We start from the raw sequence: 141,645 nt of genomic DNA, 5'->3' as shown, positions 1-141,645 counted from the left end.
AAGCCTGTCCCTGCCCACAGGAGTCTCCAGTCCCAAACACACATCCCAAAGTGCTGGTCCCAAGGTCTTGCTCCCATCTCGGCTTCTGGGTCCCAGCTCCATCACCTGCCTGTGCTCGAGGTCTTCGCAGCATGGAGGAGCTGTGCCCTTCAGAAGCCTGTCTTCAAGAGCCTGAAACAGGCATCTGGAAAAAGCCTTTTTATCATGGGGTGGGGGCACCCATCCACATCCCCCTGCCCATCCCCTTGGACAAAGTGTGTCACCAAACCCTAGACAGAAAAAGGAGCATCCTACTCTGCTGCCTTCATGACTGAAACAGCTTGCAAGGACCATTCTTCCGGGGGGGAAGCCTCACAAACATCTCAGCCTCACAAACATCTCAACCTCACAAACATCTTAATGCGGTCCTGGAGGGTGTCCTGAGCAGTAGACGTGACTGAGCACCTATGGGGCTGTTATACTTGCTGCTGGATATAGCACAAGAGCTCTGATGTAGACCAAGTGGTTTTACCAAGTCCTGCTTTGTGCACATTCGAAAAAAAAAGGTCTTCTGCAATCCTGGATGAGCTACAAATCGTCCTGTAGGTATAGGGTATCGTGCTTCCCCACCAGCATCCACCAGTTTATCTGGTACCAGGGCAGTGGGCTTGAAAGTGGAGGTTGCCTTGTAACCCTGTCTGTCCCAGTGCCGGTGGTGCACAGCACCACGTGGGCTGGCAAAGCGGGCAGGGATGCTGGAGCTGGTGTGGGACATCAGCACATCAGTGTGGAGATGTGGGGAGCTTGTGTGTGTTCAGAGACCAGCAGCTAGGAGTAGAGTGGCGCACAGCTCCAGGTGGGATCCAGCCCAGGCTCCCCAAGGGTCCTGCAGCATCTCCTCATCCCTCCAGCACTGTCATCCGCCAGGGATTTCCCCTCACTAATGTTAAACTAGCTAAACTGATGCTTCAGAGTCTCCTTTTGACCTGCAGGAGCATGTTCAAGGAGGAACAGACATCCTGCTATTGTTGCAAGATGAGGCTAGAGTATTTCTCCTTCATCTTGCTCCCCTTCATCCTGGTCCCACCCTAACACCCATATACAGTCCTCCCATACAGATATGAGCCTCATGATGCTCAAGAGGACTTGGAGTTTACTAGCAAGAATAGCTACAGAGGTACCAGGGCTTTCAGCAAGGGGAAGGGTTCATTGCCTGCCCCTCAGAGCTGCTCAGGTGCTACCACCTCCTTTGCCAATGTTCCAGGTGTTAAACACCCAGGGATTAGCCCATGACCCACAGCTGTGACAGTCTGCTGAGTAGAAGTCATCTAAAGGCTCCTTGCGCGCTTCAAATCCCACCTTCAAATTCCAAGCAGGAGAGCATGTCCAACCCTGTGTCCCTGGCAGAGCCTCCCTCGCTCCCACACACCCATGGGACATGCTGGTCACAGGAAAAGGCTGCCCGAGGCCGGACCCTTTCCAGGCACATCGGATGTGGTCCTGAGCAAAGCAATTCCCAGACACAGCCAGTATCTGCCCCAGCATCCACACAAACCACATTGGCACAGTGAGTAGGACTTGAGGGAAATCGAGCATGGCTCTAGCTGGTCACAAATCATCTGTCTCGAGCTTAAAGTCAACTGTTCATAGCTGGTTCCTACAACAGGGCTGGGCAGCCACAGAGAGTTTCTAAGGGCTAGGAAAGGGACGGGGTGGCCGTGACGTGACTTCTTCCACATTTTCAGCAGAATTTGGAGGAAGGAGGATCCCTGTAATCGTTTCTTACTTCCGCAGTATCACCGAAAAAAATTCAGCCATCCTGGATGGAGGGGTCTATGCACCCTTGTTCCAAAGCGGAGCTTAGAAACACCTTGTGTGTTAAAGCTGAAAAAAAAAAAAAAAACAAAACAAAACAAAAAGGGGCGTGTTTTGCATCATTCCTTAACTAAAATGCTGTGCTTTGTACCGAAGTAAGAAACCTTGGTGGTGTTTCATAGCACAGTTAAAAGCCAGCCCTACCTTTCTTAGCAGGAAGGAGAAAAGACACCAGTCCAGATTTGGGCAGGGAGTCACCGGGTCAGAGTTAAGCTTCTAGGCAAAACCTCAGCTCTGAGTTTCCTGGTCCTCGAGTGTTTTTCTCTCCCGGTTTCCACGTTTACAAGAGCAGGCATTCAAATCGAATGCCCGTCAGCTTCTGCCCCCATCCCACAGGACCTCAATTTGATCCCCTTGCGCATCCCTGGGACCTCTTTGCATGGGGCAGAGGGATCCTCCTAGCCCCCCTCTTTGCCCAAGAAGCCATCAGGACTCTGCACAACCAGGACTTGGAAACGCAGCTTAAATCGCAGCAGGGCTTTTCATGGGTACCATGGTCTGGGGGCGGACCCCAGGGATGCAGGCGGGGTGTGTGGGGATGCTTGGGGAGCGCGGTCCTTACGGTGTCCCCGGGCTGGAGGTATCACACACACACTCTCACACACACACACTCACACATAGCGGGGGCTGGCTGTATCCCGGCTCCTCCCCCGCTAAGAGGCTCAGCGACGGGCAGGGCAGGCGCTGCCCTCGCTCGGTGCCGGAGGCAGCGCGGCTCCGCGCCGGGCACCAGCGCCCCTTCCCCGGCTCCGGCCCCGGCCATGCCCCGCTAAGGTAAGGCTGCACCCGGGAGGGACCAGGCTGAGGGCTGAGGGTGCCCCGGGTGGGGTGCCATGGGTGGCAATGGGGGTGCAGTGGGGCGCGGTAGGGGTGCAGTGGGGCGCGGTGATGTGCAATGGGGTGGGATGGATAAGGTCCATCAAGGAGGGCAGCGAGCCTGCTCCGGCGCCTGGATCCAACCTGGGGAAGGGGCTGGGCTCGATGGGAGGGAGGCGACGCGACCGCAGACCTGCCAGAAATGCCCAGCAACCCCGAGCCAGCTCGGCTCCTGCAGCAGGGATTAGTGTCTCGGTAATTTCTAGCTGCTGCTTAATTTAGCTTGGGTCACCTAGCAGTGAGCTGGGGTGTGGGGTGGGGGTCATTTCTCTCCTGTGCTGCGGTATGGCAGCCCCCCCGCCCCTTTGCTCCACCGCCCTTTCACATTCCGGGATATGTCTGGAAGTGCTTAGGGATGGGGAGAGACTGTTAGGGATCTGCCTGCTGCACGGACCTGCTGGTGGTGCCACAAGACCCTAGATGTCCCCACATGGGGTCCCGGGACCACCTCACCCGCTCCCTGCTCTGATCCAGCTCCAAAGGCACCACCCAGGCAGTTAAAGCACAACCCGCTCTCTCAGGCAGCAGGAGTTTCCACCGGTTGCAGCGTAGCACAGCTTGTGTCCTGGCTGTGTTTTGGTGGTGTGTCCCCTGGGTCACACCAGTGCTGGTAAATCAGGACTGTTTAAATTGTTACGACCATCCCTGGGCAGGGACTGAGAGCCAAGGTGGGACAGGGAATTCCCACAAAGCAGTTTGCATTTTGCTGCCTGGTTTGGGAGTAGAATGTTTGCTGGAGCAGCTGAGCAGAGAACCAAAGAACGCTCCCAGGTTTTCCTACTTACAGCCATGATACCCTAATGAAGGTGGAACTGGCATCTCTTGGTGTCTCTGGGAAGACTGGGGTGTACGGTGGAGGACATGTCTTGTAGGCAACATGGAGGGAGAGTTTGAAAACCAACAGGCCAGTGGGTCTGAGATTGCCTGGTTGCCCCTGGCTGCTAAATCCCCCCTGCAGGAGCTGGAGGTGGTCTTCCCACAGCCCCAGGCTGTTGTGTTGGTGTGAGAGTGCTTCTGTCCATAGGCTGGGCAAAAGGATGCTCAAGAACCAAAATGGTTGGTTGGTTAAACTTGGTGCAAAGTACAGGTTAATTCTTTGCCTCAAGATGTCAAGGACATGGTTTGTGTTGCAAGCTGAGTCCTGTCCCCTTCTTCTCCGCTGTATGATGCTGTGGGTCTTTTCTCTCTTCCCACGAGTTGAGGGACTGCAAAGTCCCAGCAGTGGTGGTGTGCAGGTATGGGATGGTTTTGCAGCTTTGGACTCAGCTTTGCCAAAGCTTCAGACAAAACCTGCATCCCTGTGAGACACCATGCAAATCTTGCCCCTACCCTGTGTCTGAACTATCCCAGGGACAGCAGAAGAGGGACAAACAAGGGTAAAAACCAGGACAGCACTTCCCTCCTGTTGGTTGACGGTCAAAATTGTTTTCACCTGTGGCTTTGCAATCACTGAGCTCTGCTGATTTCCAAATGCGTTTGTCTAAACAGTGTTTAATGTTTAAGTTGTGGTGATGGGCTCTTTGTGGTGATGAGACTGGAGTAACTTCATGAAGTTATGGTATCTCCCCCCGGTACACCAACATTTATGAGACTTGAATCCAGCCTAGGGATGAACCCCTTTTCCAAGGCAGTATTATTTCTAACTCATTTCCCCTCCTCAGAGCAGTCGATTCATCTCCCTCACTATTAAGTTTCCACGGACCGGGGGCTGCTGTACAGTGTTTCTGTCTTACGCTGGCTAACTTGTGACTTCGCAATCCTTGGGTTGCCATGGAAAGGATTATGCTGTGATTAATGAAGGCATTGTCAGCTCATAGGTCTTTTTTTTTTTTTTTTTTTTTTTTTTTTTTTTTTTTCAAAGCCTTTCCTGGAGCTGCAGAGAGCAGCTTCCAAGCCCGGCAGAAAGGGGCTGCCAGGAGAGGTGGCTTCAGGCACTCGCAGTCCCAGGCATGTCTTTGGCTGTCCTCACTGACACCAAGCTCTTGCTGTCTCCACTCCCTGCCAGGTCAGCTCTGCCCGTCCCTTTTGATGGTGAGAGAGGTGAAACGGGGACTTCTATTGTTCGCTTGGGGCAGAGCCAGAGGTTTCTTGCTCCCGAAGGGGAGTGGGACAAGTGTCACTGTACCAAGGGGACGGCAGGATGTGGAGACAGCATGTCAGAGAGCTCTGCACCCTGAAGTGCTCCTCTCTGCTAGGCAACGTGCAAGGAGAACCTGATAATGGGATGAGGCGGTGTGTTTGTGATGGTCCCCAATCCAAGCTGCTGTGTAGAGCCAGAAACTTCTCAGGACAGGAATGCCCCAGCAGTGTCCATGCCTAGGTTTTCCATCCATCCCCAGGTAGCACCCCCAAACCTCACAGCACCAAAGCTGTGCACAGAGCCCCTGCTCTGAAAAGCTCTTGCAGTCAGGATACTGGGAGAGGGTGAGGTGTGGTTGTTACCCCTTCACAAGGAGAGTGCAATGTGTGGCAATCCGACGAAAAACAGGCATTTGAAGTAGATTGAGTGCCAAATAAATATACAAAAGTATGTCCAAAGCCAAAAAAATCTCAGGGGACCTCTTCATTTCTTAGCACCGTTGGCTGAGTCCTCCCCAGAGCTGCCCAGCCTGAGCAGCTTGGTACCAACTCCCACCTCAGCCCGGCTGGGAATCGAGAACTGGGTGGTTGATCCCATTGGTAGTCTCGGAGCAACTGCAGAAGAGCATTGAGCTCTTCTTGGACCTTCATCCTGGCAAGTTCCTTTCAGCTGCTGCCATCCACTTTCCTGTATTTAACCTGGTGAAATAACCTGGTGTTTGCCCGGGGTGCAGGTGACCCAAATACAGTTTCCACATGCATGAAAGGAGTTAAAACTTACACTTTAGGTTGATTATAGACTAACAAGCTGCCTTGGGTGGAGGTTTCCACTGCTGCTGTTGCTGCATAGGCAGCCTGGTCTCCAACTTTAAGATGTGGAGGAAGGAAGACTTGCAAGAAGACATGCCCAAGGTTATCCTGAGTGTTGAGAGAACTGAGCCTCTGTGAATCCTGGTCTTGCCGTAAGCAGAATCACAAAATCACATGGGGTTGGAAGGGACCTCCAGAGATCATCTAGTCCAACCCCCCTGCCAAAGCAGGTCCTCCTAGAGCAGGTTGCACATGAACTTGTCCAGGCAGGTTTTGAATGTCTCCAGAGAAGGAGACCCCACCACCTTTCTAGGCAGCCTCTTCCAGGGCTCTGTCACCCTCAAAGTGAAGAAGTTCCTCCTCAGGTTTAGGTGGAACTTCTTATATTCAAGTTTGTGCCCATTTCCTCTTGCCCTGTCCCTGGGCACCACTGAAAAAAGACTGGCCCCATCCTCTTGACACCCACCCTTTAAGTATTTATAAGCATTGATCAGATCCCCCCTCAACCTTCTCTTCTCCAGACTGAAAAGACCCAAGTCCCTCAGCCTTTCCTCCTAAGAGAGATGCTCCAGGCCCCTCATCATCTTTGTAGCCCTCTGCTGTACCCTCTCCAGCAGTTCCCTGTCCTTCTTGAACTGGGGAGCCCAGAACTGGTCACAGCACTCCAGATGGGGCCTCACCAGGGCAGAGTAGAGGGGGAGGATGACCTCCCTTGACCTGCTGGTCACACTCTCCCTGATGCACCCCAGGATGCCATTGGCCTTCTTGGCCACAAGGGCACATTGTTGGCTCATGGTCATCCTGTTGTCCACCAGGACTCCTAGGTCTTTCTCCTCAGAGCTGCTCTCCAGCAAGTCAGTCCCCAACCTGTACTGGTGCAGGGGGTTATTTCTCCCCAGGTGCAGCACCCTACACTTGCCTTTATTGAAGTACATCAGGTTCCTCTCTGCCCAACTCTCCAGCCTGTCCAGAGCACAAGTTGTCCTCTCTTAGAATCATAGAATGATTAGAGATGGAAGGGACCTTAATGATCATTGAGTTCCAACACCCCTGCCCCTTCCTGTCTGACGCTGGGTTGTACAGTGGGAACTGTGCTGGGAGGGGGCTTCACCCCAAGGAGACAAAGCCACTCACTGCAGCAGTTCCTGACTTTAGAGATGGCAATACAAATCTGGGATTGTCACAGAGCTGGAGAGGAGATGGGCACAAGGTGAAGGTTGGCAAAGGAGGAGAAATAGAAAATGGCAGGTATCTGCAGTGCCTGGATGAAGGCAGCTGTCAACAGCACCATGTAAATGTAAAGAATTTTAGAAATATTATGGTTTAGTCTCATAGTGCTTACAGGTTGCAGCTGTGAAATGCCTTCCACCTGAGGGAGGTTTGCAAATGCTGAGCAGGACTCACCTGCCCAAGACACTGAGGTATAGGGAAAAGGTGCTCTGAGCCCTACCTGGGCTGTGCTAGACTTAAGACCAAGATCCATCTCTTGGTACCAAGCCCTTGTGTGTTCCCTGGGGTATCTGTCATTGTCCAGAGAGCACTTTTCACTCTGTTGACTTATTTCAAGTAACCCAAACCAAAAAAAGGCTGTTCTGGTCCCTACATCTCTAAAACGATGTAGGTCAATTGGGGAGGATTCAGGGAAAGGAAGGATGGTCAGAGGTCTGGAACAGCTTCCACTCCAGGAAGGATTGTTTAGACAAAGGCTCCAAGCTGAAAAGAGATGGGGGGAAGATATGTTATAGAACCTGGAAGATCGTGTTTGCATGGTGAAGGCAAAAGGAGGATTTTCCTTAGTTTTTCGTTGCAATATAAAAATTAGGGAGCATCAAATATAGCTAACAGAGAACAGGTTCAAAGCAAAAAAAAAAAAAAATCCACACAACCTGGCATCTGTGGTACTCCTCACTGCAGGGTCCTGTGGTTCTTAAAATATTGATGGGTTAAAAAAACACTTGGACAATTTTGTTGATGAAAAGCCTCTCAAGATCTATAAAATACATATATATTAAAGACAAAAGGTACCCTACTTTGTCTCTAGAAGTTCTTGAGCTGCAATTTATTAGAGTCTGGGGGAGTATTACGGAGTAGTGCCACTAAATCTTCACCCTGTTTTTATACTGCTCCCTGGGCATTCTCTGTTGTCCACTGTCAGAGAAATACAACAGTTGGGGACCCCACAAGCTGGATCCAGTATGGGCTTTTTTATGTGGAGCTCATGAGCTCATGCTTCCACTCACCAAGAGTTGTTCATGTCCCAAGATCCACCCTGAAACAATTCTTCTATATTGCCTCCCTGCACTTAGTTGTCTTGAAGAAGAAAAGGTGTCAGCCTCATCACTTTAGTAGCAGTGCTATGTATCATAGCCTGTTCCTTTCCTTTTTTGTTGAAAATACTTTGAAGCTGGAAAATGCAGAGAGGAGCTTGAGGGGATTTTTTGCAGGTTCTATATAAGATCTCTTGCGGGCCATTAAGAAATTCCCATAAGGACGGTGATCAGCTAGATCATGGCTAGAAAGGCCAGGATTTGCAGGTGGTTTCCTGTGGATCCCAGAGCTGACCCATGCTGCTGTTAGCCTGGGGTTTGCTTTGCAAGTCAACAAGCTGGTTTTCCATGCCCAGTGTGTGTTGGCATGGGGGGCTTTGAATTCCTGCCAATGAGAGAGGCTGGGAGAAGAAAATGCTTCGCCTCCTGGTGGCTCTGAGTTCCCAGTCGGGGCAAAGGTCCCACGGAGCTCATGCGGGACCAAAGAGCTTCACCGTAACTGGGGTTGTTCAGCCTAGAGAAAATGAGGCCGAGGGGAGATCTTATCACTGTCTACAACCTCCTGAAAGGTTGGAGGTTAAAAGGAGGTTGTAGAGAGGTGGGAGTTAGTCTTTTTTCCCAAATAACAGATGATAGGACAAGAGGAAATGGCCTCAAGTTGCGCCAGGGGACTTTAGGGTGGATATTAGGAAAAATTTTTACAGTGAAAGGGTAATCAAGCATTGGAACAGGCTGCCCAGGGAAGTGGTGGAATCATCATCCCTGGAGGTATTTAAAAGACAGGCAGACGTGGTGCTGAGGCATGTGGTTTAGTGATGTTTTTGTCAGTGTTATGTTGATGGTTGGGCTCAATGATCTGAAAGGTTCCTTCCAACCTAGGCAATTCTATGATTCTATAAAAGTGGGGCTGAAAGGGAAGGAGGGGAGCACCCACAAACCACACCACCTCCCATCATAAGTGATAGGGTCCCCTCGTCTGGCTGAGGCTGTCAGGAGGACATGCAAACCTCCTTCACGAGGACCAAGAGGTACAGAAGGTGCATGTTGTAGTGAGTTGGAAGGAGCAAGCCTGCAAGCCTCGCTAGAGTGCATCAAACTTCTGCCTCCTTCATCCGAGCCTCTGGGTGTTTTCCAGCATCGGTGGTGGTTGCCATTACATTGTGCTGCCCCAGCTATTTCTGTCCCGCTTCCTCTCATCCCTCAGCTTTGCTGGATCAGTGCCATCAAGGCCAGCAGATTTATCCTGGGCTGAGATGAACTCCAGAAACGCCCCACACACACACTGGGTTTGTCTCTCGTACAGCCTGCAAAAGGTTTCAACCTGGAGCAATAAAGGGGTTGGTTATTTCACCTGTAACCTCCATGCAAAAACCTTCCTCAAGCCCGTTGAGAAGTTGCACGCAGAGGAATGTCAGAGTGAAAAAGACAATCCCCATTTGCTCTTCAGTCCCTCTGCTCAGCTTCTTGGCTGCCCTTAATCCCAGTGGAACAACAGAGCCAGGATAACCCAGACTTCTGTGGTCTGTCTTTTGGAAGTAAAGCCCAGGAAAAGCTTGGGTGTAGCTGGCTTTATGCATGTCATTTGTCTGCTGGGGAGCTGCGAGAGCCCAGAGAGGTCTTGGCATAGACATGAGAAAAGATTGTGCTGCTGGAACTACTGAAAATCGCCATGAGCTGTCAATGGTGTTACTGATACACCTCCCAAACATGCCCCCATGCCAGACTGGTGCCACAGCATCCTTGAGCCAAAAAAAAAAGGAGAGACAAAACTCTCCAGCAGGCCTTTAGGATTTCTTTTCATTTCTTCAGGCTTTCAGGGCTACCAGCTGTCTCAGAGCACTTGAGGTGCCGAGACACAGCCCACCCAGGGACCGGGATCCATCGCAGGAACTATTAGACCTTTTTATGTAATTCACTAAAGTGGTACATGGAGACTTATAAACAATTAATGAGCAGGTCAGCCCAATCTGCTCTCACACCAGGGAGGTCTCTCAGGGCAGGTATACTGCAAGGACATTGTCCTTCCTGTGTAAGAAATTGCTGCTTTCCAGCACAGCAGGGAGGAAGCTCTGCCTGTTGATCCCACCAGTGCTTTTGGGTGGTGGAGCAGGTCCTTGTGCCCTGAGAAGGAAAGGTTCTGGGAGTACAGCTGGGTTATTCCAGCAAGGCACTGAGATGTTGCTTTCTCCACTGTTAAATGTCATGCCTGCACCCAAAGCATCACGGGGGAGACGAGAGCACCCAGTGATCTCGGCCAAATCACTGTGAGAGCCATGTCAGTTTGGGATACCATGATGGGGCACATCAGGACTACTGTCCGTTCAGGTTAATTGTACCAGTATAGATTAGTGTGGTGGGTAACAGAGGGTGAAAGCTGTTTGAGCAATCTTACTGCTTTTCAGCTACAGCTGTGATATTGGACTCAGCCCAGGGAGTGAGACTTTTCCCCAGCAAACACCCATTTCTTATGTGTAGCTGAGAGCGAGTCACAAATAGCAACAGCCACCCCTTTCCTCGGAGGAATATCTCAAAATACTGCAAACAAGGGTGGGGAACGGAGCAGCTTGTTAAAACTGGAATAAATTAAGCGCTTGATTAAAGCTGACTTGCTCATCTAGTCTGATTTCCATAGGAAACAAGGCTTGTGTGGTCACCCTGCCTGTCTCTTTAGATGTGTCACCTAATCGCGGTAGTTTGTTGACCAAGTTCACTCCAAATTTGACAGAGCTGTAGCAAGGAAATGAGGTTCCTAGGCACTTCATAAAAATATGCAGGCGGGTGTGGTAGAAAACTAGCACCCTGCGGCATGATGCCACCTCCCATCGGACACCAGAGTCCAGGTGGGGTGAGAAGGCTGTCCTGGATGCTCCACCTGCAGGAAAGGCTTCTTGGGGGGACTATCCTATTGACCCTCAAGAAAACTTATTATTTGGAGCTGTGTGGTTCTAAATGAGGCTTTTGTTAGTGCTGCTGCTCACAGAGGGGATTCTGTCATTCTTTCTGGCTCTGCTCTTCACCAGGTGGGAACTTGGTACGGAGCGAAGTCACTTTACCACCTGGAGTTCTTTTGCCCATCCAGGCTGCTTGGAGATGCACTGAGTTTTACTTTATGTCTGTGCAACACCAAATATATCATAGAATCATAGAATGGTTAGAGTTGGAAGGGATCTTAAAGATCATCTAGGCCAACCCCCTGCCATGGGCAGGGACACCTCCCACCAGACCAGGTTGCTCAAAGCCCCATCCAGCCTAGCCTTGAACATCTCCAGGGATGGGGCAGCCACAGCTTCTCTGGGCAACCTGTTCCAGTGTCTCACCGTCCTCAGAGTGAAGAATTTCTTCCTGAGATCTAATCTAAATCTCCCTTTTATATGCCCATTATGCTCCCTTTGCCAACTCTACTTTGGCAAAGACCTATAAGCATGACTTCAGCCCAGCCAGATGATGCCCTTGAGAGCACAGAGCATTGCATGTGCCACCAAAACGTGAAGAGCAGTAGATGGAGCAGCAAACAGCCCCCGTGACTCAGTTTCTCCAGCTGCAAAATTAGTATAACATTTTGCATGTGCGGCCAATGAGTCAGGGAGCATCTGTCCCCCCTCTCATCCAGGCTATTATAGGGCTGATGTGTCCCAGCACTGCTTCATGCTGCCCTGAGGGATGCGATGGTGATTGCACCAAAGGCACCCTGGAAGGGCAGATCAGAGCCTCTACTTAATTTGTAGAGTCCCTGTTCAAGCAAAACACCCTCTGGAGTCATCAGGAGTCTCAGCAGGATAATACAGGGCTGGTATCTTCTGATTTGAACCCACTTAATCCTACTAGTCCCTGCATTTGAAGGCTGACCCCAGCCTCTCTGAAGGGCCTTCCTGAATTTCTCCAGGACCACAGGAGATAAGAGGATAGTGTCGGGGCAGGCGGAGGGAGGATTTCACCGAAAATCCCAGCAAAGGGGTTCCTGCTGAGAAAAAACCTTGTGGGATTATAACAGTTTGCAGAAGCCCTGCTCTAGCCAGCGCTAATAGCACTGAAAGGAGACAGACCACACAGCCAAGGCCAGACCATCAGGGACCAGCAAGAGTAGAGGGTGAGACAGCTGCTTATTAGGACAATGTAAGGACAGAGAGGAGCAGGGGAGCTGTCTTTATTAAAGGCGTTTTGATCTGGAGTCATAGGCACAGATTTGGGTGTCTGCAAGAGGCACATCACACCTTCCCGGTTCTCCTGCGTGACCTTGAGGAAGGTCACATCCTCCCTCTGTGCCTCAGTTTCCCTTGGTGTGAAATTAGGATAGCATTGTCCCCTCCTCCATAAATAGGCTGGGAATCGTGAAGGAATAACACTGTGTAAGAGCTTGCTGGAGTGATTACTAAAAGCGTGGCTGCAGTAAAGACTCTCCTTAATGAACCCTTCTATAGCAAAACAAAACCCAACCCAGCAGTGTCCTATTAATTAAGTTATTGGACTGAGATTAATCCAGCATTCAGATCTTACCTCTGCCATACGTTGTCTGGGTGGGGGCAGATCACCTAGAGATGGTTTTTAAAGGGAACACTTTGTGGGACTTAGAAAGAGCCCAAGTACCTAAATCCCTCTGAAACCACTTCAGGAACAAGCTCCAGTGGGACAAATCACCTAATACCCCATAAATTTCATTATGGGGCCCTGGTCCCAGCCTGCCATGGGTCCAGTGCTCCTTCTCCTGCCCCCTGTCTTGGAGCAAGGCCTGTGGTCTTGTAGATTCATGAGACAAAGCTTGGAGGGGCCAAGGGGATGATCCAGTCCAAACTTAGAATCATAGAATCGTCTAGGTTGGAAGAGACCCTTGGGATCATCGAGTCCAGCCATCTACCCTACACTACAAAGTTCTCCCCTACACCATATCCCCCAACACCACATCTAAATGTCTCTTAAACACATCCAGGGATGGTGACTCAACCACCTCCCTGGGCAGCCTATTCCAATGCCCGACCACTCTTTCTGTGAAAAATTCTTTCCTAAAGAACTTCTTTAAGAAGTTTTCCTAAAAACTAAAAGTTTTAGTTTTTTAGTTTTTAGGAAAACTAAAGTTTTCCTAAGAACTTCTTCATAACATTATTCCTAACGAGCCAGTAATATAGGATTGGCCAGAGTATATTTCTAGGGGATATATATATATCATTCAATATAGGGTATATATCTGACTTCCTTTGGTTCTTCATGGAGTTGTTCTCAGATTATAGATGCAGTTTTGTAGCTGCTTGAGCAACACAACCAAAGGCTCAACCTGCATCAGAACTAAGGGCTAATGGCTGTGGTTCAGCTGTAGGGCTGGCTGAATCCAGATGGCTGAGAAGGTTGCTGCCTCCTGCACCCAGCCCAAAACAGGTCATACCACACATGAATCTCCTCCAAAACTCATGCATTAGTTGTAAAACACATCAGCCTGAAGTCAACCAGTCTGTGTGTGTACCTTGTTCTGTCAATGGCAGGGGTTGAGCAGCCCACGAAGGAGCAGGTCCATGGTCACCCAACCAACACTTGTTGGTCTGCTCAGCCCACGCTAGTTGGGGTTTTCTGAGCATGACTGGGCAGAATCTGAGTTCTGATCTTGACACAGGGCTGTGCGGACATCCTGATGTGTTCAGGCCCAGCAAGGGGACTTCCAGTACAGCCCAGCACTGTGCAGGACAGCCCCGCTCCAAGGAGGAGAGTCTTGAGAGCATATTCATGTTCTAAGTCACCCTCAATTTCAAATACAGACTTCATTTCTAATTTGTTCTTGTCGTGTGCCAGACCCTAGCAAGACTAGGAGTTCATCTATGGTTAAAAAAGAGACAAAACCAGATTTCAAACATGTTTGGCCAACCTGTGAGTTCAACATTTTGCCTAGCTCAGCTCAGGCTGCTAGGTCTGGATTATGCTGAAATTACACCTGACCACTTTGCAAAAGGATACTTTATTTGATTAATTATTGTGGCTGTTGAAAAATACTCAGTCGCCGGTAGAGGCTGGTCCGCAAAGGGAAATTGCCCTCCTCGTGAGGCTGCACCGAGCAGGGATCGGATGCCACCATGGTCCATTGTTCTGCTCTGGCTATGTGAAAGCACAGGGAGGGAGAAAAGGTCAGGTCTTTTGTTCAGCTTCTCTACCTGCCAGGCTTTTGGGGGGGATTGAATGCAGGGCAAATCTATTGAACTTCCTGCTGGAGGCTTAAAAAATTGATGCTGGTTTCCTCAGCGCTCTCAGATGAACAGAGGCTACATATTGATTCTCTGACTTTCCAGAGAAGGGAGTTTTCTGTGGTTTCTTGCTCTAATGTAGCCTTTTTGGCTGGGACTCATTCAGATGAGGTGTCTTTCTTGGTGGTACTGCTACCAAGTACCTTCAAATGGTGGTTTGAGGGCCAAACCAGTCCTACAGAGTCAGCTAAGTGGTCTTTTTGACATTCCCAGCTGCTCAGGGAGCACAGGAATGGGATAAATGAGGGGACATCCATGTGAAACTAGTCACCTCAGGCTTCCCTGGTGGGAGAATTAATGCTGGCTTCTCCAACAGACTTGAGTGAACAGGTTCTTGGAGGGGCTTGCTTGTCCCCATAGTCCTGGAGGTGATCTTGGTTGACTGGATCAAATGCTGTGTCTGCATCTGAACAGCTCAGTCCCAGTTTGGGTGTCAGATGGGACTTAGAGCACACAAAAAGGACTGAGAACCACAAAGTCACCTAAATGACAACACTGTCACTGGTAAGAGGACGATGTGTGCCGATTTAGCACAGAAAACCACACAGGGCTGTGTAATAATGAACTCCCAATGTAGGATTTGCATGCTGCTGTCTTACTCCACGGTCCCCAGGCTCATGTGGATAAACACTCGTGACACTGAGACTGACTCACAGCTCTCTTGTGATCTGCACACGTGGCCAGGAGGAGGCAAGGAAATGCTCGGGCATTACTTCATACCACTCCTAGGTAGCAAGTGCATCACAGGATGGGCTCTCAGCTTTGTGGAGGCTTTAGGGACATCTCCCACGAGACCAGGTTGCTCAAAGCCCCGTCGAACCTGGCCTTGAACACTTCCAGGGAAGGGGCATCCACAGCTTCTCTGGGCAACCTGGGCCAGTGCCTCACTACCCTCACACTAAAGAATTTCTTCCTGATTTCAAATCTAAATCTCCCCTCTTTCAGTTTAAAACCATTTCCCCTTGTCCTATTGCTCCACTCCCTGATCAAGAGTCCCTCCCCATCTCTCCTGTATGCCCCCTTCAGATACTGGAAGGGGCTCTAAGGTCTCCCCAGAGCCTTCTCTTCTCTGGGCTCAACAATCCCAGCTCTCCCAGCTTTTTTCATAGGAGAGATGCTTCAGCCCTCTGATCATCTTCGTGGCCCGAACAAACCTTTTGTCTTGAGCTCTGTTTAAAATCACATCCTCATGTCTGAAGTGTTTTAGGGTTATTTTTGTTTCTTTTAATACCGTGAGACCTCTCCTACGAAGACATAGTGTCAACTCCGAGCATTGCAGTCTTGCACCCTTACTATAGCTAAACACACGTGCGGTGTCAGCCTCACTGGGGATTTATCTATCTCGTCTTAATCTCAAATATGGAAGAGCTTGGGTTGCTCTGTTAGGAGATGGGTACTGACACACAGGGGACCAACCAAGCTCTGAGATCCCACAGCTGGAGTTGAGTGTCCATGGTCCTTTCCCTGACCAGTGCGATGCTTTGCAGAGGCAAACGGGATGGCAGAGCCTGGAGCTCTCACCAGGGGCTGTGATTAATGCCTGCAGCTCCTGGCGGAGGAAGGCACAGAGGACCACATTCCTTTCACTTGCTCTCTTTAAAAACTCTTCACACCCAGTCTCCAGCGAGATCTCGGCATTTCATGGCACCCCGGTTCTCAGCTTGTGGAAATGAGCACAGTTGCACTGAACTCGGGTGTTTCTCAATCATTTCATACTGCTGTGGTTCTGGCCAGTGAGTTTTTTTAGCTGGGTCAAAAGAAACAACAGTGTTTACATTTTCAGCTGATCCGTAGTCAACCCGACCAATGGAGAGAGCTCAGAACATGGCTTAAGTGCTCAGTTTTCAGGAAGAAGCCAGATTTTCAGAAGATTTCAGTTCTACCCGAAGTCTGTTGAAAATCAGGCCCTGATTTTGGGTAGTGAAGTCTTTGGCTGGAAACTCTACCTACTTCACAGCCCCTGACACCACTCTGTCACTCCTGCTGAGTAGATTACGCCCTATTTACTGGCGGTTTCAGTTACGAGCATCATTTCCCCGGGTTTCAGTTGCACTTGCAGAATGACAGGCTGCAGCGTGCATTGGCACCGCACTTTCTTCCTTGAGCTACTTGCATAAAAAAAAGAAAAAACAAACCCTAATGTTCAGAAATGCAAAGTATCTGCATGTCTAATGCATCAAGGTTACTCCCACCCTGGGCTGTTTTACTGCAGTAAGTCACCTTGGCGCCTGCAGCAGTCTTTTCTCCCTCTAGTTATTTGGCTAATTGATTAGCAGGTTGGCCGTGTTCTTCTGTGTAGGAAAGGCTGGTTTTGCTTCGAGTATAGGAATTTTCTGGGTTTGGAGATCCCAGATCTGCAGGATGACTGGAATATCCCTTTTTTGTAAAAAAAAAACAAACAACAACAACCACAAACAAACAACACACTACCAGGTCTTCCCTAGAAACAACATCCGCCCACCAGAAGGAGAAGCCCGATGGGAGTACCCTCAAATCTAATTAGTACCTAATCCTCTGGCTCTCGTCACGAAAGGCTGAGCGCTGCAGGAATAGCTAGAGAAAAATCTGTACGTTCCCTAAAACAGCCCTTGCAGGCTGGTGTTTAGTTGCACGGTATTGCATCCCAGACTAGACACTGAGGAGCCTTTCTGAGGATCCAGGGCTTCATGATAGATCTTTACCCCCCACTGTCACCTATACCTTTACGTGTCAGGTTGCAACGCCGCTTGAATCTCTCTTTTTTTCCCCCAGTTATCCAGGCAGCTGGACCCACAGCTGACGGGGGAGGTAATTCTTTACACCAAAAACCACAACTCTTATGAGGAGTGGCTGAAGGAACTGGGGGTGTTCAGCCTGGAGAAAAGGAGGCTGAGGGGAGACCTTCTCGCTCTCTCCAACTCCCTGAAAGGTGGGTGTAGCCAGGGGGGGTCGGTCTCTTTTCCAATAGGACGATAGGACAAGAGGAAATGGCCTCAAGTTGCACCAGGAGAGGTTTAGGATGGATATTAGGAAAAATTTCTTCACCAAAAGGGTTGTCAAGCCTTGGAATGGACTGCCCAGGGAAATGGTGGAGTCACCATCCCTGGAGGTATTTAAAAGGCGTGGTGCTGAGTGACATGGGTTAGTGGTGGTTTTGTCAGTGTTAGGTTGATGGTTGGACTCAATGATCTTAAAGGTCCCTTCCAACCTCAACGATTCTATGATTCTATGAAATGCACCTCTTTTTCAAACCAGCTAGTTCTCTGTCTCCTGATACCAGCATTCGCTGGATATCTGGTGGCAACTCAAGGTCTGATCCAAAGGCTGTAGGAAAAGCTTTTCTTGACTCCAGTGAACCTGGATCGGAGTTTTTCCAGGAAAATACACTCTGTGCTGATCACCTGCTGGGGCGTGCAGAGCCTGCAGGCAGGCTGTGTCACTGATGCTCCGGTCACGTGAGAAATGGTAATTCTAATGTTTTCTGCACCTTATTGCCGTTGTGACCTGCCTGGCTGAGGTGAGAGCTTCCTCGCATTCCTCGCGTCACCTGTCAGCATGACCTCAAGCTGATCCGTCCATGCGGAGGCGGCAATTAAGGCATAAACAAGGGAACTTTCTCAGCACGGTGGCAGGCAGCGTGCTGGCCAGGTGGTGCTCACCATGTCCCTTCTCCATCACGAAAGTCTCCTAATTGTGAAAACTCAGGGAGTGCCATCCTGTGGGTGGAAAAATCAGCAAATATTCTGGGTAAATTCCTGCTCCCATTGCATTAAGGGCAATACTGTTACTTTTAATGGGAATGGATCTTCTCCCTACCTTAAAAGAAGTGATGGGTAGAAAAATCCAAAATCTGAATTTTACTCTCCAGGTAGTCTGCACTGGAGGGGTTAGATATTATTATTTCTTCTTTGTGAGGGTGAAGATATTTGTGCCATGGGAAGGGAAGGTGTAAGTGAATAGCCATTACCATGAACGTCTCAGTCCAAAGCTCAGATAGGGTAGAAGCTCATTTTAAGCAACACCCCAGTAATTAAAGCACTCACCAAGCGAGACTCCAAGTCTAGGCTCTCCTCCACCAAGGTCGGGGTTTCACTGGAGTTACCTACCTCTCAGCAAGTCCTGGACAGCTAACCTTCACACAGCCTTTCAGGGCAAACCTGAGCAGATGGGGGAACTCACTTTTAATGCAGAAAAGGAAGCAAAATGGGAGGCTACAACCCAAGGAGACAGGGATGTCCCAGGCAGCACTGGATGGTAGGAGATCAGACGTAGCTAAGATTTACCCAAGATGGGCTCAGGTGGTCTGAAGTTCTCACTGTGAGTGTTCGGTTCATTGAAAAGCAGAGAACTGATGGGAGTAGGTTGTAAATGCCTTCATGGGGAGCAGGTACCAGACGCTGAAGCTTTGACAAACCAGTAGAAACAGGTCACATAATGAAGAGGGCCCAGCCTGATATCAGAGTAAGGGCACCTGCCTCTTGCAAAGAGTCTCCCAAACATGGTGTATCGCCCTGGCCTCGCTCCGCTCCATGTCCTGTTCACCACTCCAAGCCAAGTGGTGCATGAGACACTGGCATGAGGGAAGTGGAGGTGCAGCACTGGGGCAAAATTTTGTCATGTGGGCCCATCTATGGGCTCAGTTGTGGTTGGTAAGATATGACCGGCCTCAGTTGGGAAGCTGAAGTCAAATGCAGATGAGGAGAAGATGCTTACTTCATTTTAAATATTAAGGACGATTTGACCTTTGGAGCTAATTACCTAGAGAAGTAGTGGGTTGTCTGTGTTGAGAGCTTGCTTGTTAATCAAGCTAGCAGGGAGGACACTTGTTAGCCAAGAAGATGGATGACTGCCATGTTCAGACTCAAACATCTGCCATCTTCTGACCTCAAAGCCCTGGTTCTGATTTGGAGCTCTAGGAAGAATGCAAAAATACAAACTGTCATAGCTTCCCAAGCATGCCCACTTCCAGCAGGACAAAGAGTGGGGGTGGTATGTAGTGACATTGCTTTCTTCCTCTCTGATCACTGTCCTGCACATTCAGTGTTTAGAGATCCCGAAGATGGGTTTGTTGCTTTAACTTCATTCAAGAGCCATTGTTTTTCTTCCTGATCTAAATCCCGGGTTTGTTAAAGACAAAGGCACTTGTCTCCAAGGGTGTAGGTCTGACCTTTTTATTGACCATTTCTCAGATGAACAGTAAAATACATTGAAAAATCTTTAGTTCTTCTCATATCCTTTGCTGGAGGGCAGGAGGTGAAAGCAGCAGTGTCCAGAGAACATCGGGGTGTTAAATCTCTTCGCTCAGCTAAGGTGATATGTTACACCTCTGCAATTCAAGTGAAGAAGACATAAGGCAGTGAATGAACAGTCATCTCTGTTTTTTTCACACCATTAAGTGCCCAGAGTGTTCTCCAAAGGACAGGGTCTACACCAAGCTGGGTGCAGAGGGGGACAAGCTGTCATTGAACGTGAATGCACACATGTAAATTAATTATTCATTTTCTTTGCTGCATTTGCAGACAGGAAAATCACGTGAGAACTTCAGGAGAAAGGAACAGAATTTGCATTTAGAATGAGATACCTGTATTTCTTCTAACTAATTTCTCCTAACTAATGCTTAATGAGAGTGTGTGCTCTGGAGGATTAGCGCTGCGGAGCGATCCCCTAGGAGGTATGGCTGGTCATGTGGTTGGACTCCGGTCCTGAAGTGCCAACAAGGAGAACAGAAATGCCAGTTAAACAGCTTAGAGTAGCAACCCCCTTCTTTGCAATTGCAGGATAATGGCTTCATCCAGACTCCTCTGGCTTTCTCCTTCCAGAGTTGAGCTCTGTTGGGTTCCTCTTGCATTTGGGGTCTCTTCAGAACCAGCAAGAAAGCCATGGGGGAGGTCACCATGGTGGAGACCTTGTACTGAAGCACTCCCTGACTTCTTTTGACCTCTGCTTGCAAGCAAGTGGCATGTATAGTTCCATGTCACACATCTCTTTGCCTTCACAAGTAGTTTAAGGGATCATTTAGCCCCTTTAGCCTTTACCCCACTGCCTCCCTCAGATGCTCTGTTCAGATGATGCTCAGCTAGTGATGCCCAGGAAGTTGCAAAATGAATCAAGTTTACAAAAAAAAACCCCCGCTTTCCAGAGGGGTGCCTTTGTGCTCTTGTGTTATGTGCGAGTGATGTGGGAGAGGTGCTGGGTACATTTTGTTTAGCCCAGCTCATTTTCCGAAGCACAAGCTGCTGTAGAGCTTCACATAGGAGATGAAGGTGGGAATGAAGCCCTGCCAGCAAGGACTGGAGGGTCCAGATGGCTGGTTCATTCCACCAGTGCTCCCATGAATTAGCGGGCAGCTGATCTCCCTGGTGCTCAGACAAGCCCAATCCTTCTTACTGATTCCTGTGGGAAGAACAGAGGGCTGTCTACGGCTCCCCCTGCCCTTCTTTTTTGGGAGTTTTCCTGCTGACCTAGCATTGGGGAAAGCTGGCTGCCCGTTCTGTACAACCTCCCTCGCAACAGCATTGCAAGAGGACTTACAAAGCATTGAACAAGAGCAGTCCTGGAGGCTTGGGCTGAAGGATAGACTTTCAGAAAATTAGAAAAAAACCCAAAAATGCGAACATAACAGGCTCCAGGTCCCAAAGTCCTGCTTAAAAGCAGACTGTGCTGGGTATGTAAATACTCTTCCAAGCCTGGCACAACACCTATCCAGCATCACCACAGGCCAGGCTGAGCAGGATACCCATGCACAGGGCAGTTTTTATGCCGGGAGCTGGGCCAACCATGTGGCAGTGCTTTACTTCAGCAGCAGAAGGATGAATGGCTGAAGAAGCAGTTCTGGGACTTGAACCTGGTGCTTTAGCCCAGTGTGTGGGAAGAGATCCCCCATGCATGGCTTTTGCAACACAGACACCTGATGGGACAAACTCATCCAGGCCATTTGGCTGATTAGCATGCAAATCAATGATGACTGGAATACTCAGGAGCTCCCTTGATGGGTGAGATCTCTATTTTTCGAGAGGGAAACTGAGGTGAGGAACTATAAGATGATCTGTCCATTGCAGGTGTCCTTCAGCCAAGGAACTCAGGCTGCTACCCAACCCAGTGTTCGTCCCTGCCCCTACAATTGTCACATTACACACCTGGGAAGGAGCTCTGGAGAACCTCACCCAGGGCCTTCTCTGAGCCAAGCCAAGATCTCACTGACTGTTCCCAGTGGAGGAGACTCGTCAGCATCCCCAGGCAGTCCGTCTCAGGGCTCTCTACTTGGCAGGGCTAGAAAGTTATTTTCAGGCCGTATGAATTAAGGAGAAGAGGAATAATTTAATGTGCTACAGAGAAGATTCAAACTGGGAATTAGGAAAATTGCCTTGCAGCCTTTCAGATATTAAAGTGGGTGCATGATTTTCTGCCAGCCATCTGCCTTCTAGAAAAAGCAAAAATAATTCATTAAATATGGTCCGTGGCCAAAATTTATCTAGTGAACAGTGATGCCTTGGCTGTTTTTAGGACACCAGTTCCTTTTCTGGGCAATGCAGAGGGATCGTGGAGATGGTTTCAACAGCTGGATGTTATCATCAGGGTAGTGAAGGCACTTAGATGGCAAACTTCTACAGCTTTCAGTGGGGTAGTTTCCACCTTCAAATGTGTGGTCAATAAAAATATAGAGGTGGTGCAGGCAGCGTGGTGAGGAAAAAGACAATGATTGGATATGCCTTTACAGTTCCTGCAGGAGCTAATGGAGATAAATCCTGCCTTTCTAGCTAGGATGGAATCATCCACGTTTCGCACTGCAGCTGGGAAGCTACAGAAAATGCAGTCAGCAGGATCAGCACTGGAGACTAAGCCCTACGTTACTGAATGGGATGAGTGCAGTTGCTGCTGGTGGGGAAGAGAGATCACTCTCCTTGCCATGAGGAATATGTGTTGGGACACTGGCACAGGGCATTATCACTCCTTTTTTTTGCAAGACTGAGTCTGTCCCATATTGTGTCTTTTTGGGATATATCACCTGGAGATGGTTGAGGAGGGATGGAAAGACTTTACTATTCCCTCCTGTTCCCCCAGTAAATGTTCTCCTTTTCATGGGGAAAGCAGAAAAATAAAAATTATGGCTAAAACCTGAAACAAAATATTTAGGTTTGTATGACTAGTCTGGACTGCTTTGTCACTATGAAGGGAAATGTCTTACGTCCTGCAAGATCATCTTTAATCAGTCTTCATATCCCGAGTCTCTCGTGGGGGTTATATGTCTCAGAGTGCCTTTTTGCCTGCTTTTTAAGGCAGGAGAGTTATTACCATACTGGAACATGTTCTACATCATAAATATAAGAATTACTGATTGCCATGTATCAAGGATGGCTTGGAGATTGAAGGCTGCAGAAATTCAATTCCTTGAAAGCATTTTCACTCATAAACACCAAACCCATTTCGTGCTGGGAGCACCATGAAACGGCACCACACACCAGCAAGCACATACCCAGGAGCAGCAGGGGGGGGTTCCCATGTAAAATCCATCTGTAAATCACACAAAGGTACAATTTGCACAACAGGCAGGAGTGGAGCGTGGAGATACTCAGTCCAGCCCAGGTATTAGTTGCAGGCTATGGTGGAGGGCTTGGTATTTTCCTTCCTCTCCTGAAAGTAGTTTTAGTAGAAAGATGGTAACCCATCCAGTCTTGTGGGCTGTAAGGACAGGTCTCCCCTTCTCCACGTGCTTTAATTCATTCCGTGGGATCTGAGGACACATGTAATAAATCAGCATCAATCTGTTTGTTAGGCTAATCCTTGGTGAACTTTCTAGGACTCAGTTTACAAAATATTACTTGCATAAGCAACCTCCAGTCCCGGTCTCATTCACCACGATGCAGGCATTAATCTGGATGTACTAGAGGATTGTCTCTCACTGTCTGGAGTTAATATTATGAAAGCATTGGGGGTTTGAGCGCTCCTGGCCCTCTTCCACGCCTAGGGGCTGAGTCTGTCCCTTTGGGGTTGGGACAGTCCCTGAGCTGGGGTCTATGAGTCAGGGTGTCAGCTCATTAATTGCTGATTTCTTCTGGTTTAGGTCCATTCCTGGTGATTGCTGATGTGTTTATACAGGAACCATGGTCATTCTACGACAGGTAAGTGGCGCATTCCTCTCTTCAGCGTTTCTAATTTTACTCCGTCACCCCAAGGACTAATAAAAGTCTTTTTTTGGGGGTGGAAGGGTCAAGCCAGGCTATTTTTATCCCATTCTATTGCCCTAAAAGGACTGTTACAAGCTGCAGAGATACTCGTTATCCTTAATCCTTGATTGGCTTAGAGGAAATCATCGCTCCGTGTGTGTAGTCCAGATTAACCTCGTGCAATGTTCCACTTCTATTTTCTCATCTGGGGTGGCCCAGAAGCTGCACATGAGTCCTGGATATGCAGAAGAATAAAACAGCTTATTGCCTGCCTTGAATGATCTAGTCAAGAACTGATTTTTAACTTCCAGGAACGCTGCCGCTTTGGTTGTGTAAACATGGAGTCCTTTCGCACATTTAAAAAGAAATTGAATTGAAGAATTAAGTAGTGTGGCAGGTCTTGTGTAGATTCTGAAATAATTTAGGGCTCTGAATTGCAGTGTTTTCCCTGTGTCTAGGCATAAGATGCTCACTCTCAGCTTCTGGGTTGTCTCATTGCCATGTCTCACCCAGGGAGCACTGGCAGTACCACCACGTCCTGGGTTGGGACTGCAGATTGAGGCTCAAATATGTCAACACAGACAAGCATTGAGGCGATGGAGCAAATCTACCCAACAGTTTTGGTTCAACTCCATGTCTTCCTTGGCAAATAAGCTTTTGGCTACCACTGGGCAGAAAGCTCTGGACCTTTGAAGCCACATACAGGAACTGACATGATACTAGTTTGTGTCAGTGACAACAAGAGCTGAGGGTAGCTTTGGGGGTGGAAGGAATGCCAAAGATCTCATGGAGCAACTGAAATGCTCTTTACGGTGTTGCCCTGACCTATTGGGAGCTGTGGCCCAACAAAAAGAGGCTGCATTTCGGTAGGGGAGAAAAGGAGGCCAGTCCTCCTTCCAAAAGGCTCAGAGGCACTGTCCCCGTGTCACAAGCCCTGACTGAAGCATTTTGTGGTGCCAAGGAGAACAAGGGTGGAAATTAAAACAAAGTTCATATGCTGATTTGAAAGCTCAGAATAACAGTTGTGACTTTAAGAAATACCCTATAACAACTCTGTCTAGGATTGTACCACTCCAGGCTGCCTGTGATGTCTCTCTGCTGGTGGTTACCCATCTGTGGTTCATCTACTAGTTCATAGTCTTCTGTGTTGGCCTGAATTCCCCATTTGCAGATCTTTAATCAAACAGACCATTTTTCTGGAAAGCTAAACCCAAATGTCTCATCTAGTCAGGGAAGCAGGTTGTTTTTGAAGCCATTTCCTTCCCACCTGTCTTAGGGTGGGATGGATCTCCTTTCTGGAGATGTGTCTACCTAAGCCCCAAGCAAGACTAGCTTAGAGGCACTTGACGTTTCGATGGACCCAACTGTGAATGGAGAGTTGTGGTGCAGGGACATCATTCTTTTCTTCTGTCACCTCTGCCATCATGAAAGTAACTTGCAGCAAAGGGGACAAGCAGATGGCTCCAATAACATCATCAAGGCACTTTATGCCATCCATCTAGACACTAATTAGCCAGTCCCAAAGATCTAGTCTGGGATTTGGGTCCTTATGAAAACCTCAGGATGTGGTTGGTCTGGTGTGAAAATGGGGCTGAATTCTTGGGCCTTTGCCTCTCGTGTCTGCAACGTTACAGCAGTAAAGCAGGGGCAGAGCAGGAGTGATGCTGCCCTTATGCTAGCGGATGAGGGATTATTTCTAGGATGTTACAATGGAGGGAAGAACACAGTGGTATTTCTGTGCTGAAAGCTGGATGCTGGCAAATAAACTTGGAGCCACTTGTGATTGATGTTTGTATCGCCCGAGTGTTCAAAGCCCATCACCTCCAGGCAGGTATTATTAGAAGAACCCTGAACAGTGAAGCCTTAACAATCAGTGTGCGTGTTTAGTCTCCAATAGTCTTTTTTTTTTTTTTTTTTTTGAGGAAATACTCATTTGTTTTCCATACAAACATCTTTAGTTCGTAAGGACTGGGTGTCAAAAGTCTATAAGGAATCTTCAAGTGGACTCCCAGAAGTCATCAACAATAAATGATACATTATTTTGGGATTAAAGCTTCTTGTTATTACACAAGAAAAACCCTAGACCCCTAAAACAACCTGCAGTTTTCAAAAAGCTCTTCCATTTCTTGTTGTCCCCATTAGTTTTGAGATTAACTCTCCCTGAGCGTTCAGATGCTCAGCAGGTGCTGAAAAATATCAGGGAAATAGGTTTGTGTATAACTTTTTTCTTACTGTAAACATCTCTCTGTAGCATGGATAAGGTGAACATGGATCCTTCCACAACGAAACGAGGGAGGTTTCCCAGTTGTTAGCAGATACAGCTCTTTCTGAGGTCACTTTCTACCAGTTTATGCCATCTAAATGTCCAATCTGAGTCACACTTGAACCATGTTTCTCTCTGTGGTCCAAAGAGCTGCTGTTTATGGTGGTGCCTAATTGCAAGGAACAGCAAAATCTATATTTTGCCTCCAGTTTTACTGGAAGATTTTAGAAGTACATCTTTGCTGTTCCTGATCAGTATGACTTCCTAGAGAGCTTTCCCTCTGTCTTGTCTTTTCTTTATTATTCTTGAATGTGCACAACAATCTTATGGTCCTCCCTTCCCACCTCTTTTCTCCTGAAAATTTTCTCCAACAAGGTCAACCAAAAGAGCAAACCATCTCTCAGGCTAGATCTGCACAGAGCTTTTGGCCCCTACAGCTTGGTTTTCCTGTCTTTACCCAGCTATAAATCCAGGAATTTTGAAGATGAGCCCATGGCATTGCAGCCCTTTCCACTCTGCCATCAAAATGGTTCCCACTGGGATCTCCCTTAGAGGTTGGTTCTGGGCAGCTGAGTGTGGAGGAGAAAATGCAGAGAGCTCCTGCCCTGTGTCTTCCACCCAGTAATTCAGAAGAAAAGCCAATATTGTTCCCCGACAGGGGCCTGCAGGGAGCCAAACTTATCAGCTTTAGTCGCTAGCAAATTACTCATGGCAAGTCCATTTCCATGCACAAAGAAAGGGAAGAAGAAAAAGGAGGGCTTCCTAAATTCCTGCTTTGGCAGCCGGACAAGCTCGTTTGGCTCTGCAGCACAGCGGCAGCTCGTTCCTGCTTGTTCTCTCCTTTATTTGAAGCAGAGATGTTTTTAGAGCTGGAGTGGAGACCAGGAGGGTGTGGTGGCCCCAGCCGCAGATGACCACAGCCTGGCGAGGGGCACATCGCTGCTCCAGGGAGAGGGCTTTGCCGAGGCCGCCGCTGTCCTGGTGGCAAATAACAGATGTTTGCTGCTTGCCACATGGCTGTTTTTGCCAACTGCGTCTTCTCACTCATGTTGGCAACCCTCATATAACCTGATCTTAAGGACAGGGTTTCCCAATGCTGCAAATTTCCTGCTGCTGGGCCAGACCCACAGAAATCAAAACCACTTATTCCACTTCTCGGGAATAAAGTATTCTTGCAAAATTTAAGTATTTCATGTAGGACCAAGTTCAGCATCCCACAAAGCTCATCCACTAAACTAGGCTTGGCAGGAGATTGTATCTGTGTTGCTGTGGTCTCCTGACCATGTCCAGACCACGTGAGGAGCACTGTTGCTGTTGTGGGTTTCTCCCAGTCTTAGTGGCCCCCCAACCTGCTGCTGGGGTTATAGGGAGAGAAGTAGAAATAGGAGAGAAAAGAAACTGTGGAGCACTAAGCTAAGAGGATAAAGGAAACCAAAGCTCAGCCAGAAATTAAGGTCCTGAAGGATCGAGCACTGTCAACATCTTAGGCTATAAAGCTCTTTTTAGTTCTACACCAAAGCACAGAAGGTGTCTCCAACTACTCTGAAGCTTTGCAGGAGCCAAGTCTTGGTGAGAGAATTCACCTCTGCTCTCCTGGCTCAGCAGTGCTCCTGGTGGGGGCAACTCTTGGGGGCAATGCCAAAACCTCGCAGTTTCTCTGCAGCCATCCATTCTGCAACGGCTGTCCCAGCTCTGGCATTTCTTTCAGCATAAAACCCCCAATTCAGCTTCGGCTTTAAACCCCGCAAAACAAGTCTTAAGTGGATGAGACTTTACTTGACATGTTCACATCTGTGTTTTCTGAGGGTGTTTGTGGCTTCCTGTTCTTGTGCCAGGACTGGCTTTTAACTAAAATTGTCCTTTTCCCTTCTTGTCCTTTCTCAGGTGTTAGTATAGAGAGCAATCAGTTTCCTTCCTAGCCTTGGAACTGATCAAAATCCTACAAACCCCCTTTTTTTTTTCCCCTTGTTTTACAAGCCCTGCAGCCCCCTCGTGATGGTGGCAGCCCTTTCTGCACCTGCTCTAGCTCAATTTCTTCTCACTAAGACCAGGATTTCACATTGCACTGCAGGTGAAAGGGATTTGTGCATCTCATTAATGAGCAGGAATAGATTTCGTGACCGACGGCGTTTACAGAGACTTGGATTGATGCTCCAGAAGGTATTTTCACCTCGGTGGGGGTAAGAATAGCAGAGACCAGATTTTGAAATCTTTCAGTCCCTTCACGGGCGTCTCCCAGCTGGGCTCTGCGAGCACGGGTTTTACCTGGAGCTCACAGACACTATTTGGGGTGTTAATGGATAATATGCATTCAGCTTTGCTAAGTGATTCATTGAGCTACATATTTTGTTAGCAAGGAGGAAGGGGCGGGGGAGAAAAAAAAAAAAAAACAGCCTTATTGTAGGCGTTCTCAGGGCTGATGTGTAATCATGTTATTATAAAAAGCAAAGAGCAAGTCCACTGTTTGGGTTCTCTTTCTCATAAACACTGAATAATTTAAGTCTTCTCCCATTTATGCCTTGTATCTGTCTGATCTATGAGTCTGAGGCTTCCCTGGATAGCTGTAACACAGCGCTGAAAAGTCCAGCACAAGCCAACCAAAGGGCACATTTGCATATAGATTGAAACATGAATCGTTGGGAGCCATTCATTAGTTGCAGTACTCAAGACATTTGGCATTTTAACAGCTCTCTGCATCAAATCCTTTCCATCAAATTTATGGGACAATTAAAGTGCCGGGGTAGCTGTGTGCACAAAATGAAGCTGCAGGCTGGGGAGATGTTCTTGCAGCGCGATGGCTGCAGAATATAAATTGCAGGATGTCAAATAAAGGTAGAGAGAGCAATCTCAGCCCTGGAGTGGAGATACCCTGCCTCTTAGAGAGTCTGTCTGAAACGCACTTCTTCCTGCTTTTTGATACCTTCAACAAGCTCTCGGGATCTAGCTTCTCCAAAGTATAGGCAGTGAAACCTTCATCTGTTTGATCTCAAGATAGAGAAGGCTTGGAGTGAGCTTGGGTTATCCTCCCCCTCTACTCTGCCCTGGTGAGGCCCCATCTCGAGTACTGTGTCCAGTTCTGGGCTCCCCAGTTCAAGAAGGACAGGGAACTGCTGGAGAGGGTACAGCAGAGGGCTACAAAGATGATGAGGGGCCTGGAGCATCTCTCTTAGGAGGAAAGGCTGAGGGACTTGGGTCTTTTCAGTCTGGAGAAGAGAAGACTGAGGGGGGATCTGATCAATGCTAATAAATACTTAAAGGGTGGGTGTCAAGAGGATGGGGCGAGTCTTTTTTCAGTGGTGCCCAGGGACAGGGCAAGAGGAAACAGGCACAAACTTGAATATAAGAAGTTCCACCTAAACCTGAGGAGGAACTTCTTCACTTTGAGGGTGGCAGAGCCCTGGAAGAGGCTGCCCAGAGAGGTGGTGGAGTCTCCTTCTCTGGAGACATTCAAAACCCACCTGGACATGTTCCTGTGCAACTTGCTCTGGGTGGACCTGCTTTGGCAGGGGGGTTGGACTAGATGGTCTCCAGAGGTCCCTTCCAACCCCATATCATTCTGTGATTCTGTGATAGTTGTTGTATGTGTGGATGAGTTTAGTTTTGGTTTTTTTAAGAGGCAGAAGAAAACATCCATCTGATAGGACATTAATTTGAGGGTACAGGAAACTTCAAAGGGCTCAATAAAAAAATTTACCTTGAATTAATTGTGGAACTTCAGTTTTCCCCAGGGAAAATCTACATCCTTGGGGACAGCTCTTGCACAGCAGTTCACATATCATCTCGTCTTCTGTCTGTCAGAGCCCTTAAAGCTGGGATTTAACTTGCTGAGACCTGAAGTCTGGAGCAAGAAGAGAGAAATTCAGTCCCTCAAACTGCCTCTTTCTCTTAAGCCCTCCAACTCATCATGGCCTCAAGTTGAACCATAGGAGGTTTAGATTGGATATTAGGAGAAATTTCTTACCGAAAGGGTTGTAGAATCATCAAATCACAGAATGGTTTGGGTTGGAAGGGACCTTTAAAGGCCATCTAGTCCAACCCCTATGCAATTAGCAGGGACATCTTCAACTAGATCAGGTTGCTCAGAGCCCCGTTCAACCTCACCTGGAGTGTTTCCAGGGATGGGGCATCTACCACTGCTCTGAGCAACCTGAGACAGTGTTTCACCACCCTCAGAGTAAAAATTTTCTTCCTTATATCTAGTTTAAATCTTCCCTCTTTAAATTTCCCTTCCCTTGTCCTATCACAACAGGCCCTGCTAAAAACTTTGTCCTCAGCTTTATTATAGGCGCTTTTTAAGTACTGAAAGGCTGCAGTAAGGTGTCCCTGGAGCCTTCTCTCCTCCAGGCTGAACAACCCCAACTATCTCAGCCTGTCCTCACAGCAGAGGGGCTCCGGCCCTCAGACCATCTTTGTGGTCCTCTTCTGGACCCACTCCAACTTGTCAGGCGCTGGAACAGGCTGCCCAGGGAAGTGGTTGAGTTGCCATCCCTGGAAGTGTTTAAAAGATGTGTAGACGTGGCACTTAGGGACATGGTTTAGTGGTGGACTTGGCAGTGTTAGGTTACCAGTTGGACTCAATGATCTTAAGGGTCCTTTCCAACCCAAATGATCCTATGATTCTATAACCTGACTCTGAAGTTTTACTGTTTGTATATGCTTTCTGTAAAGAAAAAGCCTGTAATGAATCTTCAACCTCACATGGCCATTGTGCACCAGCTGGTGGAACAACCCCTTTGCAAGAGTGAGGTTTGGGGAGGGAGGTTGGAAATCCTTCATTCTCACCCACTCCCATCTCATCCAGCGCAAGGGTTTATTTCCCTTGGTCCTCACTCCCTTGAGCCTCTGATTACTATTTGTAATGGGAGGAAGCATCTTTATCCCAGCCATGGAACAGAGCAGAGCAAAGCATTTGCCCAGGGAGGTGGTGGAGTCGCCATCCCTGGAGGTATTTAAGAAATGTATAGATGTGGCACTTCAGGGCATGCTGTAATGCCCAAGATTGTTGGGTTGGGTGTTTTGTTTTGTGTGTGTTTGGGTTTTTGTTGTTGTTGGGTTTTGGTTTGGGGGTTTTTTTGGTGTGTGTATGGTTGACTCGATGATCTCAAAGGTCCCTTCCAACCATGAAGATTCTGTGATTCTGTGATCTCTGTCCCATCCCATCCCCATCCCTGCACACCCACATCCTTCTCTCAGCCCTTCTCTTCTTCCCACATTGTCCATAATTTCACCAAAATCATATGATTTACAAGAACTTTAAAAAACTTTGAACATAATCTATGATTTCTTACTTATCGCTGTTATTTTTACTCAGATAGGTTCTTGGATGCGATATAGGGAGTGACAATTCGAGGGATTTGGGTAGAAGGTGGACATTTAAGCCAACATGGCTGCTGTAAGAAATGTTTGTGATATGGCATCCTTAATAGAGTGCGGGACCATGCAATGAATCTGCTCTTTGTGTGAATGGCTGTGCAAGCAGGCAGGCAGCTCAACCTATTTGAGGCGACCTTCCTCTTCATCAAATTCCTCATGCAAAACTGGAAAACATTCAACAGCAAGGCGTTAAAAAGGAAGCCCTCAACATTTCATGGATTTGGGGTCACAGGAACATCTGTGGAATGACCCTGATGTGCACTAGTGAAAGACTGGGCCCTTTATGGTGTAAAAATCATTCCCTTTTCAAGCCACAGCATCATTTGCTCACACAGTGTAGGTTTGACAGCTATTTTCCCAGAAAAAAAGCAACTTGGCTCTGGCTTTCTACAATCAGGTTCAAGAAGGTGTGTGCAGCTCCTGGGGCCCAGGGGAAGGAAAGCAATAACAGACCTTTTCAATAGCACATATTAAAAAATGGCATTTCTTTCTCGGGAGAAAGTTGAGCTGGGAGTACAGAGAATATCTGCTGAGATGTCATTGCCTGCTCAATAAATAAAATAATCTTCTTGGAATTAGAAGCTGACTTTGAAGACAGATTTCCAGTGAGAATGTCAAAATGATATGCTCCATGTTAGTCTTTAGCCAAACTCAAGTGTTTTCATGAAAATCTTTGTTTATATGATTTTCTTGTTGCATTTTAGGTTTTGGTGAAATGGCATTCTCTAAGGAAGATTTCCAGTAAGAAGTTTGGAGGAGTAAATCTATTTTTAGTTGTTTTATAAATGTGACCAAAACAGAAGGAGGATTTGGATGTTTGCTGGAATACACATAAGGAGACTGTTTTTTTTTTTTAAAAAAAAAATCTGTTTAACAGCAGAGAAAATTCAATACTGTGAGTGTGATAGCCCGAGACATGCTGGTAAGCCAGCTGGCACTTTAGATACCTCTACTGGGGCTTTCAACAGTGGGGAAATGAGATGAGTAAGTGTGGACTGGGACTTGAGAATTTGTATTTTGTATTTCCATTTTGCCACTCCTGGATATATTAGCAGATATTGCTCTAGCGGTCAGCAGCACTGACCGGCTCATGCAGGGGTTGTGCATCAGACTGCCGCAATGTAAGGGAAATGCCTTTTCCCTGTTGGCCACATCTATGGAGATCTGAGTTTTGCAAATGTAAGAAGGTGATATGGTGGATCAGTCCTCTTCTCCTTCCCAAGTCACCCTTGCTCCCATCTGCACATCTCCTCTGGCCGAGGAATGCAGCTGCTTTCTTGTGCTGGGGAAAGGTCAATCTTAAAAGTTTGCAAGGATTTCATCCTCCATTAGGCAATTTTGTGAAAGGAGAAAACTTCACCAGCTATAAACTATGAGGACTGTCGTTCCTGAACAGGAGTTGTTATAAAATTCTGAACAGAGCTACAGTGTGCTGAAGTAGGGAACATATATAAAATGACCATATTTGTTCAGACTCAGGTCCGTCCCATCTGGTATTGTAGCCAAACTGTCTGCTAGTGAACACCAAGGGATGAATAAGCATACAGTGTAAGTTCCTCAGAATATGTTCCAATCCTTCAGCTAATTTCCTGCCTTCCACCTATGAACTTTCAGTTCGGGGATCTTCCAAGCCTGATGTGATTTATTTGGTTATTAGTCCTTAATGCAGCTCCGTTCCAAGCGCTTGTCCAGCTTTCTTACTTCCCCAGCTGTCCTATCCGCCTCCATTGCCTTTTTGTTGAACCTAGTCCTTGATGACTTCGGTTGGCTTCCCCTTATTTTTGGACTGGAAGAGTATTTTAAAGAAGTACCTCTACAGACTTGTCCACTCTGCTCTAGGCATCCACATGGGCCACTGGTGAAGACAAGGATGGTCCTTTGGTATGCCTTAACCTTAGACATCCATTTTCATGTCCTTCCTGAGGCGATTCCACTCACATCCTGATAGCATTGCTCCCTCCCCACCCTTATACCAAGAAGCAGATGCCCTCCATCCTTTCCCTGGAGTCCCTTTAGCAGAACCCAGGAGAAAAAGAGGTTGGCTTCTTTTCCCTGTGGAAGAAGAAGGAGCCAAATGCTGCTTGTATTTAAAATTGGGAAAAATGGCTGTCTGGGACAGAGCCTTGCCAGTGATTTGCACACCACAACTCGGAAGCCTTTTGTGCAGCCAGTGTGAATGCAATGTGAGCGATTTTATGGGTGTCTCCTGCCACCCAGCCAGATGTTTTATTGCCAGCACCATTGCTGGCAAATGACTCTTAAGGTCACACACTGCATTTTCATGATCTGCAAATCACTTTGTAAAGGCATTTTACTGTCCCTTAACCCCATAAAATTGCTAGATTTGGTGCAAGGCAGACAGGCAGCCCTTTCCCATTAAGGAGATGCTTGAAGTTAAACAGCATTTGCATCCAGTAAAACGCAATGGAGGCATTAACCGTATTTCCAGGCTGATATTCTATCAGCCCGTTCCTTTCAGAAATGTAAGCATAATTAATACATCTATGTGATAATACTCTTGCAGTCTCAAAATCAAGGCTCTATGGCAATTTTGAGTTCCTCAAAACGAGTCTAAAAGTCATGAGCATTCTGCACATGAATTAATTAATTAATGATTTGGGTTTTCACATGAGCACCAGCCATCTTCCTGTTGCTGGACCAGGATCTCCGCCATGCTAGGCACATCGCAAACCCACAATAAAACCGAAGATTTGGTTCCAGGAGTAATATTTAACAAAAGCCATTTGTAATGTGACCTTTTTCATCGTAAAGCAGCTAAAATGTGAGACAAAACCACTTTGGAGGCCACATCCCTCTACGCGGACTGTGCAGCATATGCAGAATGGATTGTCTGTGTAATAAAATACCCATGAGGAAGGTAAGAAGTCCCAATAATACAGGAATTAGTTGCTGTCCCCAAAAACATGCAGAGCTTATTTCTTTTCTGGTTTTATTCTTCTAGCTACCAGAGTTCAGGACATCCATACAAAATTTTTATCCCACTGGCAATCTTACTTGGTAATTTCACATAAGAAATAGGTCCAACTTGCTTTTTCAGGCTGTGGCTACTGCTTTGTTTTTAATGGCTGGTGATTATTTGGTGGGACTTGGATTTTTTAAGCAGGTTTCTGGGTTTGTGTGTGAAAAAAGGACTGATGTTCAGGGTCTGGCTTCTGATTGTTCTTTGAAAGCCAAAACTCTTCAGTATGTGCCCAACGAGCTACAAACCGTTAGCTGTAAAACTGTCCTAAGCTCACAGTTTGAAGGCCTCCACAGTGCACATCTGTACCTGTCCTGATCCAACGAGGCAACTGTCTTGGGTCTGCCAACTGCACCTGTGATTTGAATAGTGATGATTGTCCCTGCCTCTATCATCTTGTGCCAACATAAACACTCCACTCTTTACAACCTCTAGGTTTGGGTTTGTCTAGCTGGACTTGCTGACTGGTTCCTTCAGACCCTTAATGAACATGGCTGTCCTCTGGGGTCCCTACCTTCTTCCAGAGCCTTCTGGAATTTCACACCTTTCACAGCCCAGCTGTGATGGTGTGAAATTGGGGATTAAAATGCGCACACTGTCATTCCTCATCCTGCTTCGGGTACTATTAGCATGAAAGTGGAATTGAAACCCACGGAGAAATCATCAGAAACAAACCTCCTGATGCACTTGGTAATTCCAGAGAGTTACAGCAGATGGGGCTGGTATTGTGCTGCCAGGAGCCCATGACTCTGCTCTGCGGCTGGTCCACCTCCTCCCTCAGAGGGACCCACCACCAGCAATTTGGGAAGTTTTCCAAACAAGGTGGGCAAAGGGGCTTGAGTAATCCAGGCAAGTGGCTGCAGTTACCAACCTGCTCTGGCTTTCCAATTCAAGGGCGGTCTTGCATGGAGCCAACCCTGGGGTCTCCAAACCCATGAAGCAAGCAACAAAATATGGATGATTTTGCCGGGTTTTAATAAGTGCTAGTAGGATTCTTTTTGTTGTCTGTTTCCTGATAACAGAAACGTCCAGGTTCTCAAGATTTCATGTTCTCAAGATTTTTTTGACATCTGGGAGTATCTTTTCTCTTTCTGGAAGGATGCTACTTGTATCGCAGCATCTCTACATCCTTGTGGCTGGCACCTAACGGACAAATACCAGTATCAAGATGTTTTGGATTGCATCACAAGCGTTGCCAGCATGATTTTTTTGTTTTCCATTATGCTTTCTCTTGCCACTCATTCCTCTCAGGAACTAGCTTTTCAAACACAGCCCTGGAGCAGTTCGCTTCTCCCTTAAGCAGTCGTATCACAAACTCCCTTAAGATGCTATTGACTGAGCTGCAAACTAACCTTCCTCCAGACCCCCTGGCTCTCCTCAGTAACCAAGACAACCCTCAGTGGATAAGCAAAGGCAGTGTGTAAAAAGGGCAGTGCTGCTCAGATCCAACATGGCAGTGAAGAAAAAGCAGCACTACTCCCCTTTCATTCAGTATTTCTGAAGATGAGACACGATATTTTATATGATAGGGCTTGTCTAGACACATCAGTGACGCTTTGGCTAATGCAGACCCTTAGCACAGACATGTTTCTGCTAGCAAAACTGCATTTACATGAGTATAGATTACTCCTATATGGGAAAATAATACATTTTTACCAGTTTTAAGCACTTTGCACTGTGCCTGCTTTTCTGTTTATGCAGAAATAGCTGTGCAGATTACAGTAGTCCCACATCTATTTGGAACACAGGAACTAATTGCAGACAGGTCTCAGTGAGGTTGTGAGAAGGCAGGGAGGAGGGAAAGAATCATAGAATCACAGAATGGTTCAGGTTGGAAGGGACCTTAAAGATCATCGAGTTCCAACCCCCTGCCATGTGCAGGGACACCTCCCACTAGACCAGGTTGCTCAAAGCCCCATCCAGCCTGGTCTTGAATGAGGACCCTGAAGTAAAGAAATGAAGCAAAAACAATCTTCCCAGAGCGTGAAATATGAAGCTGAAACTCTGAAAGAGAATTTGACAGGTTGCATATGAAAAGTGAAAGACATTTTTATCACAGATGGTGGAAAAATTCCTGTTTTGTTTCCCCAGGAATAATATCAGGTAAAACAATTGAATTCATGTGGATGCTTTCATGCTTCTTTGAACAGCCTTTCTGAGCCAGGATGAAAAACATCCCTTCCAATTTACCTTTCTGCGTATGATTTTTTTTTATTATTTTTCCCCTTCATCAGTAGTGTACGTTGGAATTCAAACTGTGTCCTTTTCATGAATCATTCTGATCTTGAAAAGGTTGGGTGCCTCAGAGGCAGAAAAATGTTGGGTGGAAATACCTGATTACCTCCATCTGTTGCATCGTTCTGTAGCTCTTGTGCTCATCAGCTGGGACTCTTTCATGAATCAAATCAAACAGCTCTCTGCCTTCGCCCAGGGAGTAAAGCCTCCATCAGCACCATCCTTGCTGATGCTACAGCAGATACCTGCTCCGCTCCCTCGGTCCTGCTGCTCTCCCTGCTCCTTCACTTTGCTGGTTGCCAGGTGAGCCAGTTCAGGGGCTAAACCAGCAAAATGCTTTGCAAAAAAGTGTTCCTGCTGGGTTCACTCCCTGAGCTGGTTCACTGTGGGATCAAATCAAAGAATGGGATGGGAGCACACATTGTATTGTCTCGCCATAGGGACCTGCTGGAACCAGCACCCCTCCCAAATTGTGCTCAGAGAGAGAGACGGCATTCCCTTAATCCCATCTTCCTAATGCTTGACATGCAGGACAATATGTATCGAAAGGAAAACGTCCAAAATCTTTGCTTCTGGGTGGGTAAGTAAAAGCAGTTTCCATCGTGCCTCGTACTGCAAACTGGGGGTTCTTAGCCACATCCTCAGTTGTCTGTGGGATGGGGGTAACTGTTTTTGGCAGATTTAGAGTGGATCTGAGAGATCCCAGTCTGGTACCAGTGCAACGTGTCTAATCCCAGGACCCGAAGTAGTATGTTTTGGTCTAACAGTACTAAATTACATGCTCCCATCCTAAAGCACTCCCCCCCTGAGTCCTCCTGGTTTCAATTTTCCCCTCTCTGCTTTCCCAGATTTGTGTCTTATGATTCGTCTGTCATCTTCTTTTGGATTTCTTCTATTTGCATTTAGGACAGGACCCCGCCATGGGGCTAAAAGGCTCAGTCTTCATTTCCTGTTCCACTTCTGCGTCTTAGCAGATTTTTCAATTGCATCCTGAGCAGTGGCCATCAGCTTTTTGTCTGAGACCTGGTAGGGAGGGCTCTGGCACCGGCATTTGGGTGGGTGACACCCGGGGCCAGCCTAATCTGCTTGAAACGTCAACGGATTGCCGGATTCTCCGCTTCGCCCGCGACGGTAATGCCGTAGGAATCGCGGATTAAAATCTTCTATCTCCATGTTTGTCTGCACGCTTAAAACCCACTCCTGAGCCGGGATGTCCCAAGCAGTCAACAACAACCTCCTTGCCAAAAGCCAGAGACGAGGTCAGACATCGCGGGGAGCTGAGCCTTGTTGCACTGCACTGGATTGCACCCCTGCAATTAAATCCATCCCGATTAAATGCATCATTATTGCTCCCGGAGTCTTTGGCTATCCCTCAGCACCAAATGGGAAAGCGTTGGGATGGGTGCCACGTTTGTAGGTTGCTTTTTCCCTCCTGTCAGTATCAGGGTTACAGGATGAGCGAGCGGTGCATTGATTATTGAATTATTTAGCGGTTCCTCTTGCATCTCTGCCTCTGCTTCAGAAAGCCTTTGTGTGTAGCACGTTACCTTGGCTGACAGCTGGTGCCTGATGTGCTACAAGAAATTGGGAAGAGAATCTTATTTATTTATGAAACAGGAAAATTATTAGGGTTACTGACTACCAGCATGTGTGTTTCTTGCATGGAACACTTGTTGTTAAGTAGAAATTCAAGCTTTTTCTTCTTTTCCCACCTTTTCTTGATGCCGGTGGCAACTGCGCAGCGCAAGATGAGTGCAAAGAATAGAGATGAGCAGTCCGAGTTCTCCCCTGGGTGTCACAGCTGTGGATCCAGGAGAAGCTCTATTAAATTGAGCAGGGTACACCCGTGTAACGGAGAGCTGAATTGAATCAGATAGGTGATATCTAGAGGTGAGACGTGGTTTTAGTAGAGCACGGGCATTATACTGCCCAAAGGATTCAGGTAGCTGTTGGAAGTCTGAACCAGCATAGTATGCTGTGCTGCGCCAATGTGTTTAGATTTCGGTCTGCTCTCCAGATGATATTGAAATTTGGAGCTGGGGGAATGCCTGTGTTTGCACTGGTGTCTGTGTGCACTAAGGATTTTCTGCTTCGAAGACGAGCACAAAGGAAGTAAAGGGCTCAGCTTGGATCTGGCTCTCCAGAGACCTGGGTATGTAGTTGTGCCTGTTTCCAAAAAACCCACAAAAAATAAGCTGCATAAAGAGGTTGTTTTACATCAATTGTCAGAGGTATGGCCCACAGATCCCATTTGGCCCACATGGTGCATCGACAGCCATTCTGCAGGGCATCATCTTTCCTATTTCAGAAAAGTAAGTTTAGTACTGCCTGGAGTAATCGGTGGAGCACTGCTGACCTGAGCCCACCAACAGCCTCTGACAACCAGTGATTTTCCATATCCTTCAGCAATTTGCCTGAATATCAGCCCTTGGGGCCCCCCATGAGAGGGGTAGGAGCCACCTTGGCTAGCTTTGGACACCTGTACTGTAGATTTCTACCTCCAAACTGGCCTCTTCACATACCCTTTTAGGTCAGTATCATCTGACCTAGTTTAAATACCTTGTTTATGCAGAGGTGGCCATAGAAGTGCCTCTTTCTTTCCCTTGAATGTAGAATAGAATAGAATAGAATAGAATAGAATAGAATAGAATAGAATAGAATAGAATAGAATAGAATAGAATAGAATAGAATGGAATGGAATAGAATATGAAGACAGGCTGAGAGAGCTGGGGTTGTTCAGCCTGGAGAAGAGAAGGCTCCGGGGACACCTCACAGCAGCCTTCCAATATCTGAAGGGAGCCTCCAGGAGAGCCGGAGAGGGACTCTTTGTCAGGAGATGTAGTGACAGGACAAGGCGTAATGGGTTTAAATTGGAAGAGGGGAGATTTAGATGAGATATTAGGAGGAAATTCTTTACTGTGAGGGTGGTGAGGCACTGGAACAGGTTGCCCAGGGAAGTTGTGGCTGCCCCATCCCTGGAAGTGTTTAAGGCCAGGCTGGATGTGGCTTTGAGCAACCTGGTCTGGTGGGAGGTGTCCCTGCCCATGGCAGGGGGGTTGGAACTTGATGATCTTTAAGGTCCCTTCCAACTCTAACCATTCTATGATTCTATGATTCGAATAGAATAGAATAGAATAGAATAGAATAGAATAGAATAGAATAGAATAGAATAGAATAGAATAGAATAGAATAGAATAGGAGTATTTCAGTTGGAAGGGACCTACAATTATCATCAAGCAAAGATCTGGATGTCTTGCTCCGAGGTGGATACATGCACTGGGTTAATTGAGTCCCACCTGACCTGTCTCACTGAATAATTCAGTTTTCAGTGATAGCTGCAAAACAACCTGCTCAAGAACACCTCCTCAGCCCAGGCGGTGTCTGGTGCGTTTTCTTTGGGTCTGAAAAACAGGTTGGGGCAATGAAACCTAAGCTTTCATTAAATCAGATGGTTCGCTTGTTGTGAGGGTGGTTCCCGCAGGTGGTATTTCCCTTTTTTCTCCAGCGGTGAGGTCTACACCACCAGGGTAGCACTTAATGGGAGCTCAGGTCTCAGCAGCAGCATGAACCTATTGCCTGGGTCACATCAGTTCCTCAGGATAAGCATTTGTCCCTTACTATGCGTGTGCACGGAGCGTGTCACAGCAGGAACCTTGATCTCAGCTGTGCCTGCTGCTGCAGAGGTGTAGTAAATCACCAGATCAGGGTCTAGCATGGCTCTTCGGGCTCATACTTCCATCTCTGCCATGAAGAGTCTAATGTTACCCCAGGGAGCTGTAATCTATACCGGATGGCATTGCTGATGGGCTGCCAGCCAGCTAAAGGTTTGTTTTCCTCCATCGTGTCCCTCCCCTTATTGTCCTAAGTGTGTTTGTTTGTTTCCCACATAAGGCATAGCACGTTCCCTTAGAAAAAAAGCATGCTGATAGGAGGCTTGATGCTGTTGCTCTGCCCCTTTGATGCATACAGAAGGGAGGCTGGTTTCCAAGCCAGGTCATCCCTTCAGAGGGATGGGGTTTCCCGTTTCCAGGTGGCAGCACGCTCGGGCCATTCAGGCAGACAGCCCTGCAATCGCCGAGGGCTTCTGGCTGATGCACGTGATTCTGTCTAACGAGTCCCCAGAAGATCTGCTAGCAGAGGAGCCATGCAAAAAAATAGGCAATGGAAATGTGTGGAGTTGCAGACCTTCAGCAGCCCCAGCAGCAGGGAAAAAATTAGCACACTCCTTTAACAGGACTGCAGAGACTGGATTCACCCTCTGGGCTTCCATCTCTGCTTTGCTCCAAGGATAACCTAGGGCAAATCATTCCACTCCTCTGCTCCTTGCTTTACTCTTTGGCAGCACATGGGGATACACGGCCTCAGAAATACGGTACAGGGTGTAGCTGAGCAGTGATTGCACTGTCTGCTCCAGTACAAAGACTGAGATAAATACATTGGCTGCTCTTTCTCAGATCTGCTGCTCCCACACTGCTCCAGTTACTGTGATATGACAGTGAGGAAAGTTGTGATGATGAGCAAAGAGCATCTGTAGGACCCAGATCAAATCCAAAGAGCCCATTCCATGGGTCCCTTTATATACATTTATTTCATACTATCATAGAATCATAAAATGGTTTGGGTTGGAAAGGATCTTAAAGATCATCGAGTTCCAACCCCCCTGCCATGGGCAGGGACACCTCCCACTAGACCAGGTTGCTCAAAGCCCCATCCAGCCTGGCCTTGAACACCTCCAGGGATGGGGCAGCCACAGCTTCTCTGGGCAACCTGTTCTGGTGCCTTACCATCCTCACAGGAAAGAATTTTTTCCTAACATCTAGTCTAAATCTCCCCTCTTTCAGTTTAAAACTGTGACCCCTTGTCCTATCACTACACTCCCTGATCCAGAGTCCCTCCCAATCTCTTCTGTAGCTCCCTTTAGGTATTGGAAGGCTACTATATGGACTCCCCGGAGCATTCTCTTCTCCAAGCTGAACAACCCCAACTCTCTCAGTCTGTCCTCATAGGAGAGGTGCTTCAACCCTCTGATCATCTTCATGGCCCTTCATTTAGTCCTTCATTCCACATGCAGTCTCTCATTGATTATTAGCTTTGATTGGACATTTATCTTGTACTTTCTAGGCAAGCAAAAATGCAGTCGTTTACAGCACCGTGTGTTCAGGTCATATTGTGGGTAGACATCTCCCATGATGTTGCTATATTTGATCTGTGTCACCTTCTCCCTGCATCTCATGTAAGTTTTTGCTTGCTCCTTTGGTGGACTGTAGATATCCATCTTAATAATCTCTATCTTGCCTTCTTAATCCATGAGACTCAACATCTTCCTTAAATCACCTGCACAGCCACAAGAATTAGACACCTTATTGTTTCAGGGCTTTGTAATATGCCTTAAACCTAACAAGTTATTAATCCATTATCTGTCCCTTGGGCAAGGATTGCCTCACTGTTCTCACTGCTGTTCCCTGATGAACAGAAGCAGCTCGGTATGAGTTTGATATACCCATCATGTATGGTCGCCCTTGATTCTGTCACATCAAGGGGACCTATAAAGCCTTTGTTCCTCTGGATGACTTTCCACCAAGAATACGTCCTCTGCGTCATGAACAAATGGATTCAAAACCTCATGGAATCAAGGCATCAGTAGAGTTTTGCATTAATATAGTGATAAATGAGAATGGCACGGAAAGCTTAGCAGCTGCACCACTCTCCACCGCTACCTAGTCGCTGGTATGTACAAATGATGCCGAGTTAGATTCAAATTTTCCATGGAAGAGACTGGGGCCCAGCTAGAGCAGCCTTAAATTCTTTAAATGAGAAGAAAGCCTTTCCTAGATGAACATGAGAAATCTCAAGTGTATCTAAGACAGAAAAGGAAAAACTAAATCTGGGGTGACTGTAAAATGTCTTGTGCTCTTCTGCTTGGGCCAGCAGCCCTGAATTAGTCCTTACAACAACAGTCCTCCCTGCACAGAAGGAGAGATTACAGAAGTGGGTCTGTAGAGCAGCCAGTGCGACCTCGTCGTCTCTGCGGTCCTCGTATTTAGGATATTTTCATCCACGGGGTCTCCTCTCACCTATAGGCACAGAGGCTCTGCTGCTCTGAACAGCTTCCACTCAATTATTTAAAATTCAGTTGCTATGGATCTACTCAAGGTGATCAGTTTAAAGAAAATGCAGATGGCCTCTGGTTTTGAGTTCCCGCTGCGCTTTGGTTAATTTGGTATGTAAAGGTATTAGGTTAATTAAATGCCATGTGTTGCATGGGGACTGACTGCATTTGTGGATTAATAAGTTCCCGAGTGTGTCCTGTGCTGAAAGTCCTCAAGCTGGCAGATGGTTATTTCACTAAGAAAGGAAGGTAATGGAGAGAAGTCAAGGGGGAAATGAAGAGGTTTCCAGTTAATGCTGCAGTCGTTTTCCCAGAACGGGTGGTTGCAGTGTCCTTCAGGTCTCCAACCAGGTATCACCCCTTACTGGAGAGACTGGAAGAATTTAAGTGAAGAGAAGCAAAGTTGCTTTGAGGCTCCTGCAGCACCAGTTCTATGGAGCAAGCATGCTAGACGGCCAGTGGAGGACCATGGCTGGTGCATGGACATTTTTCTGCTAGGAGAAGATCTTTACCAAGGGGCATATTGTGAAACAGGTCAGAGGGTGTCCTGCAAGCAGCAGGCATGGTCATGCTGGAGATCTAAAGCAAACCAACCACAGCTTCCTGGCGTTCATGGTGGAATACATGTAGAAAGCAGAGAAAGGGACAAGTACCACTGCAAGATTTTGGAGATGTTGAAGAAGAAGAAAGTCGTTTTCATGCAGCCATGCGCTGAGGTGGTGGATGATCAGGAGAGAGACCAGGGCAAATGGACACTACTCCGCAATGTCAACCAGGCCCTAAAGCCCACAACCATTTTAGCGGTAAGATAGGGGGTCCTAAGCTCTGAGCATGACTGGGAGCTTTCAAGCCACTTTGAAATTGGTCTTGCTGTTTGATGGGTTCCTCATACTGCTTGTGCCAGCTTCTCTCACCTTCCTCCTGAGTCTTTGTTCCCTCACAAGCACTGCAGCTCCCCTGTGGTGCAACCTTCTTGCTCTTTGCATTTGGAAGCTCCTCCTAAAGATCCTCTTCATGAATTGTGTTGATCTGTGTGTGCACCCATGGTGGTGTTTCCTCCTCTTGCACTGCTGTTTTGTTGCCACTGCCCATAGCTTGTGGGGTCCTGAAGGTCTGCCCTAGAGGGTTTGAAAGGACATTAGCACCCAGCAGCTGCATTGAGGAGGAAGAGTTGGACCATGTTGATACTGTAAAGTGACTGGTGGTATCCTCGCTTCTCCAGTACTCTGTCGTGTGTCTTGGAAAATAAACTGCATCAGTCCAGGCATGAGGCAGGTTATACAACTGGTAAGCCAGTCTGCCCAAGATGGTAAATGCATGAATCACCCCGATTTGTCCTGAAATCCCCAATATATCTGCTGCTTTTTGGGCTTATCCAAAGGCGATTGCGTCAGCAGAAGGATTGTATCTGATTTCCATAGGTTTTTATATCAAATTCATTAAAGTCAGGGAAGGAAATAGGTCGGCACTCTTAATAAGTGATGTTATTTTTTAAACCTCCCCCCCCTAGATCTTTCTGAGCTTACCAGCTTAGCCCATCCTATAAGACTTCCTTTTTTCACCAGTATTAAGAAGTGCACTTTAATGTGTTTAGAAAGAGCATTTTAAGGGGACAAGCATTCTGTGCATTAGGCAGGCAAAGCACAGGGGTTGTCATAGTGGTAGTGCAGTATCAATTTACCTTGGGGAGAGCGGGCTGCCTTTTTATCCCAGCTGTGTGGTAACAGAATGTGTGAAGCAGGCTGCTTTTACAGCTATTCAAAATTAGATATTTATTTAAAGAAAAACAAAACAAACAAAACAAAAAAAACCAACCAGCATTACAATTTTTGTTTTCTTGATCGAGAGCAATTTTTACGCAGCTGCTGAGGGGTCAGAAGGGCTTTCTGCTGAGCAGGGGCTGAGCAACCTGCCTCTCCTCTTGCTGACACCTTGATCAAGTTACCCACCCTGTGCATGAATTTGCCCAGCTATGCAGTGAGATAACAGTGCTGAACACTCTGAAATGCTTTGAGAGTCTTGGATCAAAGGAGCTAAGAAATACATATTAATATAAGTGGATTTATAATGTACCTGTGCATGACTTACTGCATTCATTAGTTTGGATTTTATTTTTTTTTTTCCTTTTTAATTGAGTTGTGGGATGTGGGGGTATGGCAGTTAATGAGAAAAAGATCTGAATATTATATTTCTATGAGGTGGGTAAAGATACTTATAACAGTGCTGTAGCACAACCCACTGAGGAAAAGAATACCCAAACTAAGGGCTGGATCCTCAGCTCCGTGTAAGCAGGATGACTTTGTTGATATCCCAAGTGAAACCCAGCAAGCAGCTGCCAAGGGTGGAACCTACCATAAAATAGCTGGGGACTCCTTGTGTGTAGTATTTCTCCGTGTGTGGGTCCCTGGGTGTACCCTTACATTCCTGTGGCACTCACGGGTTGGTCTCTCTCAGAATTCCTGGTGAGCGATGACTTGGGTGGTGAACGTTTCATCACATTTTATATTGCTGGATGTCTCCAGTTCCCACTGCCCAGAGCAGAGCTGAAGGTTGTTCGTCAGCCCATTAGGTCAAGCCAAATCTATAAGAAATGGTGGTCCACAGAAATGGTGGATAGTGGATGCTCAGGAAAGGAGATATATCACAGTACATGCAAAGTGATCCCTCCTCTTTTTCACCTTCCCTTCTCCCAGTGTTTTTTGAGGACTTCCAAAGGTAGATATTGCATTTGTGTTGTGCTTAACAGGTACAAGAGGAGCTGGCCCCCAGGAATGTGGCGTTAGGTGGGGCTACAAGTTCATAATATTAAACTCAGACACATGAAAACGTACATTTTCTTGCTTAATGCAAACATGCCTGACAATAATTTAACTAGGTGACTCCCAATTTTAGTACCTCTTCATATTGAGATTAGGGGTGGGAAATAATTGTGCTTTGTTTCAAAGAGCATGGGCCCCACTTTTGAGTTGCTTTGGGGTCTACTTCAGCATTGAGGAAAACAGCTTCTTTAATAGCCTTTTTGGCATTCGTGTAATTTAATATCCACAGCGCTGATGAGCAGATACTCCCTGGCCAGCAGGACTGACAAGAGGTCTATGGGATCACCAGTGACACAGAGTGAGTGGATAGGGGTCAACTGCTTGCTGTGTCTTCCAAAACAAAACCAAAGAGGTCTCAAATGAAAGAGGTGACACATCTGAAGCATGCAAAAGGGCACAGCTTTCCACGCTATTTGTAGCTAAACTCTTGCTTTGAGATTATGGATGCTAAAACTTTGCACAGCTTCAGGAAGCAACTGGACATGCTCACAATAGATAAAATCCACTGAGAAGGATTAAACGCAAAGAGTCCACCTACAACTTACTGTAGCTGAGAGATCTCCCGAAGAAGTATGTCTGTCTACCTCTCTGGTATGTTCTTAACCCATCTTTAGTCATACCTTTTCCAGCAGTCTCCAAGATAGGTGAATGTATACTTGACAGTGGTTATCTGCAAGGCAAAAATGGGCCACAGCCTCCACGCAAGGCTTTCTGAAGCTGAAACCCATCTCCTAAGGGTGACTTTATAGGCTTGTGCATTGCACAGAGGGAAACCTCTACCTCGGTGGGTTTTTCTGCCTGTATCACTGCTCTGTAACCTGCTTTCTGGATGCAGTCTGTGACCAACAACCACCCAGGAGCTCATGAAACAGAGAGATAGTGTATGCTGTGTGGGGCATGCCCTACAGCTATTACCTTGCAGTGGGTTTCCCGGGCATCTGTGAAAAACGGACAATTTCTGGTTTGCAAAGGAAGTCATTTGACTTGTACCAGTGGTTTGGGTACAAAACATCAGCAACTTGTATCCCAAGGGATGCTGAACCTTTTGCAGCCCTGAGCGTAACTGTCCTCTCTTTGGTTCCAGGGGGATTATGTGTGGATGGACCTCAAAACCGGACGGGAATTCGACGTCCCCATTGGAGCGGTGGTTAAACTGTGTGACTCTGGACAGATCCAGGTTGTGGATGATGAAGGCAATGTACGTACAAAAGTTTGTGATGACCCTTCTTCAGGTCTATGGGCCTGGCTAGGCCAGGGCTTATAAGGTCAGGATGACTGACTTTGTCACGGGCTTCTCATATGTTCTTGGGAATCAACTGTGCCATAGTTTTCTATTTGTAAGCGCAAGACAATGTTGTGTCCCTACTTTTGGGGTGGTTTGGGGAGTGAAAGGCTGACAAGCTTCTTGAGTACAATGATAACAGAGACTTCCAAAGTACATTTAAATAGTGCTTTGACCAAACCCACCTTGACCTGCTGTTCCTTTGCTGTTATCCAGTCCTTTCCAACCTCCAACCTGTACAGGATGAGCCCAAACACAGGTTCTTCAATTTCCCACCTCTGCTTCTGTGCAGTGGTTGTTGTTTTAGAGGAACATCTATATCACAAGTAGAGGGTAACCAGAGGAGGTTCTCTGTCTTTTTTAAATTTTTTGCCAGCCTGAGGTACTTGTGAATGCTCTCATTCCCTTCAAGGATGGCAGAAAGAGATTTGGTTCAGAAGGTCACTGTGTCCAATTTGTAGGGGCTTTTAAAGCCCATTAGAAGTGATCAGTCTAAATGACACTCTGCCAATAAAAGTCTGATTTTTCCACCCCTGTGCCTCCTTTTCTCATCTTCAAAATCATCTTTTCTCTGCTCAGCAGTATTTTGTGGCAGAGAGTTAACCAGTGGTGTGAAAATGTAGTTGTGTGAAGGGAAGAACAAACCTGCTGTTTTTTAAAAGCACCCTTGATGTGCTGGATGTCCATGCTGCCCTGGTTGATGCTTCTACCAGAATGCCTCGTGTTTCATGTCTCTCGCTTCTCCAGTAAACCAAAAGATATTTTGCTTCTTCTGCTAGGAATCTTTCAGATTAGTCTCTGCCATGTCCCAAGAATAGAAGCTGTGGTCTCTGTGCTAATGCTCTCCTGTGTATGTTCTTCCGCCTGGTCCTTCTCTCCAGGGTGGGTTGTTTCTGTCTCTCATGCCAAACAAGACACCATCCCAGTGGTATCTCATTTGACTTATCTTTCTCTGTCCTTGTTTTCTTCCCAGGAGCACTGGATTTCCCCGCAGAATGCCAGCCACATCAAACCCATGCATCCCACCTCCATCCATGGAGTGGAGGACATGATCCGCCTGGGGGACCTGAACGAGGCGGGAATCCTCAGGAATCTGCTGATCCGCTATCGGGAGCACCTCATCTATGTGAGTGTCTTCCCCACCTTCACCCCCTGCTCTCCTTAGCTCTGGGGAACCCACATGGGGAAAACCCTGATTGAATTGAGCAACTGTATTTCTACCTTCACCTGGACTCAAGTGCTCTAGAGCATCTCCCACATTTGTTTTTATGACTTACCAGCTCTTGGGTTGCCTGGCATCCTGACAGCTGATGTTTGAGGACAGCAGTGTCCTTCATTAGGTCAGCTCAGTCATGTCTGGCCCAGTGGACCCAGTGCAGCTTTGCCAACCCCACCAGACATTCAGAAATCGAGGGTTTTGCAGAGAGTCAGCCAGAACTGCGTCTCTTTTCTGCAATAACATCGTGAAGGCCACCTCCCCAGCAGGACAAGAGTCAGCATTCAGGTCTCTGTGCTGGTTTTATCAGTGTGCTGTCTGCTGCGTAGTCTGGAGCACATTCTTGGGGCAAAAGCGTAGACTCTGTGTGTGTGTGTTTGCCACTACCTAATATACTCAAACAGTCTTTGCAAATGTGGAGAATTTGGTATTGCTCTCAAATCCTACAGTTTTCAGGTACTCAGTTGAATATCTGCTGTGCCCTTGAAGGCTTTTTCAAAGCCACCCAGGAATCTAATTTTCAAAAGGTTTTAAGACTAGTAGATTTTCAGGCTAGAGGGTATTGCAGTACAGTCTGACTCCCCAGATAGCATAAGCAAACAGACCACATCCAGGATTTTTATCTGTCAAGTCTGCTTGTTCTGCTTGGTGTCCAGTACCTTTTGGAAGGGTGGTTTTGGATTAGAGCTGGGCAACGCTGGAGAACAGACCACTCTGTTACATGGACTGTTCATGTGGCTGACAACCCCCTGCCCCCAACTCTGGAAGATATCTCTCTCTTCTTTCAGAGATGGATTTCAATCCTAGAAGAAGGGGTCATGGCTGCTGAAAGGCACCTCTAATTCCCCAAAGGTTGGAAGAGAATAGAGACCCCCAAATTCGTCTCTCACAGAGCTACCTTATTTGTTGTGCATGATGCCAGGGTCCCCTGTATTGTCAGTTTAGAGGAAAAAAGCCATGACCAGAAAATGATTCAGGTGTTAGATGAACTGAGTTACTCCCTGGAGCTCTCTTTAGGAAGCCTCAGACATTGGTAATCATAAACTAGCAAAAGTTAGCAGGGCCAAATTCATACTTGAGGTGGTGTCTCCATGTGCACTGAGCACCCATGGCAGTCACCAGAGGTATCAATAGTGCCAACAGAGCCAAGGCTGCCTTTCAGCTGTGCAAGAATAGGTGCCTGTCAGATGAGGTGATTGCTTTCGAGCTGGCTGGAGCTTGCCTGTCATAGAAGAGTTTATGTTGGAAGGGGAGTTCACGTTGGAGGTTTACAGTCCAACCTCCTCCAGCTCAGAGCATGTCCATCTTCAAAGTTAGATGTAGTACTTGTGGGGATAACTGAGTTCAAGCAACCTGACTGCCACCCAAGAAGCACAAGTAGCCAAGAATTTGTAGCCGATTGATGGGGTCATTCAGGAAACATTTATCTATTGAGCGCTGCCCCTTTTTCTCCTATTTGTGGGCACCCTGCAATGGTACCAAGTGGATTCCTGCAGCTTTGTCTTGCTCTCTGAGAAAGCTGGGATCATGTTGGATCATTTTTTCGATGGTGTCCACGTGTCTCTCCCAGGGTCCCTGTGTCATCAGGTGGGTGCCTCTTGCCTCACTAAGTGAACAGAGGTCCTCAGATAAGATTTCACATGTGCAATATCAGATTGCCTGTGAATAAAAGCAGCTCCTTCAGTAAAGCTCTGCCTCTGAGCTTCCTCACCAAGTTATTCACAGGCATCCAGGGAGACTATGAACATGAACGAGCGCTGGGCAGAGAGTTATTTGGCAGCATCATACTAATAAGGGCTAATGCGAAATGCAGCTGCTAACCTCTGGGCAGTGATTTGGGCTGAAGTGACTCAGTAGCCGTGTGGTTTCCCTACAAGTTCTTTGGGTCTGATGGTGACAATGCCATGTGCCCAACAGAGCAAGTGTGGAAGGATCAGCCACATCCCACAAAGGGCTTTGTATCTCAGAGCTTCCAGGTTACTGTGCCTTGATTGCTCCACACCACTAATGGCTTTGGAGTGCCAGCCCACGATCCTGGGCACAAGACAGCAATTATTGTAACTTCAAAATTACAGTGACACCCTCAAAATGACATAGAGCACATAGCTTGATACAGAGGCACGTAAACCATCCCTGTCTACTCTCATCTCTTAAGAGTGGTGGCACTGGGAGGAGTAGATTTGTGCTGTGTGGTAAATATTGATGGCAGTTTTGCAAAGCCAAGGTACCGTGTGGATGCCATGTGGGTAGGGAATACCCAGTCCCATGAGGTGTTTTCCTCTGGGGTATAATTTACTCTGTCTTAAAGACAGTGAAGCTCAGTGTGACTTTACCTTCACTGCTTGAAAGGATTTCTGAGCCTGCTGAGTAAAGGGTGGCTTTTCCAATGGGACTTCAGTCCCCCTTGTTTCTTCATCTCCTTAGCTTTGTGGAGGGTACAATTCTGCTCTAATAAAATGTAATTTTCCTTTTTCTCCTTCCTCACATTTTACTCGTAAGACAAACTGCGGCGGGAGGGTAAGTATGACTCTTGGCACTGTCATTTGCAATCGCTGTCATGCCTTCCACCGGATCACTTGTTTCCGTTCACCATCGTGGCGTTCTCATTTACCTTGCACCACCATTGCTGCTGCTTCACAAAGGCACTGAGAGCATCATCCCCTTTGACGCAGAGCTTGGCCCTCATGGTGAAGTTGTGACACCTTCCCAGAGCTGGAAAGTCCCCAACCTGTGAATGTGTTTAAAGCTGTAAGTGCTTCTCAGTAATGACCTCAACTTTAAGGAAAGAAACGTCTGCAGCAAAATGAGAAAAACTTCAACAAGGCCTTGTTGCCCATGGTTTGGCTTGAAAGCACTAAGAGAAACTATGCTGGATAGCAAGAGCATCTGGTGGGGAGTTTGGACTCCTGATCTCTTTCTCTGGAGACGAAAGCGTTGCCCACTGCTGCTCTCTAAGGGTTGCCAACATGCAGTAGTGTTTGGCAGAGTTTGAACCCCATAAAAATCCAGATGAAGTCAGCCATGGTGTTCTGGGTAGCGAGGGAAGCAGGCTCAGAAAGGATTTGTTTGGGGCTAATTAAAATGTAGGTCATGCAGGCTGTAATGAATTTGCACTGAGATGTGGTTCCTGTGGTCAGCCATGGCAGAGCCCCTGGCTGTTGGTAAAGCTTTGTTTTCCCAAGACAAGAGGGCTTTGCCTTCACCCGGCAATAGAAACCAGTGAGATAATGTTTCCTCGGAGGTGCCCTTTGATCCCTCATCAGCAAAGTGGACAAAGTTTTGCGTGCCTTCAGCTGTGAGAACTGGGCAAATTGTGAGTATTTATCAACTAGGAACGACCTACAAAAACAAGCAATAGTACAAGAGTTCGTGCTGACCAAGTGTTTTGTGGATCACAAGGGAAGGGTCGGTGAGAGCATCCAGAAAGCATTCCTGCAACTAATGGTTAACTCCTTTAAAAGTCTCGCTGGCTGCATTCAGCATGGCTGAAACACAGGGATTTTAGAAACCTCTGCAAAGAGGTTTTTTTTGAGAAGAGGTTCAAGGAAGATTAGAAATGTTCCTAAAAGTAACCTGGTAAAAAATTATGAAAAGGAAAACAGTCTTTCAAACATCTCACCCAGGACCGGAAGAAGATTTGAGGTTCCTTGGGGATCTTAGTGACATAATCCCATTCAGAAATTGAGCTCACTCCTCTGAGCACTAAGTTTACCTGCTCTGTCCCAGTTGAAGGCTGCTGTGGGACTTCTCTGCTTTCTTATTTCAATGCTGCCGCCTTCTAACATCCAGCCCACATGATTTCACAGCCAATTTCTACCCTTTGGATTTGTGACAACTTTGTTTTTGAGCTTAAAGAGCTTTTTTCCTTTACTGGCACGTAAGCCTCTATTACAGGGAAGACTATCATATCCTTTCTCAGTTACCACTGTAAATGCAAACCTCACCTGGGACTGAACAGAAAGTTGCTCTCTGGTATCGGCCATGAGGCTAGAAAGCAATGAGTCCCTCAGGGCTTTCAGCATCCCTGCTGTAGGACACAATTGCCACCTACTGGCTGCCTTTCAGGAAGCCTGAGCTGGTAGGGAAGTGTTGCATAGATGGTGGCAAACAAATTGTCATCTCACTCCAATCAAGCCCTTTCCATCATGATTGAGGGATACTGGGCTTGATGGGAGAAACTCGACCTGGGGCTTGTGTCTCTAGGTCTCCCTTTCCACTCCTCTCCCCAGCAGTGGCAGTTATTTTGCTTCAGTGAGAAATGAGAAACAGTCAGACATTTTTTATTCATCAGCCAGTTTGCAATATGCACAAAAAGAGGAGCAGCCAGCAGATCACAGAGACATTTTCTTCTCAGTTCACAAGCATCTTTGCCTTTGCCACTTGACTGCTTTGCACCAAACGCTTGTTGTTGGGTTTAGGCCATGTGGATAAAAACCCTTCAGAATTGTTTTTATATTGAAATTATTTTATTTTTTCCCTGGAAAGCATATATGCAGCAGCAGGGGCACTTTCACAGCTGATCCCACCAGGAAGTATAGACGACATTAATCTTGGAACTTTCGTTTCCAATAGTTAGCCTAGAGAAGGTGACTTGGCTCCTTTGAAGTCATGGAGTGAAAGTAGCCTTGATCTCATGCCCCCTGGTTAGGCTGAGATGGAGCCTTGTTGACTCACTTGCTCTAGTCACTAACTTTTAGACAGCTGAAGTTGGAGAAGGAAATCCTTATTCTCTGCCTTGAGCTTGGGATGTGGCCAAACCTCCCAACGTCAGAGCTGCATCTGAGCAAGATGACAAAGGTCGTGAGTCCTTAGGTGAGAGGCTTGAGAGAAACAGCTCCTGGAAGAGCAGAAATGAAAGAGGAAGACACCACAAAGTAAGGGGTTTGCTTCCTAAGCTCAGGACAGCTTTGCTCGTTAGGGTACGACAAAAAGCATGGGATGGACAAAAAGTCATTTCCCAAAATGACTCAGAAATAGCTGAGAAGGGGTGTGTTGGGATTTTACGGACCCTATCCATGTGCATAGGTTTAAACTGCAGCACGGAAATAGAGATGGCAGAGAAGAACATATTGCAGAGGGAGACTTAGCAGCTCTGTTGTGGATTTACAAAAACAGGTTGGAAGGACATCTGTCAGGAGTGGTTTGACTCCAGCTGGTCCTGCTTTGAAATATGGCAGTGGTCTTCAGGTCCCTTTCATCTGTAGTTTCTCATAATTTGTGCAATGCAGTAGGTATGTATGGATACCCGCTGGCTCTGGCAGTATTTTTGCAAATATGAGCTTGACTTGAAACTCTGAATCTTAACTGAAGAGCTTCCAAAATACGAATTAAGGCTTGAATCCATGCTGTGCATGAGCAGGGCTGAATATGAACTGATTTAGATAGTTTGGGATGTTTGTTCCAGTTTTGCTCCAGTCTCCACCCTGCAACCATCTTTGACTTGAACATCATCTTTCATCCAGCTTTTGAAAAGCCTTGATTTTTCTGGCCTCCACATTCCATCCAAGCTGCCAAAGCCTCTAAGCTACATCTCACTGTCCCCATAATCCTTCATGTGCTTCTCCTCCAGACATACACTGGTTCAATACTGGTGGCAGTAAACCCCTACCAGCTCCTACCCATCTACTCACCCGAGCAGATACGCCTGTACACCAACAAAAAGATCGGTGAGATGCCACCACACATCTTCGCAATTGCCGACAACTGCTACTTCAACATGCAGCGCAACAACAAGGATCAGTGTTGTATCATAAGGTGAGTCGGTGGATTTCCAAACAGGCCATATCCTGAAAATGGGTGCTGAGCACCTGCAATGTGGTTGATAGGGAACAGCTTATCAGCTAGAATCAGAAATTTGAATGACCTATTAGATCTCCCATCCACATATTCCCAGTGCCGAGGTGGTCTCTGTTTGCAGTCACTGTTCCTAGTAAAGATGATTTATTGATCCTTTGGTACTTGCCCTACAATAGATCTCGTATTCATCTTTAACCTTGTCGCGACGGAGGGAAGACAGGGCCACTCAATATGAGTGATCAGCAAGCTTCGTTTATTGATTCACACAGTGCCCTTTTATGTTCTAACATAATTAGCTCATACATATTACAAAAGTTAAGCTCATGATTGGTTAGTTCTTAGAAAGATCAACTCCACCCTTGGTTCCTTCTTTACAGTTACTTTCATCCTCTTTTCCCATGCCTGAGCAGCTGCAACCTCTCTGTTATCTTACAACAATTATAGTCAAGGACGAGGTGTCTTTACCAGCCCAGTAGTTATGGGGGCTGAATCCGATGTTTCTCAAGCTTTTGCTCGGCCAGCTGGATCATGTCTATGTGACCCTTCTCAGCTAGCCATTCTCCCACAATTCCCCCGTTTTTATTTTGAATGACATAGGCTTGGTTAAACATCCGTAACACAAGGGTTTTCATACAAGACAACACACAACTCACACAAAGCAATGCTATTAGTACAATGATTAAGACTAGCAATCCCGTCTGTAAAAGGTTTCTCAGCCATCCAGATAGACCCAACCAGTCTCCAAGAGCACCCCTATAAGGCACGTAGTAAATGGGGAGCGGGGTGTTGCTAGGCTTGCACAAAAGCTGGTCGTGTTGAGTGATCGAGCTAAAGTTATCCACACATTTTCTCGTGGGTCAAACATCTCACTATATGGGATGGCTCTTATGCTTACAACTAAGGCAACTACTATAAAGCTTTCTATACCTAAATTAACCATTTTCTCTGTTTCAACTTCTAAGCAAATAGCATGCACATAATATCTAGGGGTTACAGACCCCACAGACTGTACAATTAATTTCTGTCTTTGCGACCTCATGGTTCACACTCAGGCGCAGCGGTCTCAGTCCGTTGGTTTATGGTGATTAGTCGGGTCACCTTCAGCGGCGACTTCAGGGTGGTCGATGGCGGGCCTTACCCAACGGCTGGGAACCCAGATGGTACCTTGTCCCCTATGGTCCATCGTAGAAGGGGTGATTTGCGAGCAAGGGTCAATCCTCCTACTCCCGTGACCGTGGTGCTGCTCGCGTAGGTCGGCCATTGAGCCGGCCACTTATGCGTGCTGATTATGGAAATGTCAGCGCCAGTGTCTAGAAGAGCAACAAGTGATATAGTTAGGTTGGCGTATTGCACAGCAACCGGGCGTTGTGGCCTTTGGCGCAAGCTGACAGTTAGTAAGGCCATTTGTCCTGTAGATCCAAAGGCTCCTTGCCCTCGTGGCTGCTCTTGCAGCGGTGGAAGGGCTCCCGCAAGATGTGGTAGGGGAATTAATTGCGCCACCTTGGTGCCTTTAGCGATGAAGAGCGGTGGGAATAACGTGTGGGCCATGATCTGGATCTCACCGTGGTAATCTTTATCAATCAGTCCCACCAACACATTAAGTCCCAGCATGGTGGCTGATGAACGGCCTATAAGTAGTGCTCCGACAGCTTGTCCATTGATACAGATTGGTCCCTGTGTGCCGGTAGCAATGCTGACAGGCTTTGAGTCCAACAGGGTACAATCTACTGCTGTTGCCAGGTCCAAGCCGAGGCTTCCGCTTGTGGCTGGTCTGAGCTGAAGGGATTGAGTGCTGCCGGATATGCAGCCGCTTTTTGTGTCGGCGCGGGGCGGCTCTTCCCGCTGAATCGTCCGTTTCCCGGTTTAGAAGCGCGACATGCAGTCTCATTGTGGTTGTCCGACCGGCAGTTTCTGCACCATACTGAGCCGGCGTCGCAGTTCCGTCTGATGTGTCCAGCAGCGCCGCAACGGTAGCATCGTGGGCGAGATGATTCACTAGCATTTAATCGTTGAACGGAGGCTTGCAAAGGAGCAAGGGCTGCAAGAACTTGACTCTGCGTAGCCTGCGCGTGTTCCTTTAAACTATTCCCTAGTTCCTTTACTGCCTCAACTAACATTGCCTGTGGCCCTACCGGTACCTGAGCCATCCTTTCTAGTCCTTCCTCGATAGTCCATGTCCCTGGCAATGTAGCCAAGATGTTGCGTGTGGCCGGATTACTATTTTGTATAGCACACTGCTTTAGTATAGTGCCTCTGAGATAATCAGGCACCCCGGCCGCCTGTATGGCGTTTGCTACTCGATTGATAAACAGGCCAAATGGTTCCTCTCTTCCTTGCTTAATACCCATATATGAAGGGATTCCTTTTTTTTTTTTTTTTTTTTTTTTTTTTTTTGAGTGAACGGCTTTTTTCTCTCTCTCTTTTTTTTTTTTTTTTTTTTTTTTTTTTTTTTTTCCAGCTCGGTTTGCAACGGGGCGTTAGCGACTGCCCGCCATGGCTTTATCAACTTTTTGGCTGATTTATTATCGCATATAACTTCGTCAAACAATTTATCCTCATATTTACGCCATTCCTCGTGTTCAAAAACCGTATCTGGATTATCAAAGCAACCTCTCGCTACTCCATATGCTGATAACCCAAGCAACTCCCTTATACAATCTATACCCTGAACGCTCCGCTTTTCTAAAAAGCATTTGAGCAAATCATACGCCGCTTGTCTGTTCATACCTGAAAGATCAACTCCACCCTTGGTTCCTTCTTTACAGTTACTTTCATCCTCTTTTCCCATGCCTGAGCAGCTGCAACCTCTCTGTTATCTTACAACAATTATAGTCAAGGACGAGGTGTCTTTACCAGCCCAGTAGTTATGGGGGCTGAATCCGATGTTTCTCAAGCTTTTGCTCGGCCAGCTGGATCATGTCTATGTGACCCTTCTCAGCTAGCCATTCTCCCACATAACCTCTCCTTTTAAATTTAAACTCAACACTCCTACAGACATGAAAGATGCAGAGTTCTATACATTCTGCACAAGGCAGGGCCAGGGACAAGCTCGAGCACTGGACCTGTAGTTGTTCGCACCGCTGAACTGGTGTCTCCCTGCATGGCTCTGCTCTGGACTGGTCAACCTTGGGCACAAAGAAGTGCCTGGTCACAGTTATGGGTATAGTTCACTCCAGTGTCTGTCCCAAATGGTGGTATGAACCAGATTTTGTTCCCTCGGGCCTCTGATGCTTGTCCAATCAAGTTTTGAACCCTCAGTCATTGTGCTTTCAGGGCACCATGTCTCTCCAAGACATGCCTACCCTAAGATTTCGTTGCATAAAAATGATACTCTGGAGTACCCCATGCATAGTACTTCAGATATGTGGGACTGAAAAGTCCATGCAGTAATGATTACCTGGCAGGGCTGAAAGAGCATCATATGAGGCCTAGAGGACAGTCAAGGTCAGGCATGATGCAATGTGCCAGTGGCCAGCCAACCCTGAGAAGTGAGGCAATTCAGTCCCACCAGGGTCTCAGTCCCTGGTGCTCTTTTATTTAACACCAGGAAAGTCCATTCCAATCACAAATACTGGCTACCCCATATATCAGACAGGCCATAGACTTACAGCAAGGGATTTTTGCCCAGTCCTTCTGCTTGTACCATCAGAGGGCCCACGCTGAGTGTGGTACCTTACCCCAGAACTGTCACCATCAGCGTGACAGCCTGCATTCAAACCATGTGTGGCAGGGTGACATGGTCAGGGCTTAAATAAGGGCATGCAAGGTAACAGGAGTCGGAGTTCAATGGAGAGAAAACTTTGAGGAGTAACTCTTGCTTCCTCCCCTGTGATCTTCTTCTCTCCTATCTGCCCCTCAGTTGGACATGTCTAGGGGACACAATAAAGTGCCTACCTCTGAAAGGCAGTATTTTATAGTCTGCTTTCTAGTGCATTTTGGCAGCTCAAGACTGATGATAAAGCTGCTCCATGGGACCAGCCTGCCCCTGAACCACAGGCTCATGGGCTGGTGATCATGCCTGGAAAAGCACTGTCTGAAAGTGCCTCCTGACTTTCCTAGTGCTGATTCAATGGTGGTATTTGCTGGAGAAGCCCAACCCCAAGAAAGAGCTTGGGCCAAATGGACTGCAAAGCAAATCTGGACCTTGATTGGAAGCTGTCTGGTCCTACCATTTCTCCTACAACCAGTCCGTGGGATGCTGGAAACCCATCCTTAGTGGTCTCATCCCACCTGTGTTAACAGAAGAGGCACAGAGACGGCAGTCCTTTTGGAGACAGAGACAGAGGGACATTGGCAGGGGGGCAGCAGGGCTTTCACTGGCTTCAATTCCTGGTGTCTTTGCAGCGGTGAATCCGGAGCAGGAAAGACAGAAAGCACAAAACTGATTCTGCAGTTCCTGGCGGCCATCAGCGGTCAGCACTCCTGGATTGAGCAGCAGGTCCTGGAGGCAAATCCCATCTTAGAAGGTGAGGCCTCAGATGATGGAGGCATTTTTTTTTTTCTGGAAAAAAAAAAAATCAGATTCAGGTACCACAAAATGTGGCCAAAATATGTAAGTCACTTTGTTGTATTTTGAGTTTCAAAAAGTGACAAAATTTTAGAAATATATATCAAAAGCAGTGATGTAAACATTTATTAAGCAGCATATTTGGTTTCTTTCCATATGAATTTATTTTTCACAAGACAAATGGTCTCTGATTCAGACTCTTAAATTTTTCAGCTGACCTGAAAATTTTTTCAGTTGTTTTATTCACTTAAAATTGAAAAATGTGTTTTTTCCACTTAAATCAGTACTTTCCCCCCCAGAATTTCTAAGCAGAGACCTGACTTTTACCTAATGCTCTGTGTAGTCTGGGATTTAAAAAATGCTGATAACCAAATACAAAAAACTCTTTTGAAAAATCTCACCACCTTTTCCAGGGCTCAAATTATAACTGTATGCAGAGCACCAATAACCTGTAAATGCTGCATTCAACTGATTTTTTTTGTTTGCTTGTTTTATTTGACCATAGTTGCAAAAATCCTATTCCTACTCTTTGCTGGTTCAGCAGAACACAAGATTAATTTGACCAGAGCTGCACAGAGTAAGCACCTTGTGCTGGCAATACACGATAGCAAACCCCACCTTTTCCTTCCAAGATCAGCGAATGGCAGCAGAATGCAGAAGAAGAAATAAAGGTAGTTCACAAAAGAACCGGATAATGAGAATTGGCTCATGGCCTTAATTGATACATTAGCAAGCTGTTACTGTGATCAGCCCCACCGTTTTAATTGGATGTCTGTAAATTAAATAGGTGATCTGGCCCTCTGGCCCCAGCGTGATGCCAGATGGACCTTTTACACTTATGCAGAAAAATAACATTTTCCTTAAAGAATAACATTATTTTTGCCTCTCCTGCTACTCGCAGAGAGCAGTGTTTTGCTTGGTAAATAACCCCCTGGGAATCAACGGGAATGTGGATATCCTGACTGCTTTCCACGCATAATGTTAGCAGAGCAGACGAGAAAGTCACTGGTTGAGCTTTTCTTCTCTCTGCTGGAGCTTCCTTCAGTCGTGGCATGAAGATGGAAGGAGGCTCTCGGGGCACCACGGGGCCACCTGACCGCTGGCGTTGGAAAGCATCGTAGCATGCACGCAGGGTGTTTTTGAACATGCACTTCATCACTGCTAGGACTGGGGGGAAGAGAGTATCTGTATTTCAAATGCATCCCCATCACCTGCCAGTAACCCTGGAGCCAGAGCCTGCTGGCCAAGGCACTCAAGCCAGCGGTCCACACCCACAAAGAGCATGGACTTGGGTACCTTTCTCTGCACACAGTCTGTTTGCAGGGAGAAGTCTCCCTCTGGAGGCCGGTTTAGTCCTCTGTATTTCCCTAAAGGACGAGCTCTTTCCTTTCCCTCTCAGTCGACAAATCACTCACCAGCAGCACTGTCATTTCCCGCCCAGTGTCACCTCACACACCGCAGCATCCTCCTGCCAGCCTTGCTCAACCCTCTTGCATTTCATTGGCTGCTGCCAAAATCCTGCTGTCCTGGCCCTTCTTCCTGGATAAGGTCACCCTGTTCCCATGCGTCCTTCTCTGTGCTCCTCTCTTTATTTCCGAGGACAATCATCTGCGGTATATCCTGTTTCCCCACACCGAGATGAAACTGAGCCAGCCAAACTTAAGGGAAAGACTTTGGGGCTGATTTTACCCTCTCAGCTCCCCTCTTTTGATTATTTTTTTTTGGCCCATGGGACCAGAGCCATGATCTCCCTTGCATCAGGTCCTCTCTAACCCACTGTAATTCTTTCCCACAGCTTTCGGGAACGCAAAGACCATCCGTAATGATAACTCAAGCCGATTTGGGAAGTACATCGACATCCACTTCAACAAAAGGGGAGCCATTGAGGGAGCGAAGATTGAGCAGTACCTGCTGGAGAAGTCCCGGGTCTGCAGGCAGGTAAGGTGATATATCTGCAAAGCATGGAGGAGGCATCTGGTCAGTTGACATTTGCAGTGCTGTTTCTCCTCACTGAGCTAACTCTTGCTCTTCTACTGCAGGCTCAGGATGAGAGGAATTACCACGTGTTTTACTGCATGCTGAGAGGAATGACAATGGAGCAGAAGAAGAAGCTGGGTCTTGGGAAAGCCACGGACTACAACTACCTTGCGATGGTGAGAGTGCAGCAAAGCAGAGGTTTGGTGGGGTGATGTGGTGAGAGCTTCTTAGCAAGAGAGAGAGATGAGAGGTGCTTCCTGCAGAGCCAAGAGCTACTTTGCTGGTTATGACCTTCCTAAGTCTTAGTCACAAGGTTTGTGGGACTCCTTTGTGCCACCACCGCAAGCCTCACAGCCTTAGTGCAAACCCTTAGCCCTTGTGTATAAGACAGGTTATTTCTACTCTTCCTGTGGAGCAGGACACAAGCTTAGATGGTGCCCAGACCACTTGTTTGGAAATAACAAGGGTGTTAGATATATTTGGAAATAAGATGGATTTTGGATTGAGAGCAGTCCTGAGGAGAAGGACATGGGTGTACTGGTTGATGAGAAGCTCAACATGAGCCAGCAATGTGTGCCGGCAGCCCAGAAAGCCCCCCGCATCCAGCAGCATGGACCCAGTACTCCAGATGTGGCCTCACCAGGGCAGAATAGAGGGTGCACTACTCTGCACTGTTACCCCATGCTCTGTGCGACCTCTTCGCCTCCCCAGGGTAACTGCACAACCTGCGATGGCAGAGATGATAGCAAGGAGTACGCCAACATCCGCTCCGCAATGAAGGTCCTTATGTTCACTGACACGGAGAACTGGGAGATCTCCAAGCTGCTGGCTGCCATCCTGCACATGGGGAACCTGCAATATGAAGGTAAAAAGACAAAATATAGGGACATGGTCCATCTCATTTCTCCTTATTCTACATGGTGAAAGGGAGCCAGGCTTAGGGATGGAGGGCTGTATCCAACCACCTACCATGGTGCCATGCCAGGGACTCAGGTGCTTATTGTGGCATGTAAGGACAAGAAAGGAGGATTAAGTCCACCTGCCCACTCTGCAGGGCTGCCAGGTTCTCAGTGACATCCACCTTTCCTGAATATAGGGAGGTTGAATGTGGTCACAGGCCATTCAGTAGAGTCAGGTTTTGCAAGAAGAGACTAATGGAATGTTTGACAAGTGCCCGTGTGACTGGAAATGCCTCTGTAAAGGTACCAAACCGCCCTGCTGTCAGAAATGACATGGTGATTTTAAAAGCCTCTTTGGAAGACAGAAGCACCTACATGCTAGAAACATTTTTACCCCCTTGGTCACTTAAGGTGGCTGGCAGAGCAAAGTACAGGTCCTTTGCAGCCAGCAGTGGTTCTCCAGGAGCTGCATGAAATTATCTCTCCCTTCTCTAGGGATGGATCTTCTGGAAAGCACTACTGAGGAGAAGGATCTGGGAGTCCTGGTGGATAGCAAACTTTCCATGAGCCAGCAATGTGCCCTTGCTGCCAAGAGGGCCAATGGGATCCTGGGCTGCATAGGGAAGAGTGTGGCCAGTAGGTCGAGGGAGGTCATTCTCCCCCTGTACTCTGCACTGGTGAGGCCACAACTGGAATACTGCGTCCAGTTCTGGGCTCCCCAGTTCAAGAGAGACAGGGAACTGCTGCAAAGAGTCCAACATAGGGCAACAAAGATGATTAAGGGATTGGAGCATCTCCCTTATGAGGAAAGGCTCAAAGAGCTGGGGCTCTTTAGCCTGGAGAAGAGAAGACTGAGGGGAGACCTTATCTGTGTTTACAAGTACCTGAAGGGTGGGTTGAAGGATGATGGAGCTGGACTCTTTTCAGTGGTTCCCAGTGACAGGACGAGGGGCAACGGGCACAAGCTGGAACATAGGAAGTTCCATTCAAATATGAGGAGAAAATTCTTTACAATGAGGGTGGCAGAGCCCTGGAACAGGCTGCCCAGGGAGGTCGTGGAGTCCCTTCTTTGGAGATTTTCAAGACCCGCCTTGATGCAGTCCTGAGTAATGTGCTATAGGCAATCCTGCTTTAGCAGGGGAGTTGGACTAGATGATCTCTAGAGGTCCCTTCCAACTCTGAGAATTCCGTGATTCTGTGATTCTCAAGGCCATATTTTGCCTGGCCATCACAGGGAGGCGGTGGAGAAAGACCCTTTCCCTCACCCCATCTAACTTCTGCAGAGCTGTGTCCCGTGCTGACTGCTTTCCCTCTGCCTTCCTCCCCCCAGCTCGGACCTATGACAACCTGGATGCCTGTGAGGTTGTTCAGTCGGCGTCGCTAATCACTGCGGCTACGTTGCTGGAGGTCAGTGGCTCTGTGGTGCTGCTTGTCCCCTTTCTGGCTTGTTCCCATATTCCCAGTGTTGTGGCAAAGCTTCATCTGAGCCAGGCTCTTCTTGCACCACCAGCTCTAGGAGGCTGGAGATGCCCCAGTTAAACCATACTTTGCCCTGTACTGGCAGTGTGAAGGTGGGTGTCTCCGTCTCAGCTGGGTATCTGAGCTCCCCTTCATGCCAGTGGTGAGAAACAGACACTTTGGTGGCACATCACCCTAAACAGGACATCCAAAATAGCTCAGTCCCTAAAACAGACTGTTTCTCTCATTGAAGAAAAGAGAGTTCATTGCAGTAGGTGAGACAGAGATATCACCTATGCTGTGTGTATCTGGCAAGAGGTGAGATGGCCCTCATCCAAACCATCTGTGCAGTGGCTGGAGCATTCTTCAGTGGCCTCCCCAGCAGGTAACAGGGCTCCTTCAGGGACACCATCACATCTCCATAGGCACCACTGGTCACAGAGTGTGATCCACAGCTGTCTGCAGGCTGGTCCCATGTACTTCAGGGGTGGACATTTCCCTGGCTTGATCTCAGAGGTACAAAAAGGGGTCAAGGGGATGCAAAGCTACACTCATGCTGGTAGGGTACAGCTTTGCAGGCTTTGCATTTTCATCTTCTCTCCCCACGCCTCATTAACATCTCACACTAGGTCAAGTGACCAACGAGAACACTTTCCATAGTAAAACACTTTTTATAAAGTGTTGATTACTCTCTCTGAGAATGCCTGTCACATCATTTGAGATATTTTCCCCACACAGCTAAGTCACTTACTTCCAGCCATGGGGTGCTGTACTGTTCCTCCCTGGCCACGCACATACAGGCCAGTAGCCCAGGCCATTGTAAGGACTCCTTGTGTTGCAAAGTCAACAGTTGTGTGTGGTGGTATCTTTGGCAGGTTGACCCTCAGGACGTGATGAACTGCCTTACCAGCCGGACGATAATCACCAGGGGTGAGACCGTATCCACCCCTCTCAGCATGGAACAAGCGCTGGATGTGAGGGACGCTTTTGTAAAGGTAAATCTTAGGGCATTCCTTTCTGCTTTTGTTGATAAACTGAAGAAATCTGCCAGTTTTGAGCATCCACTGCACAGGAAAAGTGCCTCACTTGGTGCCCGTGTGAGCTCAAATCAATAGATGGCCTTGAAACTATGTTCTATGCTCAAAGAGCTGAGACGGAAGGAGTCCAGATAGCCAGGTCTTCAAGGTATTTGCAGTCTGGACTTGAGACTGTGTATATTCAAAGGTGCCCTGTGGAAGGGGCCAGCATTCTGAAATGACTTCACCTCAGCTTCAGGAAAACATCCCAGCTTAAGCCCCAAGGTTAAATTCTCAGCTGCTGTAAATCAGAGCAGCTCTATCAACACCTGTAACACCCACACCTGAACTGCAGGATTTGGGCATGTCTGCAGCAGTAAATAAAGCTGAATGTCACAGGAACAGGGACAGAGAAGTTCAGCAGCCATCAGAGCACTTAGAGAGAGCATCACCTGAGGCTTTGCAGTGATGAAGGTCGATGGGGTGGGTGTGCATCACTGCTGTACTGTTTGTAGCCCCGTGTAAGGCTGTAAATACTTTGGCCAATTTGGGCCCCCCACTCTATCTGTGGGGAACTGGTACATCAAGCTAGCTGGTTTGATACATAACTGGTCTGCAAATCCAGAAAGTGACTTCTCTAGTGGTGATGGGCCTTGGAATCGGGCTGCCTTCCTGGTAGCACTGCAGTAGCTTATACAAAATAAACAAGTAACACTGTAAAACATGGAGTTCTGGAATTACTGAAGCAGCAATAGCTGCCTCATTAAATCAGCAAACTGTTCAGCCAGTGCTGCAACATTTAAGTCAGCACCTTTTCCAGGAGCGATGTCCTTCCCTTGTGTAGCAGTGTAACATAGCTCTGCTGATCTGTAGAGTGAGATGTTTAGAAACCAAGAAGAAGACTGTTGGGCTTCAGAGTAAGCCCACAGATCAAAAATTTAGGGATTTTGCTTTCAGTCGTCTTTTATCTAGGCTTTCAGGTCCACTTTTCTTGATCTACACAATGGCTCTTGAAGCTTTAAACCATGCCAAGAGTCTGGCGTAAATGTTGGCGAGCATGTCCTCAAGGACTGTCCAGTTGCTGGCCATGCTTTAGGGGAGCTTGTGCCATCTGAATGGTGCTGCAGACTAGCAGGGTGAACTGCTAACATGTCTCAGTGAGCTCCATCTTTGGGATGTTGCAGGGAATTTATGGGCGGCTTTTCGTGTGGATCGTGGAGAAGATCAACGCTGCAATTTACAGACCTCCTTCGCAGGAACTCAAAAGTGTCAGGAGATCCATCGGCCTCCTGGACATCTTTGGCTTTGAGAACTTCACTGTGAACAGGTATGGAGCCTGCAAAAGGTCTTAACCCTCTACGACCCCAAGCTTAAGGTCTTGCAGTCCTTTTACTTCTCCTGAGATGAACAGGACTGGACAGGGTGAAGCTTTTTTCTGTATGAGAGATTATCAGAACTAATCACTTTTCTGTTGCAGCAGACAATATATTTCTTTAGTTGTTCAAGTATGGGCCACATAATAGCCATAGGAGATAACCTCCAACTGATTGGTTTAGGCTATAAATGTACAGTGCCATGTTATAGCAATGTACAATGGCTGTAGCATTGTTTTGGGGGAGAAAAACTGATTATCTGAACTGATAAGGAAATTCTCAGCCAGCAGCAACCTTACTGGGTGGTTGAGAAGGTAGATCAAGATGGAGGGAGATGGAGAAAGATAGAGCATGGTGGATCTAAAGTGACCTTTCCTTGACCTTCCCTCCACAGTTTTGAGCAGCTTTGCATTAACTTTGCGAACGAGAACCTGCAGCAGTTCTTCGTGCGCCACGTCTTCAAACTAGAGCAGGAGGAGTACAACCTGGAGAACATCAACTGGCAGCACATCGAGTTCACTGATAACCAGGATGCCTTGGACATGATTGCCATCAAGCCCATGAACATCATCTCCCTCATTGACGAGGAGAGCAAGTTCCCCAAGGTGTGTTTTGGGCTCAGCCCTGCTGCCATGGACTCTCCTGTTTTTACCCCCTTTGCACTTTGCCCTGTGAGAGGGCTGATCAGCCCCGAACTCACATTCACCACTGGGTTGCCTATTCATAGATTTTATTGCTCTGTCACATTTTCTTCCATGACTACCACAACCACGCTTAAAACAAGTTAATATTTCTGATGGAAGAATATGCCTGCAAGAGACTCGAGAATAGTTTTGGTGAACTTTAAGAGAAAATACTGTTAAATATACTCCCTTTGGAGCGCTTTCTTGAATATAGCACAACACATCAGTGATATTTAATCCATTTCTTTCATTTCTGCACTTGAGATATCCCCTCCAACACATCTTTTCTCAAAATAAATACACATTGTGACCCAAGACAAAAAAAAAATGCACTATTGATTGGAAAATTATTTTAATGGGACAAACCCTGGTTAATTGTCAGGTCTTTTCCTGTGTGCACAGGGTACAGATGCCACCATGTTGCACAAGCTGAACTCCCAGCACAAGCTTAACACCAACTATATCCCTCCGAAGAATAACTATGAAACCCAGTTTGGCATTAACCACTTTGCTGGAATTGTTTACTACGAAACAAAAGGTATGGGGCAGCTCCTGGGGCCTTGCAGGTGTGAGGGGAAGCTTGGGGAAGGTGAGCTGCTGCTGAATTAGAGCAGAGCAAGATGGTAGCCCACAGCAGTGTCAATGTTCTCCTTTTCTGGCTGTAATGACTTGCACCTTCAGTGGTGCCCATGAGCTGCAGATGTTGATGCTCTTTCACTCATGCATGCCCGTAACAGAATTGCAGTGATTTCCCCACATGCATCCTTGATCCAGTCTCAAGATTTGTCTCTGTCTTCCTTCTCTTGGTCCCCTTTTCTCTGCCCACTCATTATCCCCATTGCCTCCCCAAGAACCAGTTGCCAGTAGTCCAGCAACCCAGAGGTTGCTTTCAAGGCACATCCTGGCCATGTTGCACTGTGTCATCTCTCTATGTGTTGTCCCATTATTCCTCTAGGTTTCTTGGAGAAAAACAGGGACACGCTGCATGGAGACATCATTCAACTGGTGCATTCCTCAAAAAACAAATTCATCAAGCAGATCTTCCAAGCAGATGTGGCAATGGTAATGCAGGCGAGAGAAGATCTTTTTTCATGGGGTTATTCCTGGAAGGGGCAGAAGATTTGCAGACAGTCATATTGTTCTGATGCTGTTTGGGGTGTTTCCAACCTGTTAGTGTGGGACAACCATCAGAAAGCGTTCGTGTGGTGTCACTGATACATCTGCACTCACATCCCTGGTTCACTGCATTCAATTAATCAAATTCTATTTTGTGCTGTGATTGCTCCTCTCCTAATGGTGAAGGGGTGGGGACAACAAGGTTTGTGATTGTAGAAATCTGAGAGAGAAAGAGCTAGCCAGCTAGCCCCTCTGGTTGAGTAGTCCAGATCTGGGTATCACAGAGTGAGAAATGAAAAACAGATACTTGTAGACCAGAGCAGAACAAACGAAGAGACGATCTGGTTGGCCATTAAGCACTGCATCAGGACTTGGAGGGACCAGCCAACAGTCGTGTTTTACAGCAGCAAAGAGAGGGAACACCAAGTATGAAAGTCAGACTTTAAAGCTCCCCTGTCCTGATCCCAGTCCTCCAAGAGGGTATGTGCTTACTCCAGTCTCAGTGTGGGTAAAGACCATGTGCTCTGAAGATTTAGAGAAAGGCACAGTTATTGCTTTAACTCTTCCTATTCCTTTTGAGCATTTATTATTAGGATACCATCTTAAATGCTGAGATTAGTGAATATTTCACCCATCCCTGGAAGTGTGCAAGGCCAGGCTGGATGTGGCTTTGAGTAACCTGGTCTAGTGGGAGGTGTCCCTGCTCATGGCAGGGGGGTTGGAACTAGATAATCTTCAAGACCCCTTCCAACTCTAACCATTCTGTGATTCTATGATTCTAAATAATTTTTTTTCTTGAGTAAGTTCGATATCTACATCTCCCTACTAAGACATCATTGACCCTAGATTAGATTAAAGATTAAAGTAGAATGTAGATTAAAGTAGAAACTGTTTTAAAATACCAGCCTTGCAGAACCTGAAAGTCTACACAGGTAGGTAGATCACCATGGCCAAATCCCCCAGTCTTTCCCTAGCCAAAACCATGGGACTGCAGAGGGTGGGGAGAAAATTTTCCAAAGCAACCAAGCTTTTTAGAAGTTGGGAGTCCTGTTTCCAAATGCCAGCTGATGCCACTGATGGTCCTGGGGACTTAGGGACTTTCAGGAGTGCCAAACAGAATAAGTGCTGAATTTCTTTGCCTGCTAAGGGAAAGAAATGTTTAAATTCCCAAGAAATTTCTTTAACTTTTGCAAGCCTTGTTCATAGCCCTTAGTCACTCAGTTTTGCTCCTGCTGAAATGAATGATTGATATCCTTTTGACTTCATTAGGAACAAGATAACATTTATCAGCCCCAGTTCAGTTACCGATTGGCGTGACTCTCCAGTGGGTTCAGAGCTGTCCCCAGATGTGGATATTCCTGCTGAACTAGGCGCTAACTCCCTGAGCATCAGTGCTGCTGTTTACTTTGCTTTTTATTGCTTGTTCCTCACTGCTTTTATTTTTGGTGCAAGCTTTGCAGTTCACCTTGGAAATAATTTCTTGCTTGTTTGGGCAGAGAAGAGGTGCGCTTGGGGGAATAGAAGAGAGGGAGCTCTCAGTTACACAGCCATGCAGACTTTTTCATGGGAACACCTACCAAGCATCTTTAAAAGATATGACAGCAAAATTGAGATGTCCACCCAGGCATTGTCTAGGACATAAGAGCTGAGACCTTTTAAAGCATCAGAGCACTTTTTTGAAATAAGCCTTTTCTTTTACAGTTCTTTTACATTAAACACCTTCAGAATCTGTCCCGAGTGGTGCTTCCTGTGCTTTGATACTTTAATGATCTCTGCTTTTCTTATTTGAATGATAGGTAACCGGACTAGCATGGAACTGGAAGAGGAGAAAACATAGTGTACCAGCTCCCCTAATCATGCGCAATGTTAGTGTGAACTGGGAGAGCACAAATCCCCTAAGCACCACACAAACAAAACTGCTCAGACGAGCAGGTTCCAACATGGGGCTGAGATGATTTCGCCATTGCTTTCCACCAAAATTCAATGACCTTTGCAGCCCCTTTCTTAAAACACATTCCCCAAAAGAAGGAGCAGATGAGCATGGGTCATGGGAACGGGCTGCATGTAGCAAAGAGCTGGGGCAAAGGCTCTTCTTGGAAGTGTCCACACCTTCCCTGAGCATCAGTGAGACAATCCATGGAGAAATCTTCCAGAGACACTCAGGCCAGGTCAATCAAATCTAACATCTTCCCTTAGAAAGAGACAAATGGCTGCTCTGCTAAGGGCTAAATCAAATAATGAGGCATTTTGCCCAACGGCTTCCAACCTTTGGTCCTCAGGAGCTTATTGATGAGTTTGTGGGATTTTGTGAGTCAATGAAAAGCAAGTCCATGTCTGCTTTACATTCAACCTTTGAAATCGGTTCCTTATATGCCAGAAACTTGAGAACCCTACAGATCAGAGATGAAAACTAGTTGAGAGTGTATATTTGAATAATGTAGTAACTGTTTGGTCCCTGAAAGACCTAGTACTTGTGCCCAGTGAAACCTGTGTGGTGAACTGGGTGTTGCTGGAGCGCACGGGGCTGTGCAGCCTGGTTTATACGTGCCCATCACGAAGAAGGTCTCTCTCCATGTGTTTGCTGAATCGGAACAGTGCTTTGAGCAGTGCCAGGTGAAATGATGGATTCAGTGGGAATTCAACACTGTTCCTCTGAAGAATTGGCCAGTACAGTCTGACAGCGCTGGTTGCTCAAAGAACAGGTAGAAGGAGCAGGGGGGGATGGAAACCAGTGAAGGGAAAAAACTTTGCAAAAAATTTCAATTCTGTAGAAACAATCTGATCAGTTGGATTAAAATTAGGGAGGAAGGGAGGGATTTCTTTAGAATTTTTGTGAAAATTTGTTTTTCCCCTGTCATCTTCCAACCCGGTGTGTATTGAGAGCACTGGTCACAGGAGACAGAGCAGGGATGTGTGAGGGAGAGGAGTGGGAGCACCTGAAACTGGATGGATAACAAGTGGGGTTAAAAGATGTAGAAGAGCTGTTTCCAAGAGGCAAGAGCTGGACAGTGACAGTTCCCTCAGCTTCAGAGAAGTGAGCAGGGAGACGAAAGGGAAAAGCCAGGAGGGGGTTAGACAAAAATTTAAGAATTAATGCATTTTGTTCATGAAATATTTTAACAGCCAGACCTCCAAGACTAACAATGTCAGGCTCCCGTTTCATTTATTTCTTCTTTTCACTATTTGCTCTTCTCTGTCTCTGTTTTTGTTTTTGTTTTTTGTTTTTTACCTGTGCTTCATGTAGTTTCTCTGTGGCTATGCATCCAGCACATTTGGCCAGTCGCCCACACCCACACCAAAGGTAAACTGAATACATGAGTTCCTCTGTTGTATATTCACCTCTCCTTGGCAAGGATTGTGCTTTGCTCTTGTCAGTTTATTCCTCTTCCTGCACTATCTATAGAGGATCCATTTCAAGTGACCAGTGTGATGGAGAGCATTTTTACGGCTTGTTGAATAGATGCCCGTGTATGACTGTGTCATTTATTTCTAGCATTCGACTCAGAAAAGCTTTGTAATGATGGGAATTCGGTTTGGATAAAATCAGAACCAGCCCGATCCAATGTTTTGGGGTTTTCTCCTGATATTTGAATCATTTTAATTAACATCATATGGACCATCTGTGGGATTTAGCTGTTGTTTATCATGGTGCCACTATTGGCCTCGGCGGGACATTACTCCTCCATGCAACTGCAAGTCTGGCCCTGTCTTGCCCTTTTTGGGGCAGGAAGCTGACAGTTCGTGTGTGAAGAGAGACTCCTGGATTGCATTTCTGGATTGCTTGGAAATGCCATCATTCTTAGAGCTGGGTTACATCTTGTTCAGGGGAGAGCTCAAATCCAGGCCTTGCAAGACACAGTTAATATTGAACTTTGCCATGATCATCCAAACAGGCTCTTGGCACCTTTTTTAAGGTCTTTTCTGTTGCATCTCATCTCCTGACTGGTTCTGATGGCTTTCCAAACCTTTCTTGCTACATATTTGGTCATAGGGTAGCGTACTGTGTGCTAAAGGTTTTTGTGACGTTAATTTTGCGACTCTGATCACATTTCCATGACAATCTTTCAATAGCCAGAGGATTATGTTAGAGATGGACCTGACTTTCAAAATTCAAATCCTTGCATGGAGCTGAATTTCAACCCTTCTTACTTCTGCAGTGTCTCGGGGTGCTTGGACTTGGAATTCCAATGAGGGGCATCTGACCCAAAATGACCCAAAGTCATTCATTCCAAAGCTGGACTCCATCCCCTCCGTATCATGATTGTAAATTGTTTGGATTGCAACATCTCATTGGGCCCTGCTCTAGAGTTGTAGCAATGCCACACACCAAAAAAAAAAAAAAAAATAGTCTTTCCTGAGTTAGAATATGGTGGGATTAAATCCAGGAGAGAATTGTTGTGCAAAATCTGTCAGAAATGCCCAGTCCAGTCTTTTTCTCTGAAGCCAACAACAGGAGATACAAGGAAACAGGAGACATAATGCTTATGATTTCTAGGAGTTTTGTTGTTGTCATAATTGTTCTTATAATATAGCCTTGTATTTTTAGGTTTCTAATGAGTAATAATTGATCGTATTTGGTAGGCACTAAGGCAAGGGTGGAACAGCCAAGGCAAGAAAAGATTTTTCCAAATATGTCAAGATCAGTAAGTTTTATAAAATGGGGGCATAGTTCAAAATAACGATACTCGGCAATGTTATGTAGCCCATGTCAACTTCGCATCTGAAGGCACTTTCCAGACTGCACAGCCTTTGGGACACAGACTGTCTCTTCACTATATATCACTGCAGAATCTGCTGTGAGGGGACCTCAACTTTCAGTGGTCACCTGGAAGCCACCCCGGTGACATTTTATATAACAAAATAACAAACAAAAAGCATAATTTTTCTCAGACTTCAGAAAAAAGGCTGAGAAATGGCATGTCATATTGGCATGGCCCATTTTAGTGACTTTATAATTCTGAAGAGGTGGGAGGACAGTCCTTTGTCCAGAACCTTTCCCCAATGGATTGCTGGTGGTACATTCTTCTCTCTCCTTCTCTAACTCACGTTAAGTAATTCATCTTTCTGCATTTCCACCGAAGCAGGTCACCATCTCCCCAGCAGACCTAGTGCTGAGCTGGTCATCCTAGTGCACCATGCAGCCTTCTCCTTAATGTGGGAGGAGAAGGTGCAGAGGGATGGCAGGAGTAACTCCTACCATTTCTGGCTCAGTGACATTTCTCCTTGTTCTTGCCATTCCAATTCCTTCTGGTTACTTGGTTTGAATGTTACAAAGAGAAAAAAACCCAGTGATTGCCCTAGTTGGAACTCTGGGTCTGTATGAAAACCATCCTACTTAACATAACTTTGTGTCCACCTTAACCCACTGAACCCACAGGATGCAGATAGGCTGAACTGGTTATTGCTTTCTCAGTCCTGGATACATGATAAGTACCTAAATGTGTCCAGAACACCAAAGAAAAGAGTCTGAAAAGGTCCTTAGAGACTTTACAGCTTCACAGAGATGCTGAGAAATGTCTACGGTGCCAGTGGGAATCTTGAGCACCCTGTGATGGTGGAACATCCTCTTGTGTCCTGGTGATGATATTCTGCCTTGACTTTTGTCTTTATATTACTGCAAGCATGCAAACATGTCTCTGCATCTCTAAAGTCAGACTGGCTTGAGGTGTCAGAAAGAGGTGGTTTTGAAGTATGTCTGAATGTCATGCTGGTCTGCACATCTTTCTGAACTTCTCTTTTGAGATGGTGCTTCTCTGTGAATTGTGTAATTCTCTTCTTTTTCTTATTTTTCTCTTCTGCTTTTTTTCCCCTCTGATGCTGAGCACAGGCTGAGTGATTACCCAGTGCCCCAATCAGGGCTACAGCACCTGTCAATCCTGCTCCTCCTTCCCCACGACACCCAGGTCACATCCTCCTGCGTGCTAGACTCTGTATGGACACCAGTGAAGAGAGAGTCTGTGGCCCAAAGATGCTACAGTCTCAGTTTGAAAGTTAAGACATGCCTGGCGAGGAGAAAAGCAGAATATATTCAGCTCTTTCTTCTTCAGGCTATAGGGACTGGGTCTCTTTTGAGCTAAAAAATGCTCCTTGTCTGCAGTAAAACGTATTTTCAGTGCCTCACTAGGTTGTGCTGGCAGGCTGCTCTGCTCATTTTTTGGAGCTATTTTGTTGGAATAAGGGAAGTGGTGTGATTCTCCTCATGCTGGTGCTTGGGAGAGGTGGGAAGAACCACAATGACTTCAGTGGTGACACCCTGTTCCTGCAGGAGAAGGCTCACCTGAGGTTTCATTGTGTGGCTGAGAGCCTGGTTAGAGCCCATGGGGCTGGTGCCCACCATCAAGGGGTCTGGGCATAAACATCAAGCCCAGGAAGCATGTGAGTGGCTGGGATGATGCAGTCTTGGCAGGAGGAGCCCAGATCATTCTGACAATTTGGATAGGAAGACACACTGCTTCCTGGCTGCTGTCCCTTCCCTCTAGCCCCTCCAAGCAAAAAGCTCTCAGGTGTAAGGATGGAGATGGCATCACTGCCATTTTTCCAGATCTGGATGTGAGCACAGGAGAAATGCAGGGCACCAGCAACCTAGAGAGGCAGGATCTGCTGTCTGGGAGCAAACCACTTGTGTGTTCCCTTGTACTTGTACAAAGTCTTGCATCCTTCCTACCACCTCGGCTGAAAAAGACCTCTCCCAGGTCTTTTGACCAAGCCCAAATTGACAAACCTGGCCAACGTGCAGTTGCTTCCAACTTCCAGCCCTGCTCCTGCATCTGTTGCTGCTTCTAATCCCTGTGGCTGTCCTGTCGCGTTGCACAGAGGTGACTCCATGCACATAATTAGCAAAGTGAAAAAGAATACATTAATCAAAGCTATCCAAACCAGGATTCTTGCTGAAAACAGCCTATTCCTCATCAAATCTGTGATACAATGTGAGCACCAGACTCTACAGTGCTCCGCAGGTAGCAGCTGGATCCATTAATTAGTCCAGATTTGTTAACTGTTTGTCCTTTGGGGGAAGATTTTGCTGGGAGAGATCACTGATAGCCCGCTGCCAAGCTCTCCTGGACAAGTGGGCCAGGTTTTTCTGGTGTGTGCATGAGCTGGGTTTTCTCTTGTTGGAATTCCATGATGACTTTATGTTTGTGTTGATTGGGTTTGTCTCATCATCACACCCAACCTGAGCTGTGCAAATTCCCTGCCCATGGCAGGGAGGGTTGGGCTAGGTGATATTTATAGTCCCTTCCAACCCAAATCATTCTGTTATTCTATGAAATTCTTCAGTTTTTGGGGGTGGGGGTGTTATCTGGTAGGTTATTAGTGCTATACGATGAAGTACACGTAAAGGTTTTAGCAGAAGTAGAAGTAAAACTCACCACCTCGCAAAACATAGCAGCAAGGTCAATGCAAATGGGGACTTTGTGGCTCCACACATGGCTTGACCACCTGCAAAGAAGAGGATGTTTGGAGGAAATGTGTATTAAAACCCTGCTGGAATCCTCCCTTTGGGAAATCCCATCTGGTCATGTCACGGTTTGCCTTATTCTTTAGTTGGAGGGAGTTCCATTCTGGTGCCCAACTCTTCCTCCAGCCCACTAGCAGTCCTCGCTGCCCCACCAAGGCTCCCTAAACACCAGGACACTACGAGACACACAGCACCACTGTGGCTGATGTGTAATGAGCTCAGGCCATAGTCACTGACACATACAATGAGCTGGGGGCTTAATTTCATTTGGAGCTCGTTTAACAAGGTTCTCCCAGGGCAGAGAGAAGAAGCAGTGAAGGGAAACCACTCCACTCTGCTTTAGAAACACTTGCCCCAAACTGGAGATTGGATTATTAATTTAACCAAGGGACGTAAAATAAGCAAAATACTCAAAATCATCATGATTCACCCTGAATACCCACCTCATTTGGTCTAGTTAATATTCTTTTCCAAACACAACTAGAATGTTCCCAGTGGTACAGGCTGAGGAGTATAGACCTTACCAGCAGTTTCTGGAGCTGTCGCAGAGTCACCCCACAGAGAACGTGCCCCAGGATTGTATTTCACCCTACACGGGTCTCTGGTCCTACACCCCATGGAGCAGGAGAGGCTCATGCTGAGATGAGGCACCACGACCAAGGGTTGGCCAACATCAAGCCATTCCCCAAGGAGCATCCCTGGGCAAATGCATCACCCCAAGCTGCAATACAGAGATTTTTAATAGCCCAGAAAAGGCTGTTTGCTGTCATGGGCAGATCTTCCTCGTGGCTCTGCATAGGGCAGTTGGGTTTCCCAGTCACACAGGGAGGCTTTAGCAGGAGAAATTAAATAATGGCACTTTTCCTCCCTGGGTAGAGGCATATGGAGCGGGTTGCCAGAGTCTGGCCATTGCAAGCTCGCCGGCTCTGCCCTTGCCCCTCTCCTGCCGAAAAGCTCAGCCACCCCTGGCCCTGCTCCCTGCTCCGGCCCCTGGCTGTTGCGGGAGGTTCCCAGGGACATGGCCGGAGGGGAAAGGCACTGTTATCCTTTCATTTCCTGAACTCGCTCCGCTGCGGTTTTGCAGGGAGCGGAGACGAGGAAGCGCTCGCCGACGCTCAGCAGCCAGTTCAAGCGGTCCCTGGAGCTGTTGATGAGGACTCTCAGCGTGTGCCAGCCCTTTTTTGTCCGCTGCATCAAGCCCAATGAGTACAAGAAGCCCATGGTAAGTCCTGCTTTTCTCTCCTGGTTTCTTTCCGTACGGGACTGCCAGCAGGGTCACTCCGCCCTGGAGTCGATGGAGCCAGGATTGACCCTGGGTGCTTAGAAAACCAACCCACAAGCAAGAGAGTCACCAAAGAGTTGGCCAAATTGGGCACTTGCCTTGCAATCCAACAGTACCCTAAAACGTTTTGCAGAGAGAAGCTCCCGCCCCCCGCCTTTCTTCCCAAGGAATTAGCCCTGCAGCCCTTTCTCCTATAGGAAATGCCTCCGAATTCCCATAGGGGGTAGGTGCCTCCCTACCAGAGACTGAGCTGTAGGGCTCTGGGTTCAGTGCTGTGGCAGGGTTCAGTGTTTCCTAAAAATGATTCCCCTTCCCCAAATCTTCCAGGAGGATCTCACCCAGTTTCACCCCGTTAGATCCATTCAACTGCCTTTTTTTTTTTTTTTTTTGGCACCAATTGTGAAAGCACAATTTAAAAAAGCAAAGGAAAAGAAAGAGGCAAAATAGCACAGAGGAAAGGTGAGAGGAATTATTTGGCTCTGATTCCCAAAAAGATGCTTCAAAAGCAATGAACACCCTGGGGACAAACTTTAAGGAGCAAATAAAAGAGAAGGAGATGGGTGTAAATCCCCCTGACCACAAACTGCTCATGGAGGGGAGTTTCACAGTGAAAGGGAGATGATAAGGTGGGCGGTGAACACCCCGATTCCACTGTCAGAACCTTGGAGGATTGGACCCTGGTGCTGTTAGCAATCCCTGTTAGCTGCTCACCACTCTTAATAGTGATGCTGCTTGGGGAGGAAGAGCTTTATTTAATAATAATTATGTACAAGCAGTGGTTTTTTGCAACTTATTTTTGCTGTTCAGTGAACCTAATGTGATGCGGGGCAAAAAGTTTGGTGGCTCTTTCAGAGCAGTTTACTGTGCCCTTATCCTGGATTTGGTGAGCGTAAAAGGGCACCTAACAGCATGTTAACAGAATATTTTGGGTTAATATTTAACAATATGTTCAATCTGAGATTATCATCTGAGCTGAGATCAAAACAAGACCTTCTATGAGACTATGGGTGATGCTGAGAGACATACACCCTGATCTGTTTTTAACAAATTATTCCCAGTGCCCTGACTTTGAGCTGCTTTTATGCCTGGAAGTCTGGGATTCAGTCTGGCATTTTGTCCCCTGCATAATAAGTCTCTATTTCATCAGCTCTTGCAAGCTCTAAGTCCTTGTCTGACCCATTTATTTACAAAACTTTCAATGGGACATAAAAAAAGCTATAAGTTTGAAAGAATCAGACAAAGGTAAATTAGTCTCCCCATTAAAGTAACGAGTGGGCACTGAATCAGGGACTCTAGTGTAGTAAGATATGAAATGTGTTTTCTTGCTGATTTTATTTTTGGCCTTGGTTTAATAATACAAAGTGCGGGGGGGGGGGCAGAAATCCCAGATAATGGTGCACAGAGCTGTGCAGGGTGACTGCAAAAGAGAACATTTTCTGGGAGTTCATTTTCTGTCCCTGGCTTTGAAGGAAAGTGTACTGATAGTGATAGGAAATGGGATAGTGGGAAGTGAAAGGTCAGTGGAAAGTCCTGACTGTTTGTTACTTTATGTTATTTTAAAACTTTGCTTCCGTCTGAAATGTGCTTTGGGGGAAAAAAAACAAAATTGTTTGCATCGGGCTGCTGGCTGGAGTTCTCTGGGTCCGTACATCATCCCATGCTGCTGAGCATTGCTCTGCTGTTATGGTTAGTCCAAGAGAAATGCATGGGATGAATCAGGTAACAAAACCATGCAAAGAAAGTCAAAACTGTCTCCAGCGGTCTGTGTAACATGGGTGCCTCATCAGACCTTGATGCCAGGAAGCTCACAGTTTCCCATATGTGCAATGACCTCGCCCTACAGACCACCTACCCTTCTGCTTCATGGCAGGGGGAGAGAGAGGAACACACACCTCTTTCCCCCGCACCTTTCTTGTCCCCACTCCCCAATACCCACTGTAGATAAGGACAGCTTGAGACCAAATCTGGATAGTGCTGCTTTCTGCTTTCTTCCTTGCTCACCAGTTGTCTTCTCCTGGGATCAGGATCTATCTTGCGTCACTCCAGCCCTCTCATGGTTAAGTGGCTGCTACGAGCTAGTCAAAAAGCTCTCTCCAAGGATGGGGGCATGGATGTATCCATAGGGCAGATCTGCCTGTCCCGGGAGATGCATCTGAGATGCAGGGATAACTGAGATACAGGTACATACCCATCTCTCCTCCCCCACTTCAGGGAGAGCCTAGGTGACTCCCATTTTAGATGCTCGCATCTGTACATGTGCTCACATTTTAGAGAAATGAAGGGAAGGCAGATGAATCTTTGGCCAAGAAAGCCAACGGCATCCTGGCTTGTATTAGAAATAGCGTAACCAGCAGAAGTAGGGAGGTGATTGTGCCCCTGTACTCAGCACTGGTGAGGCCACACCTCGAGTATTGTGTCCAGTTTTGGGCACCTCAATCCAAGAGAGATATGGAGGTGCTGGAGCGAGTGCAGAGGAGGGCAACGAAGCTGGTGAAGGGCCTGGAAAATAAATCATATGAAGAGCAGTTGAAGGAGCTGGGACTGTTTAGTATGAGGAAGAGGAGGCTGAGGGGAGACCTCATCACTCTCTACAGCTACTTGAAAGGACACTGTAGAGAGCTTGGTGCTGGTCTCTTCGCACAGGTAATTAATGACAGAATAAGAAGGAATGGCTTCAAGCTCCAGCAGGGCAGGTTTAGACTGAACATTAGGAAAGAATTTTTCACAGCAAGAGTGGTCGGGCATTGGAACAGGCTGCCCAGGGAGGTGGTTGAGTCACCATCCCTGGATGTGTTTAAGAGACGTTTAGATGTGGTGTTGGGGGATATGGTATAGGGGAGAACTTTGTAGTGTAGGGTAGATGGTTGGACTCGATGACCCCAAGGGTCTCTTCCAACCTGGATGATTCTATGATTCTATGATTCTATGATTCTATGATTCTATGAATCACACCCTGGCAGCAACTCTTTGGGCCAGGCTGGGATTTACTGTCCCGACTTTCTGGGGTGTGCCAGCACCACACCACATCTGCCCTTATTTTACACCTGGGTTGAACACTTTTTGGATGCTTCCAGCAGACAACATCAGGCTGCAAGATGGTGCACTCAGGGGCTCCAGGATCCCCCTCAGTGTGCTAAAACACTGAGCCAGCAGCAGGGATTTTCCTGAACCTCCCTTCAGCAGATCCTCCCATCTAGCACCTCCACTCACTATCCACCCAGAAGTGCCCAAAGCAAAGGAGAGCAGCCAGATTTATTAGCAAACATCTGCAAGGACTGGGTTACCCATGTCTGCTGTCTGGCCTTGAAACTGTCTTGCTTGTCAGGAGCAGCCATGGACGCTGGTCTGAGATTTGTCCTTTCCCTAAAACCCTCAGCTGGTCTCAGTTCTGACATTTTAAGCTCCTGGAGTGTCCTTCTGGGTACATGGTGGTTTGATGATAACAGGCTTTTCTCAGGGCCTGGGCATTTCCAAGGCTGCACTCTTCCTTTATGTGACTTTGGGGTGTTCCCTACCCTAAGATCAACTGGTGTAGGCACTCTAAGACTTTTGAGTGTCTGAGCCTTTGCTGATACGGTCCTCTGCATCCTCTGCCTGCAGAACGGTTCTTCCCCGCCCGTACAGGAGTTCTGTGACCATGCCAGTAAAGCTTTGAACAGCAGTCAGAAGTTAATGACCATGAGTGGTAATTGCGGGGGTGCCTGTACGGTTTGAGCCTTGTAGATGCGGCATCACTGCCCATTTTCCCAAAGTGATGTCCACCATTGCTTCATTCTCTCCAGTTCTCCTCTCATTCTTTTGTGTGAAGCATAAGACACATCCAGTCTTGCAAGTGGGAATTAAAGAAATGGAGTGAGCCAAACACACTCAGCAGTTCGTAGGATCAGGCCCACGACAGCCAGCAGTCCTGTGGCCTTGGGTCCACCAAGTGAAGGATTTGGGCCTGACTTGGTTGCCCCACACATCTTCGGAGACCACACTCTCTTATGGCTAATCCATGCCAAGATGTGCAGTCAAACTGCTGTGTCCTCTAACCTCCCCAGCTGTTTGATCGGGAGCTGTGCGTCCGTCAGCTGAGGTACTCGGGGATGATGGAGACCATCCGGATCCGCCGGGCCGGCTACCCCATCCGCTACACCTTTGTGGAGTTCGTGGACCGGTACCGGGTACTCATGCCTGGGGTGAAGCCAGCATACAAGCAGGTGAGCATCTTCTTCCACATGTAACGATCGCTCTCTGCTGGGCTCTCCAGAGATATTTATGGGATGTGTGTCCTCTCCAAAAGCAACTACACAACACTTGGTCCCCAGGTGTTACAGCAGTGCTCTGGGCTTTCCAAGTGAAGGAAAAATGTTTACAGGGTTGGTAGGGACAGGGAGCTCAGCACCAAGGGCCCATATTCAGCCTGTCCCTCTTGCTCACCTTAAATGTGGTGACAGTAAAGTGCTGGGAACCTCATTTGCAGAAAACTGCCGGAACTGGGGACCAGAAAGGGTCTCCTTTGGGCTTGGGAAGAGCAATTTGTGAGGCTGGTCCTGGTGAATCTCACCCCCTCTCCCACTAGGGTGACCTGCGTGGGACATGCCAGCGCATTGCCGAAGCGGTGCTCGGGAAGGATGATGACTGGCAGATTGGCAAGACCAAGATATTCCTGAAGGTAGGTGGTTCTCCACACACCCCCTGCCATCTGTGACCCTTGCCTGTGAAGGGGTCTCCTACCATCCCCTCTTCATGGCCAGACGTGACCCTTCCCCGTGGTCTCCAGGCTGGCGTGACAGTGGGTAGAACCTGGGCCAAGGCAGGATATTTGGGGCCAGTTTAGGAAGCGGTGAGCAGGAGGAAGCCCTGACACTCTGCCAGCACTGGTGCGTGCACGTACTCTCAGGGACGCAGAAATAGTCACATACAGCGCACGACCTTTTCCCTCCTGGGCTGTGCCATTCAACCACATCTCCCACCTTCACCCAGAAAGCACAGCAAGCAGGAGCGATGTCCATGCAAAGCCCTGCAGAGAAAGTGACCAAGAGCGTGTTCTTGCACAACCCAAGATGTGCCTACAGCCTCCCTCTCTGCGTTGGTCCAGCTGACACAGAGCAGCCCAACGTTGCACATTGCCTTCAGCCCTGCTTGCTGAAGGCAAGGCTCATCTGAACTCATCTGAAAGGATTATTAAGCATTGGAACAGGCTGCCCAGGGAAGTGGTTGAGTCACCATCCCTGACAGTATTTAAAAGATGGGTAGACATAGTGCTTAGTGATATAGTTTAGTGATGGGTTTTTTTCAGTGTTAGGTTGATGGTTGGACTCGATGATCTGAAAGGTCCCTTCCAACCTAGACAATTCTATGATTCTATGATCTCTCCTTACAAACCCACTCCTGCCTTGCTCTGGGGAGACACGGCTGAGCTGGCCAGAAACCAGACTGGAAGCAAAAGCTCCTCTCGAGCAAAAATCTCAGTGGTAAACCCTGACTGCTTATATCTAAATTCACCCCCAACCCCATTGTCACCGCAAAACACCCCTGTCTCTTCCCTAGAAGCTGTTCCCACTCGTTGCTCTTTCCAGAGCCTGTTATCAAGATCTCGCAGCTGTCAGGGCAGGAAATGGAGAAATCGGGAGGCCCTGAGGGGCCGCGTGAGGTCGAGCAAAGCAGGAAACATGTGGAGCTGCCTCTGCTGCACCCAACGCGGCAGGGCTCAGCGTGCCACCACCAGGAAAGAAAGCCGAGTTACCAACAGCATGGGAGGAATCAATAGAAAGCTTGTACTGGTGCATCTGAAAGCCTCAGGGCAAGGAAAGTTAGTGTTTTGGGGAGATGTTTTGTCCTTAGGGTAGGGAGGCATTGCAGTCTTGTCTGGAGGGAGCTGTGGGACACAAGCGGCCTGGAGTTTGTTCCCAGACTTCTCCAGTGCTTCCAGGAAGTGTTCCCACAGCTGATGGCACTAGCAGGGAGCTCTGCATGGAAGGGAAACATAATTTGGTTGTTTTCAGACTGTGCAGCTTCTGGATGCTCTGGTTCATTTGGGAATGAAGACAGTAGATCGCTAGGGTTTATGTTAGGATTTCCCCAGTGAGTAAATGGGGTGATACTTGGGATGTAAAATATCCCAAGTCTTTCTTTTGTACCACCCCTCCTGCCACATCTCAAGCAGATGGAGAGCTTGAGACATGGGTGGTGTGTCGTTTCCTCCCACAGGACCACCATGACATGCTGCTGGAGATTGAGAGAGACAAGGCCATCACGGACAAAGTCATCCTCATCCAGAAGGTGGTCCGTGGGTTTAAAGACAGGTAGGTGTGAGCCCCACTGCCAGACAGGAGGTGGGCTATGTGGGATGCTTCACCCAGCAAGTGACTTCAGGGTGATGCATCACTCCGTCCTGCCTGCAGCTGGGGAGAGGAAAGCCCTGATGTGTTGGCACTCAGGTGCAGCAGGTATTGGAGGAAAACAGTAGAGGAATGAAGAGGAAACTGTATTATCTGCCTCAAACATGGACAGAATAGGATCTTCTGTCCCCATTCACTGCTGGCTTCAGGGGAGCTGATATTTATGATGGCAATGCAGCAGTGGAACTCTGAGCCTGCTGAAGGCCACACTAAGCCTCCAGTCTATGGGAATCCCCACAAGACTGCAATGGGGCCATTGGGTTGTCCACTGTGACTAACGTTACTCTCCCCAAAGCCCAAGGGGTTCAGGACTCTTCCCTTTGTAAACCAGTTGCCACAGACTTGGGAGGAGGGCAGGTAGTCCATGGGGAGCTGATGGCTCAGTTGTAGAGGGCAAGGGGAAGCCACAGCTGAGGTCAAGCTTCAGGTGTGGAGGAGAAACAGTTCTTGAGGCTTTGTGCTCTTTGAATCTCCAATCCGTGGCTGTGACTCAGGTTGTCCCTTAGGCTTTACAGAAAGGGCACATGCCAAATAACTCAGTAATCCTTTCCACAGTAATCCTAGCGAGACCCCCAAGTCCTCCCGACACGATTGTCCCCAAGGTGTCTACATGCAGGATCAGGCCAGGCTAAGCAGGATGGGAGGCAGCAGGGTGGTGTTGCTGAAATTTGCTCTTGATCATTTGGGTGAGATTGGTTCCATTCTCGGGTGGCTGGGATTGAAGTGAGGAGAGAAGGCAGGGAGGATATTTCAGGCGAGAGAGAAGGCTGGAAAAGGGAGAAGGAGGCGACCATTCCCAGCATCTCTTCCTCTGCTCATTCCCATAACCTGATAGGATCATCCTGCAGAGACCTATCAGAGAGAGCCCCTACAGATCTTTTCTTAAAAGCAAGGAGAGCTTGGGGAGGAGGCATTTTCAGGCAAAAAATAATAATGCAGTGTTTACTACACCTGGCTGCTCAGTTTCAAATCTCCAAAGAATGAGGCCCAGAAGATGATAACTCATGGCCAAACCACAGGGGCAAATGATTGAAATGCCTTTTCAGGTCCAATTTCCTGAAAGTGAGAAATTCAGTCCTGATGATTCAGAGGTACTGGCGTGGACATAACTGCAGGAAGAACTATGGTGCTGTAAGTATGGGGGTGCTTCCTCACACCTCTGTCTTCCTCTCCCTTTCAGCGGGGACATACGTAAGAGTTTCCTGGCTCAAAATACCCCACTGAGTGTAGGAGGGAGTGGGGTTGGCTTTTATCAGCTGGAGCGATGAGTGGAGGTTTGCTCTTGCTGCTTTGCCTTCTCATTGAAGAGAGCAACTCACCACCTTCTAGTTGTTCTTTTTTCCCCATGAGTTAGATGTCCATTGCACCAACTGGTCACTTGGGGTTTTAAAGTCTCCCCCTGGTTTCCAGGTGACTAAAAACTCACAAGCAGCTTCCTCTGAAAAACAGATTCCATCTCCAAGTGGGTTTGTATCTGGGTTTCTCCTCAACCTAGTCCATGTCCCTCTTCTCTCCCTGTCCCAGCTGGTTCTCACCCAACTGCAGGTCATTTGGGAAGTGTGTTGGGATCTAAAGTGACTCAATATCATCCTCCAAACCTGTGACTTGATAGGAATATCCATCTCCAGGCTGGTCAGGATGCTGCCTCCTGCCATGAAACAGCACCTTGGCTGTCAGGCAGGCGGTCTGCAGATGCTGGACCTCCATGGGAGCAACTCTTATGGATTGCGGCTACCTTAAGATGACCAACCAGACCTCCTGAGGTCTCTCAAGGCCAGAAGCTTTGTAGGACTCAGTGGGGAAGAAAATGCCTTTGTCCTTCTGGGCTTTGATTCAGTGCAGAAGCTGAAGGGCTTAATTTCTCCACCCTCTTGCAGAACCTCCCTCCCAAAGGCTTGTCCCGGTGGGGGCTGATTTCAGTGGCTCTTATTTACAGCCATGCAAGAAGGAGATTAGCGATGTAAATCTGCTTAGGATGGGCGAGCCCCTGGGCAGCGGGGTGGTTTCATCCTGCCCCCCTATTTGCAGATGCGGATCGGCTTCCTGAGACTGCAGGCCCTCTACCGATCCCGCAAGCTCCACAAGCAGTACCACATGGCTCGCCGGCGGATCATCGAGTTCCAGGCACGATGCCGAGGCTACCTGGTCCGCAGGGCTTTCCGCCACCGCCTCTGGGCTGTCATCACCGTCCAGGCATATGCCCGGGGCATGATCGCCCGAAGGCTGTATAAGCGCCTCCGGGGAGAAGTAAGTACCATGGAGGAGAGGTCAGTCATGGGAAATGGAGGTGGGGAGAGGGGTAATCAACATGCTTCTGCATCACGTGCTCTTGGGATTAGTCTTTAAAGAACAAAAAGGAATTTCAAAAATAAGTAGATGCCTATTCAGAAGGGCTCTGGTATTTATTCCCCCAGTATCATCGACGCCTGGAAGCAGAGAAACTTCGGCTGGCGGAAGAGGAACGACTCCGAAAGGAGATGAGTGCCAAGAAAGCCAAAGAGGAAGCAGAAAAGAAGCACCAGGTACACAGGGACCGATCTCTTTCTGAGGTTCTGTCTCTGTTTTCCAGGGACTGGTTTTGCTCCTTTGAGGGGGAATGCCAAAAATATCTAAGGGATTTCTGCCCTGTTTGAGTGGTTTGTATTTAATTCACTAAAGTACTCTATGCTCTAACTAGTTTGAAGCTGCTCCAGAATTTCTGATCTGCTGCACAGGAATGCCAGAGATTACAGTTATTATTCGCTTGCTTTTGCTGTTGTATAAAGGCTGAAGGGGGAACAGGGACACTCCGTGTCTGTGTGCACATACATGGTTGTATAAGAGAAAAATAAGGTCAGTGAAGGTCTCTGTGCGTGGACCAAACTTCCTAAACAGGCAGGCAGGAAGGAAAAAATGCTATTGCTTTGTCCTTCTGCAGTTAGGAAACTGAGGCATGGATGTGTCACTGATTTGCTCCACGTCACGACGCTGGTGTAGTGCTCCAAGCACTGGGCAGTCTGCCTTTCTAAAACCAGGCCCTGAAGAACTTAGTGCCAGCTCTTTGGAGGGAGCAGCTCAGTCATTGTACTTGTCCTCTTGCAGGTACGCCTGGCCCAACTGGCGCGGGAAGACGCTGAGAGAGAAGTAAAGGAGAAGGAGGAAGCACGTCGGAAGAAGGAGCTCTTAGAAAAAATGGAGAAAGCTCGCAACGAGCCAGTGAACGACTCAGAAATGGTGGACAAAATGTTTGGATTCCTGGGGACAACTTCATCCCTGCCTGGCCAGGAAGGACAGGCACCCAATGGCTTCGAGGTACTGGAGACATACACGAGCCTGGCTATCACATGAAAGGCTTTAGCAACACATTAATGAATCAGGGGAGAGGGGGTCAATCCAGAAGGGGGTCTCTGAAGGCTTCCTTCAAGACCAGGCTCTTCTGTGTGGCCCTAGAGGATTACAGTGCTGTGGCTGGTGACAGGCAGCCAGTCTGCAGGCTTTCTCTGGGGCTACAGAATGGAAGAGAAATCTTTTCCTTCATGGTTCATCATGGCTCATGGCATTTAGCTCTTGGACACCCTTGTCCCATGCTAGGATGGGGCCATGCTTGTTGTTTCTTCTACTGCTCTGGCGACATTCCTAGGCACAGGCCTGTCCTTCAGGACTTGGGCTTTGTGTTGGTTCCAGAGTTATATTTCATGGGTTTCCCTCCAGCCAGCTTTTCCTTTTGGGATGGAAATCAGACGGACAGAAAAGTCAGGCCCAAAGGGAAAGGGTAGTTCAGTATCCAAAGCCATGCTGAGTGCCTGACATGTCCTTCCCCACCAGGATCTTGAGCGAGCCCAGAAGGAGCTGGAGGAAGAAGACCTGGATGCAGCATTGCCTCTCCCTGAGGAAGAGGAAGAAGACCTCTCGGAGTACAAATTTGCCAAGTTTGCTGCCACGTATTTCCAGGGCACAACGACACACACCTACATCCGCCGGCCTCTCAAGCAGCCTCTCTTGTACCATGAAGATGAAGGAGACCAGTTGGTGAGGCAGGGGATGAAAAAACTGGAGTAGGGCAGGGTGGGTTAGAGCAAGCCTGGGGACCCCCTCACCCAAAGGGCACCAGCAGTTTCCCCTTGGGATACAGTGGTGTTTTTGTGGTTTGGTGGAGAGCACAGCCCTCATCTGCTGCACGTGTGTCAGTAGACACTGTCCCACCAGCATGCTTTGAGCACTGATAACACAACAAGCATCCTGGTGATGGTCCTGGTGATCCTGGTGGATTCAGCGTGGCTTGGCCACCCCCTCCACTGCCCCGGTGCGAGCTAATGGAGTCAATCTTTCCCTTTCGAATAGGCAGCACTTGCTGTATGGATCACTATCCTCCGTTTCATGGGAGACCTCCCTGAGCCAAAGTATCACACAGCCATGAGTGACGGTGGTGAGAAGATACCAGTCATGACAAAAATCTATGAGACTCTGGGGAAAAAGACCTATAAGAAAGAACTGCAGGCTCTGCAGGGAGAAGGAGAGGTAACTGCTGCAACTGTGAAAAAGAGACTATTTTTAGGTGTTGGATATTGAAATGTGTTGAAAAGAAATGAGTTGTGGGGTTTGCTGCAGGCGATCAATTTGTCGACTTTATTTGCAGTTATGCTACGAAGGGAGAATTGCCCGTGTGTCAGGTGTTGATCCTGTCCCTTCTTCTTCTCAGGCATAACTGAATGTCCCCCAGCAATATAGTAAGGGAAGTGCCCTGATGTCTCCCATGGGACTTGGATCTCTTTTCTCCTTCTTGTAGGGCAGAAATACATGGGGGGCGGGGGGGTAAGGGGGGTAGGGAGGAGTGCAATATCCTGTGTCACCAGTCTCTTGTTTGGGGATTTCTTTTTAATCTGCCCTGGGTGAGAAGAGACTAAATTAAAAACGTGCCCTTAATCTTGGAACAGGAAGTAAAGAGATACCAGAAGATTAAACTCTGGAAATAAAATAAAAAAAAAAAAAATCCCTATTGCATCTTCAGTGCATTCTGGGATGTCACTGGAGGACTTCGTCTTAAGACCCCTCCCAGATAAGACATTGCTCTGGATAAATCATTGATATGCTTTCGTCTTTGGCAATGGCTTTATTCAATAGGACAAGATATTACCTGGTATTGAGGTTTTCTAGATGGGACTGTTGCATTTTCAAGCAGTTTTCTGTAGTGTCATCTTGACAAGCCCCTGCAGCATTTGCAGATGTAAATTAACAAATCTCCCAGTTTTTAGACATGGTGATATCATTCAGCACTTTCAGTGAATTACCTGAGAAGGAGAGTAGCCTCATCTGGATTATAATTCCATAAAAATATGCACCAAGAATCACTTTTCATTCCTTCTACCCATCATTTCTTACTTGTTTCTTACAAAAAGGCACATTTTGGCCAATTGAGACATCAGGTAGTACAGCAGAGGAGGAAAATTTAAGCTGTCGTTTTTGTGGTTCCATCTGCACTGCAGAGTGCACAACGGTGCAGAGATGTCTGAGCGGACCCTGAGCACGATGATATGCAAATCCAAGTTTCCAGTACCAACGTGGCTTTATAATGGATATAAATCATCACAGCTGCAGGACTTGAAGTGTTGACCTGGTGTAAAATCGCAGTCTTTTCAAAGCTGTTTAAATGTGTTTAAAGTGATTGAAGTGTTTAAAGCCCTTCAAAAAGTGAAGTGATTATCCATGCTATTTTAATCCCACAGGTGGCATAAAGTTCGCATAAAAGTAGAAAGCCAACAGTAACCTGATGATATGTAGTCAGTGCCTGGGGCTGTCCCACATCAAATTTATTCTTCTGGGAAATCTGATAGAGCACAGAGCTGGTTAACGGTGATGAAACCACAATGGGCAACTACCTGTCCATGAATCCCTGGCTAGATGACTTCCAGCTCACAAACCTGCTGTGCAGACGGCTCATCTCAGAGCGTGGTCTTGCTCATCTCGTTTGCAATGCAGGAGCAAGCCTGAATGAGATACAGCAGAACCAGGTGGACATAAGTTAAATCAGCCACTTATTCTCTAGGAATGGAATGGAATGGAATGGGATGGAATGGACTAGGATACGATGGAATGGAATGGAATGGAATAGAATAGAATAGAATAGAATAGAATAGAATAGAATAGAATAGAATAGAATAGAATAGAATATTTTGGTTGGAAGGGACCTACAACTACCATCTAGTTCAACTGCCTGACCACTTCAGGGCTGACCAGAAGGTAAAGCAAATTATTAGGGGAATTATTCAACATAACTTTTTTTCAGACATCCCCCAATATGCAGTTTTGATCTGGGGGAGGCTCACTGATTAGAAAGTATCTACAAAATTCAGAGTCAGGCCTGGGTTATCAGGGAGCATTGCAATATGAGTCCACACTTGTGGTTCCCTCCAGCCTTTGAAATATCTCACTCCATGCCCAGAATTAATGGCCCTTCGTGGAAGCCCAGGGGAGGCAGGGTGAGCACGTACTCAGCAGGGCTCTGTCTTACCACATTGCATTCCACGCCTCTTGCTTTGCAGAGTACTCACATTGATGGGCACAAGAAGAACAGTGTGCGGCACAAACTGGTCTCCTTAACACTCAAGAAGAAATCCAAACTGACGGAGGAGGTGAGAGGAGACGCTTGGCCGCCTGGCAGCACAAGTGCCGTTGGATTGTCTGCAGCCCTCTCTGACTCTCTTCTGCTTTTCCCTAGACAACATAGAACCAGCCCTCCTCTGGGTTTGGCGCTACCTGTCTCTCTGCCTGAAAGATTTAAGGAGTGTTTAAGGGGAAAGGTTGGCTTCCCGTGTCTCCTTGAGTCATTCTGCACCTCGCGCCGGCCTCCCCTCGGCTCCCGTTCTCCATCCATCCAGCACCTTCCCTTCCCTCTTTCACAGCCCTCCATCCAGCTGCCGATACCTCCCACCACTCTCTGATGGTCTGAATGTTATCCCTGCTTTTAGTTTCCTGCCCTCCGCCATGGTGTAGGTAGCAGAGGTGGGGATCTCCAAAAGCTCTCACTCATCCTCTGCTCCTCTCCAGTGCCAGGGGCAAAATGCCCTATGGGAGCAGTTGGCCTAAGCCGAGAGCTTTGGAAAATCCCATCCCAAAAGAGAAAGGAGCCAAATTTATTTTTTTATTTTTCATTGGGGGGAGGGGGTGTATTAAAGCAATGCAAAGACATGGATTCAGCCTTCTTTTACACACCGCTGTGTCCACTTCCAGAGCAGGGAACATCTCACCTGGCTGTAGCTGCTTGAGAGCATGAAAGTTGCTCTCTGAGATAGTCACCCTCCCTCCCTTCAGGGTCAGTAGGGAGAAGTAGGACCCAACCCAGCTTACCCTAATGTGGTTCTGAAGGCACTCTAGAAATGCCTGTCTTTCTCCAGTGGCTCTAAACGGAGACTGGGTTGACTATCCAAGACAGAGAGCTGGTAGGCAGATGAATCCCATCCCTGTTTTCACAAACAGCACCATGCTTATGCGCTTTGGGCTGCATCATTAGCATGGGGAGCGGGTCCATTTTGCCAGTGTTTTAATTATTTTTTTTTTAATATGACTGAATTAAAGGGGCAGGTCCTCCTTGGCAAGAAGCTGGGGTAATTCCAAAGATGGCCCTCTCCCAGCTGCAGGACCGGCTCAGAGCTGGGATGCAAGGGTGTCATTGTAGAAACCCTGGGCAAAGACCAAGCAGGTGGGAGTGTGACTAGACAGGACCATTTTCAGCTTCACCGTATGTGATTAAAGCCAACAAACTCAAACCCTCCTATTGCTGTTAAGGTGATAGATTGAAGAACCTCTGAGACCCCTCCTGGCTGGTGGAGGAGTCCTCCTGGGGGAGCACCACACATTTGGGATGGGGGGGGGGGTTGGGAGGGGGACATAGTAACTGGCTGTACTGAAAGAGAGCAATGTGTCTGGTTGGCAGGTGACAAAGAGACTTCACGACGGTGAATCCACGCTCCAGGGTAATAGCATGCTCGAAGACCGACCCACCTCCAACCTGGAGAAGCTCCATTTCATTATTGGTAATGGCATCCTCAGGCCAGCCTTAAGGTTAGAAATCAAGACAAAGGCATGAACGTGCCATTCTTTTCATTCTTTCTTCTTTGAGCTCTTCTTGAGCTAATCAAATGATTTTGCTACTGTGTGTGCAGCTTTACAAAGCTCTTGTCGTATAATTCTTCTGGTTGTGTTGTATAATATGGGCTGGGTCATGTTCCTTACTGTCCATATCAGTCCTGACCACACAGAGGGACTCAAATGCTTCTGAAAGTGCTACTGGCTACTGGATTGGGTTTTTTTAACGCTCACTCCTGTTTGTCACTACCTTTTGTTTTCTGTTTGACCATTTACAGAATCACAGAATCACAGAATCTTAGTGGTTGGAAGGGACCTTTGAGATCATCGAGTCCAACCACATTAAAAAAACAAACAAACAAACAAACAAAAAAAAACCCCACAACACACAAAAACAAACAAACAAGCAAACAAAACAAAAAAAAAAAAAGCACCCACCAACTAAACCCCACACCCACAACCTCACACACAACACCCCACCACAAACCAACAATCCCGGGCACTAGAGCATGCCCTGAAGAGCCATGTCTACATGTTTCTTAAATACCTCCAGGGATGGTGACTCCACCACCTCCCTGGGCAGGCTGTTCCAGTGCTTGACCACTCTTTCAGTAAAGTAATTCTTCCTAATATCTAATCTAAACCTCCCTTGCCGCAGCTTCAGACCGTTTCCTCTGGTCCTGTCGTTATTCCCTTGGGAGAAGAGGCCAACACCCACCTCTCTACAACCTCCTCTCAGGTAGTTGTAGAGGGCAATGAGGTCTCCCCTCAGCCTCCTCTTCTCCAAACTAAACATGCCCAGTTCCCTCAGCCTCTCCTCATAGGACTTGTTCTCCAGACCCCTCACCAGCTTGGTGGCTCTCCTCTGGACACGCTCCAGCAGCTCAATGTCCTTCCTGTAGTGAGGGGCCCAAAACTGAACACAGCACTCGAGGTGAGGCCTCCCCAGTGCCGAGTACAGAGGCACGATGACTTCCCTGCTCCTGCTGGCCACGCTATTCCTGATACAAGCCAGGATGCTATTGGCCTTCTTGGCCACCTGGGCACACTGCTGGCTCATGTTAAGCCGGCTGTCGATCTGTTTTGTTTGTGTGACTATTTTTAATGGTATACTAATGAAAAAGAAATCATTTCATTTGCTAAATTAAGCATTTAAAAATGGAAAGTACCGAATTAAGGCAAACTGCATATCTTTGGGTTAGCCCATTTATGTGTGTGTGTTATAATACAGTCCTTGTTTATGTAGTCTCATGCTCTTTTCCCTCACACCTCTCTGCTCACTCCAGGAACAGGGTGAGCATCCTCATCTGATGACCAGCTTCTCTCATTTTCATTTTCTTCTCCCAGTTCACCATGAAACCCTTAGCATTACTTTTCTGCACAAAGTCTGCTCTGAAGGCAGATGTGGTACTGTCCTGTGGTGTTTTCCTATGAACTTTGTCAGTGTAGCAGGCTGGCTAACATTTCTGTTGCCTCCCATGTAGATGAGGAGGCAATGTTATGCCTCATTTTGCATGTAGAGAGGTAAGGTTGAAGTCAAAAGTGGACATTAAATCCCAAATTGAGATACCCGTCAATGTACGTCCCTGTTTGGACAAAAAAGCTGGACAAACTTTGACCTCCGCTGGAGCTGATAGTTCCCAACACTTCCAGAAAGCAAGTGCAAGTGTCTCAAGAGGAGCAGCCAGCAAATGGAGACTCCCAGCTGATGGCCCTCTATGAAAGTTAGTTCAGGAGACTCTCTTGGTATCACTGAGAAATCTCTGTGAGAAACCAGGGTAAACACCATCATCTAGAGGTGACATTCAGCTGCCTGACCTTGAGACTTCCCTTTATTTCCCTCTTTCTCTTATCGGTGTCAGTCAGCTGTGGGGAATCTCAGCTGAAGCACAGGGAAGACGTTGCAGGACTGGTGATGGATGGCATTTTAGAGACAGTGCAATGATCAGGGTGACCATCATTAGGGCAGTTAAATTAATATCCTTGTGATTCTAAAATAAACTTTTAACTATCAGTCACATACAGATGGGGTCTGGCTTTATGTTGACAAAGACCACCTTGTTAAATCTAATGTGTTGTGTATTTTTTTATTCCTATTGCAGGGATGAAATCTATTGTCAAATCTGCAAGCAGCTGACCCAGAACCCATCCAAAAGCAGCCACGCCAGGGGCTGGATCCTGATGTCCCTCTGCGTGGGATGTTTTGCTCCTTCTGAGAAGTTTGTGAAGGTAAATTGTAGATGATATTTGTCTCATGCATTCTCTGCCAATACATTTTCTTTTCCATCCATGGGACCAGCTTTTCTCTTGGGTTTCACAGGAGAGGGAATCTTGGTCTTTCTTTGCCAGAAATTACAATGAAATAAAGTTCCTAATCAGAAAGAAAAGTGTGCATGATCCCAAGCTCAATGTCTAAAGTGGATCAGATGAGTTGCTCCTGAGAAATGTCTCTCTTTTCTGTGACTCTAAAGGGAGGGTAGACAATCAATTCACCTGCAGTGCTGCGTCCAGCTCTGGGGCATACAGCACAGGAAAGATATGGAAGCTGTTGAAGCGGGTCCACGGGAGGTCACAAAGATGATCAGAGGGCTGGAGCCCCTCTGCTGTGAGGACAGGCTGAGAGAGTTGGGGGTGTTCAGCCTGGAGAAGAGAAGGCTCCAGGGAGACCTTATAGCAGCCTTCCAGTCCCAAAAAAGGGGCCTACAGGAAAGATGGGAACAAATGTTTTAGCAGGGCCTGTTGCAATAGGACAAGGGGTAATGGCTTTGAACTATAAAAGGGAAGATTTTGAGTAGATGTAAGGAAGAAATTTTTTACACTGATGGTGGTGAAGCACGGCCCAGATTACCCAGTAGATGGTAGATGCCCCATCCCTGGAAACATTCAAGGTCAGGTTGGATGGGGCTCTGAGCAACCTGATCTGGTTGAAGATGTCCCTGCTCATTTCAGGGCAGTTGGACTAGATGGCCTTTTATGGTCACTTCCAACCCAAACTATTCTATGATTTTGTGTTTCTATGATTTCAGATGATGCCTTCTGCACTTAGATGTGTGAAGATGTGATTAAGTAACCCGTATTTCTCCCCTGTTTCTCACATACAAAGGTCTTTGCATTCATTCAAGCATTTACTGGCTTTGAAAGTATGACCTGAGCCATGTACTCTAACAAAATTGGCAAGGAATAATACTACACAACTAATTAGAAATATAACTTAATATGAAAAATTGCACATAGAAAGAGAAGGGTTTAATTTACCTGGAAGTATGTTTGCTCATAATTGCTTTCTGCATACTGCAACTTGCCCAACCATGTGTCACACTGAAAACGTCCAGCTCTAAATAGCCACATGAGAGATGACATGTAATGTATCTTCAGAAGCACTGTATCAGCAGGACTGAAGTCAGTGCTATGAGGCTAACACTCATGAAAATCAGGTTGTTCTTAAAGATTTTCTTTTTTTCTCCTGGGCAAAGTCTATGTTTTCATAGAATCATAGAATCATCTAGGTTGGAAGGGACCTTCAAGGTCATCTAGTCCAACCATCAACCTAACTGACAAAAAAAACATCACTAAACCGTGTCCCCCAGCACCATGTCAACCCATCTTTTGAACACCTCCAGGGATGGTGCCTCATCTACTTCCCTGGGCAGCCCATTCCAAGGCTTGATAACCCTTTCCGTGTAAAAATTCTTCCTAATATCCATCCTGAACCTCCCCTGGCGCAACTTGAGGCCGTTTCCTCTAGTCCTGTCGCCTGTGACTTGGGAGAAGAGACCGACCCCTGCCTCCCTACACCCTCCTTTCAGGTAGTTGTAGAGAGCAATAAGGTCTCCCCTCAGTCTCTTTTTCTCTAGGCTGAACAACCCCTGCTCCCTCAGCCTCTCCTCGTAAGACTTGTGCTCCAGACCCCTCACCAGCTTCATTACCCTTCTCTGGACCCGCTCCAGCCTCTCAATGTCTTTTTTGTGGTAAGGGGCCCAAAACTGGACACAGCACTCGAGGTGGGGCCTCACCAGTGCCCAGTACAGGGGGATGATCACCTCTCAAGTCCTACTCACCACACTGTTCCTGATACAGGCCAAAATACTGTTAGCCTTCTTGTTTTGTTGCCTAAATTTGAACAGTCTGCCTTCCAAATGAGTTACACACCTAGAGTCTGACTAACACCGATTAATTGCTCAGGTTAATCCCATGCCAAGGCCAGGCTGGATGGGGCTTTGAGCAACATGGTCTAGTGGGAGGTGTTCCTGCCCATGGCAGGGGGGTGGGAACTCAATGATCTTTAAGGTCCCTTCCAACCTGAACCATTCTATGATTCCATGATTCTCTGCCTACAAGATTGGCTGGAACAGGGCAAAAGACTCAGCACTGTGTCTTTGATTTGCTATGGCACGACAAAACCTCCTTTGTCCCTCTCAGATCTTTGAATGCTGGAGCTTGGACCTTCTCCCAAGCCTGCTGGAGATAAAGATGTTCCATTAATTTCCATAGATACCAGATCAGGGACTTGGTCCTCAGCACTGAAAGAGCTGAAGCCAAGAATAGAAATCCCTCCTTTGTCCCCAGGCCTAAACAGTGTGAAATCTAATAAAGCAGATAAATCACCGGCAAAGTGGCAGAAAATTAAATTATGTCTGGAAACGAGATCTGAGGAAGTATGCCACAGGAGGTTGTGTGGGTTTAAATCTTTAATAGTGGGAGATTATTTTAGGTGAGTGAAGCACTTCTCAGAAATAATTTGTGGGTAGCTCTGAAGACTCAGACCTCTGTCCAAAGTTATGGTCCATGCTGGAATACATGGCAATATTCCCAATAGCTTTGGAGAAGGTTTATGCTAATTCTGCCCTTATTCATCCTGGGCAGCAGGTCAATCCTTGGGCAAAAGGGGCTGTTGGAGATGAAAGGAGATATTAATACGATCTGACTTCAGATACTTGTCTCCTCTTTACAGGAAAGAGTTGGGCTCCTCTGAGTGGCATTTGCTTACAGTTCCCCTGGTTCATTACTTACAGGTCTTTTTCATTCACTCCCATCTTTTTGGCCAACACTCAATGACATTTTGTAATATGTCTTTAAATACAGATAGAAATCAGTGGCAGCAATAGCAGGAACAGAAAAGCCTCTATACTAGCTTCGATCAAAGCTCTTTCTAGGCTGGTATCGTATCTCCACCGAGGCCAGAAATGCACAGTATAAGAACAAGGCAAGGGTGCAGACTGTCCTACTCTCAGCTTCCAGCAACGTGGTGTAGGAACTTCCTGAGCCTGAGTGGTATCACTGCCATTGGCAGTCACAGAGAGCTTTTCTCCAAGAAATCATTGCTTTTTAACCTTTGCAAATTCTTGGCCTCTGGAGCCGATGGTCTAACCCATGTGTTCCCTGCTGCCAACAGTATTTAAGGAACTTCATCAATGGAGGTCCCCCGGGTTATGCTCCCTATTGCGAGGAGAGGCTGAGGCGGACGTTTGCCAACGGGACAAGGACGCAGCCACCCAGCTGGCTGGAGCTGCAGGTACGAGCCCCTCCATCCTCTCCCCAGGCAGCTGGGGCTCAGGGTTTGAGCCTTTCCCTGTCACAGGAACCACATCTCTGGCAGGACAGAAAGTTGCGGGACAAAATGCTTATTTCTCTCAAGAATTTTCAGGTATTTCCAAGCTATTGCATTCGCCGTGCATCCTGGCTTTGCTCTAGAGTATGCTGAAGATCAATCCCTTTGGCTATATCAGTACTTGTAAATTAAATGTGTTCGAGAGTGCTCTCGGGCATTGAGGCCAGCTGGCATGGAGCAAGCCCCCGTGTATGCTAGGAAACTGTCTTCTAGATGAAGATGCCTGCAGGCAAACTGACTACTGGGAATGGTCCCAGGGACTTGTTCAGGGACAGCCATAGCCGGAACAGGCACAGTTTGTGCCATAATTGCTCATTTTCTATGCTGGTTTACTAGCATAGACAGCTGTGCTCCAGTGCCCAGGAGTGCTCCCAAGCGTGCTTGGATTTGCTGGATTAGACACTTTGATGACTGAATGTATTAAATAAAAAATCTGGGACTTCCATGTGCTTTCAGTGACTGATCGAACGTTATCCTGTCGAGAAGTATGTTACGGTAGCATTGAAAATCAGCCAGTCAGTGGAATCGAGAATTTGAAAATGGTCACCGTAGTTGGGTGGAAGAGTATGTAGGTAAAGAGTCTCGTGGGGATTGAAAAACACTCACCTTTATAATGTTTGACTTTAATCCATTAGGCAACCAAATCCAAGAAACCGATCATGCTGCCCGTCACATTTATGGATGGGACAACAAAAACCCTATTGACTGACTCTGCAACAACCGCTAAAGAGCTCTGTAATTCTTTGGCTGACAAAATCAGCCTGAAGGACCGATTTGGCTTTTCGCTTTACATCGCACTTTTTGACAAGGTATGTCTTAAATGATGTTCCTGACTAACCCTATAAAAGAAAAGGGAGGTTCTCCTTGGTGTCACATATCTTCCAGAGGGCTGAAGGACCCTGTGCTCTGAGCAAACATCCAGCTTCAAGGTCAGGAAGGAACATTTCTACAGTAGAGGTGCCAGCATGATTTTCACAATAAGAGTAGTGAAACACTGGTGCAGGGTTGCAGACACACTAAGAAATCTCTGGATATTGGAGATATTCAGAATTTAACAGCAGAAGGCACAGAGCAACCTGATCAAAGTGGACCTGCTCTGACCAGCGGGCTGGACCAGAAACCTCCAGAAGTGCCTTTCCACCCACATTATTCTGCGGTGCTACGCTCTTACTCTCAGTCAAGCGACTTTGAGTTGAACTTCCAGTAAAAAACAAACAGCCTTGATTTTTATGTAAGGGAGGAACTACACTTAATTAGAAAGGTGATGGTTGACACTAAATTTCCAAAATGAGATAAAATCTGAACTGCCATACCTGCATTGGCATTTAACCTAATTTATTTAACATAAAAACATACCTTTTTTCAGAAATTTCATAAAAAATTCCATAAATGAGAAGGGAAAACAGACCTAGGGTAAAACTTCCTGTGAGACAACAGCTGGAAGCCAATGAGACAGAATTATTCCTACAGCTGCTGTGTAAGAGATGAAGTATATTCTTAGCTCCGCATATGGCCACCTCTGCCAGTGGGTGGAGAAGAAAATGGTTTATACTCTGTCTTCTTGGTCTCTTTTGAGGAGCTATTCATCCAGGGATGTTCACTCTGAGGAGACATAGCGCTTTAGGGCCACAGTGAGAAGACAGAGGTGCTACATCTTCTGTAACACCACAGGCTGTTTATTCTGGGTCTGTCTGATGCTTCGCATGGCTGGATCCAAGTCCAGGGCTTTGAAACAGGGAATTTCAAAGCACAGTATGAAATAACAATATTTTATAATGGGACCGTTGCCTTTCCTAATTCATGTTGATGCTCTCTTTTCATTCTGGGTGGGAAACTGGGGCTCAAAACAAAATAGCTCACCCAGCGATGCTGTAGATCTATTCAATCTTGGCTGGCTGGTAGAGGTAGATACTTTGGTTTATTTTGATTAGAAAGGAAGCCCGGATGAGTGACTCAGAGACAGATATCTCTCCCTAGAGAGGCCAGCATTTAGTTGGGTGAATGCCACATTTCTCTCTGCCCTGACTAGGTCTCCTCGCTGGGGAGCGGCAATGACCATGTGATGGACGCTGTGTCCCAGTGCGAGCAGTACGCCAAAGAGCAGGGAGCGCAGGAGCGCAACGCCCCTTGGAGGCTCTTCTTCAGGAAGGAGATCTTCACTCCTTGGCACAACCCGAGTGAGGACAATGTGGCCACCAATCTCATTTACCAACAGATTGTGCGAGGGGTGAAGTTTGGGGAGTACCGGTGTGACAAGGTAAGTCTTCTCAACAACCATTGGTCTCACCAGGATTCATCAAAGGGGAGGAGAAGTCTTCCTTCCTAAACACCTGCTAGCTTGGGGACTATGGTATTCACCTGGGAGACAGGAACTACAGGAATCAGATCCTCTTGGTTGGGGAGAGACTGGACACTCCCATGTGCTGCATGAGCACTTTTTGCTAGTGAATTTTGGATGGGAGAGTGAACAGCCACTTCATCCATCAGTTTGGAGAGCCACGAGCACCCTGCATCTAGATCACCAGATCAAGAGTACACAGCAGGATCCTGTTTGGTGCGTTCTGCTAAGCCTTAGACAGGAGACATGCTTTTCAGGATACCCAGCCATATGCTGAAGGGACATTGGCAGCAGAAGCCTATGCCTCCAGAGTCTCTGGGAGCTTATAGAATTATCCTCGTGTCACTGGAATGAGCATCTCAGGAGACATCAAAATCTCTGACAATGTCCATCACATGCTGTTTTGCTTGTGTTTGAAGTCATCCAGGTGTCAAATTGAAGACAACTCTCTTCCCCAACACCTAATCATTCTCCCATGGACACAGTACTTCAGGGGGGCCTCACCCAAGCAGAATAGAGGGGCAGAAACACCTCCCTTGACCTGCTGGTTATGCTTTTTTTGATGCAGGCATTCTTTTGATTTTAAGCCTTAATCCTATCTTTTAGTGGTCAATCTCTTGAACTTTGGATGTGCAAAAAGCACTGGTGAAGTTCTGCTGAAAGGAAGCATCCCCACACCATTCTGAAGCAGCAATACATCCAGCCTCCACAAAGAGCTCCTTGAGTGATGGATTTTGAGGATAATGGCTTGGTAACAGCATTAACTGGGCTTGTTTGGCTCCCACAGGAAGAAGATCTGGCAGAACTGGCTTCCCAGCAGTACTACGTTGACTATGGGTCAGAGATGGTACTGGAAAGGCTGCTAAATCTAATTCCATCCTACATCCCAGACAGAGAGATCACCGCTTCGAAAACAGTGGAAAAATGGGCTCAGCTCATTATAGCTGCACATAAAAAGGTGGGGACAATAGATCATCTGGCAGGACCAAGGCATGCTTCGGTAGCTTCATGTGCCTTTTAAACATATGCTCAGCTCTTAGCCTGGCCTGAAGCTAAATCAAATAGAAAGGGTATCCAGCTTTACCCCTGGTTTTAAGAAAAGATCTGACAGAAGACAACCTGCAGAGGTTCACTGTGAGAAGCAAAATGCCATCTCTGGGGTCTCCTTCCTGTTATGCAGGGTTGTGATGTTATTGGTTGTATTATAGTTCATGTTTCCAGCCAATGTCAAGACTCTATTTTGCCAGGTGTTGTATAAAACCTCCCTGATTTTCATAAGAACATTTGTGACACCCTCCCCAGAGCAACACATTCCATAACTCGTTAACTCCACACCCATAATTCATGACTAGTCATGATGGTTGGTCATCCAGGCATGAGAACTGGTATTCATTTAACAGGGGTCATTTAGCATTCATTTAACATTGGTATTCATTTTAGGGGTCTTAATATTCAGATTAAGACCCCTAAAATGTAAGCATCTCCATGTGTATTAGGAGTCTCACCTCCCGTTACTGTCAGTGGAGACCTAGGAATGCAATTCACTTGGATCTTGCAGGTCCTCCATCAGCCTGTCAGCTACATATAGAAGTCCCAGGTATCTGAGGATGTCCTAAATAAAGCTAGATGCCTGTGCTTAAGGGCTATTGAGTATCTGTTTCCAGCTAAAGGACTGTCAGGCTGAAAGGCAGACACCAACCTTAGGGAAACATAAAGTTAGCTGAGATGAGTCCCACCCAGTCTGGTCACTCTAGATGGTTTGCCCAGCCTTCTCAGAGTTGAATTATTCCCTGAAGTGGGAACCAAAATTTTGCCAGGACTGTATCCAACCTATCACTTGTTCCTATAGGACTTTAGCCCTTAGCCTCATTGATACCTAAATTAATATTAGTTCCAAGATCTTCAGCTGACGTGAATTGGTTTTGTTTACTCACTTCCTGGTTGTAACTGGGTTTGTGTTTCATGTTGGTTGTAATTTGCTTTGTCTGTAGGGAATTTATACTCAGAAGAGGACAGACCCCAAAAAAGTCAAGGAAGAGGTAGTGGATTTTGCACGTTTCAAGTGGCCTTTGCTGTTTTCTCGGTTTTACGAAGCCTTCAAATTCTCAGGTAAGTCAGTAGAGCACATCACCACGGCACAGGATGCTCTGAAGCAAAAGGAAGGAGAGATAGGGACTCCACAGACAAGAAGACTCAGTGGACCATCTAGCTGATCTTCTTCTAGATACATTACTTTTTGGTGCATCCTAATTAGCAATGGCTCAAGCTATGAGTCTGCCACCATTTCTTTTACTAAAACTGAGTATTTTTGATCATTGCATCCTCCTTTGAAATGCACATCTCCTATATCCTAAGACCCTTCAAGAACCGATTGCACGTCTTGTCTTCAACCCAGGGCCAAGCCTGCCTAAAAATGATGTGATTGTAGCTGTCAACTGGACAGGGGTGTACTTTGTGGATGAACAGGAGCAGGTTCTCCTAGAGCTCTCTTTCCCAGAGATCACAGCTGTGTCAAGCAGCAGGTAAGGAGGAATAGACTTAGTTGGTGATCTCATCCTAAAACAGTCTTTTTCCAGGCTTTGCCTCTTGATGCCATTATCTTTTCTGTTTATGTCTCCTATAAAAATATATCCCAGAGGGGGAAAGCTGCAAGGGCAGAGTTTCACCTTGGCCACCATTAAAGGTGATGAATACACTTTCACCTCCAACAATGCAGAGGATATCCGGGACCTGGTGGTGACCTTCCTTGAAGGACTAAGGAAAAGATCCAAGTATGTGGTCACTCTCCAAGACAACCCAAACCCTGGTAAGTAAATGGCCCAGCCCAGTGGTAAATATATAAATAGATTAATTACTCCCAAGGGGTTTGGAGAAAAACAGTCAAACTAATGATTGTTTTTCTTGCAGTGGGAGAAGAATCCGGGTTCCTCAGCTTCCTCAAAGGAGACCTCATAGTTCTGGACCAGGACACGGGAGAACACGTGATGAACTCAGGATGGGCTAACGGATTCAATGAACGGACCAAGCAGAGGGGAGATTTCCCAACGGATTCCGTCTATGTCTTGCCTACAGTCACCATGCCTCCACTGGAGATTGTGGTAAGCTGTCTTACAGAATGGCACAACTTGATACAAAGCCTGAGGAGATCAAAGCCTTCCTGAAGACCTTAGATCTGGCCAGAGTCTCTCTGATGATGAGGTGGAAATCAAAGTGGTTGAGAGCGGTAACAAGTTGTCCAAGGCAGAGGTGATCTCAGCCTTTCTTCTGGTCATTTTGAACACCACAAGCTTGTGACTTGGAATATCCATGAATCCCACTACATCCCTCCAGCTGTCCAGATTACTTGAAGGTGCATTTGGGGTTGGAGGGAACCACTACATTCATGTATGAAGCTGTAGGACCCAAAGCAGGTTGTCTTCATTAGGAAATGATCCCCACTCTGCAAACATTTGTTATTCTGTGCATTAGTGACTGAGAATGCCACAGAGAAATGACAATTGCACAGTTCTTCCTGACTACTAACTGAAATTAATGGGTTATTCTTATTCACTCACTGTTCTTCTTTACATTTTGTATCTGCTTCCTCTCTCTGAATACATCAGATATATATTATATCAAATATGCTGGGTGACGGAGACGTTTTCATTCCACAGGCACTGGTCACAATGACCCCTGATCAACGACAAGATGTTATCAGAACCTCTCAGCTGGCAATTTCGGACAGTGAAGAGAGAGTAAAGCCATACACCTTGGAGGAATTTTCCTATGATTATTTTAGGTGATTTTTTAAACCATCTTCAAAAATCATTGGAGTAGGAATTCATCTCCATGTTGCTTGGGAATCAGGGAACTTTTTGCTACTGGAAAAGACTCTGAATATCCCCTCGCATGACTTTGTGCCCTAACTATCCATCGCCATCATCCTTCCTCTTGTGTTTAGAAGCTTTTTGGGGTAGGGAAGGTTGTTTTGGTGTCAGTACTTGGGTATGGGGACTTTTCTGAGCTCTAGGAAAGTACGAATAGTTATCTTTGGGCAGAACTGGAGCTGGATACTTGCTAAACTGTGAAGTCCCATTTAGTGTAAGAGTTCATTAGCCAGGTGCTGTGAGCAACCTTCCCAGGTGAAACATTGGCCACAGGCTGTCCCTTTTATCCTTCTAACCTCTCCACCTTTCCTCTTGTTTTGCTTTTGCCATCAGGCCACCTCCCAAGCACACCCTGAGCCGGGTCATGATCACCAAGAGCCGTGGGAAGGACAAACTGTGGTGTTACACCCGTGAGCCCATCAAACAGCCGTTGCTGAAGAAGATCCTGGGCAGCGAGGAGCTCTCCCAAGAAGCCTGCATGGCCTTCATTGATATCCTCCCACTGCCTGGGGGAGCCCTTGGGCAACAGGTCTGATAAGCAAAGGGCTGAGCAGGTTCTTTAGGGCCCCAAGCAGAGCCTGTGGAAAGGTTTGTGGTCCCTCTTAATGGCTTTGGGACCATGTCACAGGCTTGGAGATGGGTCTGATCCTGAAATCTGTACTCAAGCATCCTTGAGATATGAGGGGTGTCTGCTTCTTAATAAATGAAGACTATGGAGTCTTGCTGGTCCGTGCTGCTTAGTGGTTAATTCACCAGCTCTGTTCTTGCTTGCTCCAGCTGTGTGTCTCCAAAATGTATCTGCTGTGCAAGGCTGTAGCCCTAATCAGTGTGGATGCAAACCAGTCCACGCGGCCTCAGGGACAGGGTTTGATGCCTGAATATCCCTTACCTGGCGGAATGTGCACAGCATGGGAGAGATGAGCTGAGTGCAGACATAGATCCAATCTGTTTCTTTTGCGGGGGAGGCTTTGCTCTAGGTTCCAAACTTTATAGTTTGAACAGTTCTGTTGGTATAAACCTGTTACTGATTAATATTACACTATTGCTGCTACTACTTATTTCCTCTTACAGGAATAACAGGAGGTAGAGTTAAAAGAACTGGCAAAAAAATTTGCAATTTTATCTTTTTCCTTTTTCTGTGTCATACAAGTTAATTCAGAAAACTGTGACCTGTTCTCACACAGAATCATTGCAATACGGCATGATGGTGAGGGTCATCATTTGGTTTATGTTACTGCAGCTCCACTGGTATCTGACACCAGCTGAAAATCATAGAATCATAGGATTATTCGGGTTGGAAGCGACCTTAAAGATCATCGAGTTCCAACCCCCCTGCCATAGGCAGGGACACCTCCCACTAGACCAGGTTGCTCAAAGCCCGGTCTTTTGCAGTGGTACCCAAATATGCGATAAGGTAACGTGCAGCATTCTTAGGTCTATATATCTTAGGTCTATATATCCTGAAATATATATCTATATTTCAACCATGGTGACAGGAGAGAGCTTGCTGGATATCTCCTAAAGCAATTTAAAGTCTTTACCATACACTGTGCCCCCTCCGTCAAGTTGAAGTCACTTCTGTAGTCATGTGTAGGATGTCTTTAATCATATCATCAACAGAAGGGCTTCCCCAGACATCCCATTTAGCTGGTCCTTGACTCCTGCCTCCCACCAGTGCTGAAGTATATGGGTGACTACCCATCCAAAAGGACCCGCTCAGTCAATGAGCTGACAGACCAAATATTTGAAGGTGCCTTGAAAGCCGAACCCCTGAAGGATGAAATCTACTGCCAGACCCTCAAGCAGCTCACGGATAACCACATCAAGTAAGAATCATTCGTTCTCCTTGGCTCAAATGCACTAGCCTGTGCTCAAAAAGTGTCTGAAGTGTCAATGCCATGAGTGATTTTTTTACCTTCTGGGTGTATCCTTGTGTAGGTACAGTGAAGAGAAAGGCTGGGAGCTGTTGTGGTTGTGTACAGGCCTTTTCCCTCCAAGTAACATCCTCCTGCCCCATGTCCAGAGGTTCCTGCAGTCCCGGAAACATCACCCCTTGGCAGCAGATTGCATCCAGAGACTCCAGAAAGCCCTGAGGTACGGCACCAAAAGACCTCCTAGTCCTGACTGTGACACAGCATCCAAAGACACGTGAGAAGATACAAGTAGGAGATATTTTCATGGCTGGGGGGGACAGTGAAAGTTCACAGCCTCTCTCTGCATTCAACCAAGCTGAATGAAAGGGACGTTGGGTAGAAGATATCACTGGTAAACTGTCTGGGGAAAAACAGAGATTAATTAAGTTGACTTTTTTATACCAGCTTCATTTCAGTCACCTACAACCTAAGCAAATACATATTCCCCATTCCAATTTTTCTTTCTTCTTTTTAGAGGGGAAAAACCACTAACATTAAGAAATTAGCCAAAGTTACTCAAAAAATAATATGTATTACAATGAAATATTTAAACAAAGGATTCTTGCTTTGATGCTGTGGCACTTGCCACCTCCTGTTTTGCAGGAATGGATCCAGGAAGTACCCACCCCACCTGGTAGAAGTGGAAGCCATTCAACACAAAACCACCCAAATTTTCCACAAGGTTTACTTCCCTGATGACACTGATGAGGTAAACGGGGGAGAAGGAAATTCTACGTTTCTGTTAGGATGGCTGTGAATTTTGTTATTAAAATCTCAGAAGAGGTTAATATTGGTTCTGATTCAGAAAAGCTCAGCCTTTCCAGAACACTCTGGACCAGAACAGTGTAAGGAAAACCCCTCCATATCTACCCTGACCAGCTCAGGGGTTTGATTTACCGCAATTCCCTTTTTTCAAGACATGGGTGCTGTGCGGGTGTTCACTGGAGGCTTTATAGTGTGACCCCAGAAAGAAGGAAACCGGGTGGGTTCGTCTCCATTCACTTACTGGTTCACAAGCGATATCAGTTATTTTAGCCTAGAACAACAGATGCTGTCTACCCAACTCTACCCAGTGGGCTACCATGATGGGGCTCTCCAGGGACTGGGCAGACTATGGCAGCACTGGCAAGTAACTGAAATTATACCTTCTGACCTGGAATGACACAGAAATTGTACCTGCACTCAGAAACCTCTCATTAAGCATCTTACACGCAAATAAGGCAGCTAGTTATAGTGATGCCAGAGCAGATATGCATGTCCTTGCAGATCCTGCTGTCTCTTGCTGCTGATTAGTCTTCCTGTGAGGCTTGCACCTCTCTCCCCCCTCGTGCCCTTGGGCACAACTAAATTCCTGTACATCCAAGTAAGTTTATTTGTAAAGCAGTGCACACCCATGGAAGGAAAAGAATGATTCCTCTCCAGTAGTTGTATGTGCCCTTGTGTATCTGTAATGGAGAATTGAGAGAATTGCTGGGATTTCTCATCACTTTGAGTATGTTTTTCTACGTGACCAGCAACAAGCATGACACTGCTTTATACACATGCATCTGCATGAGAGCCAGTGGGGACTTCTGCACTTGGATGGGTTTGCTGTGATCCTTTTGGCCGTGGCAGTCACACAGGTGGACTGGCAGAGGAGCATCACACCAGTACAACATGCATCTGCACCAAGGATCTGCTGAACATCAGCAGCACTGAGCTCCAGGCCAATCTCTCATGAAATATGGAGTATGAGTCGTGGTGGTTTGGTGGTTCAGGATAACACAGACATGCATGTGGTGGTCAAAAACTTAAATTCCTTAAACTGCTATGAAATGAATCTCTTTAAGTGGGCAGAGTGAAACGGAGGTGATGTAAATGCTGAGCACAGCTGAAAAGGCAAAACAGGGGCTGGGACCGGCATGCAGGTGGGATGGTTCTTTATATATCCCATCCATACATAAAACAGGAGTTATCTCCCCTGTTGTCAGCTACCCAAAAGTTAGGCATTTGGTCTAAGCCAGGCATCTGACCTCCTCATCATCAGTGGAGAGACGGCTGGGACAAATCAAGCCTGGAGGTATCTCTCTCTCTTCCCTCCCCAGACAAATAGCTCTGAGACCTAATTGTTAGATCAGAAAAAGCTGTTGCGTTGCCTGAATAGCCCTGGATAAGCCAAGACAGGATATAGATAGAGCATCACCAAACACAATGGTACAGAGCAAGACTGAGCTCCTGTGAACATCCCTTCGTATGCCCAGAGCCACAATCCACAATGTCACTAATTTCATCGGTGATGGACACCTAAATCCCGTCATGTGTCTGAGCCTAGAGTCCCTCAAAGAGAACGTAAAGCAGAAATTAACCTCGAGATAGCTGTGGTGAGGATATTCCTTTCTTTGTAGGCATTTGAGGTGGAGTCCAGCACGAAAGCCAAGGACTTCTGCCAGAACATCTCCAACAGGCTGCTCCTGAAGTCCTCTGAGGGCTTCAGCCTCTTCGTCAAAATCTCTGACAAGGTGAGTGACCCACCCAGAGACTGGAGTAGCCCCAAGGCACTCAGGGTGACCCACCTGCTGGTGGGTACACATTGGTGAAGCCAGAGGAAGGGCTTAAAACACAGATGGGCAAAGCTCTCCTGGGCTGTTGCTGAATCGGGTTTATAGGAAAGGAGTAAGTAAGAAAAACATGCATCTTGGAGCTGCCTCAGGCAACTAGGGGAAATCTATGGAGATAGTCATCATGAAGGGAAGTTAATTGCCCTGGTGAAACAGGAAGCTGGAGTAAGGAGTAATGGGTGAAAGTGGAGACAGAGCCTGCAGCAAAGTGCTGGCAGTGGCTTCTTCATGTCAGCCATTTGTTACACATCAGTGTCACCAGGCCAAAGCAATGAGCCGTGACTACAGGAGATGGGGCAATGGTCAGCCCTGCCTGTGGCCTCTTGCCACTTGCTCAGCCTATGTAACCATGAGCTGTGTCCCCCAGGTCATCAGTGTGCCCGAGGGAGATTTCTTCTTTGACTTCGTGAGACACCTGACAGACTGGATAAAGAAAGCAAGACCCGTAAAAGATGGTAACGGTGACTTTTCTGTTGTGGGTCACACAGAGCCCTCCTAGAGCCCTTCAGCCCTTTCAAACAAGATTGACCATACAGTCTGCCACGTCTGTTGGGCCACACTGCTGTGGGTGTGCTGTCTGCACCAGCCCCGGGGACATCACCTGGGAGATGATCTCTCCAGGAGCAGTAAGACCTTTGCTCCAGACCTTGCCCCTGTGAGGAGCACCTGCTCTTGGCAGCAGGCAGCTCTCCAGGGCTGGCCCATGGGAAGGTTTCAGGGATGGGATTCATCTCACCCTGCTGCCCACATGCACCCCAGAGCTGGCTACAGCTCTGCTGAATAGACTAGATGGACTAGTTGGACTAGATGATCTCCAGAGGTCCCTTCCAACCCCATATCATTCTGTGATTCTGTGAATATATCAATAGCTGCAAGACACAGGTGCCTCCAGGGTCCAAGTCCTCAGTCCTGCGTTAGACATGAACATGTATCATTTAATTTTGAGCCATGCAAATGAATCCAGACACTCTTTCAATTTTATTAAAGCTTTGCAAGGGAAAGATGTGGTTTTCTATACAAGATCAGAGCCAGTTTGGCCTGGCCAGTGCCCCTGTCCCTGCAGGCTGTGATGGCATGTGGGCACTGCTGGCTTGCCAGCTGGTAGTCACAGCATTGCTCTTACATATTTGCTCTCTGCTTCTCTTGCACAGGTATAGTGCCTTCCCTCACCTACCAAGTGTTCTTCATGAAAAAGCTGTGGACCAACACAACACCTGGAAAGGACTCGATGGCAGACTCCATCTTCCACTATTACCAGGTATTCCGGGTGCCTGCAATAGCAGCAGAGACTTGGGAGGAATTAGGAATGGGCTACATAGACTTTGTCCATCTGCAGATCATTAAATAGGAAGAACTCTTGCCTTAAACAGAGCACAACAAAGAGCCCTGTTGAGTTGCATGGCAAGGAGCAATCTTCGTGGACTTTAGGGTAACCAGCTCAGCTGGGATTTGGGCCAGTTGCTCTTGGGTGGGCAGCAAGAAACAGGAGACAGCATGTCCTGCTGGCAGCCTCAGCAGGGAGGCCAAATTCAGAAGCGTCCTGAGGGTTTTCAGCCACCTCCATTAATGGAGGTGGGCTGTGATGGTCCCAGCAGTCAGGAAAGAAGTTACAGTTCTTCAGCTCTTGTTTCTTCTGGGATGGAAGAGACTCCTTCGTGTCCCGAAGTGCTCTCTCACACACACATACACTCCCTGTCTTCTTGCCTGGATAAAGTGGTTATCCCAATATGCATCCCTTAATGCTGCAGTTAATCACTTGACACATTTTCAGACACTGGTGATAATGGGGGAATAGATTTTTAAAGTTAAAAAAAAAAAGAAAGCAGAAAACCCATTCAATTCCAAGTGGCCATTACTAGTGGTAGATTTCCTGGGTTGAGGGAGGATGAACAAGATAGCTTGATAGCTAACACAGGGACCTCCCTCTTCCACATAACAGGAGACTGTTCTAGACCAGGGAGGATCTTTAAACATCTAGTGTGGTCGCAGCTGAGCAGCTGCCTCTTCACCGCACTCGACAAAACTGCTACGAGTGTTAACCAGGGCACAGCCTCTTCACCAAGGGCTACAGACCTCCACAAACTCCATTTGACATCTGAGGAGGAAGGTCTGTGGTCGTCCCCTCTGTCTCTGAGTCGTTCTTTCCTCCATGCAGGAGTTACCAAAGTACCTGCGCGGCTACCACAAGTGCACACGGGAAGAGGTCCTGCAGCTGGCGGCTCTCATCTACCGGGTGAAGTTTGAGGACGACAAGTCCTATTTCCCCAGCATCCCCAAGCTCCTGAAGGAGCTGGTGCCTCAGGACCTTGTCCGGCAGCTCTCTCCAGATGACTGGAAAAGGGTAAAAACAGCAGTTTGGGTCATATGCCAGGCCTGGCTGGGGGAAGCCCAGTCTCTCGTGTGACTTGTCTGACACTCAACGTTCAAGTGGGGCTGCCAGAATGAGTGACCCTTGGTCCCTCTTGAGCCTTAGCAGAGCTGCGGCCTCCCCAACATCACCAAGAGGAGGAATTGTACATGCGTGTTTGTACACAAGTGCCTTGCAGTGGGTTTTCTTTGTGGTGCCTGTGGCCGTAGCAGTGGATGCGGCCCCATGCGGACACATGCTGGGAGACAGGCTCATGCAAAGGTCTGTTGTTTAAGGCAGACTAGTGATTAGAGGGGTAATTCTCTCTGCTTTACGCCGGGAGAGCTGTAGCACAGGTACAGACAGATCTAGAGCCATAAAAAACTGAAGCTGGTGAAGGGTCTGGAGAACAAGTCTTATGAGGAGCAGCTGAAGGAACTGGGGTTGTTCAGCCTGGAGAAAAGGAGGCTGAGAGGAGACCTTCTCACTCTCTACAACTTCCTGAAAGGAGGGTGTAGCCAGGGGGGGTTGGTCTCTTCTCCCAAGGAACAGGCGATAGGACAAGAGGAGATGGCCTCAAGCTGCACCAGGAGAGGTTCAGACTGGATATTAGGAAAAAAATTTCCACTGAAAGGGTTATTAAGCATTGGAATGGGCTGCCCAGGGAAGTGGTTGAGGCACCATCCCTGGAGGTATTTAAAAGACGGGTAGACATAGTGCTTAGAGATGTGGTTTAGTGATGGTTTTTGTCAGAGTTAGGTTGATGGTTGGACTAGATGATCTGAAGGGTCCCTTCCAACCTAGGCAATTCTATGATTCTATAACATAGGTATCTCACTGCCAAGAAATAGTCTTGTCAGTCCTTGCTGTTTCCTGGACTTGAACTCAGCCATATGCCTAACCAGCGAGCTACCAGCTTCTCTGGTTTGAAGGTCTCTCAGTCTCCTCTGCTGTATAAAATTTATAATCCCTTTAAAGGAGTCACCAGCACAGCTCATCTAAGGAAGAAGGACCTGCCTTGGTTCCACACCCTGCCCCAGTGACCAGCCAGCGCTTTTGTGATGGGTTCATTGGAGCAGAGATTAGAACTGCCCATCTTTGTAGGACTGATGCTCCTTCCCTGCAAGCATCCCTGGTGCTAGGTAAGTGCAAACCCTCCAGCTCTGTTGTGTTCTCTCTTGCAGTCCATCGTGGCATACTACAATAAGCATGCGGGCAAAACAAGAGAAGAAGCCAAGCTTGCCTTCCTAAAGATTATCTTCAAGTGGCCTACGTTTGGATCAGCATTCTTTGAAGTGAAGGTACCTGCCCTTCTTGAGGGCTCTCTGGCAGCTTTGAGCCAAGGTCAGGAGCCCTGTATCACAGAGGGGTTCCAGGTTTGCAGGGTTGTCCCAGTGCCTGGACCACACTGGGACAACCCTGATGAAGCGGGGGAAGAGTGTGAGACTCTGATTTGCCATCAGCTAAGGGCCAAAACACTCATTTATTGCTGCCCTACCTCTTCACACAGACAGAGGTATTGTAGAGCTTCAGCATATCTCAGTCATTGGGTCTATACTTGTAGCTGTGCTGTGGAAGAGCCAAGAGCCATTCTGTCTTTTGCCAAGACAAAGGGGGATGTGTGGTTTTCCAAGGGACATGTCTGCATGCACAACAAACCAAATCCAGAGCACCCACCACAGCACCAGGTTCCCATCAACAACAGTAGAGTCCAGTAGTTGTGAAGTCTCTCCAAGTATGCTGGACACCTTATTGCAACTCCCTCTTCTCAATGACCACACAGTGAGCCTGGGCTGGAAACGAGTTGCTGAAATTACTTATCAGTTCCTTGAATTTGGGCACTCCATTTTCTGTCATGTCCATCTTAGATGGCATAAGGGATCTGATTATATCCAGAGACTTAGTAGCAGGGCCAGGAGCTGAGCTCCCATTTCCCGTACCGTACCTCATCAATGGAACAAATTGAAGGTCCTCGTGGCACAGGGCTGGGAGAAGGGTTTACCAGCAGGAACAAAACTGAATATAACGATCAGAAGGAGGCAGAGGAGTGTAGTCTTGGCCTGGACGTCCATAGCGGGCATGAGGAGGAGCTGAACTGGAGGGGAAAGGAAACATCTGGGGTTTGCCAGCTTGTCCCAGCTCTTCCTTGACAATGGCAAGGAACTTAATGCTGTCAGCAACTCACCTACAGGTTATCATGCATTTAGGAGATCCATAATTAACTAAACAGCCCTGACTATTGCTGATACCTTAATGGACTCTATGTTTGTTTTTAAAGGATAAACTGGATAGCAGTTAATGGGCCACCAAATGCTGGCAGGAGAAGACAGGGAGAGAGGAAATAGGAAAGGGTCTGATTTTGCATGACACTTCCCCTAACCAGTTCTTCTCATTTCCAACAGCAAACTACAGAGCCAAATTATCCAGAAATCCTTCTCATTGCCATCAATAAACATGGAGTCAGCCTCATTGATCCCAAAACCAAGGTAAGCAAAACTAAGGTCTTCACTAGATGCTCCTGATCCCACTGCCCAATCCTTCACAGAGGTCATCCCAAAAAAGTGTGTGTCAGGAGTTCTCATAAAGTCTAATTAGAAAGGCTGGACAGCCAGAAAAGCTTCTGGAGGCAGATAATCAGTGTTGTACAGAGGCATCCCAGCCTTTTTCAACAGGAGATGGATTGGGAGCATCAACTATTGGGGCCCTGTAACTGAAGGATACACACACTCCTTCCTTAATCCTTTCACAGACACTAGGACAGGAGCTGGAGTAAATGAGTTCCTACTAGTTACTTCCACCAGCCACATGGTTATTCTAGAACAGCAGTCCTCCACAAGCACTGGAGGAGCCAAAGTCTTGCCTCTCACTGCTGTTCCCATGAGGCCATGATACAGTCTCATCTCAGTAGACATCCTTGGTCTGCTTTGATGGAAAGTGAACAAGGACATGAGGCATCCCCACAGCCCATTGTGAAAGTTGAGACTCTTGTGTGTTGAGTGTCAGTCTTGTGTTCCCAACAGGATATTCTCATCACTCACCCCTTCACCAAGATCTCCAACTGGAGCAGCGGCAACACGTACTTCCATATTACCATTGGCAACCTGGTGAGAGGAAGCAAGCTGCTCTGCGAGACCTCCCTGGTAAGGGGTGTTAAAGATTATTTGGCACATTTATCCTGACTTTGGCAGGCAAAATTTAATGCTTCTAGCAAATTGTGTCTCAGGGATTCTCTGGGCTGAAAGCAGTCTCTTAGAAGAGCCCCCAATATGTTTTTTTTTCTTCTGGATCTCCCATGGCTCTGTTCAATGGATCAGGGCTCTCACTTGGTCCGTTATCCAACTTACAAGCAAGCCTGAGGCACACTGCTCCCTGTCACTGGACTGAAAAGCATATTAAAGCAGATGTGGGTTCAGGGCGTGCTCTTGAGCCCTTTTACCAAGATTCTTTGCCCAGCTTGTCCCTGGTAACAGTCAGAGCAACAAACCATCTAGACTGTCTTAAACCCAAAGCATGAAGGATAAAAAATCGTGCCGGCTTAGTTGTTATTAATCTGTGGCATTCAGTATTTTGTTGGCCGTTTGAAAGTCCAGGTCCCCTTCCAAAGCTCCCTACGTCCTTAGCCTCAGTAGTATCCTGGGACCCTGAGTTTCTCCATCTCAACACTGCAAATTATGTTCGGACTGTGTTCCTTGTGGTGGTGTCATTTCATCCAAGGAGAATGGTGGAATGGGTCAAAATGTACCTGAAAATTTGAAAGTCAACAACTGGTAGCCAGTGCGTTCAGGGTTCACAAGCCAGAGACTAAACTGTGCTCTAAAAGCAGGTAACATCTTCTCTCTCCTCCTCAGGGGTACAAGATGGATGATCTTTTGACCTCATACATCAGCCAGATGCTTACAGCCATGAGCAAACAGAGGAGTGCAAAGGGTAGCAAGTGAACTGCAAGAAGCCACTGGCAGGTGGCCATGGGGCTAATTCACCAGCTGAAGCCTGTGGGATACCCATGCAGCTGGGGGAGCACCTTTGCCTCCCAGATGTGGAAGATGAGCCGAACACCATCAGGGAGTTCGCTGGACTCTGACCTTGAGGGCTCAAATCCCACGTCCCCCTCCAGCGAAGACGACTATCTCTGACCTCCCGTTCTCCTTCCCCACCCTGCGCCCCGACTCCATCTTACACCTCAAAGATTTCCAGGGGTCACCACCGCACTCAGACAGTGACTGAGCAAAGACACTCCGGCAGGAGGTTTGCCTGAACCCAATGGCTGGCATCACAAAGGCTCTCGGAAGAGGATTTGTGTGTGTGCGTGTGCGTGTGTGTGGCTTGGTTTGGTTTGGTTTGGTTTTTTTTCTTAAGTAAGAGCGAGCTATCAGGATGCTAACGGCTTTTGGTGAGGTTATGGGCATTTCATGTCTGAAGAGAAATAACAGAGCCCCAACCTATGCTGTAAAGCTATCCGATGAACACTGAAGGGCTTATTTTTTGACATTACAAAAGAATACATTGTGTTCTTAAGAAGGACAGAAAGGAAAAGCAAGCTGGGAGGAGCACATTTTAACTAGGAATCAGAATAAACAAACTACTGATCAAACAGGCTAGAGTACTCAAGGGCTGTCCGTGCAATGCTGGAAATATTTAAAAAAACAGATTTTAAAGTTTTGTTTCTTCTTCTATTTATTTTTTAAAATATTAAAAAGGAAAAAAACATATCCTGCATTTTGTGCCGGTATCTGGACGCTGACTTGGGGCTGAGGGCGACCTGCAGGACAATCCCCCGCCCAGGGATTCCCCGAGAGTTGTGATTGCCGGAGGCTGAGTAAGGCACATCTTTCCCAACTTATGGGCTCAGCTGGAAGTGACGCTTGGAAGACGAATTATCTCCTTTTGCCCCCTGTGCCCAGGCAAATCAACCCTGGGAGGATCTTTACTGCAAGCTTCAATATGGATGTAGGGGTTTTGAAGTCCCCTGCTTGGAGGACTGAGGCCAAGCCGGTGTTCAGCTGTGATTCAAACATGGACTTGGCCATCGGGGTTGGAAACGGCTAATGATTTTATTGTGCTTTTGTGTGTGTTGCTGTATAAAATGGCTCTTTGCAAGTCCCAGCTGGACCTGAACCACTCACAGTGAGGGCAGGCCCTTGATTTCGGTAGGCTTTTCTCCATCTTTGGTTGGCTGTACTGATCTGCTGGCTGGTTGTCCCATCTTCCACATGACACCACACAGTGTGGAAACAGCCTGCTTTGGAGTAGAGGTGGGACTTGCCAGCACAGAGGAGGCTGAAGCCTTGCTGTGTCTGGGGGGAAGCAGGGGAAGGAGCCTGGAGTGCCTTTCTAAAATCCAGGCTTCAAAGGAGGATGTTGCCTGGGTGTGTGGCAACACGAGGGATGAGAATTGTCCACCAAGACCTGGTGCTGGTGTCGCTAACGCTGAGTGGATCTCAGTAGACATGGGAGACCTCTCTTGGTCCTCTGCATTGGGCTGAGTTTGGCTCCTTTCATTAAAGTCCATGTTGTAGGGTGTCATGTGTTGTTCTGTCAGCTGGGCTCAGTCACCCAACACCGTGGCGTCCCAGGCGGAGTTGGCAGCACTGCCTACTGGACTTCAAGGACTATGACATCCAACTGGGATGCAGCAGTGACTTTGGACCTCAGTTGCTCCACCAAAGTGAACGAGATGCTGCACGGAGACATCCACCAGCCAGCCAGGGCTGCTAGGAGATCTCCTTCCTCCACCATCCCCACTACCCAAGGCGCTCTGGTGATGGCAGCATGGTTACACCAGCCAAGGCTACACTGGGAGCTGAGCTGCCTTCTCACCATCCCTCTCTGATGCTTCTCTCCCCTCCCTAGCTGCCATGATCCAGCTGTCCCAGGGATCCCACCCATCCTTAGACCCATGCCTACCACCACCACCGCTTTCGTGAGTCTCCAGCCATCCCTGCTTCCCACAGTAGACAATGTGGCAGAGCAATATTTCCCAGCGCTGTCCCAGGCCAGCTTTCCCACGCCACCACCCTCATCCCTCCACTCACAGCTCTGTCAGCCTCCCCATGCACCCCACTGTTCTGGGGGGTGCCGGGACTCTGTGTGCGTGTGCCTGTGTGTCATATATATTAGCGTCTGCTGCCCTCTTTGTATTCACACTGAGCGATGTAACATGAAAAACATGTCCGAGCAAAATACTCTAATTAAAAAGCATCAAGTGGTTTGTGGGAGGCTGTTCTGCACTGCGCGGTTGTGGTGGTGTCTGCTCGGGGAAGGGTGGGCTCAGGGCTCCCAGGTCCTCATTGGACTTGTGGCAGAGTGGGACTCCTGGTGAGAGTATTCAGCGATGGGAAGCAAATCATCAGCGTGCCCCAACAGGAAATTAATTGAACTCTTTGCTTTTTGGGTAAAAAACACTGGAGCTCAGGGAGTCTCCATTGCTCGTCCTCTAAGACAAGGGCTGGTTCTTCCACAAAGGCCAGTTTTGAGCTGAATCACTGGAAGTACTGGGTGAAAAGTCTGTGTGTGGGAGTCAGACTACCAGCCGTGTGCTTAACAGCATTGCCAGACCCTGCTAGCCGTGAAGCAGCAAAATTATTAGCTGAGGTGTGACAGGGCGTAAAGCATTGCAGGACACCACAGGTCAAAGGCTGCTGAGGATGAGGAAGGTGAATATGGGGAGATACCACTGCATAATGGCCAAGCAGGAGCCCGATACATGGTTGAAGGCACATTGAGGTGGCTTTTCATAATACATATTAAAAGTCTTGATCAGGGATCACCACTTGTCCCAGCCAGGTCCCTCACCTGGACACTGGTGGACAGGCTGAGGACCCGATGGTGCTCACCACCACTCAACCCACACACTCTCCACTTCCTATTTTTGCTGCTCGCATACCTCCACATAAGTGGTACCCACAGAAAATTAGGAACCAGCTACAGATGCAGGGCATGGGAAGGGGGTTTAACAGCATCGGTAGCATCCTCTCCCCATGCTTCACAGATCTGGAGCTTCTCTATGACAGCCCTTTAGCCCTTTTCCAAAGGAAAATGCTGCCTTTTTGCATTTCTAGCCTCCAAAATACTCCAAAACTGCAACTTGGAAAGGTTTGAGTGCCTCTCAGCACAGCTAATTCTGAAATGTAACGCTTCCCTGTCACAATTCACTTGTGATAGTTTTATCTAGCAAAAACACTGAGCTGCATGAAGCTCGCATATGAGAAAAGGTCTATAGCCTGATTTAGGCAAAGACTACTATTTTCTTCCCCTTTCCCAGTTCACTGAAATAAGAACAAAACAGGATAGGAGTGCTAAAATGTATTTAAAACATGACTTGCAATTTACAAAAAAAATGTGTTCTTATTACCTGTTCAAGTAGAAATTTATGGCTTAAACCTGGGAGATGCTCACGTCTCCTTTGCAGAGCCGGGCATAGACCTCCTTCCCACTACGTGCCAGCAGCCACTGGGAGAAATTAAAATCAGAATAAATCCCAGGGCACAGAGCAAGTATACAGACCTTTCCAAGGGGAAAGCAAACAGGACACTTTGTGGGACCAATTCACATGCACCTCAACCCTTCTGAAGAAAAGTGTCGTGCTCCTGGTCACAGTCCCAGTAGTTACATGGCCAAGGCACCAAAAAGTCCTTCAGCACCCATGGGAAGATACGCTCGTCCCCACAACCAAGAGGACGAGGTTGTCCTGTTAGGGTCTATGGCAGGGCAAGAGTGTGGAGAAGGAAAACCTAAGCTGCCCCTGCCTGTGTTATAGGAAGGTATGGACCCCGGTGACCCAGCCAGCAGCACTTGACCATCGTGGTGGGGCTGGTGGGCTCTCAGGGATGGAGAAGACCTGCGAGGAGGAAGGGAGGGAGTGTATGCAGAAGAGGTTGGTCTGATGGGAGAAACGTGGGCAGCTGAGAACAAGAAGGACTGGAGGATGCTCAGATGTTTGCAGTATGTGTAAAACACGGCTGCGGAAACAGAGGGCTTACACATGGCAGGAGGGATCACAGGATGATTTCCCTGTGGGATGAGAGCGGTCTCAGAGGGAAATGGTTGCTCCCATGTGGTTGCTGCATCTCATCACAGTGCACAGATTCTTCATGGCTGCAACTCCATCTGTGCTCCCCTACACCCCAGGGAGCCCTGCCAGGCATGGGATTGCAAGGAAAACTGTAGGCGGGGAAGCTCAGTGCTCATCTCCAGCAGGGTCATGGAGACAAATGGCTCCTCCTCACCAGGTGGTCCTGAGCCCTCCCAGCCGGCTCCCTTGGCAGGCTGGTGTTTGCATTGCAGTAACGGGCAGCAGGGGAGGGTCTGCTCTCCAGTCCTCATCAAGATGGCAGGTCCATGTCCCCTCCCTGCCTGTATCAGGCCATGATGGAAGGGATGTCACTGAGCTCTGGAAAAGAGGAGACACACAGTGATCTACCAAAATATCTGCAGTTGTTTTGCCAGCCATCGTGAGCAGAGAGAACCTGGCTGAAAATGCGTGCAGCCCAGGTTGGGTCATTTTGTGTGGCTGACACAGCTCCATGAGTGCAGAAACCTGGTACATGGGAGGGTCCCCAGCCAACCCTACCCTTCCTTGCAGACCCAAGAGTCCTCAGGACCTCGGCGCTCACTTTTCACAGCAGAGCAGAGTAATGCAAGTTGGAGGGGATGACTGGAGGTCTTTGCCCAAACCTCTGCTTGAAGCAGGGCCAATTAGATCAGGCTGCTCAGGACTTTGAGCATCTCTGAGGGTGGATATTGCCCACCTGTCTGGGTCCCTGTTCCAGTATCTGACAACCATCATGGGGAAGGTTTCTTTTTTTCTCTTTATATCGAGTCAAAATTTCCAAGGTTGCGGCTTGTGCTGCTGTTACTGCACATCCGAGAAACTCTCTTCTCTACACCCTCCCATTAGATGGTTGCAGACAGTGATAAGATGCCCCTTGACCTTCTCTTCTACTGTGCAAACCCAGATCTCAAATGTCCCGTCCTCCTGCTTAGTGGCCCCACTGAGCTCCCTCCTATTTGCCACAATCTGCTTGGTGCTGGGGAGCATGAGCTGGACCCAGTGCCTAGACATGGCCCCACCAGTGCTGAACAGAAAGGAGAAATCCTTGCCACTTGAGACTCAGACAAACCAAGATGCAGCCTTCACCACAGCACGGGCACCCATCACCAACCCATCCATCAGGACCCTGGTGCCCCCACAGAGATGTCCTGAGCAGGATGCAGCTCCTGGCTCTCCATGCCCTACTCACCTGTCCTGAACTTGTTGTAGGTGCCACTCTCCAGCATCGGGCCACCATCATGGGCACAGCAGGAGAAACTCCGCTCTCGCCACCTGCATGGAGTAAAACACCTAGGTCAGGCCACAGCTTGCTGTGGTTCCCCTCGCAGCTCCCTGATGCCCTGGACATCTTTCTTCTACTTTTTCAGGGCAGGAACTACTCCGATATTTCAGAATTTGCTTGGGTCCTTATCAAGAAGGGACTCCCGTGCATGACTGATCTCTAAGCATCATATGCACAACAGGATTTTGAAGGCAACTTTGTAAGAAATAGTTAAGAGCTCAAAAGCCCCAGAAATGTTTGCAGCTGCTCGTTCCTAAGCAGCCAGGGAAAATTAAAACTTGTGATTTTGGTGCATTCATAAACCTGATAAACAAGACCAGGCAGGACTCTCAGGCACTGCTGGTGGCCCTTCACTCCCAGCAGGGCTGGGAATGCCTTTCCTGCAATGCCAGCCCAGATGAGGTGGTTATTTGCCTGGATCAGGAGCATCTGCAGGGCCCTGGGAAATGCACACATGAGCATGCTTGTACAGCCGCTATTTCATCACCTGGCCATACCACAGGTAGTTCATTCCTCCATCCTCACAGAGCAAAGTTAGACCTGCTGCCCTTTCCCATGCCAAAGCAAGTCACGGCTGTAAGGAACTCAGACTGCTCACCCAGGAGCTTCCCAAACCACAGTTGTGCTGCCAGCACCCCTGCAGAAAACACCTCTGGGCTGGCTGGCCTGGTCTTTTCACCCATTGACAGCTGGCCAGCTGAAGAGCTGAGTCCAGCATCTCCTGCTCTCCTTGGTCACCACTGGGATAAGAACACAGGCAAGCTCCTCATCCAATCTGCTGGAGTAAGCCTGGCCCGTGAACCCCAGATTTCCCAATTATTAAAGAGAGGCAATGTCTTTGACAGCATGGGAGGAAACAAAATGTGGTGTCTGTGACACACTCAGACATTTTCACACCCGGGAGGATGGACTTCCTCAGGGGCTCTGGCATATGCCGACAGAGAGACAGAGGGTGCTCAAATATTAACATCGAGAGCTTTCCTCCTAAGTCAGTCCAATGCAACAGTGTCTAAATAGTAATAATAGAAAAATCAGTTCCTTTCTCAGTTCATCAGCTTTGATAACTGGTCTGTGTTGCTACCGTAAATCCACCAGGTCTCCACTGGACCCTGAGGGTAGATGGTGCCTGAGCTGCCAAACTGGAAAGGGAAAATGAGAGCAGGCAGGAGAAGCAGAGAGGTTTTGGGAGACTTTCTTCTAGTTCCTGGAGGGAAAAGTAATGTTCTCAAGAGTAGTTTTAACCCTTCAGTTCACCTGAAAGCATCCCTCCTTCCCTCCACCTCACGCAAAGGATCAGGTTAGGATGGCCATTAGAAACTTGGTAGTTACCAGTGCAGAGCAAAGATGAGTGAGATGAGGAGCACAGAGGTCAGATCTGTCAGGATCCACATGATGTTGTACTGCTGCGGAGTCTGGAAGAGAACAAGAGAGGATGTGTCCACCACCAAGGACCCCAAAATATGCAAAAAAGTTGCTCAAGCTCTTTCTTGCTACTCAAATATGCCCATATTAGCTGCTTGGTTTGCATGTGCAGTAACATAGAATCAATCATAGAATGGTTAGAGTTGGAAGGGACCTTAAAGATCATCGAGTTCCAACCCCCCTGCCATGGGCAGGGACACCTCCACTAGACCAGGTTGCTCAAAGCCCCATCCAGCCTGGCCTTAAACACTTCCAGGGATGGGGCAGCCACAGCTTCCCTGGGCAACCCGTTTCAGTGCTTCACCACCCCTACAGTAAAGAATTTCTTCCTAATATCTAATCTAAATCTCCCCTCTTCCAATTTAAAACCATTACCCCTTGTCCTGTCACTACATCTCCTGACAAAGAGTCCCTCGCCGGCTCTCCTGGAGGCTCCCTTCAGATATTGGAAGGCTGCTATAAGGTCTCCCCGAGCCTTCTCTTCTCCAGGCTGAACAACCCCAGCTCTCTCAGCCTGTCTTCATAGGGGAGGTGCTCCATCCCTCTGATCATCTTCGTGGCCCTCCGCTGGACCCGTTCCAACAGGTCCATGTCCTTCCTGTGTTGAGGGCTCCAGAGCTGGACACAGTATTCCAGGTGGGGTCTCATGAGCGCAGAGTAGAGGGGTAGAATCACCTCCCACGACCTGCTGGCCACACTTCTCTTGATGCAGCCCAGGATCCGGGTGGCTTTCTGGGCTGCCAGTGTGCGCTGTCGGCTCATGTTGAGCTTCTCATCCACCAACACCCCCAAGTCCTTCTCCTCAGGGCTGCTCTCCAGCCATTCTCCGCCCAACCTGTATTTGTGCCTGGGGTTGCCACGTCCCAGGTGCAGGACCCTGCACTTGGCCTGGTTGAACTTCATGCAATTTGCACGAGCCCATCTCTCAAGCCTGTCCAGGTCCCTCTGGATGGCATCCCTTCCCTCCAGCATATCAACCGCGCCACCGAGCTTGGTGTCGTCGGCAAACTTGCTGAGGGTGCACTCTATCCCACTGTCCATGTCTCCGACAAAGATGTTGAACAGCACTGGTCCCAGTACCGACCCCTGAGGAACTCCACTCGTCACTGGCTGCCAATTGGACATTGAACCATTGACCACAACCCTTTGAGTGCGGCCATTCAGCCGGTTCCTTATCCACCGAGTGGTCCATCCATCAAACCCATGACTTTCCAATTTTGAGACCAGGATGTCGTGCAGGACAGTGTCAAACACTTTGCATAAATCCAGGTAGATGACGTCTGTTGCTCACATTCCACAGGTGTTTAGTTCATTTGATGGCATTTCAAAGTGGCCACTCATCAGTGGGTGATGCCAAATCATCATCCTTCATAAAAACAGGGCTGTTGTGTGGCCAAGAAGGTTGTGCCACATCACAGTAAATATAACAGGGAACTCTTGTTTGTACTGGTAGGCCCTTTAGTTCACTTTGTTTCCCTCCAACATTAATGTCAACTGGTGGCATCTCACTTCTCCCTGGCAAAATTGTCCTTTAGTGAACACCACAGGAGGTCTGGGGTGGCTCCTCCTTTAAGTCTAAGAGTATCTGAAGATGCATTCTTAGACTGGACCTCCACCCACCCTCAGAATGGACTGAAACACTGCATTTGTCTGGATGGGAGCACCGTAAAATCTACTTTAAGAGTGTGAAGCTAGTTATTCAAAGTAGTAACCTTCAGGCTGCAGGGACTCTGGTGGGACCAGTGACTCAGGTGCTCCTTAGCCTGTCCTTAGGTTGTCCAAGGTAGAATAGGGAATAGAGAAATTATGTGAAAAAAACTCCTCCCAGCAAGGAAAGGTTATTTCTGTTTCCCTTGGTCTTGTAGAACAAGACCAAGTTTGAGAAGAGCAGTGGGAAGCCCTGGGAAATGAGGAACTTCTGACATTATTAAGGTGCTTCAAAAGCTTAGAAATGTAAATCCTCGTGCATCAGCTTGTGCCCTCAAAGGCCCTTCCTTTCTCGCCACGCAAGCCTGACTTCTTTAACCTCATCTCCAGGCATAAGGTGCAAATCCTAACAAGCAGGGTGCTTCTACCTGAGCCAAGAGAAAAGAGGAAAAGAGTAATGATACCTGGAGTGGCTCAGAGATTCCCGGTAAGCCAGGTTTCCACTCAGGTCCTTTTCATGCAAAGGGCCTTTTATCCATGCATGAACTGGCCCATGGACTCCAAAGATAACCATGAACATCCCAATCCCATCTCCTACCCCCAGGAAGGGGAGGACTTTTGCTTACCATGAGGAAGAGTGGCTGGCTGAGATTCTTCAGCGTGTGGACGGCATTGGTGGTCACAGAGTGTGCCCCAGAGCACCATGCCAGGGAGAAAAGCCATGGCTCATTGACCACATAGAGATTGGTGGTGATGTTTGCCTTAGCATATGTCCTTTAAGAGACCAAAAGACAATACACTTAATTAAGAAAAGGAAGGAGGTCAGTATTTCCTTTAGGCTGAATCAAGGAGAGACAGCAATGTTCTGTAGGAAAGGCTTGCTCCAAGACCTAGATAAGGAATAGAAAGGAAAGCCAACCAGCCAATAACTAATCATTCACAATTGGCCAATACAGAATAGCTGAGCTGTGGGAAGCAAATGCAGTTAAAATGTCCAGAAGGTCAAAACTTTGCTTACCCTTCTGCCATATGAATCAGTGCAATGAAGTGTTTGTAATCTCCCAACAGTCTGTTCAAAACCACCTCGAAGCTGGCTACTCGCTTGTTACAGTTGCTACATCAACTCATCATTTTTCAAGTTCTTATAAACTATTGAAACTTAATATGAAGTAAGATCATACTCTGTATAGTGGTAAAGGAAGGTATCATTAATATCAGCATTTGTAAATCTACCTAGGATCTACCCAGGTTTTACCTAAATGGATGTAGCTAGGATTTTGCATCCTGTGAAAATTATCATTGAGAAAGCATGAACATTACTCCCATCTAAACAATTAAAATCTTTTTTTTCTTCTTTTCTTTTTTTTTTTTTTTAAAAATTATATGTCAATGTTTTTGTGCACAGGAAAGAGTAAAAAAATCCTATATACAAAAGGAGTGCTGGACAGGTAAGACTGTTTGGTTTTTCTTTTTTTCTCTTTTTGCTTCTTTTTTTTTTTCTTTTTGTTTATATAAGAGAACCATTTTGGAAACTCCTGTGATTAATGTGGAGCCTTCCATTGGCAAGATGACATTTTCAGTGTCATAAGCAACAGCGTACTGGTTGTGACAGAGATAAGACATGAGAAGTCTCCAAAACACCAGCTATGGTCTCTCAGCATAGCACTATACACTCACACTGATGGTTGTCAAGAGCCATGGGAGGTTAAATAGTTGTTCATTCTCCGTGGTTCAGTGTTGGTAGGACTGGGGATGGCATGAACAGAAAGACAAGAAATCAGGAGACAGCTATGTTCTCTATTCAGAAGATCCTCAGATCCTAGTCAAGTAAATATGGACTTGGGGGCAGGGGGATGCTCTCTCTCAGCCACACACAGGGTCAACAGTAGAAGTGAACTGCAGTTCTGCACCCCCAGAATGCAACAGAGATGGCCACTTTGATCTAAAGGAGCTCTTCCCAAAATGCTCTAAATCCTGGAGCTGGTCACTGGAGGGAGACATTGCCACACGCATGAGGCAAACATATTCTAGATGCAGTCCATTGACTACCTGAGGCTGAAACTGCAACCTACCGGATATCTTCACTGGACATTTCAGTGTAGGCCAGATTGAGTTTGACAATATTATCCATCAGTAAGTCTTTAACTGGGGCTTTACTGCCCATTGTCTGCTGAAACCCGGGAGCAACAGACTGAACATAGGACCTCATGTCGTTCTCCAGCCATAGGACCTGCAGGCAACAAGAGGACCCAGTGAATTCCCATCAGACTTACTAATATGCCCTGCCCTTCCCACAAACCCAGTAAAGATAACATCTTGAGGGGCTTAACCCAGCCTGTCAAATGACATGTTTCTTTCAATGATCAAAGGACATTTGGATGCAGGGTTAAAACTTGCAAGTCACTTTGATCAAGAAATAAATATTCACTGTTCCTTGCTTATCACCTTAAAATCAGTGAGTACATTTCACACAGCCCAACAAAAGATGTAGTGTTCAAAATGAATGAAAAATCCGCTTTGGTTTATGGGAAAGGCAACAGAAAATATTCTGTTCTCCCATTCCCCCAGCATGGGAGAAGAGATCTTCAGCAGACACAGATCAGCGTAACTCCCTGGACATCGATGGGTACGGAGCCTGATCCACATGAGTTTAGCATTCATCCGTTGCCAGGAGAAGAAGGAAGGCAAAGAAGGCTCCCAACTCCATGGATTTTAATTTAAGCCAGGAGTTTCTACACAATATATAAAATAAGCATGGGTAGCAGGGAGTAGGCTGCCAATTATTACAATGATGAAAGGAAGCCTTTTGGGGGCTAAGGCATCCGCTGGTATAAGCACTGACTTATTTCCCTATTCTCCTGCAGTATTACACCATTTTGTACTGCTGAGGAACCAAAGGTGGGAACACAGTCCAAATGATACCTCTTAAGTGAAACGGAAGGGGCTGGACTTTTCGTAGGTGAAATCATGAAGGGTATGACCACAAAGTCCCAATTCAGAGAGCAAGAAAAAGGGATATGGAGGAGTGATGCCACCCTACCAGATGGGGTCTAATCCCCGACTCATTGAGGATGACTTCCAGGGTTCTGTTGATCCACGAGTCCCTGTAAGGATGTTTCTCTGGAGGGCGGTAGAGATCAAATATCACAAGTTTATTCTGACTGTCTGCGAGGCGCAAGAAATTACTTAGCTTGTAAATTGACTGATTCATTGCCTGCTTTTGATCTGCCCTTGACAGTGAGCCCATGCATGAAAACGGTTTGTCCTAGAAATAAACAGATATAAAAAGGGAAATCAATCAGGCAGTCACCTCTGGGAGTCAGTTGCATGCAAAAAATTCATATCTCTAAGAGGGAAAAAGTTTGACATCAGCCCTCAGCAGGTGAGGATATTTTATTTTGCTTAGCTCTTCTACCCAAGAAACAGAAGAAATTAACCCAGGCTGTGACGACACTGCTTCTGGGATCTAAATTGTACAGTTCACAGCTAGTTCTGCTGTGCTTCCCTCTCCCGCCGTGTTAGCTGTGGCTATTATACACAGCACCTTGCACAAGTAGCTCTTATCTTCTTCCCCCAGCCCACGTGTTTTGCTGCTGCTATGTTAAGGAGCCACAAGAACACCCACCAGCCAGTTCTCCTAAGCCTGAAGGTCAACTGGACAAAGCAAGGAGACCCCAGTTTTGGCTCAACCAGTAGTTCCTCTCCTAACATTCATGCTATTAAGTAGTAGCCAGCTGGTGTCTCTTCCACATCCAGTTGATGATGGTCCTTTATGGCGCTTACCTTAAGGAACCACGTTCCAGCATTCAACTCCTGCAGAGTATCCCAGGAGAACAACGCAGCGTTTTGAGCAGTGTCATTGGGGTAGACCTCCTTGATGTTAGTTGTCCTCCTCAAGGTGCTGTCATGCATGAGGAAAGGAACCCCATCATAGCTGTTGGAGAGCAAGAGTTCAGGTCACCTGGGGTGCAGGTTTGTTCATGGCATGAGTAGACTCACACCACATCAGAAGAATATGTGGGCCACCACGAATGCAGCACTACGGCCTCCCTCAGTGCAGAGGGTGGGATAGGGAGGAAGGCTGAGGCTCAAGACAACAGGTTATTTCCTATTAAATACCACTGGGCGACCTTGGAGAAGTCATACCTATCTGTACCTCAGTTTCCTCAGAAGCAAAGTGGAGATGGTCGTATTTATGCCTACCAGTCCCCTCCAAAAAATGGATAGTTACTTATGGTTGAAATCTCTTTTTACTGACACCAAAGTGGTTCTATGGCTTTCAGAGGGCTGAAGTCTAAATGGACAGTGACGGAAAGGAAAATTTTTCTCTTATAGAAAGGCGTACATTAGGAGAACATCTAAGCATTAGTACTTTTTTCACTCAGTGCCCGGAAACTGCTCAGCCTGCATAGCATGTCAGCAATTCGTGGCAATTAGTCCCTCAAACAAAGGAAATTAAATATCTTGTAATTAGGACAATGCTGTCACAAGTCTGAACACAATTTTCTGTTGGTTTGCAGGCCTGATACAACTGTCTCTGTGGCCTGGAAGTCAGGCTAGGGTAGGGACTTGTCTTTATACTCTGCAAAGCATTTAAAATATACTGTAGAAATAATGATTGTTAAATCAATAGCTACAGCTTATTGACTTGCCTGAGAACAACCATGCCCTCCAGCCTCTACCATGACGCGCCAACTGAGGGACCCTGCCCCAGCCATCAGTAAAACCTAATGGCCTGGAGCTGCATGTCTCCAAAGGCAACTCTTAGAAGCAGCAGCGTATATTCTGTGAGATGTGCTGTTTTCTCCTTACCTAATGGTGACGTCTGTTTCAAGACCATCCCCACCATGTTCAATTGTCTTCTGAAATGACATCTCGGTGTTCTCTGGTGCCAGCTGAAAAAAAAAAAAAAAAAAGCACATGAGCAGATCACTTTCAGCCACACTCTGGAGGACTCTATAAGTACTTTCTGCCTGCTTGTGACACCTCTGGTTTTTATTAAGGGAACTTCATTATCTTGCTAAAGTCTACTGCTAGTTTTCTTCCACTTTAGCCACTAAACCCATCTTGTCCCTCAGGAGCAATGCTATCCTTGTTAGCAAACCCCTGCAGTGATGCCTTTGGCATGCAGTTCCAAATGGAAATGTCTGTCCTTCCACCCTCCACAAATTGCATGGAAACAAACAGAAGATGATGATGAAGGTAGCAAGACACAGGACGAAGGAATGATGTAAAATAACTTCTCCAGACCTACCATTGGTGCTCCACGGTGTCCAATGAGGGCTGGCTTTGGTCCAAGTGTCCCCATCTCTCTGATGCAAGGAGAGTACATCCCCAGAGGTATCAAGAAAAGAAAGAGAAGGATAGCCAGGTATGGACCAACAATTATCACCTGAACAACTGGAAGAATTTGAAGGAGGAAGGCTAGAGTTAATCCATGCGGTAACGTACGGGTTTGCCTTGCGGCTTGACTTTCAATACAGCCCTCCAGCTAAGTAGCTGTTGGGCTTTTTCACATCCCTTTTTCCATCCCTTCTTCCCCTAATTTTCACTTTCTCGCCAAACAATGCAACCCAGGAAAACAAATTGGTCAAAGCAAGGACATGGGCTAATTTAGTACTGCAGGTTTTGTGCTTTAGTTACATCTCACTATGCCTTACAGCAAAACATGGCCTTAATTCCTTTTTCTTTAGAGGTGGCAGAATGAAATATCCCCCATGTCTAGAAAAACTATCTTCAACAGAAGGATGCTAATTTTTTTCTTACTCAGTTAAGAACAAGCAACATTTTGAAGTTTCATTCACAGTGAAGAAGAGGAGGAGCCTTTCTCCTTCAACTATATTATACCCCCTTAAGGTGAATACTCCCCTGGTTTATTCAGATTGCTGTCAGACCTTTTGTGTCTGTCCTACAGAATCCTACAGACTCTGACTGCATGGGTATTACATCTCAGAAACTTGCCAACTCATTACTTATGGTCTTCTCTGGAGTCTGTTGACACGTTGCCCAAGTGCCCCAGGGAGCCTTCACCTTGGGGAACAAAACAGTTCCCCTGAGAAATGAGCACCTATGCACCAACAGCTCTTTCTTGGACGGGGACCACCACCCCTCTGCATGTTGGGCCAGTGACTCTGAAAGAACTTGGGCTTACACCAAGGTAACATGGTCAATGGATTGACCTGGGAGTCCATGGTGGACTGTAATGTCTAGGGTCCCAACACATTCCGCCCGCAACCTCCCCAGCTGTAGTTCAGTAAGAAAAGTCCCGGCCAGGGAAAATATGCTTTCACAAGTGCATTCTGTCTTTCATTGTTATTACAAATCAGCACCTGCAGATGAATGTCAAGTAGATAATTTTAGCTATGTGGAAACAGTAGATCAGAGCAAAACAGCCAGTCCCAGAGCCGGGCTCTTCTGAAGTTGTTCCTGGCATCTGGCCTTGTCCTTACACTGCTTGGTCACGCTTCTCAGAGGTGGACAGGATCTTCCCATAAGATAACACTAGGAAGCAATCAAAAAGAGCTTTCCCCTATCTTCTCCTAGGATGCACTAGTCTGAAGTGGATTGACTGGACTGGAGATCCCTTCTGAGACAGCAAAGCTGAGCCTAGCAAGCAAAGGCCAGCCAAGAGAGCCATCACTGGCTGCTTTCTCCCTTACAGGGCTGAACAACTTTCCATGCATGACTCAGAACATGGGTACTTCTGCCTATCTCCTCCACTTCAAGGCAGGTCACTGCCTTGGTACAGGCCAAAACTATGCAAGGGAGCATGAAAACCAGTAACACAACTGGACAGCCACAGGACAGAGCATCGAAAAGTCCTAGACCCACTAATTTCCCTGGGATACACAGAAGTTAAAAGTCTCCTTAAGCTGGAGTGCAGGTACAGGAGGAAAGGGCTCGTGCACACCTGTTTTTCCACACTGGTATACATCTTTTGTCATATAGGGAGCAGGAAGCGATCTACTATACCTTTCTTATCTGCTCTGATGGCATGAAGAGCCACGGGCCAGGACAGGAGGACCATGATGGTTATTGCCCCAATGTGGAGATAGGGTGCTGTGACCTGGCAAGGAGAGAAAAGGATTTTAGTCAAAAGATGAAGCGTGGAGACAGATGGAAACAAACTCCCACATGGCTACAGCCTTCCACCTGGATGGGCTCCTGCTGCAGATGCCAGCAGTTCAGCCTCTTTCCCACACCTGTATTGGATCCACCAAACATCTCTGGAGTGGGAGGAGAGATATATACCCCCAGCCAGCTAGGCTGAGGAGTGCTCCTCGCTGCACTACACAGCTCTCCTTTCTCCTAAGTCAGCTGAAGGGGACATGGCTGTCCTCATCCATGAGGACACAATTACCATTACTGCTATGCCATAATCTGTGAGCATCTTCCAGGGAGCAGCCAGTTTAATTCAATCTAATCCAATCCCATCCAGGTAATAGTCATCTCCATACCACATTGCAGCTACATCATTAAACTGGTGTCAACACACCCGAGTGATAAAATGTGGTATTTACACCAGTATGGAACCAACTACTGTGGTGTAAGAGAAGTAATTAATCTGGTACAAGTCTGATCATGGCCTTTATTAGACTCATATGCACTCTGAAGTACCTAGTTTCACATATTATCAATATATTCCAGAAAAAATAATTCATTTTCATTTATTTCAAAGCATTTAACTCACTTGCATTAAGGTTAATTGCATTTTTTCTCTCTTTTTTTTTTTTTTTTTACTTTTAACTCAATGCGTAGATATTTATCTTGATTTACTAACATAAAACAATATGTTCATGTACTGCTTATGATATATTAGATATACCTATTGCTGGACAGATACAGTAATTGGACTTGATTAAACAAGAACATTAGAAGCTAAGAATTGCTTCTGTGCTTATCACGAATGCATGAGCAGAGCTGGAAACTGAGCAGAAATAGTTTGTCACTTGTACAGAGACTGAATGGATGTTGGTTCGACACACTTTTCATAAAACTAGGCGAGTCTGTCAAAGAAATCAGTCCATCATTTTCTCATGCTCATCAGAGTCCCATGGCTTCTGTTCCAGCTAGAACTGAGAGTTATTAAGGTATGTGCCAGGAAAAAAAGCTCTCCAGGTGCAAGCCTTTCCTAGTCCATGCCTGATTCTTTTAGCTGAAAGAGTTGAAGAAAGCAGCACTCACTGAGAGATGCTATTGCATGTGATACTGTCTGTCCTGGACACTTAATGCCAACATCTTTTGACCAGAAGCAGGATTCAGTTGCGTAAACAGAGGTGCCATCTGAGATGTCCAGGATATTTGAGATAGATTTGCAGGGCTAATGGACATGACACAGGATCTACAAGAGACTCATGTCCTTTGGGAACAGCAGCAGGAGGCCATGTAAAGTGTCTCAGAGGGCATAAACACTCAAAATAAACAGTATCTGTGGGGAACCCAAAGGCTCTTGTGTCTCCTTCTCCTCATCCACCTCCTCTGAGGTCTGTGAGGGCCAGGAGAAGCTGATGGTTTCTCACTACCTTTGCCAGTGCTTAGCCCAGTGGTTGCCAAACTCTGTAGAGCAGGAACGTGCAATTAGCCACACCCTACAAACACACATCTGTGACTCTTCTTCCAGTCCATGTGCATTGCTCTCCCGACATTCACAAGCAGAGAGTTGATAGGCCAAAATAACATCTGCAAGGCAGCTGTGTAGTCAAAGGCTACCTATTTCTTCCTTCCCAATACATGTGGAGACCCGGAAGCTCAGACACTAAACAACACTGGGCAGCTCATGCCTCCATCTTCAGATCTGGTGAGAGTTGCGGAGACCAGCAGACCACACGCTCTGACCTTCTGCAGCCCACAGGTTGTCCCACCTGACAACAGCATTCTCCATGTTCTCCCCAGGAGCTCAGTGCTGTCCTGCCCTTGGGCGATGAAGCTCTTCTGAGTCACAGAAGACTGAAATTGTGCTAATGCTAAAGCTGCTGATCCCGCAGGAGCTGATTAGGGAGAAAGTTCTTGCTCCAGCACCCTGCCAGCCAAAGGGGTATGACTTACCTGCCCTGGGCACCTGGAAATTAACTGTACACCTACAGCATTTTTGCCAAAAAAAAAAAAAAAAAAAACCAAAAAGGATGGGACTTCCCAAATTGAGACATGTAACATCAAACAGACAGCTTGAAACTCAGCCTCAGGTTTTGGCTTCCTCTCTCCCATCAGGAATTAAGTTGTAATAAAAGTTTATTCAAAGCCACATACCCTGCCAGGAAAGGCCATGTGAAAAACACCCGCTATATGGAATATTTTCTACCAATTACCACAAATTACTTCTACAAGTAAGTCGTTCTTTCAAACACACCTCCCAGCCTCTCTTACCTGGAATGACAGGCGGACAGTTTTCCATTGATCTCCCCAGAGTACCGATAATATGAAAAGAGCCGTGATAGAGAAGCCCAGGACAAGAAAAGTCCCAATCTGGAATGACAAAGAAGACATAAATCAGTTTCCATATTTCTGCACAGGGTGTGCCATCCATTTGCCTCACAGGCTTATTTAAGCAGCTTAAACTCAGTAAGTTTGGGATGCATGAGCTTGACTATGCCCCTTTAGAGACAGAAAGATCTAATGGAACTAAAACCAGACCAATAGTGCCTCTGATTGGCTTTTCTGTATGGCGAGGCTGATCTTAAGAGTTGGGTAGCCAACTAAATCAGCCCCCAAGGGCTCTTTCTATAATCATTGGAGAAAGAGAGGAATTTCCAGAAGTGATCCATTCCCACTCGCTTTATGATGGAAGATGCTCTGTTGATGTAGATGGAGCCTAGATGATCAGCTTACACTAAATCCCAAACCTGCAGATGGCTAAGTCCAGAACTGGTGAATTCCACCCAAAAGAGACAGCAACACAGCTTCCTTATGCGAGGAGCTGCTTTGCAACAGGCTTCAGCAACAGCAAACACTCCCATAATTAAGAGATGAGAGCTCACTTTTTAACCAAAAAATGGAGGAGGCAGCTCAGTCTATTATTCTGCTTCTTGCTCAGTTTGGTACCATCACAGTGGTGATGGCAGGCTCTTCTTGGACATCATCTGTCTGCTGAGGACTAAGTGTCAAGTAGAAATTGGACCAAAACCCTAAGCGATCTGTAGGGGATCCTACAGATCAACACCTTAATAATCCATCCTTAATCTCTGCCACCCAAGGATGCCACCTCAATTTTTTTTACAAATTGTTCTACATCTTTCTGGTTCTTCTAGAAGTCAATTTTCAATACTAAAGATGACTGTGTTTCCATTACTTAAATGATGAAACACAGGATCAAGTATCTGCACATTCAACTGCGACATTTGCAATCACATTACATTCTCCCCTAAACTGTACAGTTAGAAGATACTTTTGAAACACCTCACATAACCTCAAGAATTTCATAAGGAAAGTGATTCTAATGCATTATTTTGCAACAACAACTCTCTGAGGATTTGTTTCTGCACCTTCAAAACTCCAGGTGGCATTTCCCAAGCCACCCAAAGACCAAAAGACATAAGGCACCGGGATGCCTTGGAAAAGGCAGATTTCTCTTCTTTTCTTCTTCTTCTTCTTGGAAAAGCCAGATTTCTCTTCTCCGCTTCTCTTCTCTTCTGCTTCAGAGATAGCACCCACTTTTTTTACTGCTGCTGGAGCCAGCTACAGAAAATTGCATTATGCTTCTCATGGAAACTTTGCTTTTGTCTTCATGTTACCACATGTAAACATGTCAAATATAGACTTCTTCACCTCAGTGAGTCACTGCAGGCTCCTTTTAGAGTCAGTGGGAAAAAAGGTACTTTAGGTGTGATTCATCTCATCTTAATTTAGATGCCTATGACCAACTGGATGAATTGCATCCTCAGAGGATTGATTTCCCTCCACTGACTGCAAAGGGAGTTTAGGTGATCAGCTCAGGTGGAGACATCATCCTCATGGGTGTCTAAAGCCTCCTAAGATTAACCTCTTCCCTCTCTTTCTTCCCTCCTGTAATCTAATTTTTCATGCATAGAAATACCACAGACTCAATTGGTTTAAAGCATGGATTGGAGTTACCGGAAAGCCCTGACTCTCCCCACCTTGTGACTCCAGTGTAGGTACAGCTGCTGACCTTCTGCAAGCAAACACATCGCCAGGACCTGGGAAATCAAGAAGAGATTGTTTACATCCTGGTAGAAGATGGTGAAGTGTGGTCAGTGAGGTACTTCTGGAATTATTTTTTGCATTGGGAAGTCAATTTACACTAGGTCTTCCTGCACAGAGCCAAAGCTGTCAGCAGGACAGGTATATCGAGAGAAGTGCTTACTGCTACAATAAAAATGCTTCTGAAATGACCAACCACATATCAAGGCTGCCCTGTAGGATCAAAGCACTTTCATGGGTAAAAATAATTGGGCACTTTGGGGTACACACTTTTAATGACTTTTCCTTATGAGTACAAATTCTGAAAGAGAAATCATGGTCGGGATCAACTGCTATGGTGTGAATCAATACAGTCTTGCCTATTTTCTGTCCACTTGTTGTGATTAGGGGCATATCAACCATGGGAGAGAGGTCAGGGACTGAAAAATATCTCCAAAGTATCACAAAAATACAGAGCAGACAGGAAAGGAGACAAAGCTTCCACAGTAACCCTAGGAAACGCAAGAGATGGGCACATCTCAGAACAGGGAAAACTGCCTTGGAGATTAAAAATCTCTAGTTTTTAGTGGCTGGCATTTTCCTTCCCCTCGATGGCAAGCAGGAGCCCTTTGGGAGGGTTCCTGTGAAGCACGAAGCAAACCCCAGCCAGGGCAGGGGACAAACCAAGAAGCCTTGAACACAAAGAAGAAAAGGATGAGGAAAGCCAGTCCACAGCTCTGATGGAGAGTTTCATCAAGTTGCCCCAGACCTAAGACAATGATGAACCTGGTGATGAATTTCACCAGGAGAAGTACCTTGCTGCCATGAAAATGTGTTCAAGACCAGGCTGGATGGGGCTTTGAGCAACCTGGTCTAGTGGGAGATGTCCCTGCCCATGGCAGGGGGGTTGGAACAAGGTGATCTTTAAGGTCCATTCCAACCCGAATGATTGATTCTATGATTCCATGAAAATGCACAGGTCCATGCTCAGGAATCTGAGTGTCTGGGGCAAGCTTCCCACTGCTGTAAGGGACAGTATGGGGACCAGTATCACCAGGTATCAGTGTTTAAAGAAAAGCATCTGTTCGCAGACATCAGTGCTCCACTGAGAAGGATCATTTGTGATGCAGGTCTCTCCAGACTGTAACACGGTGGGATTGTGTGAAAGCGGGACATACAGATGCAGGGGAAGGGGCTCTGCCCTCCCAAAACACAACTACAAAGGAATGTAAGCTGTTTCCCATCCAGCTACAAACAGACCCTCTTTCCAGGATCATGCTAATTTGAAGAGAGATATAAGCTCAGCAGAGAATACAGATCAGCTTTTAAGTGCTTCTTGACATGTTAGCCTCCTTTAATGGAATCCTACACCCAGTACATGATGAGTAACCGTGGGAGCGGTTCAGAGGGAATTGAATTACTGCTGAAGATCTTAAGCCAGCCCCATTTAAATAAGCAATTTCACAAAAAGGAAGAAAAAAGACACTTTGCCCCTTTTCTGCAAGCAATGTTACAAAGACCTGGTCCTTTCCTAAGGTAGAGTCAAACACTTATTTCGCAGGTCGTCCTCAACCTGACCCTTCCCTGCTACTGCAGTACAACTTTTGTATGAATGATGCATCACATCTGGGAATGCCATTGGAGGGTGAGCTCATTTTTATGGATGGAAACAACATCTCCTTATCAGCTTACAAGAAGAATAATTGTCAGGTTTCATCCTCAGAGGGTGAAGAAGGAACTCTTGCAGTTGCACCACTGGTCACTGTAGGAGAGTACATCTTGATGGACCAGTGAGCTGATATAATGTGGACAAGGTCTATCCTCTGTGTGCTCTGGCATGGTCAGCTTGAGTTTCTCTTCTTTCCGTGTACCCCTGAAGCTTAACACCTCAAGCCAAAACAACCTACCTTCTGTTAGTTCTGCTTTACCTCAAACCAGGAAATTCCTGCTCCTCAAAAGCTGCTTCAAGACCTGCCCAATATGCTCTTCCATGGAGAGCAGCTGCCTTTAGCAGTGTCCTGCAGGTTTGCACCTAGAGCAGGACTTCCTCAAGCAAAGACACAACCAGCACCACCAAGTCTGGCTCTTCCAAACTGCGTCCACATTTATCCTGATGTGGAAGGTATCCTGTCAAATGCAAGTACTCAGACATGAGGGTTTAGGTGACCAATATGTGTCTGATTACTATTGCTGAGGCTAGGACTAAGGTCCCTCTCGCAAATCCCATCATCCCTGAATCTTACAGTCTCCAACACTTCTACTCTTCCTTAGTATGAGTTGTGGAAGTGTCTCCCCTCCACCATCTACCTGCAAAGCGGTAATTAAGGGACACTTCCCAGTGGCAAGGGAGATGGATTTGCTGCAAGAGGGATTGCACCTGTCTCCTCATTTGGTGTGGACCCAAAAAAAGCACCGACCATAAAGTTATGCTGCAAAAGGATGGAATATAGACCTTTAACCCCACTCTGCTTCAGCATGGGAATGACCTGGTGCTGATTTCGATATTGCTGGTGGGACTTGGGCAGGTTCTGAACGTACCACCACAAGGACGCGGAGGCAGGCACTTAGATGCACAGCTCGCCTAAAATGTTGCCTAACTTAGATGTTCACAACAGCAGAATTCAGGTCCCTACATTCACCTTCTGGCAAAAATGCAGCAAATCAGAACATCTCTGGTACCCTAGTCTCTTGGGGATGGAGGTTTGAGATCACTTTTTGAACTTCAGTGCCGATGCACTATTTTGAGTTCTTTCTCAGCCTACAAATGCAGAGGCCACAAAACACCCGAACCTCTTTATATTGTACAGCCACAAGTCACCTCCTTAAAACTCTTGGAACAAACATGGTTGAACTGCAGAGAGAAAAACGTTATGTTGGTGTTTAAAGACTGAACAAGAACAGTTTTTTCTTCTCCACTGAGCATGAACTGCTCTGCAATCAGACCCCTCAGCTTGACCTTTTAGCTCTAATGGGGATGAGAAAATTGTCTCACGGAGTGATAACAATTGAATTAATTGAAACTGATTGTCTGAAAAAATTACAATGATGCTTGCAGACAGAGAGCGTCTTTGCACAGACAGCAAATGCTTTGTTTAGCAGTGTTTTCTTCAGCTGCTGGTGGCTGGTGGGCAGAAGAGTGTTTGGTTCAGTGGTTCACAATAAGGCGTGCAGGCTCCAGTTGGGTGCTGTCATTAAGGAATAGGGTATGGTGCTCACAAACAAAACCAGACCAGCCACTAGTTGCTATAAAATCTCTCTGCTCCAACAAGGGCATCAGCATGCTGAGTTTTCTGATATGATGGACTGCTGATGCAAAACATTACAAGGAATCATTGCCTGGGTGAAGGTCCCCAGTCCTTCCTCCAACACGTGTGAAGATAGTCTCCCTCCAACACTGTTCAACCAGAACATGGGATATAATTCATTGTGGGGGCAACCTATTTGGCCACTGGTTGTCTGAAATGTATTAAAGTGATCCGGCTATCATATAGTACCCACAATAATAGATTTATTGAGATGTGGAAGGGCTGAGTTGCACTTATCAGCCTGTGAAGATCCAGTGGTTTGCTGGGTGGTTCATCAAAGGCTACATGAAAGGTCAGATACTGTAAAGCTCTGCAAACAACAATGGAGGAGTGATTCCCGGCAGAGTTCTTCTCTGAAAAGAGCCCTGCTGGGATGAGCATGGCCAAGCCACAGTTGTCATCACAAAACCCTGCATACAGACGTGTGACCTTCATGAGACCCTGCGTGCTTTGAGACAGTGGGAGCATGAATGGTGGTGTTGATTACTTCCCTTGCTCCCCTTCTCTTCAAGACCTAATCCTACTTAGGCAACCACTCTGACATTGTGGGGCCTCATGCTCAACATAGATGCATGCAGCAATCTTGCCAAATGAGACACGATGACACGGTGATGCAATGAAGCAAGGCAAGTGCCCTTAGAAATACCCAATAGCTTTGGGTGGGTCGCTTAACAGCTTCATGAAAGAAAGGAGCAAATGGACCTTCACTGCAGGGGCTGTCCCCAGAGCAGAGGCACCTCTGAAGTGTTTCTCTTGTAGGATTTGTCTGATAATATCCAAACTCCTCATATTCTTTCAGGTTTATCTGTGTTTCAGCCCCCTGAGGAGGGCAAGTGCTGTTAGCCTCATTAGATAAAATTGAGATGCTGAGAGGAAGACAATGTGTCTAGACAATGAAGAGCAGGACCAAGACTGAACTGAATGATGTAGGACACCAGTTTCACTTTGCATTTTCCATCTACCTTTCCGGCTTCACTTTTGCCACCACCTGCCCTGGTAACTCGCATCTGCCAAAGACATGAAACTCCTCTAAGAAAGTCCATGCTTGGACACTGGTTGATATTTGGATCCAGACAGAGCATGACCAAGGGGTCTTCAGGCTCCTCAAGCCCAGGAAATCATATAAAGTCCATTTCTAGCATGTGCTATGATGAGTTAGTCTGATCCTGAGGTTGACCTCAGATCCACAGCCTGCTGAGGTACGACCTCAGAGGTATCCATGTCACACAGGCATCTCTGGCAAAGCTCTGAGTTGACCAAAGTAGCATTGTAACCACCAAACAACCCACACTGTCCCACAGCCACTGGGAAAGCCAGGCAGCCTTTGCTGAATAATAGACTTTGAGCTCTACAGCCACCAGGGTGTCACAAAATCCTTGTAATTAACTATCATTATTTGTCCTGCTCAGAGTCCACAGCAATTATGATGCCATTGATCACTGTGGGCACGGCCAAGCAGCTGTCCTATTTATCACTTTGGTATTTTATTGCTGGCATTAAAATAAAAGCACTATTTATTTGTACTTCAGCAGGGACAAAGGACTCCAGATACCTATTGTACTGGGCACTGCATCAACAAAGCAATAAGAGATTTCCTGCCACAGGCAATTTACAGACTGACTATATGATGACACATCAGTGAACAGGTAAGAACAGCAGGAACTGATAAAAGCTGGTTGTCTTGGCCACAGAGGTTGCATCAAAGCCGTAACCTCATCCCCAGCATCTGGCATTTCAAAACGAAAGTTGGAGCAGGCAGGAGACTGAATGTGAACTCCAGTCCCTGGAGTTAAAGTGATTTCTTAGCCTGTAGCTCTGGATGCAGAGGGTGAAAACACAGCTGCAGATACGTCTTTATTTGGGGGGTCCCTATGAGTGAAAGGATAGGGAAAGAGGATGACTACGTAGAAATTTTAGGAAACGCTTTTTGGTATGTTGTCAGTAACCAAAGCAGACAGCAGATCAGGAGTCTAGAGAAAATTTCACAGGATTCGGAAATGTAAGATTTCAGAAACGTTGCCTCTTTGGGCATAAACTTCAGGAGTATTTTGTGTCTGCAGTCTCTACCTGGAGAGAAACCCTCCAGCAAAGCAAAGAGAATCAAGGCAGCTTCAGCGATATTTCAGAAAAATGAGCATTTTTTTTTCAGGATTAGAGGAATAACTCACCTTTGATCACATATCACCACCTCTACATGACTCAGAGCCCCCTACTTCCCTGCTGTCGAAAGAACAAACTTTAAGTTCCCCTAAATCTAAATCCAGCCACCACTGGCACATCTTCGCTTGGGTTCAAGAATAGACTGGACAAGTTCATCAAAGGGAGATCATCAAGAGAAATCACAGAACCTACATCTGGCTCAGACACCCTCGAGCTGAAATTGGTCATCCGCAAGTGGACATGGGGAGAAAGCACCATCAGCATTCATCGTGCTCCCAGTCTTCCCCTGGTAGCCACTGCGTAGGGATCGTCCATGGGACTGGGCTGAGCTTTGCTCTGACACATTAAAGTCATCCTTATGTTTACTTTTTAGGACTATGAATCATGGTCAGCTAACAAGGAGCATTACTTACCAATAACAGTGTGATGTACATGAACAAGATCGCAGCCACGATCAGGAGAACAAGAGACCAGAGAAACCAGAAGCCCAGGTTCCCATAGTTATACCTAAAAAGCAATAAAATATTATAATAGTGGAGGGGAACAACAGCCTTCTTCCTTGAAATTTTGAAATTTTTGAAGCAATAAAACAAAGAGGGAGGAAAGAAAAACCTACCCTGCTATCCTTCCCCAAATCTCGGATTGCATTAGCCACCAGACTAATACCCCAATGTGCTTGCGTGGTAAAATACAGGACCAAACTGAAGGTCTTGCTCCAGAGAGTTCCCAGTCTCACTGTAAGATAGAGGACCTTGCTGCAGACAAGGCAGCCTGGCGAAACAGTAAGATGACGTGACTCCAGCCATCAGCCCGCCTTGTCTGCCTATGGTTGTGGAAGCCACCACAGCAAAAAGGGGATCTGAGCCAGGTTTTGAAGGAGAAAACACCAGCAATCTGGAGGAGCTGCAGAGGGATTGCCCAAAGTTAGAGATAGGGAAGCTTTATTTTTTACCCAAAGGCTCAATAAGGATGAATAATACGATTACACCTTTCCTCCCCATAATATTGGAGCTGTTTTCATTTAATTTTAGGGACCAGATTTGCATAACTGTTACCTATGTCCTGCAGAAGGAAAGGATTTGCATAAATCCCTGCCGGTTATTTCTTACTTTTGACCCTGAGAACATTCAATCCTCTTTACAGTGAGATAGCTGGTGCAATGCCTCCGATACCAGCCACTACATTTCTTCAGCGGGAACGGGTGGGGAAAAAAGACTCAGAGAAGAAAAAGGAAGAGATATTTAGTCCCCTTCACTCAAAATTTTTGTGATGATAATTCTCCTCTTTCTCCCAAATTCACACTTACACATAAAAATTGCAGCCAAGCAAAGGGCAAGAGCCTCAGCGCCTCTGAAGTCACTGGACATTCAATTTGAACGCTGCAACCAAGAGTTTAAGGAGCCAAATCTTTGGCTCATGGCTAAAGAGCCCTGCTGTGGCACAGCTGCTGGGGAGGGTAGACATCTCTGCCCAGCCACCCTGGGTACCTGCCGGAGGAGCCAAAGAGGAGGAAAAGCTGGTACTTACCAGTCAAAGTTATTGTAGTCATTTTTCGCTTCACCCCACATGTACAGAAAGACGAGAGAAAAGCAGAAAGCTCCAACAAGCAGTGGGAAAAATATGCATTCCCGCTGGAGAGGGAGAGGAAGGACAAGTGGTCAGAGCCTTGTCTACCCCAAAGCAAAACAGATACTTTTTGGCTGTCCCTAAAACATGTCGCTTGGTGTTGGACCTCCTGAAGTAGATGTGAAGGGGACTTCCCTCCCTGACCCCTGTGACCAGGGGAATGTCCTCAAAAGTGTACTCTGCAGTATTTATTTTCAGGGAAAACAGATCTTTTAACTTTACAAATAAACAGGATTTTAACCACCTCACATGAGAGGAAACTGCACTACACAGGAGCCCTCTTTGCAGTCCTTACTGCACACCCATCCCAAATTTTCCTTCTTTAATTTGATCCTATGGCTTTAAGATGTTTCACTGGCCGGGAAGGTTTGGTGCAAGGTCAGGTCCTTCCCTGCCACCACACATTTGTTAGCTGCATGGTGGCACGGACAAACTGAGCCTGCCATGAAAACACAGCAACGCACCCACCAGAGCCAAAATCCAACAACCCAACAAATCTCAGTGGGCTCCAAATGATGTTGGGCAAAGGATGCCTTTGGCCCAGGACATCAACCACTTGTCAGCTTGGACCAATCTATCCCTACACAGAAATCAACGTCTGTGCTGATTTTGAGCTAATTTACCGTCTTGCAGCAGCATTTCCCAGGCTCGGTCTTTCTGCGCTGGTACCGCTTCCACCGGCAGCTGTAGAAACCAGCCAGGCAGGAGATGAAGGGCTGATGCTCATACCTCTGCAGCAAGTGCCGACGTACCACCTTCAGCTTCCCAAATTTGATCCTCTTGAGGCTGGTGGAACTGGCCTCCATCTGAGCGGCTTTATCTCATCTTCCTCCTGAAACGAAACCACAAGTTTTATGGGGAAGACTGCAAACCTCCTTTCCTTTTGGGTAAGCTTTTCATATCAGGAGAAAAAAGAGAGGAAGTTTTCTCAAGAGGATGCTGCAACCATCAGGGAAGGGTGCTGAGGACACCCCACCTACTTTTATGTACCTAAGTGAGATGTCTAACAGAAAAGCATGGTCACTGCAAGCCCTCTCAGCAGTCAATGGTGCTGGTTGTAACTTAGGTGCTCTGAATCACCTCCAAGGGAACCTCTAGCTCCTTTTGACTCTACAGGGAGCTCTGGGGAATGAAATTGCTAACTTAAGCACTCTGTGCAGGTTCTCAAATTATGTCAGATGAACCTGAGCCTCACCATGGGAATTAATTCAACATCACCGTGACCTGACTGCAACCTGCTACCAGTTTAACTAGCTCTCACAGGAAGGGGACTGAAACTCTGCAGGTACACAGGTCTCTTGTCCTGGCAAAACTGCACCATGGCAGAGACCGATCCCTTAAGAAAAAATTATTTCCTGACTGAAATAACACAGCAGACAAGTAAAACTTGGCGATGTTTTTCAAGGGTAGAAAGAGTAGCTGAAAAGATACACACATGGGAGACCTGTTCATAATCAAGATTTTCAACAAAGACCTTGGTGGTAAAATGCAACCCATGTAGTTAACAGCGAAGAAAATAGCACAGGGGGTCGTGCCAGCAAAGAGCGGTTCACCCAGCAGGGAACTATCAAGACCACAAAGAAAGATTTAGGAAAAAAAAATAAGTGTTGCATTGGCATACAAAGAAACACCATCATCCAGCACGTCTTCAGAGTACAGAAATAGCCAGACATGCTTTTCTGTCACATTAAAAAGTGCCATGTCCAAATTCAGGCATGTCTGCTGCAAAGTCCCAGCTTAGGACTCCGATTTCCCTGATCTATCCGATGTAATAACAGTCATTTAAGAACAAGAATGAACAATTTGCTGCACTATACACATAGATGAAATGCACACATAAATTGTTTGCAAATAACTCAGAGCCCAGTGTTCCTTTGCAGAAATCAGTGGATAAATCCTTGCAAACTGGTGCTTCCAAAAAACTGGTCAGTTTGCAGAAGGCACAAATAAAAAAGAGACAAGAGAAGCAAGTTAAAACTGAAATGATGCATCCCTGATAACCTTTCCAAATATCCCACCCTATTGGCAGCTGGAGTGCAAGGAGAGAGGATGGAAATGAAACAAAATGGGTTTCAGTTTGGACCACTACAAATCGAGCAGTGCCCAATCGTGCCATGCCCCAAGTGCCTTCCTGAGACAGACGAGGCTGCCCAGCCAGGACAGTCACAGGGAATCACACACTCTGGGATATGGTGGGGTCAAGCCACCCCTAGAAGCTCAGCAGCATCGGATCCTGGCACCAGCAGGTCATCCCATAGTAAAAAATTGATGCTAATCTCATGTGGCAAGATGGTGATCCTACTCTTGAATTACCCAGAGCACAGACAGGGGAGGGATGTGGGCATGATGCCCCCAGCGAGTGGTGCAGACGACTGCTGATCCTGTTGTCTTCAGTCTAAAGTACACCTGGCACAAACCCAGCAATTACCAAGATACCCCAGCCATGTCTTTTGAATATATTTGAACCTTCCGAGGTCTTACCAGAAGGGTGTCGTGTGCCATGGGGTTGTTACCTCCTACGAGGATCCCTAAACCATGAGTTTACCTATCACTGAACCACAGCATCCGTTCTTCCCCAGCCCTTCTCCTTCAGCAACAGGAATTCAGGACACTGGATCAAAATCATCAGTTTTGCTGGCAGAGGCCATGAGGTTTGTTACTCACATTCCTGCTGTGGGCACGAGGCTCATACATCAATATTCACCTAGGACCACACAGGATTTGACAGGAAAACAGAGATTACAGAGATCTCGGAACACTGTCTCCTCCTTCTGGCTGGCTACAGCAGCACGTCAGGTGTTAAATTCAGGT

At 47.1% G+C, this 141,645-nt stretch overlaps 2 protein-coding genes across 3 annotated transcripts; one reads left to right on the top strand and one right to left on the bottom strand.

Annotated features, from left to right (window-relative positions):
• Positions 1-46,107: 46,107 nt before the first annotated feature.
• On the top strand, positions 46,108-114,411 carry MYO7A (myosin VIIA). 2 transcript variants are annotated; one of them, XM_074152088.1, is made up of 47 exons: positions 46,108-46,227; positions 47,285-47,437; positions 53,097-53,281; positions 57,668-57,789; positions 59,626-59,768; positions 59,870-59,983; positions 60,519-60,672; positions 62,037-62,113; positions 63,040-63,159; positions 64,365-64,507; positions 64,948-65,158; positions 65,639-65,774; positions 66,192-66,298; positions 74,896-75,033; positions 79,137-79,295; positions 79,658-79,750; positions 81,289-81,383; positions 82,526-82,610; positions 83,508-83,726; positions 83,894-84,001; positions 84,561-84,770; positions 85,284-85,487; positions 85,800-85,976; positions 87,998-88,087; positions 89,389-89,516; positions 91,643-91,769; positions 94,933-95,052; positions 95,784-95,957; positions 97,178-97,405; positions 98,274-98,444; positions 99,478-99,595; positions 99,882-100,008; positions 100,123-100,292; positions 100,394-100,584; positions 101,140-101,264; positions 101,686-101,843; positions 103,025-103,178; positions 103,291-103,446; positions 103,869-103,974; positions 105,650-105,763; positions 106,230-106,317; positions 107,014-107,120; positions 108,018-108,203; positions 109,394-109,504; positions 110,612-110,695; positions 111,230-111,349; positions 112,058-114,411. In XM_074152088.1, the coding sequence occupies exons 1-47, from the start codon at positions 46,129-46,131 to the stop codon at positions 112,145-112,147; spliced, it is 6,495 nt and encodes a 2,164-aa protein (XP_074008189.1). In that variant the 5' UTR covers positions 46,108-46,128; the 3' UTR covers positions 112,148-114,411. The 2 variants fall into 2 exon arrangements, with proteins under 2 accessions (XP_074008189.1, XP_074008180.1); XM_074152079.1 differs by having other exon boundaries at positions 46,120-46,227; positions 109,394-109,510.
• Positions 114,412-116,566: 2,155 nt separating this feature from the next.
• GDPD4 (glycerophosphodiester phosphodiesterase domain containing 4) lies at positions 116,567-139,640 on the bottom strand. Its single transcript, XM_074154390.1, has 15 exons — positions 139,458-139,640; positions 138,736-138,839; positions 137,622-137,715; positions 131,701-131,760; positions 129,974-130,072; positions 127,583-127,676; positions 125,865-126,010; positions 125,423-125,505; positions 124,394-124,544; positions 123,651-123,875; positions 122,683-122,840; positions 121,237-121,384; positions 118,871-118,953; positions 117,449-117,531; positions 116,567-116,598 (listed from the first exon to the last, which is right to left on the bottom strand). Exons 1-15 carry the CDS (start codon positions 139,638-139,640, stop codon positions 116,567-116,569), a joined length of 1,743 nt encoding a protein of 580 aa, XP_074010491.1.
• Between the last annotated feature and the right edge of the window lie 2,005 nt (positions 139,641-141,645).

This window comes from Numenius arquata, chromosome 1, assembly GCF_964106895.1.
Source record: "Numenius arquata chromosome 1, bNumArq3.hap1.1, whole genome shotgun sequence".
In the NCBI taxonomy this organism is placed as follows: Eukaryota; Metazoa; Chordata; class Aves; order Charadriiformes; family Scolopacidae; genus Numenius; species Numenius arquata.
The sequence above is the reverse complement of the archived record's forward strand: the minus strand, read 5'-3'. Positions and strand labels throughout refer to the sequence as shown.

What these genes read in the sequence shown, in the direction of transcription:
- MYO7A (XM_074152079.1), top strand. Translation starts at nt 46,129, where the DNA reads ATGGACCTCAAAACCGGACGGGAATTCGACGTCCCCATTGGAGCGGTG. An exon ending in GATCAGTGTTGTATCATAAG is followed by an intron (nt 53,282 to 57,667) that starts GTGAGTCGGTGG and finishes GTGTCTTTGCAG; the next exon opens with CGGTGAATCCGGAGCAGGAA. An exon ending in GGGAGTACCGGTGTGACAAG is followed by an intron (nt 97,406 to 98,273) that starts GTAAGTCTTCTC and finishes TGGCTCCCACAG; the next exon opens with GAAGAAGATCTGGCAGAACT.
- GDPD4 (XM_074154390.1), bottom strand. Translation starts at nt 139,640, where the DNA reads ATGGAGGCCAGTTCCACCAGCCTCAAGAGGATCAAATTTGGGAAGCTG. An exon ending in GGAAATGCTGCTGCAAGACG is followed by an intron (nt 138,840 to 139,457) that starts GTAAATTAGCTC and finishes CTCCCTCTCCAG; the next exon opens with CGGGAATGCATATTTTTCCC. An exon ending in TGTACATCACACTGTTATTG is followed by an intron (nt 131,761 to 137,621) that starts GTAAGTAATGCT and finishes TTGATTTCCCAG; the next exon opens with GTCCTGGCGATGTGTTTGCT.